Raw genomic sequence first — 118,207 nt, 5'->3', positions numbered from 1 at the left:
AGTAAGTGAAACCTGAACACATTTGGTATTTCGTGTTTCTAGAACATTAAAGACAACCTGGGGTTCACCACATTAAAAAATCTATTAAGTGCATGAGGTTTTGAAGTGCCCAAGATTCTGTTGTCAACTCAGACAAGATAAAGTGCTTAAAAAGGAAGCAAGAGGGATTTAATTTATAAACTTAGTTTGGAATATTGAAAATGCTTAATTAACTAACTGAGTTTGTAGATGGGGCCAAATATTATGAGAGGCTTAAAAATGACTTTAAAATCTGTTAGGCTTATAAAGGGAATAACGGTTTGTAAAGTTGAACTTAATAGGTTAAAAAATTAGGATTTGAATTTATAACTTCAACAAATCAAATCCTAATTATTTAAATTTAATGTAAATCTGAGTATAAACCACTTGCCCAGGCCCTAAACCCAGTCCTCAGCTCCTATTCCTGGCCCTCTTGCTTGCGGAGCAGGCTGCCCTGGCAGGACTGGGTGCAGGATGCCCAGGCTGGGTCCAGGCTCTGAACTTTGTACAGGCCCCATGGAGTGAAAGGAAATGCAGAGAGGAGCCCTGCTGCTGCCAACAGAACCCCCCATGCTCTGGGGACACCTGCAGGGCCAAAGCACCCCATCCAGGTGCACCTGGTCAGCCGAGGGCCCCCAGCCTGAGGGTGGCTCTCTGGGATAGCCTCAAGGGTGTTCCTGAGGTACTGTGGGGAGCCCATTAGGTCACTGACACCCCCAAGAGCACTCATATGTTTGTTGGAGGTACCTGGTGGCTGTGGGGCTCCTGGGGACTAGACCTGTGTCTTCCCCTAGCTGGACAGTGCTCCTGGCAGGGGATGTCCAGCCTCACAGGAGGCCCTAGGCCTCTCCTCATTTGCCAAGTCAGCACATGGCAAGGCCCTTCCTGGCAGTGACAACCCGTGACTCGTCCTGTTTTGATGGGGAGGCCTCAGCAGAGGGTTGCCCCAAGGGCAGGGCCTAGGCCACTATCACTGACCATGACCTATCACTCCTGGGCTTCAAAATATTCCAGTTTTGAGGCTGGAAGCCTAGGAAGAGGGAAACATATCAGGATTTCCTGTTGCTGAGCCTACCCCGGCTCATGGATGGAGACATCCTCCCTGGGTGCTGGGATAAGCAAGGTCCAGAGTGAGAAGGGAGGGGAAGTAGGGTGTGTTCACGTGCAGCAGAAGCTTCTGGATATTGCTTCAGAGCCAGCACAGCAGATTTTCTGTGTCCCGTGTGCGGGCCCTGTCAGACCATCTGGCCTCGGTGAGGGGCTGGCTGTGATCTGGGTGCTGTAAGCCATCTGGTGTATGGGTGGGCCAGGGACTGGGCAGGTGCTGGGCCCTGAGGTGAGCGTCTGTGGGGGGGAGGGGCACTGTCCAGGGTGGTGTGCTTCATGGCATCCTCATGGGTTTTATACTTCTCATTGTCTACCACTGACCTTAAAACACCCCTGTAACAGAGGGAAAGGTGGTAGGTATGCCAGGAGGCCAAAGGGGGCCAGTACTTCTTGGTGGTTGTAGTGGGGAGTGGGGTGGGCTCCCAGAGATTGTCCACATCCCTGCTCCTTGCACCTGTGAAAGTGATCTCATTTGGAAAAAGCATTTCTGCAGATGTGTAAGGAACCTGGGATGAGCTCATCTCAGATTTAGGGTGAGCCTAAATCCAATTTTAGTCTGGATTTAGAATTTTAGGATTCACCCTATACCAAGGCTGGCATCCTTATAAGAGAAACAGGGAGGTTGACACACAGACACAGGGAGAAGCCATGACATGATGCAGAGAGGGGGGTCATGCAACCCCAGGGCAAGGGTGCTACAGCCACCAGATGCTGGAAGACAGGAGCAGTCTCCCTGGGGAACCAGCTCTGCTGACACCTTGATCTTGGGCTTCTGGCCTCCAGACTGTGAGAGAAACATTCCTATCGTTTTTTGAGCCCCCAGTTGGGGGTAAATCATTACGGCCACCCCAGAAAACTACTGTGCTGGTGCTGAAAGGCCTGAACTGATATTTTTGGGTGTGTTTTATTTCCTAAAGCTGTTTTTCTCAGGCTAATCTTAAAATGGACACATTCCAATAGCTCACCTTGGCTGGGCCCTTAGTGGTAGGAGCTCAGGTGAGCATATATTGGCCTGGGATGGAAGCCCTTGCCACAAAGTACCCAAAGCCACGTGGTGCTGAATAGCTGGGTGCTGGCATGGCTGGTCTGGACTGTAAGGTGAAAGGGTATATTTTTGACAGGTAACTTAGGGAGACTGGAGATCACAGGTCCCTATGGTAGGAGTGAACAGGATGCCTGGTCTGGCAAAATGGTGGTGGTGGGGGCCCATCTTCATAGCCACCTCCTGCACCCTGCCTCTGGTTGGTGTCACCAGCTGCATTGCCCCTCTGGCTGTTTACTGATGATTGACAGGGGTTGTTAAGCCCCTTCAAGCCCCAGGGGCGTGGATGCAAAGTGATCTTCATGCCCAGCCACAGGATAGGGTGGGAGGGCATTCTGACATGCCCAGGCCCCTAGAACCGAGAAGCTTCCATGACAGCACCCTCAGGTAAGGGAATAGGTCTGGTCAGGCATAGCAGGGTCCCAGTCACAGGGGCAGGCACAGGGTGGTTTAAGGGCTGGTGGGGTATGTGTATGCTCACCCTCATGGTCCAGAATGTGGCTCCAGCTATCAAAACCATGTCCCAAGCAGGTCGGATGGAAAAGGGAGCAGGGAATCAAAATCATGTCCCCAAATGTGCTTATATCAACATGTGCTATGGGGTGAATTTGTGTCCCCTGAAAGTTCACACGTTGAAATTTGTACCCCCAGGACCTCAGAATGTCACCTTATTTGGCTCATTGCAAATATAATTAATTAAGATGAGTTCATACTGAGGTAGGGTTGACCCTAACCCAATATAACTGGTATCCGTGTAAAATGGGGAAATTCAGATACACACAGAAAGAGATGTGCACAGAGGGTAGAGGGGATGAAGAGGCGTGAGGTGAGGACAGCTGTCTCAAGCCTGGGCTGGACCTTTCTCTCAGCTTCAGAAGGAACCTTGATCAGAGACGTCCAGCCTCCAGAACTGGGAGAGGATGAATCATTGAATTCCTCTCTGCACTATATCCAGGAATTTTAACCTGGGCCACCCTGAGCCCAGCTTCTAGGCAGTTGGCTGCCCAAGCCGGCTCAGGTGACCCAGATCACCGGGGGCCCCATGGGATAGGCCTGCTGCTCCAGGCCATTCCCTTGGCATCTGTCCTACACGTTCTGCAGCTCCATCCATTCTATGTACATGAACTCAACCTCCCACAGTCTCCTGGTGGTTGAGCCTCCCCGGTCTGAATGTGACTTTGTGTTGGGACTTGACTCTTCCCGGTTTCAAGGGATAGGGCTGAGCCAGGGAGATCTGAGGGAAATGGACTTTTTCCTTAGAAAGTAATCCCTTCAAGAGATGGGGTTACAGCATCTTCAAGTACAGGACAAGTTTGTCCAATGGGGGGAAATGGGCTGTGGAGGCTGGCAGGGTGGCATTTGGGAGACTGGGGTCCTTTCAGCGATCCCATTCATCCCATCCCAGGTCTCTGAGCTCTGTGTGCCTTGCTTTCCCGCAAGACATCTGCGGATGCTGTAGGTTCAATTTCTGTGGCTATTTCACAACAGTCTGAGTCCAGCTGCATGGCTTTGGGCTCAGTCTTATGGCTGCTAGAAATGAAGTCTGCAGCCACAGGCAGCTTTCTGCCACCCTGAGCAGTCAGGAGTTGAAGCTTCTGACCCCTCAGGGGGTCTGTCCTCATTTCCAAACAGAGATCTTGAATTGCTCAAGCGCTGCACCTTCCATGGCAGGGTAAGTGCTTGGCCCCCAGAGCCTGGCCTTCCCCAGCATGTCATTCCTATGACCACAGGTAGCTATGAGGTGCCAAGGACTACCACAGCCCTGTCCCTGAACATGCTGGTGTTAGCGGCCTCTAGCCACACCCATACCAGGCTGCTAATCCCAATTTTCTGGAAGGGTTATTATCTGAAATACACTCCAGAGATTATGGGAAGGAAACAGGGTCACTCATAAAACCAAGAGGAAGCCTAAGAAGGCTCAGGTCTGGGTAGAAGCTGAAACACAGTCAGCAAGTGCTGCAGATGCCCAAATCCTATGGCCACACTGCAGGCCCAGGACTCCCCAGTCTTTGTCTTCACTTCCACAATGCAGTTGGGTTTGAGTCTGTGGGGCCCTCAACACCCAGTGGCCATGGATGGAGAAAGGAGACTCTCAGCTCTACCCCTATCTGGAAATGATGCTGTGATGAGTGCCGAAAATGTGACAGATGTCCAGCTCACACAAGACGCGAAACTGTTTCCAAGCACTACACACTACAAGAGGCAGCCTGTCCCTTGCTGAGTGGTGTCAGGGTGAGCCACGTGACCTCAGGCCCCAAACCTGATGGTGGCAACTGATCTGAAGGGCTTTGGTGTCTGGGAAGGTGCAGGAGCTGAGAACAGGTGGGGTTTTTCTCATGGCTTCCTGTGTCTCCTCAGGCTCTGGGGCTCCCTAGCCCTCCCCACACCTGTGGGACTCCCAGGAGTCTGGGGAAGCCCAGAGTCGGCATGTCCTTTGAGAAGCCCTCCACCCCAGGCTGAGTTAGAGCTCTCCCAATGCCCTGCGTGAGCCCCTGCAGTCCCCCAGGGCCGCCCTATCCTGTGAGTGGCTGCTGGGGATGGGTTGGGACCTGCCTGTCTGAATCATCTGGCCTGGCTGCGGGAGGGTTACCTCCTGGCATGGGGATGCAGGCCTTGGCTGGGGAGGGTGGAAGGCCTCTCCTCCAAGAAGCCCTCTGCTGGCCCAGCTCTTTGGAAGGTGTTGGAAGGTGGTGAAATTGCTATCTTGGAGGATTGGTATCTCCATGGGTTCTGGTTTCCCCCAGGGGTTCTGGAGGCCCAGAGCCTGGGTGGGGTGCCATGGGAGGGGCCCTGCCCCTTACTCCTACTGGCCTGAGTCCACAGGGAACTGAGGAAATGAGGCAGGGTGGGACAGAGATCTCATTTGTAGTTCTGGGCCAGTTCTAGATACAGGGCCTGGATAACCGCTGATGAGGATGGAGCTTCCTTTTCAAAGCCACTGGGCTTCATAAAAGCGAGCTGGGGAGGGTCACCTGCTCTCCAGACTCCCTGGGGTTCCGTGCTTGGCCAAGGCCCCCTGCAGTGCACTGGAGGGTAGGCCCACAGGGGTGGTCCTCTGCCACCACCTCGTCAGGATGCAGAGGCTGGTGGTGGTAACAGTGGCAGAGGACTCTGGTTGGGCACTGAGGGACCCTGGACTGGGTCCTGGGGTCACCTGGTGCTGTCATGGGATGGGGATCCGCAGTCCTTTCTCCTCAGGCCGCACTCTCCCCCTCTGTAAAGGGGCTGTCTCTGGATAGCCTGGTGATGTGCAGCAGGCCCTCCGAGCTCTGAACTGCAGGCCAAGCCCCCGAGGAGGGCTGCCTTAGAACCTGGGCTGGGGATGCGGTGGTGGTGTCCAGGAGGCTGGGAGGGCAGGGTCGTAGGGGGTCCAAGCTGGGTCGGGGCCGTGGGGGGGCCTAGCCTGGGGCTGGGGACTGTAGTGGTGGGCTCCGGAGGTGGGTAGAGTCGTGGGGAGCCCCCGGGAGGCGACCCCTACGCGGAGAGCAACCCTATCGCCGAAGCGCGCCCCTGCCCTCGGCGTATGCCTGCAGGGGGCGTCCTCGCGCCTGCCTCCGCGCGCCCGCCTTCGACGTGCTCGCCCCCGCGTCGCGGCCGGGCGCGCTACCTCACGCTGTGCCCGCCCCGGTCGTCGTTCACTGCCCCGCGAGCGAGCGTGCGCGTGAGCGCGGCTGCGAGCGTGCGTGCGTGCGCGCGCGCGGCAGAGGCCCTGGAAGCGGCGCTCTGAGCCCGAGGCTGCCCAGGCTGAGGCGGCTCCTCGGGCGGCGGCCTGAGCTCACCGTTCGCCACTCCTCCCCGGCCCGCCAGCCCAGGCCGCTCCCCGGGGCGCAAAGATGCCGGCCGTGTCGAAGGGGGACGGGATGCGGGGCCTGGCGGTCTTCATCTCCGACATCCGCAACTGTGAGTGAGTGCGGCGCCGGACCTGGCCTGCGGGGGTCCGGGTGTGGACGTGGAGGACCGGGTGCGGACCTAGAGGGCGGGGTCCGGTGTGTGGACCTGAAGGCGGGAGTCCCAGGTGCTCACCTAGAGGGCGGGGGTCCGGGGGCCGGACCTTGAGGGCGGTGGCACAGGGGGGTCCGGGTGAGGACTAGAGGGCGGGGGTCCGGGTGAGGACTAGAGGGCGGGGGTCCGGGTGAGGACTAGAGGGCGGGGGTCCGGTGAGGACTAGAGGGCGGGGGTCCGGGGGCCGGACCTTGAGGGCGGTGGCACAGGGGGGTCCGGGTGAGGACTAGAGGGCGGGGGTCCGGGTGTGGACCTAGAGGGCGGGGGTCCGGGGTCCGGACCTTGAGGGCGGTGGCGCAGGGGGGTCCCGGTGAGGACTAGAGGGCGGGGGTCCGGTGAGGACTAGAGGGCCGGGGTCCGGGGTCCGGACCTTGAGGGCGGTGGCGCAGGGGGGTCCCGGTGAGGACTAGAGGGCGGGGGTCCGGTGAGGACTAGAGGGCCGGGGTCCGGGGTCCGGACCTTGAGGGCGGTGGCGCAGGGGGGTCCCGGTGAGGACTAGAGGGCGGGGGTCCGGGGTCCGGACCTTGAGAGCGGGGGTCCGGTGTGTGGACCTGAAGGCGGGAGTCCCAGGTGCTCACCTAGAGGGCAGGGGGAGGGCGCGGGGGGTGCAGGGGGGCTGTGGCACCTCGAAGATGCCTCTCCCCAGCCTTATGCTCGTCTTCCCAGTAATGGAGCATTTAACCCAGCGTTTTCCAAAATAGCGTGGGTTTTCACTTGGGAGCGGGTATAGCGAAACCGGTGTCCTGCTGGTGAAGCAGCCCTGTGTCCGGATACCAGTGGCCTTTTGGACCCTGTTTGAAATGACCCATTTCCCCGGGGAATCCGGACACGGGGCAGTGGAGGGCGGGGATGACTTAGGGGAACTGCTCTGCCTGCTGTCTCAGATCAGGGGCAGCAGACTGGGTGCCTGGCATGCCCCGTCGGAGTGGAAGGGTCCACACCACAAGGTGCAACAGGCCAGAAGGTGGGTGGGTGCAGGTAGGTCCACCTGCGGTAATTCTGGCTTTGGTGTGCAGAGAAACTGGATGGTTTTCAGAGACCATTTTTCCCCTTTATTCAACTAGAAAAATAAGCATCAAGCCAGTTTCTGTGTAATGTGTTTTATTTGTTCTTTGTTATCCATCAAACAGTTTACCGTGATTTTTATTGCTTTAGGTTTAATGTACATTTTGAAGAATGTTTGTAACCCTGCCTCGTGTGAATGCTGTTGTGCTGAACCCCTTGAACCCTTTCTCCTTAAACTAGTGTGGAGATGCTGGGGCCAGCTTGGTTCTGCCCCCAACTCAGTCGCCCCCAACTCAGTCCCTCTCTTACTCTGGACTTCCTTAGACCAGTGCCTCGGCAAGTTGCGTTCTCTTCTCTTCCTCCTCTATACATAACATAACTTTCACCGGAGTGACACTCATAGTCAGAAGGCGGATTATTGTAAGGCTAAGCTTGTGCCTGTTACGGCCTCAGGGAACCCTTAAATTAGCTGTGATGCCTGTTCATCCACTGTGGAGGAAATCGAGTTGTTCAGAAACCCATTTCTCAGAAAACTGGTCACCCATATATTAGGCGTATTCTGTGCTGTTGCCTGCATTTGACGAGCAGGTGCCTATCATGTGGTGGGGATTCCACGGGTGCTTGTTGGCTGTGTAGACCCGACTTTCTCCACCCATCCTGTGCCGCCATTGACATTTGAGGCTGATCCTCTGTTGTGGGGAGCTGTCCTGTGGTTAGCAGCATCCTTGGCTTCTAACCCACTAGATGTCTCAGTTGTGACAAGCAAGAATGTTTCCAGATAATGCCCCACAGGGCACAGTTGGCCCCGGTTGAGAGCCATTGGTATAGACCAATGAATAAGATGATTTGTCCCCTGAAAGAGCTTATTTAAGAAGAAGGGGTGCCTGGTCCTTCTTGTGGGTCTGGGCCTCTTCTTCAGAAACAGCTTTCCAACCTGGCTGTCCCATTGTCCTCTCTTCCGGAGTGCTGTCCTTGAGCTGTGGTGCTGTGCCCCCCTACACTGTGAGCACCACAAGATGGGGCCTGCGGTGGTCTTGTTCGCCATGTCACTCCTCCCCTGCTTGCACAGCATCTGGCACCAAACGTGTGCTGAGTAAACAAGTAGATGGATGGTCAAGCAAGCCAGAAAAGAATTCACCCAGGAGGTGATTTTTGGGCCGGTATTATCTAAAGGGCACTGAAAGCAGAGAGCCACAGTGCGCCTGGAGCAAGAGGGAGTTAGTGTTCCAAGCAAGTGTGGGCCCCTGGCTGCAGATGGGATTGGAAAGTGGACCCTGGCCAGAGCTGGTCTGAGCTTGACCCCTGGGTGGCAGGGAGGGGTCCCTGCTTCCCGTTTTCCCCTGCTGTCTCTGCGTGTGCTGTTTTCTTGTTGTGAGGGTGACCAGTGTAGTCAGACTCTGTGGGGAGAGAGCACTGGGCTGGCAGAAAGAGGCTGGACTCTGTCTCTCAGCTGCTCCATGACCCGCAGCCACTGGCTGCTGAGCCTCCCTTTCCTCAACTGACAGGGGTGGATTTTGAGCTCAAGTGTCACCGAAGTCAATTTCAGCTCCACAGTTGCAGCTCTGTTTACTTTTCTGAGCTAGTTTCTTAAATTTTCCCCTGTAAAAGCATGCTCTGTGTCTTTGCACTTCTCGAAGTAGCCCACTGCCAGCTTTCTGGCTGGGAGCATTACTCCTCTTGACATAGGCAAGTGAATGTGGTCCAAAATTTAAAAAGGTTCTTGTGTTATGCTCAAGCCTAGCTTTTGTGGCTCAGGTAGCAAATTAATTCAGTGCCTCATAAAATTAACTTGATCCTTTCTGATTGACTTCAACCCAGGGGCCACTGAATTGTGCTAATACCAGTTCAGTGTGTGGGAGTTAAGGAACGGTTTCTTTCTTGTTTTAATTGGCATTAAAAAAATTCTAATCCTTTTGCTTAGTTCCTGTTTTTAAATAATTATTTATTTTGAAATAAATATAGATTCATAGGAAGTTGGAAAGAAATGGACAGGGAGGTCCCACATCCTTTGCCCTGCCTTCTCTAGGGTGGGCATTTCCCCTAACAGTACAATTTTGACACCAGGAGATGGACGTTAGTACAGTCCACTGGTTGTATTTGCATTTTGCCACTTTTATGTGTACATGCCCTGGTGTGTGTGTCTGTGTAGATCTGTATATTTTTATCACGTGTAGTTTTTGTAATGCCCCTTCAATCAAGATGCACAACTATTCCATCACCACAGTGCCCCCTTATGCTACTCTGTAAAGCCAGACCTACCCCCTCCTCACCAACCAAGGATCTGTCTTCCATCTCTGCTTACTGGCTGGAAGAGGCTGTGTGAATGGCCTTGTGTGGTATGTGACCTTCTGAGATTGACTTTTCTCACTTAGCACTCCTCTTGAGGTCCGCCCAGGCTGTTACTCTGACATATTCAAGCAATCAGTTCAAAGAAAATCAAAGGACTGTGGAATTGGGAAAATGATAGCTGTTTGCTATTTATTCTGCTATTTTGGAACTTTCATTTGCTTTTACACATGATGGATCAGTGAAGGAGAGTCATTTAGGACTTAATCAGCGCATGTGTTTATGCATGGCTTTTGGCATGTCAGCGCTAGGATATCCTGACTGTGAAACACTGCTGAAAATGTTGCCAGACTTAGAATTGACTGGGAAGTAATCAAGGAAAGGGAGAACTGATACCTGTTCACTCTTGCGAGACCAGTCACGCTTGTCAGTGGGCAGGAAGTTGCCATTTGTTCTCCCTGCCAGTGGTGGAGGCTGGGGCTGCAGCTGCACTGGTGCGCAGGTGAACCCAGACACTCCATGGTGCCTAGAGGTATTTCACTTAATCCCTCCAGGCACTCACTCAAATGAAGGGAAAAAAAGTGGGGAGGTATAATTAGCCATTTGGCAAAAAACCTGATTTCCCAGATTCTTAGAGGAAGCCTACAGCTCTGCTGCAGGGGCAGTGATGAACTAGAATAATCATCAGTGCTTTGCCCTTTGCGGTTGTTACAAAACTTGTTCCCTTCTGTTTCTGTTAACTTTGTTGAAATTGGGCATTCTTTGAATAATATTTTAGCTGAAGTTAAAAAATTGAATTTGTTCATAAAACTCCATTTGTTTTGAGTCATACATTGGACATAGAGAAGCCGAACATAAAAATTTAAATTCACCATAAACTTAAGTGTATAAGTACCTCAGCATTATAAAGGCCATGTATGACAAACCCACAGCCAACATCATACTTAACAGCGAGAAGCTGAAAGCTTTTCCTTTAAGATCAAGAACAAGATAAGGATGCCCACTTTTCCCACTTCTATTTAACATAGTACTGGAGGTCCTGGCCACGGCAATCAGAGAGCGCAAAGAAATAAAAGGCATCCAGATTGGCAAGGAAGAAGTCAAACTGTCACTCTTTGTAGATGACATGATATTGTACATAAAAAACCTTAAAGAATCCACCCCTAAACTACTAGATCTAATATCTGAATTCAGCAAAGTTGCAGGATACAAAGTTAATACACAGAAATCTGTTGTATTCCTATACACTAACAATGAACTAGCAGAGAGAGAAATCGGAAAAACAATTCCATTCACAATTGCATCAAAAAGAATAAAATACCTAGAAATAAACCTAACTAAGGAAGTGAAAGACCTATACCCTGCAAACTACAAGACACTCTTAAGAGAAATTAAAGCAGATACCAATAAATGGAAACACATCCCGTGCTCATGGATAGGAAGAATTAGTATTGTTAAAATGGCCATCCTGCCTAAAGCAATCTATAGAGTCAATGCAATTCCTATCAAAATACCAACAGCATTCTTCAATGAAATAGAGAAAATTGTTCTAAAATTCATATGGAACCACAAAAGACCTCGAATAGCCAAAGCAATCCTGAGAAGGAAGAATAAAGCTGGGGGCATTACGCATCCCAACTTCAAGCTCTACTACAGAGCCACAGTAATCAAGACAATTTGGTACCGGCACAAGAACAGACCTATAGACTAATGGAACAGACCATATATGGTCAATTAATATACGATAAAGGAGCCATGGACATACAATGGGGAAATGACAGCCTCTTCAACAGCTGGTGTTGGCAAAACTGGACAGCTACATGCAAGAGAATGAAACTGGATTATTGTTTAACCCCATACACAAAAGTAAACTCGAAATGGATCAAAGATCTGAATGTAAGTCATGAAACCATAAAACTCTTAGAGAAGACAACATAGGCAAAAGTCTCCTGAATATAAGCATGAGCAACTTCTTCCTGAACCCGTCTCCTCGAGCAAGGGAAACAAAAGCAAAAATAAACACATGGGACTACATCAAACTAAAAAGTTTCTGTACAGCAAAGGACACCATCAACAGAACAAAAAGGAATCCTACAGTATGAGAGAATATATTTCTAAATGACATATCTGACAAGGGGTTAACATCCAAAATATATAAAGAACTTGCACGCCTCAACACCCAAAAAGCAAATAACCCGATTAACAAATGGGCAGAGGATATGAAGAGACAGTTCTCCAAAGAAGAAATTCAGATGGCCAACAGGCACATGAAAAGATGCTCCACATCACTAATCATCAGAGAAATGCAAATTAAAACCACAATGAGATATCACCTCACACCAGTAAGGATGGCCAGCATCAAAAAGAATAAGAACAACAAATGCTGGTGAGGATGCAGAGAAAGGGGAACCCTCTACACTGCTGGTGAGAATGTAAGCTAGTTCAACCATTGTGGAAAGCAATATGGAGGTTCCTCAAAAAACTAAAAATAGAAATACCATTTGACCCTGGAATCCCACTCCTTGGAATTTACCCAAAGAATACAACTTCTCAGATTCAAAAAGACATATGCATCCCTATGTTTATTGCAGCACTTTTTACAATAGCCAAGATATGGAAGCAACTTACGTGTCCATCAGTAGATGAATGGATAAAGAAGATGTGATACATATACACAATGGAATACTATTTGGCAGTAATAAAGAAACAGATTCTACCATTTGCAACCACATGGATGGAGCGGGAGGACGTGATGCTCAGCGAAATAAGCCAGGCAGAGAAAGACAAATGCCAAATGATTTCCCTCATTTGTGGGGTATATCAACAAAGCAAAACTGAAGGAACAAAACAGCAGCAGACTCAGAGACTCCAAGAATGAACTAGTGGTTACCAAAGGGGAGGGGTGTGGGAGGGCGGATGGAGAGGGAGGGAGAAGGGGATTGAGGGGTATTATGTTTAGTACACATGGTGTGGGGGGATCACGGGGAGAGCAGTGTAGCGCAGAGAAGGCACATAGTGACTCTGTGGCTTCTTACTACACTGATGGACAGTGACTGCATTCGGGTATGGGAGGGGACTTGATAATAAGGGTAAATGTAGTAACCACATTGTTTTTCATGTGAAACCTTCATAAGAGTGTATATCAATCACACCTTAATAAAAATAAGTAAAAAAAAAAACTTCAGTGTATAAATCGAACGTAAAGTTGGTAGTTGATTTTCTTGCATAGTAGTAAACATCAGAATCAGTTTGTCAGTCAGCTTTTTAACTTTTAAAGTCCTTTAAAGAAATTAAGGTTCATTTTAGTCTTGACTATACATTTTAAAGGTGCTGACTTTTAAAAAAAGAATGCTCTTCTTGCATATTTGCTTTTGTGTTCTCATGCATAACTTATATTCCTTAGAAACTGATTTAGGAAGTATGTGACAGAGGATGAGGGGAGGGACAAACCACCGAGCCAGAGGAGGAAGAGAGTCTTGAGTTCAGGTTGAATTTTCCTGCCAGGGTTGCTGGTTGATGCTTCTAGGAAATATCTGTGCCTTCTTCCCTGTGTTTCCCCTCTGGCTGCCCTGAAGTGGGGATCACTCTTTTATGACCAGTTGAAATGTCCTGGTGATAAGTTTACTCTCGTGCCAGGTACTTAGCTTAACTTCTATTTCCTCTTAAAATGATTTTCACTCTGTTGTCTTTGGCAACACTATGTGCCAGGATTTTGTAGTCCCAGTTTTTGGAAAGGCTGTTTGTGGGATTAAATAGCATTTCCTGGCTTTGAAAAAATCAAGTACAGTCAAACCAGAGGGGAAGATTCAAGTGTGATGAAGGAAACGGTGTTTCTCTGGTGTGAACTCCAGGGTGCCAGGGGCGCTGAGTTCCTCAGAATTTCACCTGTTGATTTTGCAGGTTCTTGGGCAAAAGGCTGTCTGTTGTCCCTTAGCTCAAATTTCAAAATGTGGGGCTCCAAAACTTAAAAGGCTATTTTTGGTAAGTTTTCAGTAAACTCATTTGGCAGAAACACTGGTCCTATGCTGCTGAGAGGCCCCACTGTGGTCTCCCTCCCATGTGGGCATGCGTGAGTGTGTATGCTTCCTTTGGCCATGGACTGTGCTTCCTCCTAAAGTCTGAGCAGTTCTGCATTCTGGGACAAATTTGGCCTCAGGTTTTCGGTAAGGGACGGCATCTGGGTCTCTTATGTGGAATGCTGGGTGGGGCTCAGAGAAGTAAAACACATGGTCCTTGCCCCTCTAAAGAGCTTGCTGGCAAGTGGGGAGATGAGTTCTCATTAGTGCAGGACTACTGGTTACAGAATAAGGAGATGTTGGCTGGATGGGGATCTTCTATTTGGAGGTGGGTGGGGAGGTCCTGGAGGGAGGGCAGAGTGAACAGCAGAGGCACACGGGGTGCATGGACATTGACAATAGATGGCGCCCAGTTGAACTTCAGATTCCTCAGGTCTGCCTGTGGCCTTGTCATAAAGCATGGGGGTCTGTTCTCCCCACCCCCAATCCTGTGTGATGAAATGAATGTAGGATGCATAGGTCTCCTCTTGTCCTGCCCCCTTACTTCTATCAGCACAGAGTTGGGGTTAAAAATTTGATGGCTCCTGTTAGCTTCCCGTGCACTATGAAGTAAGGTAAATAACTCTGTCCCCAACCTAATAAAATAAATGAAATGATACCTATAAGAAAACAGAAATGAACACATTTCACTGGGTCACAGTGGTGTCTAAGATTTAAATTATAAACTATATGTACTGATTCTGGCATTTGCCTTCTTCAAAATCTCCCTGACTTTGGTATGAAAGTTGACAAGGTTGAAACGCCATGAAAAGACTGTTTTATTATGAGAAGAATTTTAGGACAGTCAGGTTCAGGTAGGCGCTCCCATGTGGAGGTGGGAGCTGAGGCTGTGTGATAAGATTAGCTCTTGGCCTTGGGGTAGAGAGAGGACTGTAAGGGTTTGACCAAGATCATGCAAGGAAGAAGTGCTGCATTTTAAAGCAGTGCCCTGGGACTGAGGGTCAAGAGGAGTGTGGGGCTGGTGAGATGCGTGTTGCCAGAAACAGAGAGGCGAGTTCCCAGTCTTACCCAAAGTGCTGTGATTGCTCATAATACGCATTTGAAACATGTAGTGACACTGTGGTCCCTACCTGCCTTCAGACATCTTTTCTTGCCAACTTTTAATGCTTTTTCCTTCAACACTGTTGCCAGAGAGGAGTAAGGTTGGGGCCCACGATCACCTGTAATTAGAGGTGGCCTCCTTAGGAGTTGGGGAGCCACCAGGTGGAAAGGTGGGAGGTACAGAGGTGGGGCCAGTGGTCCGGCCCTTGGGCTTACTGTCTGCATCTGTGTGAGCAGGGCTGCTGCGGATCTAAGGACAGTGATGCACCTGCATCTGCTCTGTGCTTCAAAGGGACAGGAAAGTCTCTGCGACAAGGCTGAGAGCTTCTTCCTTTTGCTTCGGGCCCCATGTAGCCCCCTCGGCTCCCTGGTGCCTCAGGAAGTGGGGAATTGAGTGGCTTACTCTGCTGGATGTGTTCATTTAGGAACAAATCTTCTAGCCAACTGGTTTGGGTTGGAACCTGATTCTGTTTCCTTTTCTTTCTCACCTTTGGGAACTGTGGTTGTGTAAGAGTGTGGAGTCTTCATTTTTGCCCCAGATTCAAACGCCGTGAGTTGTGGTGTTTTTGTGATCCTCCCTCACCTTGTGTTCAGGATGTTTCCCTTCTACCTTTCTCCTCCCCTCCCCCAGGATTTGGTACCTGTCTAAAGGATTGCTCAAGAGTTTGCAGACCAGCATCCAGTTTGGGTTGCCTGGATTTTGTTTTGCAATGTAAGGTGTTTTTCTTTCCTTTAAAATCTCTTCTGATGGCAACACAGGGTGTAATGGCAATTAGTTAGTGTACCTAAAGCCCTCTGGGTTCCTGGGCAGGTGGTGCTGTGCTGAGATTTATGTTTACTTTTTCTGTTGTCAGTCTTACTTCATGTGTTGTGGTTGAAAGAGCAATTTCGTGTTTCTAGTCATTCTAAAAACATTGGAAAAGGGCCCTAAATTGATGTCAAATAGTCTCTGAAGCAGCCAGTAGAAAAAATATAGCAGGAAAATGAGCCTTTGCAGTACTTTTGGATTGCACTTATTGCTGTGGAAAATACAGTTCTGAGGCATTTTTGGGGGTCATGAATAGTATAGCCAGATCAGAACCTTATTTTGAACCTTGTGCCTAAGAGGATTAGTCTTCTGTGATTGCCTTCATGCTGGACTGTACCCGGGGCCTGTGGTGAGGTATGCGTCCGTCCACAGGTAGTGTTCACTACCTCTTTCTTCTCCCAAACAGATTTCTCACGATGTCAGTTACTTCTTTGAATCAGCTTGTAGCTTCTGCTCAGTTAATTCTGCTTCAGATTTGCTGTACTATTTAACTGCAGGTTGTCTCTGCATAGACTAGCACACCCAGCTTTCCAAGTGCTGAGAATGTGGGGGAAGAGGAGGGCGGGAGGGTGATTGACTGAGTCTGTTGGTGCCAAGCCGTTCCTTTCCCAAGGTCTGGCCTCACTGAGATTGCCATGCCGAGAAAGGGGGTGCGAGCGCCCTGTCTGTGTTGGTCACAGAGGGGTAGGAGATGCCCTTCTGTGGCTGCTGGTGTCTGGTGATGTGTACTCTTTGATGCAGCATTTGTTGCAGGTGTAACCTTAAGTCTGTTTTATAATAAGTAGCCAAAAAAACACAGTTCTTTATATTTTGTTATTGTTTTGCCATAATTTTGGTATCACAAGAGTAAAGGGTGTTTTGAATGTGTGTATTTCCAAGTGTACTTCTTTATTTTGTTTTCTGACTCAATTGTACAATTCATGGATTCATTTGCGAAATCTACTAAGGGCTGCTGTGTGCCAGACATTATTCGAGGTGTAGGGATTCACTGTTTACCAAATGGACAAAATCCCTGTGCTTTCAGAACTTACATTCTTGTAAGAAGAGACAAAATAAATGAGAAAAACATATCTATCTACAACTATCTGTCTGACTGTCCATCTGTTGAGAAAAATAAAGTAGGTAAGAGGAATAGAGAATGGGGAAGAGGTTCTCACCTTCAGAGAAGGTGGTCAGGTAAGGTACCTACCTGGAGAGGACATTTATTAAGGAAGCTTGCAGGAGGTATGGCCATGAACTATGGGAGAAACGAGAGAGTTCTGCAGGTGGGGTGCAGTCAGCCTGTGTGAGATCTCAGTGGCTGAGTAAGAGAGAGTGTGGGGTGGAGGAGTGGATGGCAGGTCACAGAAGGTCCCATTGGAATTCTTGGAGGTTTTCCGCACAGGTGTGATCTGACCCAAATTATTTTTGCTTTTAATAAGACCACTTTGGCTTCTATATTGAGAATGAACAGCAGGGACAAAGGTTCAGCAGGGAAACAATTTGGGTGGTTATTTATTGTTTCAAACATCAGGAGATGATTCATGGACCGGATGGAGATGGTGAGGAGTGGTCACCTTCTCCATGTATTTCGTTCCTGGCAGTTAAAGATGCCGCTCTGGTCTTAGGCTCGCGGTGTTCCCAGAGAGAAGCTCCTTGTGTATCTGTGTGCAATGTGACTCTCTTTGGCTGCTTTTATCTGCCCTTTTCATTGGTTTTAGACAGTCTTCTGATGTGTCTTGTAGTTTTCTTCATGTTTCTTGTTCTTGGGGCTCTAGATGCTGACTTCAGTGGGTTTGTAGTTGTCATCAAATTTGAAAAATTTGTCCATTTCTTCAAATATTTTTTCTGTCCCCTGTCTGCCTTTGGGGGGCTCCAGTTTACATTGAGGTTACAACTTGAGCTTGCCCCCACAGCTCACTGATGCTCTGCTCATATTTTTCGATCTGTTTCATTTTGGATAGTTGCTGTGATATCTTCAGGTTTGCTGATCTCCAGCTGTGTCTGATCAACTATTAATCTCATCTACCATATTTTTCATCTCAGACTTTGTATTTCTTACCTCTTGAACCTCAGTTTGGGTCTTCCTTATGTTGTGTCTCTTAGTACACTTTTGATATCCTCTCCCTTCATGAGCATATGGAATACAGTTACATAGACCTGTTTTAATGTCCATATCTTCTGATTCTATCAGCTGTGTCATTTCTGTATGTTTCTATTAACTGTTTTTTCCCCTCTCCTTGTCATGGGTTGTATTTTCCTGTTTCTTTGCATGTCTGGTAATTTTTTACTGAATGCCAGACATTGTGAATTTCACCTTGTCAGTCCTGAAAATTTTTGTTTCTTTAAATACTCTTCAGCTTTGTTCTGTGATGAAGCTGAGCTACTTGGAAGCAGTTTGATTTTTACTGGGGGATCAGAGCAGCCCTTAGTCTGGGCTAATTTTACTTCACCCCTGAGGGCCAGCACTTCTCAGGACTCTGCGTGATGCCTGTGTTTAATGAAGCCTCTCTTCTGGCTGGCTGGCTCCATGCCAGCTCCTGTGGTCCCCTCTGGCTCCCTTCCAGTGGCTCTTCACACAGTCTCAGGGGCGTTCTGTTGTGCGTGGGCAGATCAGTAATCAGAGACGCGCCTGGGCAGTCCTCTGCTCTCCTTGAAGCAGGCTCTGCCTTGCACATGCTAGCCTCCTGTGCCTGTCTCTTCAGGGAGACCTCAGGGCTCTGTTGGCACCCCTGCTCCCCAGCCCCAGGTAGTAAGTTGGGGCCGTCATGAGGCCGTCATCTTGTTTGTTTTCTGTCTCAGTGACCTCTGCCTTCCATTGTCTGTTGTCTACCGTCTGAAAACTGTTGTTTCATATATGTCTTCCAGGTTTTCAGTGGCCTAATTTGGGAGGGTAAATCCTGTACCTGTTTATGTGGTGTCTTGCCAATGGGTTTCAGCCCTGGGCAAGTTCACTATGAGTTCAGTGTGACCAAAGGAATGGCAGTAGAATGTTCTTGGGGTGAAACAGTGATATCCAACTTTATTTCCACAGTGGCAGGTCAGTCACTAAAATCCTGTTCACTCAGAGCGAGTCTGCATGCAGCAAGCCTGTCTCTGCCCCTGGGCCTCTCTGCCCACATGGCCGTCCCAATCTCTGCTCTCTTGCAGTTTTGCAGTCATGTCACCGTGTGGCATAGACCACTGGGTGGAGCTCTTTATAGAGAGTCAATAGCAACATACTGCCCTCACGTGTGTAGTGAGCTAGCCAACCAGGGCCAGGTGAGAATCCTGGCCACAGGAACTTTCATTTTATCCACAAACGGGCACAGTCTGGCAGGGTTCTCTGCCTGGAGTCTCACAAGGCCAAAATTGGGGGCTCAGCAGAGCCGTGGTTCCTTGTGGAGATTCTGGGGATGAAGCAGCTTGCACGCAGACCTGCAGTATGGGGCTGAGGTCCCCTGTCCTTGCTGCTCTTGCTGGGGCGGGTCTCAGACCGTAGAGCTGGCCTGCATTCCTTGTGCCTTCCCGGAAGCCCTCCAGTGGAGCAATCAATCAGCCCTGTCTGGATTTGGGTCTCTCTGACTTCTTTGTCAGCCCCATCTCCTACCTCCAGGCAGAGTTCTCTACTTCTAAGGGCTCATGTGATTAGACTGGGCCCACCTGCATGATCTAGTCTCATTCCCTTCCTTAATTAACATCTGCAGAGTTCTTTTGCCACAGTTAAGGTAACTCACAGGATCCTAGTATAAGGATGTGGGCATCTTTGGGGGAAATTCTGCATATCACAGTGACATCAGGAAAGGTTTTCTTTTTTAAGGTTATTTCACTTATTCAACACATTTATGTGGTGCCTATTTTACACAATGAGCAAAACAGGAATATTCTCATTAAGCTTACATTTTAGAGAGGTAGACATAAAATAAAAATTATAACATATAGTATATTACATGCTACATTAAGGGGAAAATAAAGCAGGGAAAGGGGATTGCAGTTTAGATAGTGGAGCTGAGGGTCAGGCATGCCTCTAAGTGCTGGCAGACAGGCTGGGAGCAAGTGTGGTGGGAGCAGGAGTTGGGGAGAGAGCCTGGGACATCAGAGCCCGGTGGCGGGGGGTGAGGGAGGTGGCAGGGATCCTAGGCTTTCATCCTTTGTGACAAGTGGAGCCAGTGAAGGGGAGGGAGGGGAAGCACAGAGCAGTTAGGAGGGTACGGGCCCGGTGAGCGAGGTGAGGGGCCCTGGGAGGCAGGGGTGGTAGAGCTGTTTGTAGGCTGGTGCGATGAGGATGAGAACAAGGAGGCTGGAGAGCAGCAGTGTGCAGGGGGTGGTGCTGGCCACTGCCTGAGCCTCTCTTAGAGGGGGACCAGGCTCCCCGGCTGCCAGGGGCAGGAGGAGGAGGAATGGAGGGGAAGAAGCTGTGAGGTGGCTCTTAAGAAGAGCTGGCAGTTCCTCCCTGGGCTTCCTGTGTGAGGCTAGGCCCGTGGCTGGTGTGTGGTCACTCCAAGCATGCTCGGCTCTCCAGGCTCGTGCTGGCTGGCGGAGGAATGGATTCGGCAGGGAAGGGTTTGGCCAGGCAAGTGCACAGGTGGAGGAGGAGGGTCAGGACCTGGTTTATGTGATGAGATTGAAGCTGCCTAAGGGGAAGTTAAGGTGGGAACGGGGAGAGAGTGTATTGGAGGTCTTGGGGGCACCAGTCGGTGTTACCTGCTTGAGAGCTGAGAGGTTGCGGCTGGTGGGACTCCTGCGGTGGAGGCTCACTGAACGTCAGTCAGTTACTTTCATTTTATAGACATTTCTTACCACATACTTTAAAAAATGTGATTACTTACTAATTCTAAGTTACGTGTGTTCTTATCCTTCATGCGTGCTGTTTTGTTCTGTGTTTATTCTTTTTCTTTTCTCTTCAGTGTTTAATTCTTTTTTTTTATGAGTGTTTTTTCCACCAATTCTTATGGTGGAAGATGAGGATTTAATTTACCTAAGCTTTTCTTCTCCCATTCTCTAATATGTCACAATATTTTATTGAACTAATGTATAGCATTTAATGTTTGAAAATATCCTTCTCAGTTGAGGATAATGGTTCAGTTTTTAATTTCTTTGGAGTTAACTATTGCCTTTGGCTTTACTTACTTTTTAATGCATGCCCTTCGGTTGCTCTTTGGCCCCAAGCTTTTGTAGGTGACTGTGAGATCTTCCTTAGTGTGGTTGGACACAGTAGGTAGCCTCTCAGTCCCTCCTTTCCCTTTTGGGAATGTCCTTGTGGGGGCCAGTTCTGCTGTCACCTGGACAGGCCAGTTGGTTGTGCTGCCATCTGGGGACTTCTCTTCACCATACCTGAGACCCTCATCTCTGGCTGGACTTGTGTTCTTTGAAATCCACATGACTAGCCTCTGGGCTTGTGCTCATTTGCACTCAGTTTGGTGGTACATGTGTTTTGTACACCTGAAAGAGTGCGTAGGAGATAGACAAACTTGAGATGTTGCACTTTTGAAAAAAATAATTTTTTACTGTCATACTTGAGAATTAGGTTCACTTGGAGCTGTAGATTTGTAAATAACTTCTCAGTTTTGAAGGCATGGCTCTACTTATTCTTAAGTAAGTTTCTTGTGGTCTGAGATCTTTTTTTTTTTGAGAGGGCATCTCTCATATTTATTGATCAAATGGTTGTTAACAACAATAAAATTCTGTATAGGGGACTCAATGCACAATCATTAATCAACCCCAAGCCTAATTATCAACAGTCTCCAATCTTCTGAAGCATAACGAACAAGTTCTTACATGGTGAACAAGTTCTTACATAGTAAATAAGTTCTTACATGGTGAACAGTGCAAGGGCAGTCATATCACAGAAACTTTCGGTTTTGATCACGCATCATGAACTATAAACAATCAAGTCAGATATGATTATTTGTTTGATTTTTTTTTGAGAGGGCATCTCTTATATTTATTGATCAAATGGTTGTTAACAACAATAAAATTCTGTATAGGGGAGTCAATGCTCAATGCACAATCATTAATCCATCTCAAGCCTAATTCTTGTCAGTCTCCAATCTTCTGAAGCATAAGGAACAAGTTCTTACATGGTGTACAAATTCTTACATAGTGAATAAGTTCTTACATGGTGAACAGTACAAGGGCAGTCATCACAGAAACTTTCGGTTTTGATCATGCATTATGAACTATAAACAATCTGGTCAAATATGAATATTCATTTGATTTTTATACTAGATTTATATGTGGATCCCACATTTCTCCCTTTATTATTATTATTATTTTTATTTTTAATAAAATGCTGAAGTGGTAGGTAGATGCAAGATAAAGGTAGAAAACATAGTTTAGTGTTGTAGGAGAGCAATTGTAGATGATCAGGTGTGTGCCTGTAGACTATGTGTTAATCCAAGCTAGACGAGGGCATTAAAACATCCACGGATGCAGAAGATTTCTCTCAAAACAGGGGGGGTGAGGTTGTAAGCCTCACCACTGTTGATCCCCAATTTCTCACCTGATGGTCCCCCTGCGACTGTGCCTGTCTTAGGTTGTTCCTTCCTTGAGGAATCTTACCCGTCTCTGGCTAACCAGTCATCTTCCGGGGCCATACAGGGAGATGTAAAGTTGGTAAGTGAGAGAGAAGCAATATTCTTTGGAAAGGTTAGCTTTTTACTTCTTTGCAGATTTATGCCCTGTGGCTTCTTTGCCCAGCATTTGTCTTGAGGTATCTTTACCACTTGGAAGAATTATGATACTCAGTAATTTTCGATATGAGGCACGAATTCTACTAAAGGGTTGTAATTAGGAAGGAAGAAGAAAAGCTATGGAAGTAGCAGATGGTAGAAAACATGGGAAGATTGATTATTTCTTTGACGTATCTTCTTGTACAGTAACTTAAGCATGTATAGGTTTTAACAAACTACTAATTAAATCGTGTACACACATTAACATAATAGGAATGCAGCTACATAATAAAAGCAGACCTACAATTACCAGCCATCTCCAGTGAAACCAAGAAAACCAGTTAGGTACCCTAAGCATTTGTGAAAACTTATCTGTGACATGACGGATATTGTCTAACTGCATTTGAATAGTTTGAGAAAAATCAGACAATTTAAAAAAACACATTCCTGGGAACCGTTCACATCCCGTATGTTCTTTTAACAGTAAATAGTCTGTAGTCTCAAGATTTTGGAGCACTGCAACTTGCACTTCTCCTCATTCTTGGTTGAGTTCCGACAGTATAGATCTAGTCAAATTAGTTATTTTACTGTATGCACAGGCCAGCTTAGATATCTCCTTCTTCATTCCAATGGCAAGTCCAGGAACTGGTGGGATGAATGCAGCTACTACTGCAACAGCGCCAGGATCTTTGTTGAAGTTTATTGATGATCATCTTCTGGAATGACTCTTCCAGAGGATGTTGATGTTGGAAGTTCTTCTTTATATTGTATCTTAATTCATTTTCTGGGTAGCCAAATTAGGATTTGATCCTCTGTATAAAAACAAACCCTTTGCCCACACTTTGATATGACCTTTATACCATTGTGAAGATCCTATTGGAGATCACCACACAGGAACTGCTTTTTTTTTTTAAGAGAAAGGAATATCAGAAAAATGTACTTCCATAGTTGATCATCTGACACCCTTTAAAAGATCAAAATTAAGGATATGTAAAGCATGCATTAATCGTTGATTTGCAATTAGTTTTATTCTATCAGGGAGTAATCCCCCTTTCTTTCTCTTTTTTTTTTGTTACCATTAACCTACAATTACATGAAGAATATTATGTTTACTAGGCTCTCCCCTACACCAAATCCCCCCCACAAACCCCATTACAGTCACTGTCCATCAGCATAGCAGAATGTTGTAGAATCACTACTTGTCTTCTCTGTGTTGCACAGCCCTCCCCTTACTCTCACCCCCCACATTATGCATGCTTATCATAATACCCTCTTTCTTCTCCCCCCCCTTATCCCTCCATACCCACCCATCCTTCCCAGTCCCTTTCCCTTTGATACCTGTTAGTCCATTCTTGGGTTCTGTGATTCTGCTGCTGTTTTGTTCCTTCAGTTTTTCCTTTGTTCTTATACTCCACAGATGAGTGAAATCATTTGGTATTTGTCTTTCTCCGCTTGGCTTATTTCACTGAGCATAATACCCTCTAGCTCCATCCATGTTGTTGCAAATGGTAGGATTTGTTTTCTTCTTATGGCTGAATAATATTCCATTGTGTATATGTACCACATCTTCTTTATCCAGTAATCTACTGATGGACACTTAGGTTGCTTCCAATTCTTGGCTATTGTAAAGTGCTGCAATAAACATAGGGGTGCATCTGTCTTTTTCAAACTGGAGTGCTGCATTCTTAGGGTAAATTCCTAGGAGTGGAATTCCTGGGTCAAATGGTAAGTCTATTTTGAGCATTTTGAGGAACCTCCATACTGCTTTCCACAATGGTTGAACTAATTTACATTCCCACCAGCAGGGTAGGAGGGTTCCCCTTTCTCCACAGCCTCGCCAACATTTGTTGTGGTTTGTCTTTTGGTTGGTGTGAGGTGATATCTCATTGTGGTTTTAATTTGCATTTCTCTGATAACTAGCAATGTGGAGCATCTTTTCATGTGTCTGTTGGCCATCTGAATTTCTTTTTTGGAGAACTGTCTGTTCAGTTCCTCTGCCCATTTTTTAATTGTATTATTTGTTTTTTGTTTGTTGAGGTAAGTGAACTCTTTATATATTTTGGACGTCAAGCCTTTATTGGATCTGTCATTTACAAATATATTCTCTGTAGGGTACCTTTTTTGTTCTATTGATGGTGTCTTTTGCTGTACAGAAGCTTTTCAGCTTAATATAGTCCCACTTGTTCATTTTTGCTTTTGTTTTCCTTGCCCGGGGAGATATGTTCAAGAAGAGGTCACTCATGTTTATGTCTAAAAGGTTTTTGCCTATGTTTTTTTCTAAGAGTTTTATGGTTTCATGACTTACATTCAGGTCTTTGATCCATTTCGAATTTACTTTTGTGTATGGGGTTAGACAATGGTCCAGTTTCATTCTCCTACATGTTGCTGTCCAGTTTTGCCAGCACCATCTGTTGAAGAGACTGTCATTTCACCATTGTATGTCCATGGATCCTTTATAAAATATTAATTGATCATATATGTTTGGGTTAATGTCTGGAGTCTCTATAATTTGTTCCACTGTCTGTGGCTCTGTTCTTGTGCCAGTACCAAATTGTCTTGATTACTATGGCTTTGTAGTAGAGCTTGAAGTTGGGGAGTGAGATCCCCCCCACTTTATTCTTCTTTCTCAGGATTGCTTTGGCTATTCGGGGTCTTTGGTGTTTCCATATGAATTTTTGAACTATTTGCTCCAGTTTGTTGAAGAATGTTGCTGGTAATTTGATAGGGATTGCATCAAATCTGTATATTGCTTTGAGCAGGATGGCCATTTTGACGATATTAATTCTTCCTAGCCATGAGCATGGGATGAGTTTCCATTTGTTAGTGTCCCCTTTAATTTCTCTTAAGAGTGTCTTGTAGTTTTCAGGGTATAGGTCTTTCACTTCTTTGGTTAGGTTTATTCCTAGATATTTTATTCTTTCTGATGCAATTGTGAATGGAGTTGTTTTCCTGATTTCTCTTTCTATTGGTTCATTGTTAGTGTATAGGAAAGCCACTGATTTCTGTGTGTTAATTTTGTATCCTGCAACTTTGCTCTATTCTGATATCAGTTCTAGTAGTTTTGGAGTGGAGTCTTTAGGGTTTTTTTATGTACAATATCATGTCATCTGCAAATAGTGACAGTTTAACTTCTTCTTTACCAATCTGGATTCCTTGTATTTCTTTGTTTTGTCTAATTGCCATGGCTAGGATCTCCAGTACTATGTAAAATAACAGTGGGGAGAGTGGGCATCCCTGTCTTGTTCCCGATCTCAGAGGAAAAGCTTTCAGCTTCTCGCTGTTCAGTATAATGTTGGCTGTGGGTTTATCATATATTGCCTTTATTATGTTGAGGTACTTGCCCTCTATACCCATTTTGCTGAGAGTTTTTATCATGAATGGATGTTGAATTTTGTCAAATGCTTTTTCAGCATCTATGGAGATGATCACGTGGTTTTTGTCTTTGTTTTTGTTGATGTGGATGATGTTGATGGATTTGCGAATGTTGTACCATCCTTGCATCCCTGGGATGAATCCCACTTGGTCATGGTGTATGATCCTTTTGATATACTTTTGAATTCGGTTTGCTAATACTTTATTGAGTATTTTTGCATCTACATTCATCAGGGATATTGGTCTGTAATTTTCTTTTTTGGTGGGGTCTTTGCCTGGTTTTGGTATTAGGGTGATGTTGGCTTCATAGAATGAGTTTCGGCATATTCCCTCCTCTTCTATTTTTTGGAAAACTTTAAGGAGAATGGATATTATGTCTTCTCTGTATGTCTGATAAAATTCCGAGGTAAGTCCGTCCGGCCCAGGGGTTTTGTTCTTGGGTAGTTTTTTGATTACCGTTTCAATTTCTTTGCTCATAATTGGTTTGTTTAACTTTTGTGTTTCTTCCTCGGTCAGTCTTGTTAGGTTTTATTTTTCTAGGAAGTTGTCCATTTCTTCTAGGTTTTCCAGCTTGTTAGCATATAGGTTTTCATAGTAGTCTTTAATAATTCTTTCTATTTCTGTGGAGTCTGTCATGATTTTTCCATTCTCATTTCTGATTCTGTTGATGTGTGTTGATTCTCTTTTTCTCTTAATAAATTTGGCTAGAGGCTTATCTATTTTGTTTATTTTCTCAAAGAACCAGCTCTTGGTTTTGTTGATTTTTTTCTATTGTTTTATTCTTCTTAATTTTGTTTATTTCTTCTCTGATCTTTATTATGTCCCTCCTTCTGCTGACTTTAGGCCTCATTTGTTCTTCTTTTTCCAGTTTCGATAATTGTGATGTTAGACTATTCATGTGGGATTGTTCTTCCTTCTTTAAGTGTGCCTGGATTGCTATATACTTTCCTCTTAAGACTGCTTTCGCTGCATCCCACAGAAGTTGGGGCTTTGTGTTGTTGTTGTCATTTGTTTCCATATATTCCTTGATCTCTGTTTTAATTTGTTCATTACTCCATTGATTATTTAGGGGCATGTTAAGCCTCCATGTGTTTGTGAGCCTTTTTATTTTCTTTGTAGAATTTATTTCTAGTTTTATACCTTTGTGGTCTGCAAAGTTGGTTGGTAGAATTCCAATATTTTGGATTTTACTGAGGCTCTTTTTGTGGGCTAGTATGTGGTCTATTCTGGAGAATGTTCCATGTGCACTTGAGAAGAATGTATATCCTGTTGCTTTTGGATGTAGAGTTCTATAGATGTCTATTAGGTCCATCTCTTCTACTGTGTTGTTCAGTGCCTCCGTGTCCTTACTTATTTTCTGTCCAGTGGATCTATCCTTTGGGGTGAGTGGCGTGTTAAAGTCTCCTAAAATGAATGCATTGCATTCTGTTTCCCCCTTTAGTTCTGTTAGTATTTGTTTCACATATGCTGGTGCTCCTGTGTTGGGTGCATATATATTTAGAATGGTTATATCCTCTTGTTGGACTGAGCCCTTTATCATTATGTAGTGCCCTTCTTTATCTCTTGTTACTTTCTTTGTTTTGAAGTCTATTTTGTCTGATACTAGTACTGCAACCCCTGCTTTCTTCTCGCTGTTGTTTGCCTGAAATATGTTTTTCCATCCCTTGACTTTTAGTCTGTGCATGTCTTTGGGTTTGAGGTGAGTTTCTTGTAACAGCATATAGATGGGTCTTGCTTTTTTATCCATTCTGTTACTCTGTGTCTTTTGACTGGTGCATTCAGTCCATTTACATTTAGGGTGACTATTGAAAGATATGTACGTATTGCCATTGCAGGCTTTAGATTCGTGGTTACCAAAGGTTCAAGGTTAGCTTCTTTAGTATCTTACTGCCTAACTTAGCTCGCTTATTGAGGTGTTATATACACTGTCTGGAGAGTCTTTTCTTCTCTCCCTTGTTATGCCTTCTCCTCCATTCTTTATATGTTGGTTGTTTTATTCGGTGCTCTTTGGTGTTTTCTTTCACTGCTTTTAGTGGGTAGTTGATTTTATTTTTTGCTTTAGGTAGTATTTGGTTTGTCTGCTTTCTTTGCTGTGATTTTATTTTCTCTGGTGACATCTGTTTAGTCTTAGGAGTGTTCCCGTCTAGAATAGTCCCTCTAGAATACCCTGTAGAGGTAGTTTGTGGGATGCAAATTCCCTCAACTTTTGCTGGTCTGGGAATTGTTTAATCCCTCCTTCATATTTAAATGATAATCATGCTGGATACTGTATCCTTGGTTCAAGGCCCTTCTGTTTCATTGCATTAAATATATCATGCCATTCTCTTCTGGCCTGTACGGTTTCTGTGGAGAAGTCTGATGATAGCCTGATGGGTTTTCCTTTATAGGTGACCTTTTTCTCTCTAGCTGCCTTTAAAACTCTGTCCTTGTCCTTGATCTTTGCCATTTTAATTATTATGTGTCTTGGTATTGTCATCCTTGGGTCCTTTCTGTTGGGAGTTCTGTGTATTTCCATGGTCTGTTCGATTATTTCCTACCCCAGTTTGGGGAAGTTTTCAGCAATTATTTCTTCAAAGACACTTTCTATCCCTTTTCTTCTCTCTTCTTCTGGTACCCTTATAATATGTATATTGTTCCTTTTGGATTGGTCACACAGTTCTCTTAATATTGTTTCATTCCTGGAGATCCTTTTATCTCTCTCTGTGTCAGCTTCTATGCATTCCTGTTCTCTGGTTTCTATTCCTTCAATGGCCTCTTGCATCTTATCCATTCTGCTTATAAATCCTTCCAGAGTTTGTTTCACTTCTGTCATCTCCTTCTGGACGTCTGTGATCTCCCTCCGGACTTCATCCTTAGCTCTGTGTGTTTCTCTGCATCTCCGCCCCATGTTTATGATTTTTATTTTGAATTCTTTTTCAGGAAGACTGGTTAGGTCTGTCTCCTTCTCAGGTGTTGTCTCTGTAATCTTTGCCTCAGATTTTGCCTTTTCATGGCCATAAAGATAGTTTGCAGAGCTGGCACAAGTGATGGCTGGAAGAACTTCCCTTCTTGTTGGTTTCCTCTCCTGGGAGAACAGCGACCTCTAGTGGCTTCTGCTGGACAGCTGCATGCAGACGGGGTTTCTGATTCTTGCCCGGCTGCTATGGAGTTTATCTCTGCTGTTGCTGTGGGTGTGACCTGCCTCAGGTTGCTGCTCCGATATAGTGGAGCCATATTGGAGGGGGAACGGCTGGGAGGCTGTTTATCTTCGTGAGGGGCCTCTGAGCTGCCCTGCTATCCAGGGGTTTAAGGTGTCTGGAGTTCCCTGCTTCTGGACTAAGTGTCCCAGGATGCTTCCGTCCAGCTGTGGGGTCCCTGTCCCTTTAAGACTTCCAAAAAGCACTCACTTTTCTTTGTCCTCGGGGTGCCGGCTTCAGGGACCTGCTCACAGGTCTTACTGTCCTGTTCCCCTAGTATCCAGGACCCCACGCGTGCACTGTGTCTGCGCTCTGGTGCAGATGGCTAGGGCTGGCTATTTAGCAGTCCTGGGCTCCCTTTCCCTCCCCGCTGCGACTCCTCTCCTCTTGCTAGGAGCTGGGGTGTGGGGCGCTCGGGTCCTGCCGGGCCGGGGCTTGTATCTTACCCCCTTCACGAGGTACTGGGTTCTCGCAGGTGTGGATGTGGTCTGGATGTTGTCCTGTGTCTTCTCGTCTCTCTTTTAGGAAGAGTTGTCTTTGTTGTATTTTCAAAAATATATGTGGTTTTGGGAAGAGATTTCCACTGCTTTACTCACACCGCCATCTTGGTTCCGCCTCCGTGGTCTGAGATTTTAAGATGCTGTGCTCAGATGTAGAATTTGGTGGCCGTATTCAGTCTGGAAACTCATAGCTTTTGGGTTTGGGGAAATGTTCTGTTTTGTTTCTTTGATAATTTCCTTTCACTTCTTTTTCAGTGCTCCTCTAATAATAGTTGAAATTGGACCTCTTGGTTTGCATTTTCTTACCTTTTTAGCCTTCATTTTCCATTTCTTTGCCTTTGTCGTATTCTGTTTTCCAATACTCTCAACTTTGTCTTCTAGCTTCCTTTGAATTTTTTATTTCTGCTGTCACTTTTATAACTTGTCTGAGACCTCCTTTTTTGGTGGCATCTGGTTTTTAAGGCTGTATTTTCTCTTATTTATATAAGCATATGCAGTGTTTTGGAGTTTCCTTCTCTGCATAGCCTTTTTTTTTCTTCATTAAGGTATCATTGATATGCAGTCTTATGAAGGTTTCACATGACAACATTGTGGTTGCTACATTCACCCATATTATCTAGTCCCCCCCAACATACCCCATTGCAGTCACTATCCATCAGCATAGTAAGATTCTGCATAGCTTTTTGTTCTGAATTCCTTTTGTAGGTTTGTTTTGGTCTCTGGCTCACACTGTGAGACTTTTCTGGATGTCTGGTGTCAGTGTCTGCCCCTCCCCCATACTAGTGTTGGCCAGCATGGGGCAGGGCTTTGGCAGGAGGCCCCACTGTGAGGTGTTGGATAAGAGGTCTCTGGTTCATTCAGAGAACCTACATGTCAGTCATCTTTTCCGTCTTCCTCATAATAGTTTCTTCCCTTGCTTGCTGGGTAGGAGGGTATGTAAGTCTGGCTGCCTTTATTCTGGGAGGGTGTATGTATCTCACCAGTTGTTGTGAGTCTGGCAGTCAGTTGTGATTTCTCAACATGGCACCTCACTCCAGCACTCAGTGGTGTCACCAGGCCTAGAGCTTCTATGTTCCTGCGTTTCTAGGGGGGAAACCTCTTGTCTTCTCCTGGGATTTTGGGATAGATTGCTTGGCTACAGAGTCTGGTGGAGGGGGCCTGCTGCTCCTTATACAGACTTACAGCCCATCCTCAGATGTCCACCTCCTGAGTCACCTGGTACATTGAAAGTCTTTTCAGGTTCTCTGAGAAGGTTTTCTTTTAACTGGTCCTCCTTCCTGTAGGCATCTGGGTTCCAGCTTGCACTGTTATACTGAGTTAGGTATCACTTGACCATCTCTTACCAGCATCCGCAATTTTGGTGACCACTCTATCATACAGTCTTCTCCTTTTAAGTAAATTTTTGACTAATTTTATATATCACATACACACACATGTATACACACATGGACCTTCATGACCTTTATGGCCATGTGTTGGGTTAACCATGCCTTGGGAAATAATAATTTGACTTCTACTTTTATTTTCTAATTCTTAAGTGAAATATTAATATCTTTTATCATTAGATCTAATTTGGGAGGCTGATTCTCACTATAAAGTTTGTTTGGCATGTGTTTCTAAGTGGAATTTTAAAGAGAATGTGTGACTCTGGTATTTTTTCTAGTTCTTACTTGAAGCAAGCAAGCATGGATGACCTTTTTCTCCATTAAACAGAACAATACAGTATATGTTTTTGCATACCTACTTCTAACGCATTTAGGTTTCAGTTCTCTGGAACCCAGAAATCAAAGCAAGAGAGAAGTCTGATGGCATTTGGTTTCACAGACATAATCTGTATTGATGAGGCTCTTTCTTGCTGGTAATAGAATATAGCAAATGGAAATTTCTCTTTGTGGTTAATTCAGTAGATTCTGTTATTGGTAATGATGAGTCAGTTATCAAGGAGTTTAGATACATAAATTTTCTAGAGTTACTTTAAGCCCTGAATTAAAACTTTAAAAAATTGAGTTGTTTTTTAGAATATACTTTGTTGTAGTGGAGGATAAAAGGGAGACTACCTCAGGTAGGGTGTTCATGCAGGGCCTCTCTGAAGAAAGCAGTGTGTAAGCTGGGGCCTGAAGCTGCCTGGGACCAGCCTCTGGAGGGGAGAAAGGCTTCTGGTGGTGAAGAGCTAGTTCTGCTTCAGGACCCAAAAGACCAGTGCAGCTGGAGCATAGTGAGAGGCGGAGTAGCAGAGGTGGCTGGGTGGAGGCCGGAACATGCCGGGCCTTAAAGGCCCTGGCAATGAATCAGATTTTATATTAGGTGTCATGTAGGTAGCTGCTGAAGAAAATCAAGTGAATGACAGGTCTAATTGTATTTAAAAGATTACCCTGGCTTCAGTAAATTCAAAAAGATTGAAATTGTACAAACCAACTTGTCAGATCACAAAGGTATAAAACTAGAAATGAATTGTACAAAGAAAACAAAAAGACAAACACATGGAGGCTTAACACATGTTCCTAAATAATCAATGGATCAATGACCAGATTAAAACAGAGATCAAGCAATATATGGAGACAAATGAAAACAACAGCACAATGTCCCAACTTCTGTGGGATGCAGCGAAGGCAGTTTTAAGAGGAAAGTATATAGCAATCCAGGCCTATTTAAAGAAGGAAGAACAATCCCAAATGAATAGTCTATATTCACAATTATTGAAACTGGAAAAAGAAGAACAAAGGAGGCCCAAAGTGAGCAGAGGGAGGGGCATAATAAAGATTAGAGAAGAAATAAATAAAATTGAGAAGAATAAAACAATAGAAAAAATTAATGAAACCAAGAACTGGTTCTTTGAAAAAATAAACAAAATAGATAAACCCCAAGCCAGATTCTCAAGATGGCAGTGTGAATAGGGTGGTGAAAAACCATATATACTTTGAAAATACAGCAAATACAACTCCTCCTAAAACCATATTATACTTTGAATACAACTATTCCTAAAAGAGTGACCAGAAGATACAGTACATTAGTCAGGCTACATCTACATCTGCGAGAACTCAATATCTCACAAAAAGGGTAAGATACAAAGCTGTGACCCAGTGGGACCGGAGCACTCCCCCCACCCCAGCTCACCAACAACGCAGCACCAAAGCCCCTCATGGCGATAAGCAGCCTGCTGTTCATTTTCCCCCACTGGCACTGCAATTGAACCTGCTGATCTGCCATTGCTGCGGAGCAACTGGGGAGCAGCCCTGCCCACAGCAACCACACAGAGGCTCTCCCAGCCTGCAGCTAACCATGCCAGACTGAGGTTGCCCCCTGCCTGCAGTCGACCAGCACAGACACTGGAGACCGGTGCAGAATCTGGAAGGCATAAAGGTGCTTTACTCTCGTGGCAAACACGCTCTGCTTGCCTGCAACCCCCACCAGTGCCCTATACCATCCTTAGGGCCACCCCACCCACAGCAGCTCAGGGGATCAACCCAGAGGCTGCCCCCTGCACGTGGCAGACTGGCACAGGCAGAGGAAGGTGGTGCAGAGTCTGGAAAGCACGTAGGAGCTCTGTTCTCACAGCAAACACGTGATTGCCTGCAACCACTACCGGTGCTCTAGGCCATCCTGAGGGCCACCCCATCCACGGCAGCTTGGGATCAACCCAGAGGCTGCCCCCTGTGTGCGGTTGCCCGGCACAGGCAGTGGAGATGGGCAAGGTGACCAGAAAGCAGGAAGGGACTTTGTTCTCTCAGCTGACACATGTGCCACTCACCAGCTATTACTTCCATCGCCATGAAAAGGCAGAAGAACTTTGTTCAGTCCAAAATACTTCAAACTCCAGAGAGAGGGTTGGGTGAGACAGGAATTACCAATATTCCTGAAAAAGAACTCAAAATAAAAGTCATAAACATGCTGATGGACCTACAGAGGAATATGCAAGAGCTAAGAGATGAATTCCGGAGGGAGATAACAGAAATTAAACAAACAATGGAAGGATTTAAGAGCAGACTGCATGAGGTGAAAAAGACTGTTAATAGAAAAGAAATCAGAGAATAGGAATACACAGAAGCTGAGGCAGAGAGAGATAAAACGATCTCTAGGAGTGAAAGAATATTAAGTGGAAGAGACTGTTAATAAAAAGAAATTAGAGTACAGGAATACAGAGAAGCTGAGGCAGAGAGAGATAAAAGGATGGATCTCTAGGAATGAAAGAATATTAAGAGAACTGTGTGACCAATCCAAAAGGAACAATATCCGCATTAGAGGGGTACCAGAAGAAGAAGAGAGAGAAAAAGGGATAGGAAATGTCTTTGAAGAAATAATTGCTGAAAACTTCCCCAATCTGGGGAAGGAAATAGTCTTAGATCATGGAAGCCCACAGACCTCCCAACACAAGGAATCCAAGGAGGACGACACCAAGACATATAATAATTAAAATGGCATGTAAGAACTTGTTCGTTATGCTTCAGAAGATTGGAGACTGAGGAGAATTAGGCTTGGGGTGGATTAATGATTGTACATTGAGCATTGAGTCCCCTATACAGAATTTTATTGTTGTTAACAACCATTTGATCAATAAATATGAGAGATGCCCTCTCAAAAAAAAATAATTAAAATGGCAAAGATCAAAGACAAGGACAGAGTATTAAAAGCAGCCAGAGAGAGAAAAAAGATCACCTACAAAGGAAAACCCATTAATCTATCATCAGACTTCTCACCAGAAACCTTACAGGCCAGAAGAGAATGGCTTGATATATTCAATGCAGTGCAACAGAAGGGCCTGGAACCAAGGATACTGTATCCAGCACGATTATCATTTAAATATGATGGCGGGATTAAGCAATTCCCAGACAAGCAAAAGTTGAGGGAATTTACCTCCCACAAACTGTCTCTACAGTGTATTTTAAAGGGACTGCTCTAGATGGAAGTGCTCCTAAAGTTAACCAGATGTCACCAGAGAAATAAAACCACAGCAAAGAAAGTAGACCAAACACTAACTAAATGGAAAATAAGATCAGCTATTCACAAAATCAGTTAAGGGAAACACAAAAGAGTACAGAATAAAACACCTAACATATAAAGAGTGGAGGAGGAAGAAAAAGAAGGGAGAGAAATAAAGAATCATCAGACTGTGTTTATAATAGTGTAATAAATGAGGTAAGTTAGATGGTTAGATAGTAAAGAAGTTACCCTTGAACCTTTGGTAAATGTGAATCCAAAGCCTGCAATGGCAATAAGTACATATCTATCAATAATCACCCTAAAGGGAAATGGACTGAATGTACCAACCAAAAGACACAGAGGAATAGAATGGATAAAAATGCAAGACCCATCTATATGCTGCTTCAAGAGGCTCACCTCAAACCCAAAGACATTCACAGACTAAAAGTGAAGGGATGGAAAAAGATATCTCATGCAAACAATAGGGAGAGAAAAGCAGGTGTTGCTATACTTTTATCAGACAAAACAGACTTCAGAACAAAGAAAGTAACAAGAGATAAAGAAGGACATTACATAATGATAAAGGGGTCAGTCCAACAAGAGGATATAACCATTATAAATATATATGCACCCAACACAGGAGCACCGACATATCTGAAACAAATACTAACAGAATTAAAGGAGGAAATAGAATGCAGTGCATTCATTCTCGGAGACTTCCACACACCACTCACTCCAAAGGACAGATCCACCAGACAGAAAATAAGTAAGGACACCGAGGCACTGAACAACACACTAGAACAGATGGACCTAACAGAAATCTACAGAACTTTACACATTCTTCTCAAGTGCACATGGAGCAGTTTCCAGAATAGAGCACATACTAGGCCACAAAAAGAACCTTGGTAAATTCAAAAAGATTGAAATTCTACCAGTCAACTTCTCAGACCACAAGGGTATAAAACTAGAAATAAATTATACAAAGAAAACAAAAAGACTCACAAACACATGGAGGCTTAACAACATGCTCCTAAATAATCAATGGATTAATAACCAAATTAAAACAGAGATCAAGCAATATATGGAGACAACATCACAACGGCCCATCTTCTGTGGGACACAGAGAAGGCAGTTCTAAGAGGAAAGCAGCAATCTCAGGCTATTTAAAGAAGGAAGAACAATCCCAAATGAATAGTCTAAATTCACAATTATTGAGACTGGAAAAAGAAGAACAAAGGAAGCCCAAAGTGAGCAGTAGGAGGGACATAATAAAGATCAGGGAAGAAATAAACAGAATTAAGAAGAATAAAACAATAGTAAAATTTAATGAAACCAAGAGCTGGTTCTTTGAAAAAATAAACAAAATAGATAAACCCCTAGCCAAACTTATTAAGAGAAAAAGAGAATCTACACACATAAACAGAATCAGAAATGAGAAAGGAAAAATCGCTATGGACACCACAGAAATACAAAGAATTAGTAGAGAATACTATGAAAATCTATATGCCAACAAACTGGATAACCTAGAAGAAATGGGCAACTTTATAGAGAAATACAACGTTCCAAGACTGACCAAGAAAGAAACAGAAAATATGAACAGACCAATAACCAGCAGTGAAATTGAACTGGTAATCAAAAAACTACCCAAGAACAAAACCTCTATACCAGATGGATTCACTGCTGAATTTTATCAGAACCAGATGGATTCACTGGTGAATTTTATCAGACATTTAGCGAAGACATAATTAACCCATTCTCCTTAAAGTTTTCCAAAAAATACAAGAGGAGGGAATACTCCCAAACTCATTCTATGAAGCCAGCATCACTCTAGTACCAAAACCAGGCAAAGACACCACACACACACACAAAACTACAGACCAATATCCCTGATGAACATAGATGCAAAAATACTCAACAAAATATTAGCAAAGTGAATTAAAAAATACAACAAGAGACTCATACACCATGATCAAGTGGGATTCATCCCAGGGATGCAAGGATGGTACAACATTCAAAAATCCATCAACATCACCCACCACATCAACAAAAAGAAGGACAAAAACCACATGATCATTTCCATAGATGGTGAAAAATTCAACATCCATTCATGATAAAAACTCTCAACAAAATGGGTATAGAGGGCAAGTACCTCAACATAATAAAGGCCATATATGATAAACCCACAGCCAACATCATACTCAACAGTGAGAAGCTGAAAGCTTTTCCTCTAAGATAGGGAACAAGACACGGATGTCTACTCACCTTGCTTTTATTCAACATAGTACTGAAGGTCCTAGCCATGGCAATCAGACAACACAAAGAAATAAAAGGCATCCAGATTGGTAAGGAAGAAGACAAACTGTCTCTGTTTGCAGATGACATGATGTTGTACATAAAAAACCCTAAAGACGTCACTCCAAAACTACTAGAACTAATATATGAATTCAGCAAAGTTGCGGGATACAAAATTAATACACAGAAATCTGTTGCATTTCTATACACCAAAGATGAACTAGCAGAAAGAGAAATCAGGAAAACAATTCCATTCACAATTGAATAAAAAAAATACCTAGGAATAAACTTAACCTAGGAAGTGAAAGACCTGTACCTTGAAAACTATAAGACACTTCTAAGAGAAATTAAAGAGGACACTAATAAGTGGAAATTCATCCCATGCTCTTGGGTAGGAAGTATTAATATTGTCAAAATGGCCGTCCTGCCTAAAGCAATCTATAGATTCAATACAATCCCTATCAAAATACCGACAGCATTCTTCAATGACCTGGAACAAATAGTTCTAAAATTCATATGGAACCACAAAAGACCCTGAATAGCCAAAGCAATCCTGAGAAGGAAGAATAAAGCAGGGGGGGTCTCGCTTCCCAACTTCAAGCTCTACTACAAAGCCACAGTAATCAACACAATTTGGTACTGGCACAAGAAGAGAGAGAGACCTGAATGTAAATCATGAAACCACTGGAACAGAATAGAGAGTCTAAATATTAACCCAAGCATATATGGTCAATTAATATACGATAAAGGAGCCATGGATATAGAGTGGGGAAATGACAGCCTCTTCAACAGCTGGTGTTGGCAAAACTGGACAGCTACACATAAGAGAATGAAACTGGATTACTGTCTAACTCCATACACAAAAGTAAATTCAAAATGAATCAAAGACCTGAATGTAAGTCATGAAACCATAAAACTCTAGAAGAAAGCATAGGCAAAACTCTCTTGAATATGAACATGAATAACTTCTTCATGAACATATCTCCAAGGGCAATGGAAATATAAGCAGAAATGAACAAGTCTTACTATATCAAACTAAAAAGCTTCTGTACAGCAAAGGACAACATCAGTAGAATGAAAAGGCATCCTACAGTATGGGAGAATGTATTCATAAATGACATATCTGATAAAGGGTTGACATCTAAAATATACAAAGAGCCCACGCACCTCAACAAACAGAAAGAAAATAACCGAATTAAAAAATGTGCAGAGGATCTGAACAGACACTTCTCAAGGGAAGAAATTCAGATGGTCAAAAGGCACATGAAAAGATGCTCCACATTGCTAATCATCAGAGAAATGCAAATTAAAACCATAATGAGATATCACTTCACACCAGTTAGGATGGCCACCATCCAAAAGACAACAACGAATATTGGCAAGGATGTGGAGAAAGGGGAACCCCTCCTCCACTGCTGGTGGGAATGTAAATTAGTTCAACCATTGTGGAAAGCAGTATGGAGGTTCCTCAAAAAACTAAAAATAGAAATACCATTTGACCCAGGAATTGCACTCCTAGGAATTAACCTTAACAATGCAGCAGACCAGTTTGAAAAAGACATACGCACCCCTATGTTTATTGAAGCACTATTTACAATATCCAAGAAATGGAAGCAACCTAAGTGTCCATCAGTAGATGAATGGATAAAGAAGATGTGGTACATACACACAATGGAATATTATTCAACCAGGAGAAAAGAAATCCTACCATTTGCAACAACATGGATGGAGCTAGAGGGTATTATGCTCAGTGAAATAAGCCAGGTGGAGAAAGACAAGTATCAAATGACTTCACTCATCTGTGGAGCATAAGAACAAAGTGAAAACTGAACGAACAAAATGGCAGCAGACTCACAAAACCTAAGAATGGACTAACAGTTAACAAAGGGAAAGGGGCTGGGGAGGATGGGTGGGAAGGGAGGGTAAGGGGAAAAAGGGGCATTACAATTAGCACACATAATGTAGTGGGGGGCACTGGGAAGGCAGTATAGCACAGAGAAGACAAGTAGTGATTCTATAGCATCTTACTACGCTGATGGGCAGTGACTGTAATGGGGTATGTGAGGGGGACTTGATAATGGGAGGAATCTAGTAACCACAGTGTTGCTCATGTAAGTGTATATTAATGATACCAAAAAAAATCACATTTTGTTTAATCTTTTTGACTAGATTGTAGAAAACATGAATTAAGGGTCACATGATCTCTAAAATGGAAGTTATGAAATAGGTACAAGTATCATCTGACAAGTAAGTTGTATAAGCAATGTGCTCATTATATGAAAAAAAAAAAGATTACCCTGGCTTCTATGTGAAAAATAGGTTGAAGGGGGCCATGAGTGGAAGGTAAAAGTTGTTACAGTCCAGACAAAAGACATTGGTGGCACTGGAGATCGTGAGAATAGAGCATTCTTATGGAAGAAAAATGGAGAAGGCTAGCTGATAGGATGGATATGAGGGAGAGGGAGCCCCAAAGGAGAGTTTTCTGTTGGAGGTAAAAACATCACCTGCGTTGGAGATGATTCCAGTGCTCAGTAAATGTTACTTGTTTCCTAGCTCTATCACTTAAAACTTGTTTAAAAGGTAACAGCTTTTAGATAAAACATGGGGGACAATTACAAGTACCTAGAAATGTTCTGCTATTATTGGGCACACACTATATGCTGGGATTCATTCCTCACCAAATATCTGTTGGGCATCTACTAAATGCCAGTCATTGTCCTGGGTTCTGGAACTGTAGGAGCACATAAAACAGACAAAACTGCCTGCTTATACAGAGCTTACACTCTGGTGGATGGAGATAGAAAATATAAAGAAAATTATATTGTATGTTAGAAGACAATAAGTAAATAGAGAAAAATTGAGAGAAGGTGATGGGTATATGGGGCTGTTGAACTTAGTGGACAAAGACTTTAAAATGCCTGTTAGAAATATCTTCTTAGAACATATTTTCTATCATGTCTAAAATAATTAAAGGAAAACATGAGAATGATGTATCATCAAGTTGAGAGGTAGAAATTAACCTGTAAAGAGGTGGAAATTAAAAGAAATTCTGGAGTTGAAAATACAGTAACTACATTGAAGATTCACTAGCAGATTTGAACTGGCAGGAAAAAAATCAGTTAATATGAGTATAGGTTAAGATAATTATATTAAGATCTATATTAAAAATATGTATAGATACAATCTGAGGAATAGAAAGTAAAAAGAATGAAGGAAAATGAAGAGAACCTCAGAGACCTGTGGGACACCATCAAGGATACTGATATATCCATAATTGGAGTGTTGTACAGAGAGGAGTAGGAGAAAGATGCAAAAAGGATATTTGAAGGTATAAACTCCCCACATTTAATGACAAACATTAATCTGCACATCCAAGATGACCTCCAAATAGGATAAACTTAGGGAGATCATTACCTAGTTATGTTGTAGTCAGACTGTTAAAGATAAAGGGATTATCTTAAAAGCAGCAAGAGGGGACATAATTTTTATCACCTTCAAGAGATCCTCAAAGTTAACAGCTGACTTCTCACCCAAAACCATGGTGCCTAGAAGGCAGTGCGCTGACATACACAAAACGCTGAAAGAGACTGTCACCCAGGAGTTCTGTAGCCAGCAAAACTATCATCCAAAAATGGAGAAATTAAGATGTTGCTAAATAAGCAAGAATAAGGGAATTCATTGGTGGTAGCCCTGCCCCACAGTATATACTAAAGGGAGTGCTTCAGGCTAAAGTGACAACCCCCGGTGTCGGGTACATGAAGAAACAGCAGTGGTAAGGCAACTACATAGGTAAATGAAGAGATAGTATATATTTGTAACTTTTGTCTCCTATCTGATTTAAAAGCTGCCTAAAACTATGATTTTAATTTTAATGCATCTTAAATAAAACTGTAGTGATGGGCTTATAATATATGAAGATGTTATTTCTATGAGAATAATGGCACAAAGGAGTGGGGAGGGAACAGAGCTTTATTGAAGCAAAATTTCTTTATACCATTGGAATTAAGTCTGTATTAATCCAACCAAACTAGATTGTTTTAAGTTAAGGTGTTACTTTTAATCCCCAGGCAACTACTGATAAAATAACCAAAAAGTTATAGTAAAAGTATCAAGGGAATAAAATGATGCATTAAAAAATATCTAGTTAACATGGAAGAAAGACAGTGATGGAAGTATACAGGAACAAACATGCAAGGCAGAAAATAAAGCAAAATGACAGATACATCCTACCTTATCAATAATCACCTTATAATATAAATTGATTAAACATTTAAATTAAAAGGTGGAGATTGGCAGAATGGAATAAAAAAAGCATGATTCAACTATACAAGGCCTTCAAGAGACATTTTAGATTAAAATATACTAATTAAAGATACAAGTGGAAGGAAGAAAAATGATATGCCTTCCAAATTGTAACCAGAGGAGAGCTGGAGTGGCTATACTGCTTATCAGGCAAAATAGACTTCAAGACAAAAATTCTTACTAGAGACTTAAAAGAACATTTTATAATGATAAAGGGTCAATCCTTCAAGAAGGTGTATCAATTATAAACATATTTACATTTAATAACAGAGCCCCAAATACTTGAAGCAATATACATGAAGCATTGAAGGGAGAAATAGACGATTTAACAAAAACAGTTGTTGACTTCAGTGCCCTACTTTCAGTAATAGATAGAACTAGACAGAAGATCAGCAATGAAAAGCAGACTGGAACAGTGCAGTAAACCAGCTAGACCTAACTCTATAGACTGTTCTGTCCAGTGCGAGCAGAATACACACACTCTTCTCAAGTGCGCATGGAACATTCTCCAGAGTACATGATGGGCCATAAGAAAAAGCCTCAATAAATTTAAAATGACTGAAATCATATACAGTATGTTCTTCAACTACAATGGAATGAAATTACAGATCATAATGGGAGAAGACTTGGAAATTCACAAATACATGGAAAATAAATACCCCCTTAATAACCAATGGGTCAAAGAAGAAAACACAAAGGAGATACAAAAAATACACAATAAATGGAAGTAACACAGGTAAAAAATGGGATGCAGTGAAGGCATTGGTTGGGGGAAATTTATATCTGTAAATACCTACTTTAAGAAAGAAGATCTCAGGCGGTGCCAAGATGGCGGCGTGAGTAGAGCAGCAGAAATCTCCCAAAACCAAATATATCTATGAAAATATAACAAAGACAACTCTTCCTAGAATAGAGACCAGAGGACAAAGGACAACATCCAGACCACATCCACACCTGCGAGAACCCAGTGCCTCGCGAGGGGGGTAAGATACAAGCCCCAGCATTGCGGGACCCAAGCGCCCCTCCCAAGCGCCCCTCCCAAGCGCCTGGTGGGAGGAGAGGAGTCGGAGCCGGGAGGGAGAGGGAGCCCAGGACTGCTGAACACCCAGCCCCAGCCATCCGAACCAGAGCGCAGACACAGTGCATGCATGGGGTGCTGGATACTAGGGAAACAGGGCAGCAAGACTGGTGAGCACGTGCCTGAGGCCGGCGTTGGAGAACAAACAAAAGCGAGCGGCCATTTTTTTTTTTTTTTGGCGAGTGCTTTTTGGAAGTCTTAAAGGGACAGGGACCCCCATACTGGGGAAACAGGGCAGCAAGACCGGTGAGCGGGTGCCTGAGGCTGGCACCGGAGAACAAAGAAACGGGAGTGACCATTTTTTTTCTTTTTTTGGCGAGTGCTTTTTGGAAGTCTTAAAGGGACCCTAATACAAGAGAAAAAGGGCAGCAAGACCAGTGAGTGGGTGCCTGAGGCTGGCACCGGAGAACAAAGAAAAGCAAGCGGCTTTTTTTGTTGTTGTTGTTGTTTTGTTTTGGCGAGTGCTTTTGGAAGTCTTAAAGGGGCAGGGCAGGACACTTAGTCCAGAGGTAGGGAATCCAGAGATCTCTGGGCACTCTAACCCCCTGGGCAGCAGGGAGCACGGAGGCCCCTTATGGAGAAAAATAGCCCCCCGACTGCTCCCCCTCCAACGGGGCTCCACCATTTTGGAGCAGCAGCCAGAGCCAGGCCACATTCACAGCAACAGCGGAGATAAACTCCATAGCAGCCAGGCAGGAATCAGAAACCCTGTCTGCGTGCAGCTGCCCAGCACAAGCCACTAGAGGTCGCTGTTCTCCCAGGAGAGGAAGGCCACAAACCAACAAGAAGGGAAGTTCTTCCAGCATTCACTCATTCCAGCTCTGCAAACTATCTCTATCACCATGAAAAGGCAAAATTACAGGCAAACCAAGATCACAGAGGCAACACCAGAGAAGGAGACAGACCTAACCAGTCTTCCTGAAAACGAATTCAAAATAAAAATCATAAACATGCTGACGGAGATGGAGTGAAAATGCAAGAGCAATGGGATGAAGTACGGAGGGAGATCACAGACGTCCAGAAGGAGATTACAGAAGTGAAACAAACTCTGGAAGGATTTATAAGCAGAATGGATAAGATGCAAGAGGCCATTGAAGGAATAGAAACCAGAGAACAGGAACGCATAGAAGCTGACACAGAGAGAGATAAAAGGATCTCTAGGAATGAAACAATATTAAGAGAACTGTGTGACCAATCCAAAAGGAACAATATACATATTATAAGGGTACCAGAAGAAGAAGAGAGAGGAAAAGGGATAGAAAGTGTCTTTGAAGAAATAATTGCTGAAAACTTCCCCAAACTGGGGTAGGAAATAATCGAAGAGACCACGGGAATACACAGAACTCCCAACAGAAAGGACCCAAGGAGAACAACACCAAGACACATAATAATTAAAATGGCAAAGATCAAGGACAAGGACAGAGTTTTAAAGGTAGTTAGGGAGAAAAAGGTCACCTATAAAGGAAAACCCATCAAGCTATCATCAGACTTCTCGACAGAAACCGTACAGGCCAGAAGAGAATGGCATGATATATTTAATGCAATGAAACAGAAGGGCCTTGAACCAAGGATACTGTATCCAGCACGACCATCATTTAAATATGAAGGAAGGGATTAAACAATTCCCAGACAAGCAAAAGCTGAGGGAATTTGCTTCCCACAAACCACCTCTACAGGGCATCTTACAGGGACTGCTCTAGATGGGAGCACTCCTAAAAAGAGCACAGAACAAAACACCCAACATATGAAGAATGGAGGAGGAGGAATAAGAAGGAAGAGAAGAAAAGACTCTCCAGACAGTGTATATAACACCTCAATAAGCGAGCTAAGTTAGTCAGTAAGATACTAAAGAGGCTAACCTTGAACCTTTGGTAACCACGAATTTAAAGCCTGCAATGGCAATAAGTACATATCTCTCAATAGTCACCCTAAATGTAAATGGACTTAATGCACCAATAAAAAGACACAAAGTAATAGAATGGATAAAAAAGCAAGACCCATCTATATGCTGCTTACAAGAAACTCACCTCAAACCCAAAGACATGCACAGACTAAAAGTCAAGGGATGGAAAAACATATTTCAGGCAAACAACAGTGAGAAGAAAGCAGGGGTTGCAGTACTAATATCAGACTAAATAGACTTCAAAACAAAGAAAGTAACAAGAGATAAAGAAGGGCATTGCATAATGATGATGGGCTCAGTCCAACAAGAGTATATAACCATTCTAAATATATATGCACCAGCATATGTGAAACAAATACTAACAGAACTAAAGGGGGAAATAGACTGCAACACATTCATTTTAGGAGACTTCAACACACCACTCACCCCAAAGGATAGAACTACCGGGCAGAAAATAAGTAAGGACACGGAGGCACTGAACAACACAGTAGAACAGATGGACCTAATAGACATCTATAGAACTCTACATCCAAAAGCAACAGGATATACATTCTTCTCAAGTGCACATGGAACATTCTCCAGAATAGACCACATACTAGCCCACAAAAAGAGCCTCAGTAAAATCCAAAATATTGAAATTCTACCAACCAATTTTTCAGACCACAAAGGTATGAAACTAGAAATAAATTCTGCAAAGAAAACAAAAAGGCTCACAAACACATGGAGGCTTAACAACATGCTCCTAAATAATCAATGGATCAACAAACAAATCAAAATAGAGATCAAGAAATATATAGAAACAAATGACAACAACAACACAAAGCCCCATCTTCTGTGGGAAGCAGCGAAAGCAGTCTTAAGAGGAAAGTATATAGCGATCCAGGCACACTTGGAGAAGGAAGAACAATCCCAAATGAATAGTCTAACATCACAATTATCGAAACTGGAAAAAGAAGAACAAATGAGGCCTAAAGTCAGCAGAAGGAGGGACATAATAAAGATCAGAGAAGAAATAAACAAAATTGAGAAGAATAAAACAGTAGCAAAAATCAACGAAACCAGAAGCTGGTTCTTTGAGAAAATAAACAAAATAGATAAGCCCCTAGCCAAACTTATTAAGAGAAAAAGAGAATCAACACAAATCAACAGAATCAGAAATGAGAATGGAAAAATCACGACAGACTCCACAGAAATACAAAGAATTATTGAAGACTACTATGAAAACCTATGTGCCAACAAGCTGGAAAACCTAGAAGAAATGGACAACTTCCGAGAAAAATGCAACCTTCCAAGACTGACCAAGGAAGAAACACAAAAGTTAAACAAACCAATTACGAGCAAAGAAATTGAGATGGTAATCAAAAATCTACCCAAGAACAAAACACCCAGGGCAGACGGATTTACTTCGGAATTTTATCAGACACACAGAGAAGACATAATACCCGTTCTCCTTAAAGTTTTCCAAAAAATAGAAGAGGAGGGAATACTCCCAAACTCATTCTATGAAGCCAACATCACCCTAATACCAAAACCAGGCAAAGACCCCACCAAAAAAGAAAATTACAGACCAATATCCCTGATGAATGTAGATGCAAAAATACTCAATAAAGTATTAGCAAACCGAATTCAAAAGTATATCAAAAGGATCATACACCATGACCAAGTGGGATTCATCCCAGGGATGCAAGGATGGTACAACATTCGCAAATCCATCAACATCATCCACATCAACAAAAACAAAGACAAAAACCACGTGATCATCTCCATAGATGCTGAAAAAGCATTTGACAAAATTCAACATCCATTCATGATAAAAATTCTCAGCAAAGTGGGAATAGAGGGCAAGTACCTCAACATAAAAAAGGCCATATATGATAAACCCACAGCCAACATTATACTGAACAGCGAGAAGCTGAAAGCTTTTCCTCTGAGATCGGGAACAAGACAAGGATGCCCACTCTCCTCACTGTTATTTGACATAGTACTGGAGGTCCTAGCCACGGCAGACAAAACAAAGAAATACAAGGAATCCAGATTGGTAAAGAATAAGTTAAACTGTCACTATTTGCAGATGACATGATATTGTACATAAAAAACCCTAAAGACTCCACTCCAAAACTACTAGAACTGATATCGGAATACAGCAAAGTTGCAGGATACAAAATTAACACACAGAAATCTGTGGCTTTCCTGTACACTAACAGTGAACCAATAGAAAGAGAAATCAGGAAAACAGTTCCATTCACAATTGCATCAGAAAGAAGAAAATACCTAGGAATAAACCAACCAAAGAAGTGAAAGACCTATACCCTGAAAACTACCAAACACTCTTAAGAGAAATTAAAGGGGACACTAACAAATGAAAACTCATCCCATGCTCATGGCTAGGAAGAATTAATATTGTCAAAATGGCCATCCTGCCCAAAGCAATATACAGATTTGATGCAATCCCTATCAAATTACCAGTAACATTCTTCAACAAACTGGAGCAAATAGTTCAAAAATTCATATGGAAACACCAAAGACCCCAAATAGCCAAAGCAATCCTGAGAAAGAAGAATAAAGTGGGGGGGATCTCACTCCCCAACTTCAAGCTCTACTACAAAGCCATAGTAATCAAGACAGTTTGGTACTGGCACAAGAACAGAGCCACGGACCAGTGGAACAGATTAGAGACTCCAGACATTAACCCAAACATATATGGTCAATTAATATTTTATAAACGACCCATGGACATACAATGGTGAAATGACAGTCTCTTCAACAGATGGTGCTGGCAAAACTGGACAGCTACATGTAGGAGAATGAAACTGGACCATTGACTAACCCCATACACAAAAGTAAATTCGAAATGGATCAAAGACCTGAATGTAAGTCATGAAACCATAAAACTCTTAGAAAAAAACATAGGCAAAAACCTTTTAGACATAAACATGAGTGACCTCTTCTTGAACATATCTCCCCGGGCAAGGAAAACAAAAGCAAAAATGAACAAGTGGGACTATATTAAGCTGAAAAGCTTCTGTACAGCAAAAGACACCATCAATAGAACAAAAAGGAACCCTACAGTATGGGAGAATATATTTGAAAATGACAGATCCAATAAAGGCTTGACTTCCAAAATATATAAAGAGCTCACCCATCTCAACAAGCAAAAAACAAGCAATCCACTTAAAAAATGAGCAGAGGAACTGAACAGGCAGTTCTCCAAAAAAGAAATTCAGATGGCCAACAGACAGATGAAAAGATGTTCCACATTGCTAATTATCAGAGAAATGCAAATTAAAACCACAATGAGATATCACCTCACACCAGTAAGGATGGCTACCATCCAAGAGACAAACAACAACAAATGTTGGTGAGGCTGTGGAGAAAGGGGAACCCTCCTACCCTGCTGGTGGGAATGTAAATTAGTTCAACCATTGTGGAAAGCAGTATGGAGGTTCCTCAAAATGCTCAAAATAAACTTACCACTTGACCCAGGAATTCCACTCCTAGGAATTTACCCTAAAAATGCAGCACTCCAGTTTGAAAAAGACAGATGCACACCTATGTTTATCGCGGCACTATTTAGAATAGCCAAAGATTGGAAGCAACCTAAGTGTCCATCAGTAGATGATTGGATAAAGAAGATGTGGTACATATACACAATGGAATATTACTCAGCCATAAGAAGAAAACAAATCCTACCATTTGCAACAACATGGATAGAGCTTGAGGGTATTATGCTCAGTGAAATAAGCCAAGCGGAGAAAGACAAGTACCAAATGATTTCACTCATCTGTGGAGTATAAGAAGAAAGGAAAAACTGAAGGAACAAAACAGCAGCAGAATCACAGAACCCAAGAAAGGACTAACAGGTACCAAAGGGAGAGCGACTGGGGAGGATGGGTTGGTAGGGAGGGATGGGGAGAAGACGAAGGGGAGTATTAAGATTAGCATGCATAAAGGGGGTGTGAGAGATAGGGTAGGGCTGTACAACACAGAGAAGACAAGTAGTGATTCTACAGCATTTTGCTATGCTGATGGATAGTGACTGTAAAGGGGTTTATAGGGGGGACCTGGTACAGGGGAGAGCCTAGTAAACATAATATTCCTCATGTAATTGTAGATTAATGATAACAAAAAAAATGAAAGAAAGGGGGATTACTCCTTGATAGGATAAAACTAACTGTAAATCAATGATTAATGCATGCTTTATATATTCTTAATTTTAATCATTTAAAGGGTGTCAGATGATCAGCTATGGAAGTACATTTTTTTGATAATATTCCTTTCTCTTAAAAAAAAAAAAAAGCAGTTCCTGTGTGGTGACCTCCAATAAGTTCTTCACAGTGTTATAAAGGGCATATCAAAGTGTGGGCAAAGGGTCTGTTTGTGTTTATACAGAGGATCAAAGCCTAATTTGGCTACCCAGAAATCGAACTAAGATGCGATATGAATAAGAAGTTCCAACATCAACATACTCTGGAAGAGTCATTCCAGAAGATGATCACCAAAAAACGTCAACAAGGTCCTGGTGCTGTTGCAGTTGTAGCTGCATTCATCCCACTGGTTCCTGGAATTGCCATTGGAATGAAGAAGGAGATATCTAAGCTGGCCTGTGCATACAGTAAAATAACTAATTTGACTAGATCTATACTGTCGGAACTCAACCAAGAATGAGGAGAAGTGCAAGTTGCAGTGCTCCAAAATCTTGAGACTACAGACTATTTACTGTTAAAAGAACATACGGGATGTGAACGGTTCCCAGGAATGTGTTTTTTTAAATTGTCTGATTTTTCTCAAACTATTCAAATTCAGTTAGACAATATCTGTCATGTCACAGATAAGTTTTCACAAATGCTTAGGGTACCTAACTGGTTTTCTTGGTTTCACTGGAGATGGCTGGTAGTTGTAGGTCTGCTTTGGTTGTGTAACTGTATTCCTATTATGTTAACGTGTGTGCCCAATTTAATTAGTAGTTTAAAACCTATACATGCTTAAGTTACTCTATAAGAAGATATGTCAAAGAAATAACCAATCTTCCCATGTTTTCTTCCTTCTGCTACTTCTATAGCTTTTTGTCTTCCTTCCTAATTACAACCCTTAAATAGAATTCGTGCTGCATAATCGAATTTACCAAGTATCATAATTCTTCCAAGTGGTAAAGATACCTCAAGACAAATGCTGGGCATAGAAGCCACAGGGCATAAATCTGCAAAGAAGTAAAAAGCTAACCTTTTCAAACAATATGGCTTCTCTCTCACTTACCAACTTTACATTTCCCTGTATGGCCCCGGAAGATGGCTGGTTAGCCAGAGACGGGTAAGATTCCTCAAGGGAGGAACAACCTAAGACAGGCACAGTCGCAGGGGGGCCATCAGGTGAGAAATTGGGGATCAACAGAGGTGAGGCTTAGCACCTCACTCCCCCTGTTTTGAGAGAAATCTTCTGCATCCGTGGATGTTTTAATGCCCTTGTCTAGCTTGGATTAATACTTAGTCTACAGGCACAGACCTGATCGTCTACAATTGCTCTCTTACAGCACTAAACTATGTTTTCTACCTTTATCTTGCATCTACCTACCACTTCAGCATTTTATTAATAATAATAATAATAATAATAATAATAATAATAATAATAAGGGAGAAATGTGGGATTCACATATAAATCAAGTATAAAAATCAAGTGAATATTCATATTTGACCTGATTGTTTATAGTTCATAATACGTGATCAAAACCAAAAGTTTCTGTGACAACTGCCCTTGTACTGTTCACCATGTAAGGAACTTATTCACTATGTAAGAATTTGTACACCATGTAAGAACTTGTTTATTGTGCTTCAGAAGATCCGAGACTGATGAGAATTAGGCTTGGGGTGGATTAATGATTGTGCATTGAGTCCCCTGTACAGAATTTTATTGTTGTTAACTGTTCACAACCATTTGATCAATAAATATGAGAGATGCCCTCTCAAAAAAAAATAAATAAGTAAAAAGAGAAAGAAGATCTCAAAACATTAACCTAATATTCCACCTTAAGAAACCAGAAAAAAAAAAGAGCAAACAAAACCCACAGCAAGCAGAATGAAGAAATTCACAAAGCGTAGACCAAAAATTGGTTCATTGAAAAGATCAACAAAACTGACAGACCTTTAGCTTGAGTGCTCCAGAGAAAAAGAAGACTCAGATTACTAAAATCAGGAATGGAAGAAGGGATTTTACTACTTACAGAAATAAAAAGGATTATACTGGAATATCATGAATAATTATGCCCCAAATTAGATAACTAAGATAAGATAGAGAAATTCCTAGAAAGACACAAAACTGAAACTGACTCAAAAAAGAAGTAAAAAATCTGAATAGACTTAAGACAAGTAAAGAGATTTGTTAGTAATTTAAGTATTTCCCACAAGAACAAACCTGGTTCCCATGGCTTCACTGGTGAACTCTACCAAACACTTAAATAATTAGTCCTAATGCTTTACAAACTCCTTGAAAAAATAGAATAGGAGGGAGCACTTCCCAACCAGATAAAACAGGAAAGAAAACTACAGGCCAGTAACCATTGTAAATGTAGAAGCCAAAACCCTCAAATACTAGCCATCTGAATCCAGCAACATGTAAAAAAAATTATACATTAGGTCCATGTGAGATTAATTCAAGGAATTCAAGATTGGCTTAACACCTGAAAAACAAACCAGTGAAATACACCGTATTACACAATAAATAAAAGCACATAGTCATACCAATAAATGCTGAAGAAAGCAGTTAACAAGAGCCAAGATACTTCTCTGTTAAAAACACTCAGCAAACTAAAGGGAACTTCCTTCCCTTGATGAGGATATCTATGGAGAATCCACACCTACGATCCTGCTTAATGGTGAGAGACTGTATGTTTTCCTCTAAGGAACACAACAAGGATGTTTGCTCTTGCTGCTTCTATTTAATACTGCACTGGAGGCTGTAGCCTGGGCAGTAACAGAAGAAAAAGGAATAAAAGGCATGCAGATTGGAAAGAAAGAAGTAGAATGACATGTGTAGCTGACATTATCTTGTATGTAGAAAATACCAAGAAATGTACTAGAAAACTATTCAAATTATAAATGGTTCCATAAGTCTGCAGCCTGTAAAATCAATATAGAAAAGTCAGTTGTATTTCTATGTACTAATACTAATGGAAACAGTTCCATTTATAATAGCATCAAAAAAAAGGAAATATGTAAGAAAGTTTGAACAAAAGAAGTACAAGGCTTGTACACTTAACTACAAAATATTGTTGAAAGGAAGTAAAAGAATCCTATGCAAATGGAGAGACAGCCCATATACATGGGTTGAAAGACTTAATATTTTTAAGATACAAAGAATTAATGCAGTCCTTACCAAAGACTCCTAGGTGCCTTTTTTGTTGAGACAAGCTGATCCTAAAATTCATACAGAAATGCAAGGGGCTCAGAGTAGTCAAACCAATCTTGAAAAAGTACAAGTTGGAGGATGTACTTCCCTATTCCAAAACTTAATACAACACGACTGAGACAGTGTTCTGGTATCAGGATAGATGTATACATCAGTGGGATAGTATTGAACATGCAGAAATAAAACTTTACATTTTCAGTCCATAGATTTTTTTTATTATTAAAGTACCATTGATATACAATCTTATGATTGTTTCAAATACACAACACAGTGGGTTCACCTTTCACCCATGTTAGCAAGCCCTCACCCCCCAATCCCCCTCCAGTGTGGTCACTGTCCGTCATGTAGTAGATATTATGGAGTCAGTAACTGTCTTTTATGCACTGTACTTTGACCAGTTGATTGTTGACAGGAGTGCCAACGCAGTTTAGAGGGAAAAAGAGTCTTAAAGCATGCTGGGATAACTGGATACCCACATGCAAAATAATGAAATTGGACCTCTGTCTCATACCATACTGAGAAATCAACTCAAAATGGGTCATAAACCTAAATACAACAGCGAATTTACATAGGGGTAAATCTTTGTGACCCTGGGAAATGGCCTCTTAGATATGACAACAAAAGTACAAGTGATTATGGAAAAGATAAATTGGACTTATTAAAATTATAAACTGTGTATTGCAAAATGCTTTTAAGAAGGTGAAAAGACAACCGAAGAAGGAGAGAAAATATTTGAAAATCATGTCTGATAAAGGGCTTGTATCCAGGTTAGATAAAGAACTCAATGCTAAGATAACCCAGTTAAAAGTGGATAAAGTATTTGAATGTACACTTCTCCAAACTAGATACACAAATGTCCAATAAGCACGTTAAAAGCCATCAGACAAATGCAAGTCAAAAACCATTTCACACCCACTAGATGGCTATATTAAAAATGATGGACAGTAACATGGGTGGGCAAAGTTGTGAAGAAATTGGAATCCTCATTCTTTTCTAGAGGTGATATAAAATGGTGTTGCCCTTTGGGAGAACATCCTGTCAGTTCTTCAAAATGTTGAACAGAAATTGTTGTATGACCCAGCAGTTCCTCTGCTAGGTGTCCACCCAAGAGAAGTGAAAGCATAATCACATAAAAACTTGTACATGAATGTTCATAGAACATTATTCATAATAGCCAAAAAGTAGAAACAACCCCAAATCCATCAAGTGGTGACTAGATACCAAAATGTGGTCTCTCCATATAATGCAGTCTTACTCAGCCATGAAAAGGCATGAAGTAGTGATTGATGCCACTACTGAGGTCATAAAGATCCCATTTGTCTGAGGTGGTAGGAGAGGCAAATTTATGGAGGCAGAAAGTGCCCTGGTGTTGTTAGGGGCTGGAGGAGGGTGGGGCTGGTATGACTGCTAATGGGGATGGGGTTTCTTTTTGGGGAGGTGAAAATTTTCTAAAATTGGATTATGTAATGGGTGCACAACTCTGAGTATACTAAAACCCACTGAATTATATTCTTTACATGACAGTTGGGAATTGTATGATTCCGAGTTGTATCTTAATAAAGCTGTTAAAAGTATATATATATATATATATATACACACACACACACACCAGGACCAACAGACAGATGCTTAACCTTATTAATCGGGAATGCCAAGCAAAACCACAGTGAGATACCAACTCACACCGGTCAGAATGGCTGTTACAGAGACAACAGCAGGTGCTGGTGAGGACTTGGAGAATAGGGAGCCTCATGCACTGCTCGTGGGGGTGTAAACTAGGGCAGTTGCTATAGAAGGCAGTGTGGAAGCTCCTCAAAAAATCACAAATAGAAATACCATATGATCCAGTAACTCCACTTGGGTTTTTATCCAAAGAAAATGGGAACACTAATTTGAAAAGATAAATGCTCCCCTGTATTCATTACAGCATTATTTACAGTAGCCAAAATATGGAAGCACTGTAACTGTCCATCAATGGAAGAATGGATAAAGATGAGGTGTAAAAACATGTGATATGTATGTATTACACACATACACACATACACAATGGAAATATTACTCAGTGTAACTCTGGGGAGAGGAAATCCTGGGGTAAAACACCTCTAAAACTGAAATCAGTCAAAGGGAGAAATAAAGTTTAAAACCCATTTATTGCTTACAAACTGCAGTCGGGGCATCTCTTTCCCTCTTTCCTGCTCTGGCAGAAGCAAACAAGAACTCCCCCTAACCTCTCAGGTTCAGATAAGCCCTCAGTAGCCCAGGTAATTACCCATTGATATGGAGATGAACTACTACTACTATCCACCCCTGAGGAACATCTGTTGGTATGCAGGTGCACCAAAGCCAGGTGAGATATTCTGGAAATATTACAGTTTTACCCAGAGGCCACCCCTCCCGAAATCTTGCCTTAAAATCGTTCCCCCTCTTCCGCAATAGTCCCTGGGCAAGAAAACTCTGGAGCATTGTGACCAGACTAATGACATATAATAGCAACAGCAATAAAATCATGACAATCCCAAAGTCTCATGCAGATTAAGTCCAAGCTCATTCATTACAACAGGTAGTAGCTGAAGAGGTAGAGAGTTCAGAGCAATCATCATGTGTCAGCTGCAGCCAGGGGGTGCATCCAGGCCACAAGAACTGTAGAAGAAAATAACCTTAAAGGTGGTAAGATACATGTTTTAATGACACCAGCATAGGCAAATCTTGTCCATCAGGTAGGATACATGCCAGAGAGGGGTCCTGTGATAGGACAGTGGCAGGAATGGGATCTCGTTCTGGTCTAGTACACCAGACTTACACCCCCTCCCTGTGGGAGTTACAGATGGGTCAATATATAGGGCTACTGGAGGTACAGGCACTGGCCATAAAGATAAAACAAAACTTCCCCGTAAGATGCTAGACATTTTGGGTACACCACGATGATCTTTGGGGCCACTTTGCTGTTACTCCAGGAATACCCATGAGGCATGAGGCCAGCTTCCAGGCCTTTCTTTCCCCTAAGGTACCGGAAGGGCCGACCATTGCTGGTCCATGTGTCAAAATGTTCAGGGTCGTGTCCATTTAACAGTGCCTCCAGGGTTTAATGCAGTTCGGGCTGGCAGCAGGATAAAAGTTGCTCTGCTGGCCATATCCTGGCTTCAATAACTCTCCTTTGATTTGCACATACAATTGTATAGGAGAGGCAGCAAGGTGTGTGAGCAGATCCGCAGGGCTCAAGGCTCCTTTATGGGGCTTCCCATTCAAATGCCACAGCACTGTCCATAAGTGAACTGACCAGCCCCATAGACTATTGGTGTCCGACTTCAGGCCAGATTTCAACAAAACCATTGTACTCTATCATGCCTGCCCTGGTAGGGTTATATGGTACATGAAATTTCTACTTTATTCCTAATCGCTGCACCTATCCTTGTAACACATGTCCAGTAAAGGGGGTGTCTTGATCGCTCTCAATCACCTGTGGCCGGCCATGGGCTGCAAAGAGACACTCTAGGCCCATCTTGGTGGTTTGCTGATTTGCATGATGTGCAGGAAAAGTAACCAGTAGTCCAATAGCTGCATCCACACAAGTCATGGCACACTGATATCCTTCTGATAGTCTGCCACCCGACAAGGGGTATCTGCCCACTTACTATTGTCCCATGTTGCTGTGGGACTCTCTGTAAGTCCCTCTTTGAACATACAAGGCACTCCTTCCAGGCTCTGCTGACTTCTTCAAGGGTCAATGGCAAGCCCTGCTAATGGGCTACAGCCCACATTGTCTTTTGCCCTGTGTGCAACAAACATAGGTGTAGCCACTGGGCCACCTCAGAGGCAGGCTTTCCTCCTAGCCAGTGCACCTAGGCCAGTGTGTCCGCTTCATCATTCCCTGGGGAAGCCAAAGGCAAATGGCCAGTCACATGATTTATGGTAACAGTCTTAGTCTGACCAGAGGCCCATAGGTCTTTCAGCAGCTCTTGCCCCCAAAGGGCCAGTGACCAGTCATCCAGTTGGCATGGTACCATGTCAGTAGCCACAGGGTCAAGCCCCGATAGACGGCCCAGCTGTCAGTGCAGACAACTCTAGGGGAGGGCTCCTGGGTGATCACGAGCCATACTGCCTGCACCTCAGCCCACTGGCTGCTCTTCCCCTCTCCATCCCCCATTCATATTGTCTCAGTCTCAGGATGGAAAGCCACAGCCCTCCACCTCGGGGGCTGCCCAGGACTGGAGCCGTCTGTGTATGGGAACATCTTCAGGTACAGGGGCTTTTCCCTCCTATAAGGACTCTCGGCTACCAATGGCTCCAAAGCAACTTCTTTCTGCTTTCCACTGGTACAGGTCACTGGCCCCAATGAGTGCTGGAGTTCTCCACTTAAGGGGCTAGTAGAGAGGGCACCGCACTGCTGTAAATGTGCACCTCATTGGCCAGTGTAGGTTCTGTGCCAGGTCCAGTCTCGCACCCACCCCTTTAGGAGGTACTTAACCCTAGACCAATTCCCCACTAGGGGTTCCAAAATTGAAGCCCTACAGCTGGGGGGATAATAACAGGTCAAGCTGCACCCTCTGCCACTGCATCCACTGGGGCCTCCCCACCATCCACAGGGGGGCTTCTAGGCATCTCCCCATCTCTAGGGGCAGCCCTCCCATAGGTTGTACCCGTTTTGACAGATTTTGGGTTCAGAGATCTTGCTGACTACTGCCAGATGTAATTCTGGGGAGAGGAAATCCCGGGGCAAAATACTTCTAAAACCAGAATCAGTCAAAGGGAGAAATAAGTTTAAAACCTATTTATTGCTTACAAACTGCAGTCCAGGGCCATATCTTTTCTGCTCCAGCAGAAGCAAAAAAGACCTTTCCCTAACCTCTCAGGTTCAGATAAGCCCTCAGTAGCCCAGGTAATTACCCATTGATATGGAGGTTAACTACCGCTATCCACTCCTGAGGAATGCCTGCTGATATGCAGATATGCTAAAGCCAGGAGGGAGATTATGGAAATATTACAATTTGACCCACACTCAGACATGAAAAACAGTGGAATCTTACAACATGGATGGACCTAGAGGGAATTACATATTAAGGAAAACAAGTTAGACAGAGAATGACAAATGCTGTATTATTTCACTTGTATGTGGAATCCAAAAGACAAAACAAACAGACTTACAGACACAGAACAATTTAGTGGTTGCCGGAGGGGAGGGCAGCTAGGAAAATGGGAGAAATAGGGGAAGGGGATTAAAATATACAAACTTCTAGTTAAAAAGTAAGACAAGGGGAAGCACTGTATAGCATAGGGAATATAGTTAACATTGTAAGAACTTTGCATGGCGACAGATGGTAGCTAGGTTTATTGTGATCACTTCATAATACATACAAATGCATATAAATTTCAGGTATGTTGTATACCTGAAACTAATAAAATATTATATGTCAAGTACACGTCAGTTGGAAAAAAAAGAAGAAAAGATATATCTGTTAACATTTGTCAGTCAAATGTGGCTTTATAGAAGTTCTGGGGCATGACAACTTTTAATCTTTAAAATCATTCATTCCCATTGGTTGTTGAGGATCCCTGTTCTAAGTCCCATTCTTCCCATGCTTTTAGTAAAGGGAAAATGCAGAGACCATCCCTGGTGATGATAGCTTCCCATGGCCAGACTTCATCCTGTGTGCTTTTCACTTGTTTTGGATGTGGTCCTTGCCACAGCTCTTTGATGAATGGCACTTCTGTTAGAAGGAGAAGCTGAGGCAGGGAGAGGTTAAGTCGATGGCCTCAGGTCCTGTAGCTCGGAAGACAGGGAGGGTCTCCAGAGTTTGCTCTGCTGATCACTGTGCTGATGACCTTCAGTATATTTTAGCAATAATACCTTCCTTCAAAACAGGCTTTTGTTGGGTCGATTTTGGCTTTTGGTGTACTCAGTGAGGTTATTTTATATGCAGACTAATTTCTTTCATTTTGACCAAAATTTATTGTAAATTTCAGACTTACTACCTTAAGATTTTGGTGGTTTGGTATTTTATAATAACCTGTGATAAGCTCTGTACTCTTTGTTGCTGAACTTGGGCTGTTTCCAGAATACCAAGTGTCAGTTGATTAGTTCAACTTGCAAACAAGAAGCAATCATTAACAAGTGTGTTACTCTGGAAGAATGACCAGGTGCAGACATTTAAAAAACCCAAGAGCTTTTATCAAAGCCTGTCCCCAGAGAGTGCGTTAAATTGCTCCTCACTGGGTGTGAATTATAGCTTGTTTGTGGAGAGTGGTTTTGGGCTCACCTAGGTTACTTGTTAGCCTCCAGAGTTCCTAAGTCCACCGTGGGAATTGCCTGTTAGAAGCTTGGTATCCTTGGTGGCTGATACATGGCTGCATTTTAGATGGAGGCCACACCAGGTGGCAAAGACCAGTTGCACCAGGGCTGGCTTGGCTCTGCAGACGCAGCTAGCATTCTTGCTGACCTTTGCCTTTTTAAAATGGGTTTCCCTGAAGTCAGGAGAAGGCATTAAACCTCCCCTTCCCTGAAGCTAGTTCTTTATCTAAAAAGATAAGGTGGCTGGGCTTGCTGGTGAGGCCCTCTGCCTGGAGAGAGGGGCGGCTTGAGTGAGCACGAACTGGCCTTCACCTGGGAAGCCCTTGCCGGGCCCTGGCGTTCTGGAGGAGGAGGTGACTGGGTAGTGTGTGGTGGAAGAGACCTCTGCCAGGACATTTTGGTAAATTTAGGACATAGTTGTTGACTTGAAATGTTAGTCTGTGTATGGATTACAGTCACCCAAGTCATACCGGATTTTCTTTAAACCTTATCTTAGAAGACATGTTTGAACCAGTGCAGCAGCTTGCTCTGATGAATTCCCCTTGGCATCTCTAAGTTTATCATTTAGGCTGAGTAAAAGCAACAGCTGCCGCCCGGTGAAGGACCAGTGTTTGTGGGCTGTGTGCCAGGCACGGCACTGAGGGCTTGTTCGTGATCATCATGGTGATGTCTCCACTGGGAGCAGAGGCTGTTGAGGCCACAGCCCAGTTAGTGAGCCAGGTGGTCCAACCCAGACCTGAGCCCAGCGAGGCCTCCCTCCTGGGCCCTCCACTGTCTGTGTATCTGGCATGTTGTGTGATTTTTCCCTTATGGCGGGAGTTCCCAGATGGGCAAACCTGCTGCTCCTTGTGGGGTGCCTTGGTCCTCCTGCCCAGCCTTTTCCGTCTGACTGGTTGGCAGCCTGCCCTGTGGGAGATCCACCTCTCTAAGGCCATTTGGGTAGGAAGAGCAGGTGGGGATAGTGACAGGAATTGCCTGGAGATCAGGGTTCACTGTGGCTGAGGTGCAAGGCGACACCTAAGCCTGTAGGAGAGACAAGGGGGCTCCTGAAAGAGGGGAAGCTTCGCTGCTGAGTTGAAAGGGTGGAGTGAAGGCTACTGCAGAGGCAGCAGGTGCCTGAGGACAGGGGTTGTGGGCAGGCCGGGGCTTTGCTGAGTGTCTTTGGGTCCCCCCCCTTAAGGGAGGGGTGGTGGACGGTTTAAGGGATGTGAGGCTGTGGAGGCTCTGGTGCGCTTCCTCATGTTCTTTGCCGTCTGGCAGCTGGGCCTGGAGGTCAGGTGGCACGTAGCAGACCTTGGCCAGATGTGAGGTGATGTCTGTTCTTCCCCACGGGGCCGGTGCTGTCTGGACGATTCTCTTTTTGTGAGGCCAGCCGCTGTGCACGCCCCCTGCCGGTCCCTTTGGGGCTGCGCAGTGGTGATGCTCTCTCCCATTCTGTAATTTCTCCGTCATTGATTAGCTGGAACGCTGTGAGAAGGAGACCCTCCCACCCCCCTCGGGCTCCCTGATGACCTGTGGCAGGGCAGCTGCTGGGCGCTTCCCCTTAATTTACAAGTGTTCCAGGTAATTGGTTCCTCAATACCCTCTGAAGGTGATCAATTTTGGAGTTTTTTTTAAATGTGATTTTGAACTTGTAGGTTTAAACATTTTTGTGAATTTTCACCATTGTACCTTTTACCTTTTTGAAGCTCAGTTTGCCCCCTCTTTGGCTTATGGAGTCTCTTCATTTGGGTGCTGAGTGTCCTGATTTGGCCCTGGCGTCTCTGGCCTTTGCAAGTCCTCAGCGGGCATGGAGTTGGATGCCTTGGCCCAGTCTTAGAGCCAGCAGTGTCTCCAGGAAGCCTGGTTTCTAGTGGTGGGAGATGGGCCTCCTTTCTGGTGTGGGGGCACTCCTGCTGCCATACTGTTAACTGCCCAGGCCTCTTCCGAGGGCAGCTCTCAGAAGTACACATATGTCTTGAACGGAAAATGCCTGGTGAGGTCATTGTGGGCTCCAGCTTAGGTTCAGGACCTCTAGGGTTTCCTGTTGAACCTCTTCACGCCAGGAGTCTCAAGGACACTAGGGATGGTACAGTCACACTGCCTTCCACTCACTCCTGAGCTTCACCCCGCATGGCACCCACCCACAGCATTCTCCAACCCGCCAACGTCAGCATGGTGACTGGGGACGGCAGCCCACGCCCTGCCATGTTACATGATCTAGGCAGTGCCATGACCCACCCCTTGCCCTTCCGTCCTCACTTGGCTGCTTGCTGCTCACCTTGTGGGTTCCTTGCATGGGTGACCCAATACCTCTGGATGCTACCTTGTTCTCTGGAGTGCCAGGAAGGGCCTGTGGTGCATTCGTCACTCTGAATTCTCACACACTGAGAAAGTTTGTGTCTGGTAACCTTCCAGGGTGAATTATGGTCGACATAAAATCCTTGTCTCACATTTCTTTACCTTGCATATCCTAAATATGTTACATCCTTTTCTTCTGGTGTAAAGCGTCTGAGGAAATGTGTCTGCATCTGGTTTTCTTGTATAAGCTGCTTGTACTTTTTTCCTACACATTCAAAGGATTTTTTTCTTTTTCTTTAAAGTCCAGTAACCTTAGTAGAATATGTGTTGGTGTGTATTATTTGGGGTTGATATTCCCAGGTATGTGTTGTGGATTTTTTGTGGTTTTAAATCTTTTTTATTTACTCTGTTTAATTTCAGGGAAGCTTTTGTAAATGACGCATTTTAGCCTGTTCCACTGCTCAGTCGGCTTTCTTGCTCTGGGACACCTGTTGTCCCCATGCTGCACCTCTGTCCATTTGCAGTGTTGGTTACTTTCTCTTGAATCCTGTATCTCTTTCTTCATTTCTTTTTTATTTAAACAACTTTCTTTTCATCTTTTATTTCTCTCAAGACCTCTGTCATGTTTGTTCTTGTATTCGTTCTGATTTATTCTCCATCTCTGAAATGACTTTATTTCTAATTTCCCTGATTTCTGTTACCTAATGTCTGGCTTTTTCTAACAGATTTTTAAATGGTTTTGGGTTATTTGGTATTGGGAGGCTCCAGTTTTGGTCCTTTCTGTCCCCTTGTTCTTTGTTCTTATAGCCTCTTTGTATCGAATCTGACCTCAGTACTTTCCTGTTGCTTATTTTTACGTGAAATTAGTTTTCTGAGCTGTTGGAGAAGGCAGGGCCCAGGGGACTTTCTGTCACACTGTGCACCTCCGTTGTCTCCACCTGGTGGTCGGGAGGTTCACTGACCCCTCAGCCTGCTTCTGCAGACCCTCCCTGCTCCTTGAGGCAGTGTTCCTTTCCTGCTCAGCAGGAGTCCTGGGGGCCAGGCTGCCCCAGCCCCTGGTCCTCACACTCGGTGCTCCGAGGTCACCTGGGTCTGCTTAGGGCTCTGATGGCCACAGGTCTCTGCCTTTTCTCTCACAGACTATTGTCACGAAGTCTGGGGGCTTTTGTGGTTTTCCTTTCGAGAGAACTGTGCTTGTGCCGTGAATCAGCTGCCCTTAGGTTCCAGCCTCACATGCCTGCCTTGTCACTGTGTGCATTTGCCTCTCTCCGGAGAACCCTGGTTAAAAGTGTGTGTATGCGTCTTGTGAACTGATCACTTAAGAAAAGCTTTCAATGAAAAGTCCTAGGTTCTTGTCCCAGGCCTGGGATTGCCCATAAAGGAGGTCGGCTTTAACCTTTTGATTCCATTCCATTTCTCTGTGGTTTCCCCTGTAACTCTGAATTATGTGCTTCTAGTTGTATTTTGTGATTTACCAATCTTGGGTGATATCTATCAATTTCCTTTATCAAAATCGATAGTTCATTTAACTTACTTCCTCTTTCCACTGCCCCAGCTCATTGTATTATTTCTGCTATGCTCTGACCCCTTTGAGTCTCTGTACAAAGTAAGTTTCTGCCACTCAGAGGGTCTGTTTTTTTCCCTAGGGTTTGGGTAGGCAGACTAGGGTGCACACACCAGAGAGAGAAGCACAGACCCACAGATTTCTGTACGGCTGTGGGATGCGCACACAGGCCCTCCTGGGCGTGGTGTTTCTTCCCCACTCACTGTGTGAAGCTGGCTGTGGTCTTCATGGACATGTGGCAGAAGAATCCCAAGATATGATTTCAGCCAGGTCCAGAAAGCCTACTTCAGCAAAGGTGTTACTTTTTAAGAACAGTTTAAGGTAAAGTTGTGGTCTTTGACCTGCCACTCCAGGTCCTGAGGGCCACTGCTCTCCACCACACCCCCTTGATGCCTCAGGGGGCCTTCAGCTGCTCCGCAGTCCTACAGGGAGGAGGTCAGGGCTGGGAAGAGTGTGGCTGGTGGAGTGGCCAGGTGTGGCAAGCCTTGTCAGCCTGTGCTCCTCTACCTTTGGCCCCAGAGCCACCGAACTGTGCCTGTTTGGCGAAGATCTCCAGCATCCGCCCTCCCGTGGCTGCCTCAGCAGCTCCCTGAGGTAGGAGGTGTGCCAGGTGAGGGAGCCTCCCAGGCGGCTCCAGGCTCACAGCAGGCCTCCGTGCACTCAGCCGACCTTGAGCCTATTAACAAATTAATGGTGAGAGATAAATGATGTGGGAGTGTCCCTGAGAGAGGAGGTCACCCAGCTGGAGGAGGCAAGATAAGTTCCTAGAGGGGAGGCGTTTTCTGGAGGCGGGTGCTGGCGAGGATCGGGTGGGGTGGTCGTGGAAGCCTTTCTGCCTAGGTTCTGGAAATGAAGCACTAAAGCAGGGATGGCCTGGGGAGGGCCTTCATAGTAAACGTCATTCCTGCTTTCAAAGTGACAGAAGTTGGCAGACTCATTTTCACGTACAATTACCCTTACCCTGTGTGATGAATACTTTCTTCTATTTTACCATGTTTCTTAAGATGTTAGCACTAGAAAATCCCTTGTGCTTATTAGACCTCAGTTACCACACCTGGTCAAGGTGGAATAAAACTGCATGTGGTCCAACCTCTACTCCACATCTGACTTCCCCCATACAGGCAGATGTTAGCTGAATTAAGGCCAGTTTAGCAATAGGCATAGGATGTAGTGAAAGTTTTACTTTCATATATATATATATATAATATACCTTCTGTCCCTTTTTTATGTAATGGAGAATTCCCAAACATAAATTGAGTATTTATTTTAAAAGTGTACATAATCAGGTTCTGTAGTTTGGTGAATTTCATATGGAAAACAAATGGAGAACTATAGTAGTTAAAATTTTGTCCTTAGTGATTTTGGACTGTCCTATATGGCAGGCATTTCAAGTCAATTTTAGGAGGAAACTGTCAGCTGATAGTGATTTAAAAAATTTTTTTTGTTAAGGTATTATTGATATACACTCTTATGAAGGTTTCACATGAAAAAGCAATGTTGTTACTACATTTACCCATATTATCAAGTCCCCCCCATACCCCAATGCAGTCACTGCCCATCAGTGTAGTAAGATGCCACAGATCCACTATGTGCCTTCTCTGCGCTACACTGCTCTCCCCATGATCCCCCACACCATGTGTACTAAACATAGTACCCCTCAATCCCCTTCTCCCTTCCTCCCCACCGATCCTCCCACACTCCTCCCCTTTGGTAACCACTAGTTCCTTCTTGGAGTCTCTGAGTCTGCTGCTATTTTGTTCCTTCAGTTTTGCTTTGTTGATATACCCCACAAATGAGGGAAATCATTTGGCACTTGTCTTTCTCTGCCTGGCTTGTTTCACTGAGCATAATGTCCTCCAGCTCCATCCATGTTGTTGCAAATGGTAGGATTTGTTTCTTTTTAACGGCTGAATAGTATTCCATTGTGTGTATGTAGCACATCTTCTTTATCCATTCATCTCCTGATGGACACTTAGGTTGTTTCCATATCTTGGCTATTGTAAAAAGTGCTGCGATAAATATAGGGGTGCATATGTCTTTTTGAATCTGAGAAGTTGTATTCTTTGGGTATATTCCAAGGAGTGGGATTCCCGGGTCAAATGGTATTTCTATTTTTAGTTTTTTGAGGAACCTCCATATTGCTTTCCACAATGGTTGAACTAGCTTACATTCCCACCAGCAGTGTAGGAGGGTTCCCCTTTCTCCGCATTCTTGCCAGCATTTGTTGTTCTTAGTGTTTTCGATGCTGGCCATCCTTACTGGTGTGAGGTGATATCTCATTGTGGTTTTAATTTGCATTTCTCTGATGATTAGTGATGTGAAGCATCTTTTCATGTGTCTGTTGGCCATCTGAATTTCTTCTTTGGAGAACTGTCTCTTCATATCTTCTGCCCATTTGTTAATCGGGTTATTTGCTTTTTGGGTATTGAGGCGTGTGAGTTCTTTATTTTTGGATGTTAACCCCTTGTCGGATATGTCATTTACAAAGATATTCTCCCATACTGTAGGATTCCTTTTTGTTCTGTTGATGGTGTCCTTTGCTGTACAGAAACTTTTTAGTTTGATGTAGTCCCATGAGTTCATTTTTGCTTTTGTTTCCCTTGCTCGAAATATGTTCAGGAAGAAGTTGCTCCTGCTTATATTCAAGAGATGTTTGCCTGTGTTGTCTTCTAAGAGTTTTATGGTTTCATGACTTATATTCAGGTCTTTGATCCATTTCGAGTTTACTTTTATGTATGGGGTTAAACAATCCAGTTTCATTTTCTTGCATGTAGCTGTCCAGTTTTGCCAACACCAGCTGTTGAAGAGGTTGTCATTTCCCCATTGTTTGTCCATGGCTCCTTTATCATATATTAATTGACCATATATGGTTGGGTTTATATCAGGGCTCTCTAGTCTGTTCCACTGGTCTATGGTCTGTTCTTGCACCAGTACCAAATTGTCTTGATTACTATGGCTTTGTAGTAGAGCTTGAAGTTGGGGAGCATAATCCCCCCTGCTTTATTCTTCCTTCTCAGGATTACTTTGGCTATTTGGGGGGGTCTTTTGTGGTTCCATATGAATTTTAGAATGATTTTCTCTATTTCATTGAAGAATGCTGTTGGTATTTTGATAGGAATTGCACTGAATCAGTGAATTGTTTTAGGCAGTAAGGTCATTTTGACAATATTAATTCTTCCTATCCATGAGCATGGGATATGTTTCCATTTATTAGTGTCTTCTTTAATTTCTCTCATGAGTGTCTTGTAGTTTTCAGGATATAGGTCTTTCACTTCCTTGGTTAGGTTTATTTCTAGGTATTTTATTTTTTTTGGTGCAGCTGTGAATGGAATTGTTTTCCTGATTTGTCTCTCTGCTAGTTCATTGTTAGTGTATAGGAATGCCACAGATTTCTGCTTATTAATTTTGTATCCTGCAACTTTGCTGAATTCAGATATTAGAGCTAGTAGTTTTGGAGTGGATTCTTAGGGTTTTTTATGTACAGTATCATGTCATCTGCAAAGAGGGACCGTTTGACTTCTTCCTTACCAATCTGGATGCCTTGTATTTCTTTGTGTTGTCTGATTGCCATGGGTAGGACCTCCAGTACTATGTTGAATGAAAGTGGGGAGAGTAGACATCCGTGTCTTGTTCCCTATCTTAGAGGAAAAGCTTTCAGCTTCTCACTGTTGAGTATGATGTTGGCTGTGGGTTTGTCATATATGGCCTTTATTATGTTGAGGTACTTGGCCTCTATACCCATTTTGTTGAGAGTTTTTATCATGAATGGATGTTGAATTTTTCGGCATCTATGGAAATGATCATGTGGTTTTTGTCCTTTTTGTTGATGTGGTGGGTGATGTTGATGGATTTTCGAATGTTGTACCATCCTTGGATTCCTGGAATAAATCCTACTTGATCATGATGGATGATCTTTTTGATGTATTTTTGAATTCGGTTTGCCAATATTTTGTTGAGTATTTTTGCATCTATGTTTACCAGGGATATTGGTCTGTAATTTTTTGTGATGTCTTTGCCTGGTTTTGGTATTAGAGTGATGCTGGCCTCATACAATAAGTTTGGAAGTATTCCCTCCTCTTCTACTCTTTGGAAAAGTTTCAGGAGGATGGTTATTAGTTCTTCACTAAATGTTTGATAAAATTCAGCGGTGAAGCCATCTGGTCCAGGAGTTTTGTTCTTAGGTAGGTTTTTGATTACCAGTTCAATTTCATTGCTGGTAATTGGTGTGTTCAGATTTTCTGTTTCTTTCTGGGTCAGTCTTGGAAAGTTGTATTTTTCTAGAAAGTTGTCCATTTCTTCTAGGTTATCCAGTTTGTTAGCATATAGATTTTCATAGTATTCTCTAATAATTCTTTGTATTTCTGTGGTGTCCATAGTGATTTTTCCTTTCTTATTTCTGATTCTGTTTATGTGAGTAGACTCTCTTTTTTTCTTGATAAGTCTGGCTAGGGGTTTATCTATTTTGTTTCTTTTCTTGAAGAACCAGCTCTTGCTCTCATTGATTCTATTTCATTCTTCTTGATTTTACTTATTTCTGCTCTTATCTTTATTATGTCCCTCCTTCTACTGACTTTGGGCCTCATTTGTTCTTTTTCTGGTTTTGTTAATTATGAGTTTAAACTGCTCATATGGGATTGTTCTTCTTTCCTGAGGTAGGCCTGTATTGCAATATACTTTCCTCTTAGCACGGCCTTCACTGCATCCCACAGATTTTGCGGTGTTGAGTTATTGTTGTCATTTGTCTTCAAATAGTGCTTGATCTCTGTTTTGGTCATTGATCCATTGGTTATTTAGGAGCATGTTGTGAAGCCTCTGTGTGTTTGTGGGATTTTTAATTTTCTTTGCCTAATTTTCTTTTCTTTATATGCCTAGTTTTCATTTTCTTTATACTTAGTTTCATACCTTTGTGGTCTGAGAAACTGGTTGGTACAATTTCAATCTTTTTGAATTTACTGAGGCTGATTTTAACGGCCTAGTATATGATCTATTCTTGAAAATGTTCCACGTGCACTAGAAGAATATGTGTTCTGCTGCTTTTGGGTGTAGAGTTCTGTAGATGTCTGTTAGGTCCACCTGTTCTAATGTGTTGTTCAGTGCCTCTGTGTCCTTTCTTATTTTCTATCTGGTTGATCTGTCCTTCAAAGTGAGTGGAGTGAATACATTTCCTTCTATTTCCCCTTTTAATTCTGTTAGTATTTGTTTCACATATGTAGGTGCTCTTGTATTGGGTTAATAGGTATTTATAATGGTTATATCTTCTTGTTGGACTGACCTTTTTTTTTTTTTGGTATCATTAATCTGCAGTTACACGAGGATCATTATGTTTACTAGACTCCCCCCATCACCAAGTCCCCCTGACATACCCGATTATAGTCGCTGTCCATCAGCATAGTATAATGCTGTAGAATCACTACTTGTCTTCTCTGTGTTGTACAGTCCCCTTTCTCCCCCCACATCCCTTACCCCTCCCTTCCCACCCATCCTCCCCAGTCCCTTTCCCTTTGGTAACTGTTATGGGCTGACCCTTTTATCATTATGTAATGTCCTTCTTTGTCTCTTGTGACTTTCTTTGTTTTGAAGTCTATTTTGTCTGATACAAGTACTGCAACTCCTGCATTTTTCTCCCTATTAGTTGCATGAAATATCTTTTTCCATCCCTTCACTTTTAGTCTGTGTATGTGTTTGGGTTTGAGGTGAGTCTCTTGTAAGCAGCATATAGATGGGTCTTCCCTTTTTATTCATTCAGTGACTCTACGTCTTTTGATTGTTGCATTCAGTCCATTTACATTAAGGGGATTATCAGTAGGTATGTACTTAATGCCATTGCAGGCTTTAGATTCATGGTTACCAAAGGTTCAAGGTTAACTTCTTTACTATCAAAGAGTCTAACTTAACTCGATTAATATGCTATTGCAAACACAATCTAAGGGTTCTTTTCTTTTTCTCCTTTTTCTTCCTCCTCCATTCTTTATATATTAGATATCATATTCTGTACTCTTTGTCTATCCCTTGATTGGCTTTGGGGATAGTTAATTTAATTTTGTATTTGCTTAGTATTTAGCTGTTCTACTTTCTTTACTGTGGTTTTATTACCTCTGGTGACAGCTATTAAACCTTAGGAGCACTTCCATCTATAGCAGTCCCTCCAAAATACACTGTAGAGATGGTTTTTGGGAGGTAAATTCTCTCAGCTTTTGCGTTTCTGGAAATTATTTAATCCCTCCAAATTTTAATGATAACTTGCTGGATAAAGTAATCTTGGTTTGAGGCCCTTCTGCCTCATTGCATTAAATACATCATGCCACTCCCTTCTAGCCTGTGAGGTTTCTGCTGAGAAGTCTGATGATAGCCTGATGGGTTTTCCTTTGTATGTGATCTTATTTCTCTCTCTGGCTGCTTTTAATAGTTTGTCCTTATCCTTTATCTTTGCTATTTTAATTACTATATGTCTTGGTGTTGTCCTTCTTGGGTCCCTTGTGTTGGCAGATCTGTGGATCTCCATGGCCTGAGAGACTATCTCCTTCCCCAGATTGGGGAAGTTTTCAGCAATTACCTCCTCAAAGACACTTTCTATCCCTTTTTCTCTCTTCTTCTTCTGGTACCCCTATAATGCAAATATTGTTCCGTTTGGATTGGTCACACTGTTCTCTCAATATTCTTTCATTCTTAGAGATCCTTTTTTCTCCCTGTGCCTCAGCTTCTTTGTATTCTTCTACTCCAGTTTCTATTTCATTTATCATCTCCCCCACCATATCTAATCTGCTTTTAATACCCTCCATTGTGCTCTTCAATGATTGGATCTCTGACTGGAATTCATTCCTGATTTCTTGAATATCTTTCTGTACCTTCATGAGCATGTTAATGATTTTTATTTTGAACTCTCTTTCAGGAAGATTCATGAGGTTGATGTGATTTAAATCTTTTCAGGAGTTGTATTAATAGTTTTACTTTGAACCAGGTTCCTTTGGTGTTTCATATTTGTATATGGCGCCCTCTAGTGTCCAGAAGGTCTACTCTCTGGAGCTGCTCAGCCCTTGAAGTAATGTTGGGGGTCGCAGGGGAGTGGTATTGGTGCCTGGGGAGGAAAGAACTGTTTCCTGCTTCTTGGCTGCTGTGCCTGTCTGCATTGCCTGAACCAGTGGGCTGTGCACACAGGTATAAGCCTCTATGCTTTGTGTTTGTAGTTGCTGTAGACAAATCTTCCCTCTGGCTGGCCTAACACCAGGGTAGGGTTTGTCGGTTTGTTAACCAGGTGGGGCTGGTCGGGAGAAAGGCTCAGAGGCTGTGTATCACAGAGGGGGTCCTTGGAGCTGTGTAGCCAGCCAGGGAGCTGTAGCACCTGAAGATCGTGAAAGCTCCCAACCTACTGGGCAGAGTGCACCTGGACGATTTTGTCTACCTGTCCTTTCTCCTGAGCAGTAAGCTCTGTGCAATCCTTGCCCCTTTAGCAGCCCTCTTGCTAAGGGCTTCCTTGTTAGGAAGTCTCTCAGACTGCCCGCCTTTCTTTTGTCCCAGAGCAGCCGGATATGGATCCCTGCTTTCCACAAGTGGCTGGAATCTCAGTCTCTCCAGGAATTCTGCCTGTCTTAGCTTTCCACCCCTCTAATCATGAGTGTACCATGCAAGCACCATGAAATGCAGGTTTGTGCTCCCAGAGCAGATTTCCAGAGTTAGGTATTCAGCAGTCCCAGGTCTCCACTCCCTCCCTGCTCCATTTTTCTTCCTTCTGCCGGTGAGCTGGGGTCAGGGAAGGGCTTGGGTCCCGTTGGGCGTCAGCTTTGGTATGTTACCCTGTTCTGTGAGGTCTGCTCTTTTCTCCAGGTGTATGCAGTCTGGTGTGGTCCTCTTTCCTGTTGCTCTTTCAGGATTAGTTGTATTAATTATATTTTTGTATTATATGCAGTTTTAGGAGGAAGCCTCTGTTTCACTTCTCACCCGCCATCTTTAATCCTCTTTCTCAGCTGATAGTGATTTATTGAGGGAAACATTTGGCATGTGTTGGAGTGCTTTGCGTTACAGAACCTAGGCAGAAAGGTGGTGTTAGAAATGGTGCCGCAGATCATCTGCCTTTGTAGAGTGGCTGCCACCACCCATGTGTCTTGACCTGGGAAGGCCAAGCTGGGGGGTGTCAAGGCCCCTGGCTTCTGCCTCAGCTGTTTTGAGTGGCTTAGTTGGAGACACATTGCTTCTTCCCTTGGGCTCCTTAAAGGGACAATTCTGCCTTTAATTCTGATGTTACCTGTCTTGTTGGGGAATGGGTATTTGTTTGGAAATTATTTCAAGTAAGAATGTATTTGTGTTCTTTTTTAGGCAAAAGTAAAGAAGCAGAAATAAAGAGAATAAACAAAGAGCTGGCAAACATTAGATCAAAATTTAAAGGTAAGTGCATTTAACCTTTGTCTTGAAATGCTCTGTGGTCAATTTTATGTGGGGTGGCTCTCTGGCTGCTTTCAGTACTCTCTCCTTATTCTTAATCTTTGCCATTTTAATTATTATATGTCTTAGTGTTGTCTTCCTCGGGTTCCTTTTATTAGGGGATCTCTGTACTTCTATGACCTGAGTGTCTGTTTCCTTTCCCAGATTCGGGAAGTTTTCAACAATTATTTATTTTCTCAAAGGGACTTCCTACCCCTTTGTGTCTCTCTTCTCCTTCTGGTACCCCTATTATGTAAATATTGTTTCTTTTGGATAGGTCACACAGCTCTCTTAACATTCTTTCATTTGTAGAGATTTTTTTTCTCTGTGTTCCTCAGCTTCACCGTGTTCCTGGTCTCTAACTTCCATCTCACTGATTGTCTGTCCTCTACTTGCAGCAATCTATTCTTCATTCCTGCCATTGTATATTTCATTTTGGTTACCGTATTCTTCAGGTCTGAGTGGCTTTTTTTAGCTCTTCTATCCTTTTTTGATGTCCTCTCTGAGATCTTCAATGTTTTTCTGCAGGTCTGTGAGCATATTTATGACTTACTTTGAAATCTTTATCAAGAAGATTGGTGGTCTCCATTTCATTTAGTCCTCTTTCTGGTGTCTTACCCTGTAATTTTGTTTTGAACATATTCCTCTGCCTCCTCATTTTGTCAGGGTTTCTGTGTTTCTTCCTTCATATTAGCATAGATCTGCTATGCTTCCTGGTCTAGAGAGTAATGCCTTTATGAAGAAGGCATCTTCTGGTTCCCAGAAGCTCAGGCCTCTCTACTCCCCAGTGCCTGGTTCTCCTTTGCAATGGAGCCCCAGTTGTAGTTGGTGGGCTGTGGGTGGGGCTGCCTTTCTGTCTGTCTGCAGTCAGTGGTGGTCCATCTCATTCTGCTGCAGCCGGCAGTTTTCCTCCGCCAGCCTTTTGTGATCAGAGCAGTGGCTACTGCTGGGATCCTGTGGGCAAGGCCACCCTCTGCCTGCCCTGGAGTGAGGCAGGGCTGCTGGGGGTGGGAGTGGGGTTGCAGGGCACCTCTCCAGTTGGGTTGACATAGGGCTGAGAAAGTTGGGAAAGCCTCCCTCTGCCTGCTAGGCAGCAAAGTGTAATGCTGCGGGGCCAGGTGTGTGTGCAGGAAAGTGCCCTGGGGCTGAGCCGCCAGCGAGGGGATGGAGTATTGGGGGCTTCCATGAGCACCTGACCTGTTGGGCTGAGGGAGGGCTGGGGAAGTGTTGTCCACCTGCCCTTTCTCCTGCAGAGAGAGCCTTGTACAACCCTTCTCCCTCTGGCACCCTACTTGTTGCTGGTAAATCTTTCAAACTGCTTTCTTTGTGTTGGGTCTCAGCAGACGGAGGAGAGGTAGTCTGACCTCCACAAGCAGCTGGTGTCTTGGCCTCTCAGAGTGCTGCAACTCTGCTCTCCCTGGTGGCCAGTCCCACTCATCACCAAAGCTCAATGCAATGTGGACTTGTCTTCCCAGAGCAGATCTCCAGGGCCAGAGCTCCTGAGCACCTCTCTCTCCTGACTGTGTTCCTCTTCCTCCCACTGTGGGCTGGGATGGGGGAAGGGCTGGGGTTCTGACTGATCAGAGCTCTGCCACTTTTCCCTTCTCCGTGTGGGCTTCTCTCCTTCCCGAGGTGCAGTGGTCTGTTCTGAGTCTCCAGGTCCTGTTCAGGGTGAGCTGCATTTGCTGTGGTTGCTCCATTGGTGTGTGTGCCAGCAGGTTTCCTCCTAGCCTTCCTGCCATGCCATCTTTTTTCCTATCCCCAGGATTTAATCTTTTAATATCATGTTTTTTTTCCCACTTCAAACCAAAGTTAAGTTCTATGTTACTACAGTTACTCTCATGGTTCTGTTAGAATTAAACAGTGTGTAAAGTCAAGCCATTGGTTTTTTTTGAGTTGTTGAGTTTGTGTGGAATTTGTCAGCATGGCCCCTCCAGGGACCCGGTCTTGCCCTGGATCTGGAAGGACACTAACCTAGAGCAGCTGCTTCCTTCCACAGACTGCTCCACCAGGCCCTAGAGTGGGGCGAGCCAGTGCCCCAACGCATTGGGCTCAGAGTGTGAGTTGCAAAGAGATGCTCTACCAGAGGCCACTAATTATTTGTGTCAAATATCATTAAGTAATCTAAGTAAGCCCTTCCTGTGCCGAGTGAAGCGCTGCCTTGCGCTTAGGAAGTAACATAACCCATCAGCACATTGCCTTATGCACTCATACCACCGCTCTGCTAAGCCAGCTTGTGGGGGATACACCCTCCCTGAGCATCTCATTCTGAAGTATGATAAAGAATAGACTTCTCAGGCTTCAGGACATGTTTGTGAAGGGCTAGTTTATCTTTTACGCCTTAGTTTTTCAATTAATTTTTACAGGTTTGAGACCTGGTCCAAGTTCCCCTGAGCAGATGTTAGCTATGAGAGTGGCTGAAGTTGAAGTTGCCCAGAAACAGCTAGTAGAGGACAGGCTAGGACTGAGGTCTGAAGAATTGGAGGGACAGGTGGAAGACAGAATTTCCTAGAACAGATTTTTTTTCAGGGCGTGAGATTGGGTGTCCCATGCCATGAGAGGATGCAGAAGCTTGTAGAGTTCTGGAGTCAGTGATTGGTGTATCTCCTGTTGAGTCCTAGGGGATCTTTGGGTGTTAATATTTATATCTGGGTTCAGGGATCCTCTAGGTCTCTGAAACTTCTGAAATTGTATGTGAAATGGTTTGCTTATATATGCTTATTATTATTATTTTTGTTGGTGGGGGTATCTATAACTTCCATTGCTTTAAAAATCTTTATTATTTATCTTTTTAAATTAGGACTTAATTTTGTTAGAGTGATTTTAGGTTCATAGCAAAACTGAGAGGAAAATACAGAAATTTCTCAAATACCCCTGTTCCCACACACGCACAGCCTCTCCACTATCCACACGCCGACCAGATGGGACATTCATTACAGTGAGCCTGAAATAGACATGTCATTGTCACTCAGGCAGCAGTTTACATCAGGGTCACTCATGGACAAATGTGTCATGACAAGTAGCCACCATGGCAGTACCACACAGAGTAGTTTCCCTCCCCTACAAAACCCCCGGGCTCCACCTGTTCATCCCCCTCCCTTGAGCCCCTGGCCACCACTGACCCCCCACAGCCCACAGTGTCGCCTTTTCCAGAGTGTCATGGAGGTAGGCTCACACAGTGTGTGGCCTTCCTAGGTCGGCTTCTCCCCCATGGTCCTGTGCGTGTGAGGGCCCTTGTGTGTTCTCCTGGCCTGATGGCGCATTTCTCTTTAGTGCCAAATTACACCCATCGTCTGGATGGTCCACAGTCTGTCCGTCACCGTGAAGGACGCCTCGGTTGCTTCCAGGTTTGGGCTGTTACGGATAAATCTGCTGTAAACATCCGTGTGTGGGGTTTTTGTGTGGACGTAGTTTTCAGCTCCTCTGGGTAAATACAAGGAGCGTGATTGCTGGATCGCGTAGTGAGAATGAGTGTGGCTTTGTAAGGAACTGTCAAACCGTCTTCTGATGTGGCTGAGCCACCCGTGTCTGCGTGCCTGCCCGTGGCGAGTGGGGGTCACTGCCGCTCCTTGTTCTTACCAGCATTCGGAGTGTCAGTTTTCTGGATTTCGGGCACTTCTACAGGTACAGTGCAGTGGGGTCTCATGGGTGTTTGATTTGCACTCATCCCCTTGATGACTCAGATGTGGAGCACCTCTAACGTGTGCATTCGCCATCGTGTGTCTTCTCTGGTGAGGGGTCTATAACTTTCATTGCTGCTGCCTCTTTTTTTTTTTTTTTTTTGCATTTTATTCTTTGTTTGCCAGTCAGCAGTTGGTTCTCATCCACAGTAGATGTCCCTAGACTGTTGAAAGTGGTGACAGGTACACAGGTGACCAGCATATAGAGCTTGTTTGGGGAATCTTCATCCTCATTACATCTTCTGGACAACCGCACACAGATGGTATGGGGCATTCCTTGCTTTGGCCAGACAGCTTTGTTGAGTCTGGGGTCAGTGTGTACATCTGGACTTCCCATCTCCTTCATGCCAGATATCTGGGTTGCTGACTGTCTGAGGGGCATGCTTCTCAAAACCCACTGGGTGCGCTTGTGAATGCTGATGGGGTGTTCCCTGGCCACTGCCTCACTGATGGCAGAATGGCCTGTCTCCCTGCCGCTTTTCTTTGTGGGAGCCACTCTGCTGGGTCCTGGTTAGAAAGTTTTCATCACTTCTTCACAGGGAGGGAATAGCACATGGTGGTTAAGAGTGCAGTTCCCTGACTGCCCCTAGTACAGCCCTTCTATGATGCTCATTATCTGTGTTCCCTTGGCAAGTTACTTACCCTTCTGCATCTCCTTTCTCAGCTGTAAAATGGGGTGCTAGTGATCGCAGTCTGGGTTTCCATGAAACCCCCTGAGATGCGATAGGAGGATAGTGTTCATTAGAGAGTAGCGCCAGTAATGAGTAAAGGGAGGAAGCAGGGTTAGATGGAGGCAAGGGAGGCATCAGATGGAGATGCTGGTCTTCCAGAGTCGTCTCTAGCCCCGTTGGGGGCTTTGGAGTGAAGACTGCCTGTAAGAGGAGCTTGGCACTGTGTGGAAATGGCTGGCCTTTGGACCATCTTCCTGCTCAGTGGTGACTTGAGAGCTGAGGAAGGCGGACCCTTGTCAGCTAACCACACTCCTGGCAGCTCCAGACTTAATTAAAGGGAGGGTCCATGTCATGTATGTATTGTATGTCATGCTATGCTAATTGTATCTTTATGTGAAAATATGCATAGATTTCTTGATAGAAAAGGAGTGCCTAATAAATGTTAACTGTGCTCTCATAAAAGAATTCATGCCCTTCGGATGGTAAATCTTCAAACCATCTGAATAAATGTGGGACAGAAGAGACTTCTGTTGTTTCTTCTACCTTTGGGTCTAAGCTAAGCTGTCCTAGATAGGGGAGGTGGCTCCCTCTTATCTTTTAGCCAGCTGGCATTGAGCATGTGTGTTGAGTGTCTGTATACCCTGAAGAGTGGCAGATGACAGAAGCCTGGCCCTCCTCCTCCGATGTGAGTGCTCCTGGGGACATCCCCTTCCAGTTGTGGTTGATTAGATAAGGTAGGTCTGTGCTGTCCAGTAGAGAGATAATGTAAATCACCAGTGCAGACACACACGTCATTCAGAATTTTCTAGTAGCCATATTGAAAGTAAAAAGGAAAAGATGAAACTAATTTTAACGTAATTATTTAACTCATTATACCTAAAATATTCTCATTGCAAAAATGATATGTAATCAATAGAAATAGTTATTCAGATGTTTTACATTTTTTTTCATACCAAGTCTTTAAGACCTGGTGTGTATGTCACACTTAGAGCACACTCAGTTCTGACCAGGCACCTTTCAAGTGCCCAGTAAGCCACTGGTGTCCAGAAGCCGCCACACTGGACAATGCAGACTTAGCCCAAGCCTTCCACTGAAAATGGCTTAAAGAGGTGTGGTATTAAAAACAACCTTGGAAACATCATAGAGTAACAAGAGCAAGGGACACCCCTGGGCCTTACCTAGGAGAAGGTGGGTACCCATGTAAGCAAGCATAGTGCTTAGCTGTTTGTGCCTTGAGAGCATTTGATGATCCCAGAGAAACAGCTGTGAAGCAGCTGTGTCTTTGGTGATCTTTAAAGTCTAGAGGGATGGTTATCATCAGGGGATTTTGCCCTCCAGGGGAAATCTGGAAAGATCTGGAGACATTTTTGTGGGGAGGGTACACTACTGCCTCTAGTGAGTGGAGGCTGGGGTGGGGTTGGGGGTTGGCATGCCAAACACCCTGTAATGCAGAGGAAGGCTGCCAAATGAGATTTACCTGGTCTAGGATGTAAAGTGCTGAGGTTGAGCAATCTCAGTCTAGGAGAAAAGTCAAAACCTAGAGCCCACTCCCCCTTCTACTTTGAACGCAGCTCCCCAAAGAGAGTGCCTATAGGACAAGCGTGTCTGGGAGTGGGCAGCCTTGTTGCTGACCTGCAGCAAGATTCCAAACATCCTGGTGCTTTGAAGAATCCCAAACTTTACATTTGGGTAAGGTAAGAAAAGCAGTCCTCTCCGGAGGAATGTATATTATCACAATAGGCTGCAAATGATTGCTACCACTAATTTTTGAAACATATTGTCCAGCATATAGTCCAGATAATCAGGCACACAGAGAGCCAGGACTCATGAACAGGAACCAGCAGAGACAACAGACAGTCACAAAGACCTCTCATGCTGGGTTCAGACTCTAATAAAGAACTGGGGTTACCATTTTTAAAGAAATGAAAGCCAAATTTGAAAATATCATCAGGAAACTTGGAAAGTAGGGTAACAGCAGATTTTGAAATAAAATGAAATAGAAGCTCTAGACCTGAAGCATGTGGCAGGTAAAAGGAAGAATGAGGTGGATGGACATACAGACAGATCTGGTTGAGGAGAGATTTAGTGTTCTGAAGGATAGGTAAGAGCACAAACCTGCCGTGAGTGGGGCACAGAAAAGGAAGACGGAGGAGACGGAGGGTGGGAGACGGGCGTGGTGAGGTGGCCGTAAAGGCTTCACTAGCTTCCCGGAGGGGAGGGAGACATGGCCTGACAGAGGCTCTTTAAGTTTCACGACATTCACCAAGCTACAGATTCTATACACACAGTTAAAATAAACAGAATGAGACCTGCACCTAGATATGTTGTTGTGAAATGTGGAAACCCAAAGACAGGAAGTCTTAAAGGTGCCAGAGGAGGAGAAAGATGAGCTGTCTTCACAGGAACTGCATATGTGCCGACAGCTGGCATCTCACAGTGGCAAAGGAAAGCAGAACAGAGCGGGAGGTGACTTCAAATGTTGGAAAATGACAGCCAGCTAGAGTCTGTACCCAGTGATAATGTCCTTCAAGAATGAAGCTAAAGAAGATTTTTTCCAGACAGAAATGGAGAAAAATTTCCACCAGAAGTCCTGTGCTAAAAGAAATTCTAAACACTGTATTTCATGCCAGAAACAATCCGAGAGGAAAGGTCAGAGGGTGCAGAAAGGAAGGAAGCAGTGGTAGATAGGTAGGTACATTTACGTGACCATTGTATGTAATAATAATGTCTTGTGGAGCTAAAAATACACACAGAAGTGAAATACTTGACAACAAACATAAAAGGTGTTAAAACTTGGACAGTCCTGCGAACACTAGAGTTGGAAAACTGGAGGCCGAGGGCTTCATAGGTGAGCTCTGTCCTTGGTGAAGGAATGTGGGACTTGGTGATGGGACGTGGCCTGTAGGATGTAGACGGTGCCTGTGCACCACTTCCAAACCTACGCTTGAAGGAGGTGGCTATTTTCCACTTGCCCCTCGGCTCTGAGTGGCCTCTGGGCTGTGACAATGAGAAGCACGGGGGCAGGCCTAGATCCGGCTCACATCAGGAGACAGCCCCAGCCAAGCCTGTGGAGACCACTGAGCTCTGGCTCATAAGCAAGAATAGGTGCTTGTATGTAAGCCACTAAGTTTTGGGATAGGATGGGTAGTAACTATGGTGTAGTTGGCATACCTTCGGTCTTGGGACCTTTAGACCTTGTTGTGTTATGCTACACAGAGACATGGTTACTTTCACTATTGATAACTTCAGGAGTTTAACCAGATAGTATCTACCAATTTGCTACATAGCCGTGGGTGTTCACTGAGTTCTAGGCACTAGGAGTATAAAGATGCATTTAAAAAGTTATTGCAGGTGTACAAAGACTTAAAAAATGACAGCTTGTTCTTGAGAAGGTGGGAAGCTCATATGTGAGGGGGTCTATCATGCTACCCTCTCCACGGTGTCTCACCGGCTCTTCAGTGTCCACTATTCACCCATCCGCTTTCATTTTTTGTTCCTGTTTTCTTCCTGGGATATTTTGACAGTAATTAAAAAAAAACTGACTTTATGAGACACAGTTTATTCATAATAAAATCACTTGTTTTAAGTATGCAATTTGAATTCTGGAAAATGCATGTATTCATGTAACTATCACTACAAAATGAAATAGAGAACATTCCCATCACGCCAAAACGTTCACCCACGCCCTTGCCCACCTTCCTTCCAACTCAGCAGCCACTGATCTGCTCACCGTCACCCTAGTTTTGCTTTTTCTACAAACTTCACACGAAAGGAGTTGTGCAGCCCGCAGTCTTCTGTGTCCGGGTTCTTTGCTGCCGCGTGGTGTTTTTGGGGCTGCGTGATGCCGCAGTGCATGTCAGCGCCTCAGCTGGTTCCTGCACAGCACGTTTCCTCGATGGTTGGCGGACACGTGGGTTGTGGAAGCTGTTTGGAGTACAGCTGCCAGGAATGTTGGCGTGCAAGTCTGCGTGCACACGCCTCTCTTCCTTCCTGTGGCAGACGCCAGGGAGTACAATGGCTGGGCCATGTGGAAGCTGTATATCTCACTTGTAAAGAAAGTGCCACCCTTTCTCCAGAGTGGCAGCACTGTTTCACATTCCCATCAGCTGTGCTCGAGTGTTCCCAGCCCTCCGTGCTCCTGCCAGCACTGGGCATTGGCTGATGTTTTAAGTTTGACTAGTTCTAGTGGGCCTGTGGTGAGACCTTATTGTGGTTTAAATTTGCATCTCCCTTTCTTTAACAACTAAATTAAGGGTTTTAGAGAGTAAAGAAAATGCCTTGGGTCTATGGGGGGTACTGGGCCCAGAAGAGTTAATTCCCCAGATGGAGCAGTTCTAAGACATTTTACCAGGAGGGGGCAGTTTAACTGACTTTGAGAAAATGGCCTGAGGGGGACGTGCTGGAGTAGCAGTGATGTCCTACTCCTGTCACCTCTTTGAACATACTAAGATACTTATTGAGCAACAGTCTTGTGAGAGAGGGTGAGAGAGGGTCACAACTTAGAAATCACCCTCAAGGACTGGGCTACTGGGGCTTGGGTGAATTTCCCTAGAGGAAGGAAGTTATACTTGCTTTTCTGTGGAGATCTGGGTCGTTCCCAGCCTCTTATCTATCAGAGGAGAACATCTTTCTCGGCAGGATAGGTCTGACTTGAGACGGTCAGGTTCTGATCCCTTCAGAGTGGACTGGGAGCCTCTCCCGCTTTATGTGGTACATGCACTAGCCACCGTCCCCCACAGAGGTGGGAGGTTTGGAAACCTGCGTGTCCTGGGTTATGCACAAGGCCCTGTCCGTAAGGCACAAAAGGCAAATTCATGTCAGTGTGAGGCCTTCTGGGTCACAAGCGCAGCCTGCAGACAATGGACTGGCTCCCTTTCCTGTGCCTGAAGCATGGTTGTCCTGGGTGTGTTTTGGCTGTGGTCTCTGTTGGAAGAGGTGGGGTGGACATGAGATGCAGGAGCGACTGGGTGGCTGGTCATTCTGCTCGGGGCTGGTAGGTGGGGCATGCACCAGGTGGTAGCAGGGCGGGTGCTGGGGAGCACCACTGTGGAGTTGTGGATGCTGCTGGGCGCCTGTCCTTCCTTCTGGCCAGCTCATGAGGGAGGGGGCGTGCCTGCCTGGGTGGCATTGTGGTGGTAACTAGCTCTCCGGTCTTGTGTCTTACTTGCTTGGTATTTTGCCTGTGATGGGGGATCAGGGTCCAATCTGTATCCTGGGTCTCTTGACTTCTAGCCCACCCCTCAGCTGTCTGTCACAGAAATGAAGCAGGACACTGTGTCCCGGCTCAGCAGTGCCTGGACAAAGCGAGACCATGGAAGACATTTGTATGATGATGCCCGGTTTTAGTCATTCTGAGACACATGTTCTTTCACCCCATGCAATGTCCGTGCATCTCAGGAGCCAATGGGATGTGGTGCTCGTGAGTCAGTCTGCAGTTGGGAGGCCAGCGTGGGCTCCTGAAGAGTGAAGCGCCAGGCCCAGTAGTGCCCTGTGTGGGGCTCCTCACACACATGCCATGCCACGGTCCTGCTCCTGAGGTGGGCAAGTGCTGAGCATGCGCAGGGTGAGTACAGGTGGCACAGCAAGCTCACCTGCTGGAATGTCCGGGCTAAGTGGGGGCGGAGCTTTGCTCCCGAGGCATCTTACTGAGGCCGAGGCTCAGGTGCCTCACCTGGAGGCCTTGGTGTCTAGCTCCTTGCCCCACACATGGTGTCCTGTCATGCTCGAGCTCAGGGGGCACCCTGCCTCTTGTGAGTCTGCAGCTCATAGTGGCTGCTGCTAAGGAGTCAGGTCTGGGCGGGCTGGTGGTTTGCAACTGCCAGCGAAAGCACTGGGTCTCCATAAGCCCTAAAGCGGGCAAGCTGTAGTGAGCACACCCTCACCAGACTAGCCCGAGCCCCACAGGTCCTGGGCCTAGTGCCTCCTGTGGTCAGACCTATGTGCTGCAAGGTCAGGGGCTGCACTGCCAAGGGAGGCCGCGGTGAAGCCTACTCTGCTGCACGGTGCCCGACAGGAGAGAGGGCTCGGCTGGGGCCTCACTGGATGTGATCAGTTGATGGGTGCTGAGGAAAGGTTTGCCCAGGGTTCACTCTTGAGCAGGTTAGAGGCTCTTGAGACCAAGTGGGGTCAGACTGGGATAGGCACCGGGAGGGGTGGGGGGCAGGGCACCTGGGGGCAGCCTCCACTGGGCCAGGCCTGAGGGAGAGCAGGCCTGAGCCACATACTCTATCCTCTGGGGTCGTCCTTTCTTTATCTTGTGCCCTGAGCTGTACACAGACAGACAAGTCTCCTGTGGGCCCCCTTCGTAGGTGCAGGCTCCCCTCTCACTGTGGGTGCTGCTCCTTTGGGTGCTCTGGCTTCAGGCAGGAATGCTTCATGTCTCCCCTTGAGGCTGGTTCCTGGTTAGTTCCAACTCTCGGAGGCACTTCGTAAGTCTCTCAAACTGCCTTCTGTGCACTGGTCTTTAGCCGGTGTCCCAGCAGCATCAGGGCTGAGAGGTGCTTAGGTGTCCTGCCTTTTATTGACGGCTCTTACTTTTCCTGCAGGCCCAGCCTTGAGGCGTGTGCCTGCTGCGAGTCTCTGAGCACCAGCAGGGCTGCAGGGGGGGGCCCTTTCTGGAGCAGAGACCAATCAGGGTGCTTCAGGAAAGGAGCCCCCATGTGTTTCCATGGCTGCCTTCATGGAGCCCAGTCTGACTGGGCTGTTAGCTCTCTTTTCTTAAACTGTGGTGTTTTCCTTCAAGACATGCTCTGAGTAGCAGGGACCAGTCTCCAGGAGGTGAGACGAGGTAGGGTGGTACTTATGGCATGGTTGTCAAAGGAGACTTCTGGAAGACTGTTTAGTGGGTAGGAGGTGGGCTGTGTAACCCGTACCTAGAGACATCCTACCAGGCTAGGCAGATGTGTCCTAGCTTGAAAGTGCCAGGGCAGGCCTCTCAGGCACAGCGGGCAGGGGCAGCCAGGCCGGGTCTGCTTTTATATTGTTTGGTCATCAAATTATGTCAGTCTAAATGTCACCCCAGAAAATCTTGGGGGATGGGTCTTTGGGGCCACCAGTGCTCACCCATGGAGCGTGAGTGCCCTGACTGCTTCCCATGGGGGCATTGCTGTCCCCCGCTTCCCTGCTCCCCCAAGTCCTTTTGGGCCCGCGTGTCCCGCACGGGCCCTTCATCCTAAGGCAGCAGTGTTACTGTGAGCCCCGCTCAGCAGGACGGCCAGCCTTTGTGAGGGGTCGTCACCCCTACGGTCTGCTGGAGGTTCTAGCTCCCAGTGTCTGAAATGGAATGCTGCCTGGTCCTTTTCGCAATGACATTTCGTATTCTGCCAGTGGTGTTTGCTGAGGCTGCCTTGCTACGTCTCTAAGCGGCTGGACTGAAGAGGCAGAAGCTCTCCGGCCCCTCGGGTGTGATGCTCAGGGCTGGGCGATTTGTCCCGAAGCTGTTCTGAAATGGAAGGTCGTTTAGAGTGTATTCACTTGCCTGTATTAAAATACTTAATTTAAATGGTTAATTTGCTGGTTTAAAAGCAGGGGTATCTCCGGGAGCCCTGGTGGCATTGTGGCCCATTGTGCCATGGCCCAGGGGGCCTGGCCCCACTGTGCTTGCCCAGGACTGTGCTGAGAGGGCAGAACTTTTGCTGCTGGGTATTGGGTTTCTGTTTCTTAAGGGGTAAAGATAATCCACATGCTGCTGTAGATTACTTCTGGTTTGGAAATATCATTTATGCTCAGAACAGTGTCTGCAGCACATCTGCTGGGGGGCTCAGCCGTCCCTCTGTTGAATGCCGGCTCATACGCGTCCTGTTGTCCTGTTTGTGCTGATGGTTCTCTGCTCTCCCTGCCTCACCCACCTTTTCCATAGGTGACAAGGCTCTTGATGGCTATAGTAAAAAAAAATATGTCTGCAAGTTGCTCTTCATCTTTCTCCTGGGTCACGACATTGACTTTGGGCACATGGAGGCCGTGAACCTGCTGAGCTCCAACAGATACACGGAGAAGCAGATCGTGAGTGTCGCTGCAGGTGTGGGGGACTCGGGTGGGGCTGGTATTGAAGATGCACATCTCACCCCTCGGGAGCTCCAGGTGCTGACACCTGAGGTGACCCACGGCCTCCCTCCCCTTTCTGACCCTGCTTGGGTCCAGGCTTTCCAGGAGGCAGTAATGCCCACGAAAGGGGCTCTCTCCTGGCTAAGGCTCTTCTGATGAGGCAGCCATTTCTTTTCTTGCTCTTTCCTTATCGTTTCCATCCAGACTGGGAATCTTCTGAGGGTTTACACTGGTGCTGCCTGGATCCCTGGTTTGATGTGATGGCTGCCTCCAAGGGAAGGGAAGGGTCCTCCTCCACAGAGCCTGGTTGACATGCCAGCACAGATCAGTTTCCTGAGTGGCCCCCTGTACAACTTTGTTTCCGAACCGGTCCCAGAATCCACAGGCTGCGGGTGGAAGTGCCTGGGCCTTGCTCCCAGCTCCCGGCTTCTTAGCTGTGCTGCCCCCAGGTGCCTGAAGCCTCTCTGGCTTTGTTAATTTCAGCCTTGCATCCTCTTGGAGTATGTTTTTTCTGTATGGAGTGTATTATTTCTGTATGTTTTCTCCAGTGCTACGGTTTCCTCTATTTGTCCAAACATTTAACTTATACCAAGTAGAAATACACCCTAGATGCCCTGAGAATGTTATTAGGTATTGGTTTTTACTCACTAAGAATTTATCCAGTGTCTGTCTTAGACCAGGTAGTGTGCTGAGAGATGCCTGGTGACTTAGTGACCAAAAGCAGATGTGAGCCCTTTCTTTTCCAGTGGGGAGATGGCATCAGAGAGCCCCACAAATAGAGAATTACAGCTATGGCCAGTGCCCCAGGAAGGAGGCTTGGAGAACCCTTTAGGACCCTGAGATGGGGGTGGTTAGTAGGGGGCTTCCCTGGGGGGGCACCCTGTGCTCAGGTTGAAGGCTGAGGCAGGTGTTAGCTGGGGACCAGGGTGTACAGAGCAAGGAGCTCTGGCCAAGGTCACACACATGGGGTGCCATGGCTGGAGTGGGGAGGAGGTGGGCTTGCTGGCAGGCCTTTGTCCTGAGATCAGCAGGAAGCTGGGTAGGAGGTTCACTTGTGTGGGCAGTGATCGAATGGGTCTTTGCTGTGTCCCCCTGCACGGGAAGTACGTGGACAGCAAGGTGACACAGGGCTAGAGTTTGACCTCCAGAAGGAGAGGGGCGGCTGAAGGCGTAGAGAAGATCTGAGAGCAGGGATGAACGGCCAGCTGGGGTTTGGGAGGCCACATGATCTCTTGAATTGCAGCAAGGCAGGTCCTTGCAATGAAGGCCCCTTCCAACCCAGTTCAGGACAGTGTGGTGAGCCCAGGTCACTCATGTCACCACAGCTAAGTGAGTGCGACTTGGGGGAGGACCAAGGTACCTGACTCCATGGGGACATCTGGCTGCCTCTGAGGTTCTCCCTGCAGGGCTCTCCTGTGGCTGAGACTGTGCCTCTGCAGCAGAACCGGTGTTCCGTCAGAACACAGACAGACGAGTCCTCCAGGGCACGACCCCCTGCAGCACTGCCTGAGGGCGGCTGTGTCTTTGCTCTGGTCCTCCAGGTACCTCAGGGCCCACGTCAGCCTTGGTTGTCACGAGCTGTCTGTTCTCTCTTCTTTCTGAACCCAGGGATATCTCTTCATTTCTGTGTTGGTGAACTCCAACAGCGAGCTGATCCGCTTGATCAACAATGCCATCAAGAATGACCTGGCCAGTCGAAACCCCACCTTCATGGGCTTGGCCCTCCACTGCATCGCCAATGTGGGCAGCCGGGAGATGGCCGAGGCGTTTGCTGGGGAGATTCCTAAGACTCTTGTAGCTGGGTATGTGTCTAGTGACGTGTGAGGATATTTCTCTGTCATGTTAAATAAGTCAAATATATTATGGTTTAAAGAATTTATAGAATGAGTTAGTTTCCCCAACTTACAGCAATGGGGAAGTGATAGAGTCCCCCCACCCCTTAGGTGGCCCAGCCCTGCTGGCCTCAGCCAAGCAGGGCCTCAGTCTTAGACCAGCCACAGGAGAAGGAGGCAGGCCGTTCTGTTCAAGGGCAGTCCTGTTCAAGGAAAAGTTCAAACACCCAAATTCTGAGAATTCTTAGTAATAACCACTCGACTCCCGTCAACTTGGAGAGAAGCCAAGTGAGCAGGCAGATCTGGGAGAGGATAAAATGGCACCAGGCCATCCTGGGCCGTGGCCCACTCCGCATTCTAGGACTCTGCTCCCTTGTGAAGCCAACTCGGAGCCCACATGACCTGCCTAGCTGGATGACGGCCCCATTCTTGGGCACTTCATCTGGACTCGGGACCGGTGCTCCAGGACAGATGACAGCAAGCAGGTGGAGCAGGACCTGGCCCAGCTGCCCTGGCCACGGAAAGGTGGACATACCCCTTGGATGCACAGTGGAGAGCCCTGGGCCTCAGAAAGCATGCCTTGGCCCCTCATCAGAGCCAGCGGTCCAGAGCTGTGGTTCTCAGCAGGTGGTCGTGCAGTGCCTTAGTGTGTTTCGTTGTCACGAGGCATCTCATGTGCCCTACAGTGCACAGGACAGGCCCCACCAGAGAGGGGTCTGACCCCAAATGCCAGCTGTGCCTCAGGGGATAGACCCCCGGCTGCACTGTGAGCAATAGGAAGTGCGGAGGTAGGGTGGTTGTGCAGGCCCTGGAGGAGGGTCAGAGGAGTGTCACCCCAGGGGCAGATGGAGGAGCCAGGCTGGGAAAGACCACACACAACCCAGTGGAAGGTTGCTGGAGTGTGAGTGCCCAGAGGTGGCGCGGCAGCCGTCTGACACGTGAGAAGGGGGAATGCTGGAGCCGAGGAGGCAAGTGGGGAGCCAAGAAGGCAGCCAGCTCCGAAGTCCGCAGATGCCCTGGGGCCGGACCTCTGCGTCAGAAGGACTTGCCGGGGTCTGAGTGACTTGCTGAGTGGGCCTGGCTGCCCTTGTCCAGGAAGGCCCTCCCCTGCGCTCCTTCCCTCAGCACTGGCCGCTGCCCAGACCTCCTCGCCCACATGCAGCCCTAACTGGCCAGTACTGCCTGCCTGCCCTCAGAAGGCGTGTCCCTTGGGGGCTGATGTTTTTGTCTGCTGTTGCTTTTTGTCCAGCATTTGAACAATGCCTGGTTCACAGTAAGTGCTTGATAAGTATCTGTTATATAAGTGAAATGTAAAACAGAGGCAATCTCTGAGAAGTATTCGGGTGATAATTCAAGAACATTTCCCAGAAATAAAGGATGGGCAGCTTCGCAGACTCCAGGGCCAGAGGGTGTGTATTGAGATGCCGAAGAACAGCCTAGAAGTGGGGGATGGGGAATGAGCTCTGGGGTAGGACATGGAGGGCATGCACAGTTAGGGACCGGGAGTTGTCATGCCCAGCTGCACTGTCCTGTGGGAATCAGGGTCACAGGCAGGTGGTCTCCTGCACAGAAAGCTCTGGTAGTGTGGCATCCTCGAGCCCTACTTGAAAAGAATTTCCAGCTCTTGAAGCCCAGCTCATAAACAACTCAGAGGAATGTGCTTGGGCTGGAGGCTGGCAGGTGTGGGAGGGGCGTCGTGACTCAGTCTGGTGCACCAGCGTACTAGGAGGATCATAGAGCATCTGTCATGCCGGGATGCAGTTGGCACTGAGAATGAGAAGCTGTGTGGGTCCTGGGCCCTGGTCCTCAGCCCACAGCAGAACTGAAACTGAGCAGGGGCGGTCTCCCCAGATTCTGGGGGTTGTCAGCTGCAGTCCTGTCCTCCTCCAAATGTTCTTGCCAAGAGTGGCATCCATGAGCAGGTGGGACGATGGGCAGATGGGCTCTTGAGTATCACTCAGGACTTGGTTGCAGGCGTAGAAACAAACTTGCCACCTAAAGCCAGAGCATTTCTGCTGGGAGACCTGGATGTCCTGCTGCTCCTAGTGAGGGTGGTGTGGGCTCACTGAGAGGGACAGGTGTCTGCCCCTGCTCCTCAGGGGGCTTTGCATCCAAAAGAGAATTTTTTGTGGAAGTAATTTTTCTTTGGAATAGAGTGGGGGGCAGTTTAGGGGTTCCTCATTTTTAGGAATAAAAGCGCCAAAGGGGAGATAAATGGTAAAAGCAGCCAGCTGCGCACCCTCCCCTCCCTTGGAGGGGAGCCCCCACGTGTTCTAGCAGTGCTTTAAGATTGCTGACCAGCACCCCTCTGGCCTGCACCCACTGGAGTTTTCCTTGACGGGCCACTACTTTCCTGGCAGGTCAACTGGGATTAGGGAGCCACAGGGTACACGGTCCTGGGAGTGTTCTGTGCACTCCACCAGCACCAAAACCAGGACGGAGCCCAGTGCCCTGCCTCTGGGCATCTGCAGTCCTCTGTACTTTGGGAGGCGAGGTGGCCTCTGGCTCTCAGAGCTGGAGGCAGGCTCCAGCAGGGCATTTTTTTGGGCAGGGGAGGAGGTCACCAGGTAGACATGGAATTCCATGGCACTGTGAGGGCCTCGGGCACTTTTCTGTTGGTGTGTTATCAGGTGAAATCCAAAAAGAACCCAAACACTAATTTATTTAATTCATTAAAGAGGAAGGTTAGTTGATTTTCTTCAGCTTGCGTAGCCACAAACGCTGGTTGTATTCAGTGCTTGGTAAAAATAGAGTTATACTTTTGGAGGTGAGAGACTTTTGCCAGCGAGACTCTTTCCTATTGATGGGGTTTGACATGAAGTACATAGAGGTGGCTGTTTAGGACAGACGGTTGTCTGTCACTGTCCAGACACCGCCTCTCAGGAGGCAGGTGTGAGCTTGATCCCATGGAGAGGTAGGTAGAAGTGGCCCGGTCCCCTGCTGCCCGGGGAGTTCCCTGGGAGGCTCTGGGTAGTACCCAGCATGCTGGCTGTGCTCTTGAGTCACCAGCAGTGTTTGTCTTTCAGAGACACCATGGACAGTGTGAAGCAGAGCGCCGCCCTGTGTTTGCTGCGCTTGTACAGGGCATCTCCCGACCTTGTCCCCATGGGTGACTGGACATCCCGAGTGGTGCATCTCCTCAACGACCAGCACTTGGTAAACGCCTCTGGCCCAGGGCCCGCCTGCCCGCCTGCCAAGCAGCCTTTCTCAGAGTGGCTGCTGTTATAGCAGTGCTGGTGATTTCTCACGGTGCTGGGGAGGCTCACGCTGCCCAGTCCCAGGACCTGCGAGTGCCCGCAGTCGAGCAAGGAGCTCCCTGCACGCCAGGGCCGCACACACGAACAAGACAGAGATTGGTGTTTTCTGGAAACATCCCCACGTGGCCTGCCTGCCTGTGCCTCGTTCAGGGCTGCGATGTGGGTGGCCTGTGGTTCTCACTGGCGCTCTGGGGTGCAGTCTTTTGTCCTGCCTGTGTCTTTGGCAAGGTCCAGGGATGCAGAGCCATTGGTGGCTATGGTTAGACGTGAGTCACAGGTCGTGTGCACGCTAGATGGGGCTAGAAGCAGGGCTGACCAGGACCAGATGTTGGGCAGAGTGGTCATGTTCCGCCTGGACTGTGTTGAGTAAATGAGAGTCAGAACACAGATTTTCCTGCTGAGTAGATACGCTTATGTTAGCTGGCTAGTGCACTTTTTTCCCAGAGGAGAAATCCATCTTAGAAATTAAATAAAAATAAATGATGATTACATGTTGATTCAGGGAGGGAACTGGTGGTTATGTCAAGACCAGGACAGGAGTGGGGTGCTGCCGGCAACTGCTGGACCTGCATGCGGCCACCCCCCATCTGCTCAGGTCCGACTCTGCCTCTGCAGCTGGGCTCAGGGCCGGAGGTTGCCCTTTCAGTGGACCTGGGAGGTGTGGGGTTTTTTCCAGTTTTGCAGATGAGCAAACTGAGGCTCAGACAGGTGAAATGGCTTCACACAGATCTGGGTTAGACCCAGGGGCTGATGAAGGGTCAGAGCTGGGGCTTTGCTGCCTCAGACCCAGGTGTGTGTGACTGGGAGGTGGGGGTAGGGGAGGGGCAGCTGACAGGCAGCTCGCTAGTGAGTGCAGGGCTTCAGGCTTCCACTGTGTTCTCTCCAGATGCCCTTTGTTAAAGTACCTAGAATCCTGGTACACATCATTGCTCGGTGTCAGGGAAGCTCTGCACAGCCATGTGGCTGACAGATGCCGAGGCCTGAGGCCTGGAAGACACCCACACCGAGCACTTCCCAGGGTGGTGGGACCCTGTCTCAGCTATATGGTTGAGGCCCCAGCCGTTTGGTTTTCTCTTGTGTTTTGATGTACCAAACTGGAAAAAGCCCGACTGCCTCCCAGATCCACTGAAAGGGCAACCTTTGGCCCTGACTGCTTCGCTGGGTGCACTACTTGGCACATTCTCAGTCGTAGGTGGCAGGATCTCTGCTGGGAGAGGAGAAGATAGAGGGCATCACAGCCAGACCATGGGAGGGGCAGGCCCACTGCCCAGCCCTTCCTTCACCTCTGTGCTCCCCATGTGCTCTCTGTTTTCCTGGTTGCTGTCCTCCGTGGCCCTGGCTTCCCTGTCACACACTCCTGGCCTTGCTGCTAACGGAGGCCTGTGACCTCGCTTTCTTTGGCCTCAAGGTCAGGAACCCCCGGGAAGAGTTAGTTGTTCCAGCCCTCCCCGGGTGCCCTCGGAAAGCAGGGGGCAGATGGGGAGGGCTGTGAGTGTTGGGCCCTCTGGTAGGCTGGTGAGTATGGAGCCACCGCCCTGGTGTAGTTTGACCATTACAAACATGGAGTCTTTTAAAGCTCTCTGTGGCATGGGAAATGTCTGGGCACTTTTTTGCCCACTGAGAAATGACAAAGGCCATTGAGGCCTGTTGCTTTAATGTACTTTGATATTTTCATTAGAGATGGGGGAACAGGGCAGTGGCAGTCTCTGGGGAGGGAGCTGTGGTGCCGGGCTTTGCCCTCCTGTCTCCTTCACTGCTGCAGGGACTGTGCCCTTCTCCCACCCACTCAGGAGCAGGGTTGCAGGGGCAAGATGGGCTGAGTCATGACCATGCATGCTTCCTGAGCTGACTTTGTTCACATCTTCACTGCCAATAAGCACCATTCGTGTGTCTTCCCCTCTTTATATTTGCTAGAAATCTTGTTTACCTAACTAGTCTTCCTCCAAGAGATGTGAGTTACTGGGCCACTTTTCAAAAAGGAGATGACGGGCTTTTTAGTTGCTGTTCTTTAAAAAGGGAATGATGGGCTTTTAGTTACTGTTCTCCACAGCCTCACTTTTGGGTGGTAAAGATTCAGATGTGTCTAAAAATCATTTGTCTCTCTCTAGTCCACACAGAATGGTTTAATCAGGGCCAGCGAGCTCAGCTGACCACAGGACCAGACAGGTGACTGGACCTCGAGAGAGGCAATTGACTGGTAGAGACCTGGGCCATCTGCTGGCCCTTACCATGGCAGGGATCTGGGCTAAAGCACTGCTGGAATTCATTTTTTTAAAGAGAAGTTGGAAAAAGAAAACAAACTTTGTGCTATCTCAGTTTTTAAAAACACTGGGCTAGTCGTAGCAGGCCTGGCTGTGGCCTACGGGCTGCCAGTTTATTGCTCTGAATTTAAAGTTTTATTTGGAAAATGAGTTTGAAATGAGAGGTCAGCCTCCGGCATACTGGCTGCTGTGGACGAGTGTGTTGTATGTGTCTCCAGGGAGTCGTGACTGCTGCCACGAGTCTTATCACCACCTTGGCCCAGAAGAATCCTGAAGAGTTTAAAACCTCCGTCTCTCTGGCTGTCTCCAGATTAAGCAGAGTAAGTCTGTTTGTTGATGGGGAATGGAACTCAGGGTGGGTTTGGTCTTAGTTATTTTATTGAATTTATATGTTTATTTTCTTTTCAAAATGTAAGATATTTGTCCTAGTTTGTAAATTCAAGAGTGAAAATTACCTTGGTTAGTAATCAATTGGCTTCCCTTTCAACCTTTTCGTCAGTTGAGACCAAAGTTGCCATGTCCACATGGCAAGGTGCTGGGAGCTCAGCAGCGCAGCCCAGCCCTGCGCAGGCTGGGGAGGCCTAGGCCCCTCCCCACTGCTGGCGCCTTTGTCCTCACAGTGGCCTCCCCTCCTCCCCTCCTTCCCTTTCCCCTGAGCATGCTGCCTAAAATGTGTCATTGATCTTGACTGTCCTGTGGTTTTCCTGTGAAATCATAGCAGCATATATTCTTTCGTGTGTTTGACTAGTTTTGCTAAACAGTGTGGAGTGACCAGATTTGTTCTGTGTGCTGTTCACTCCTTTGTGGTGCCGTGTAGGATTTGTATGAACATAGCCCAGCCTGCCCCTGACCCTTGTCCCCGTCTCATTGGACATTTAACTGGTTAGCACTCTGAGCCCCTTGTGTGGTGGCCCTGGCAAGCACGCACAGCTGCTGCTAGTCACCCGGGAGTGGTGTTGCTGGGCCCTGGGGAGCGGCTCTGAGCAGTGGCCCCCCCACCCCCATACGTGAGTTCCTGGGGGGCTGCATCTGCCCTTCCAGGTTTTGACTTCTGGGGTGTGGCCGCATCTCACTGTGACTTAAATCTGTATTTTCCTGATCATCAGGTTGATCAATTTTGCATGTTTATTGTCTTTTTTAACATCTTCTGGGAAGTGCCTCTTAAGTCTCTATGCATTTTCCTGTGGCATTATTGTCATTGTCTAGACGTTCTTTGGGTGTTTCAGATGCCAGCACTTTGTTGGTTGTACAGGTTGAACCAAAGAACTGCCGAAATGTAACCACTACTGATCTTCAAAACAGGTAGCTGTGCAACCTGCTGTGTTTGAGAACCTTGCTGTCTGTAACCTGCCATGTCAGTTATGTGTCCCCACGTTCCCATGCCATTGGGTCTGCCAGTCCTTTGTGGTCATGTGTTTTGTGTTCTGTGGATGAAGCCTTACCTTTATTCTGGGGTCTCTCTCTCTTCATTCGGGTTGACAACCCACTGGGACTGGTTTCTGTGTCTGGTGATGCTTTCTCCTGAATGACATGCAGTTGTCCCTGTACCATTACTAAAGCGTCCCCACCCGCTGACTGCGAGGCCACCATGGTCAACACCTGCAGACTGTGTCTGTGCCTCACTCTGTTGGCCTCTGCTCGCCGTGTGTCAGCGGCATGCCGTTGTGATTACTGCAGCTTGTGGGTGAGCCCTGATCGAGGGGACAAGCCCTTGCACCTTGTTCCCCCAGCTCCCAAATCCCAGTGGGATTGGCATTTAATTTGTAGGTCAGCTGTGAGAGGATTAAAATCTTCTGGTAGTGAGTCTTTGACTCTGTAACCCTGGCATCCCTCTCCATTTATTTAGGTAGTCTTTAATTTCTCTAAATAATTTCTTAACAACTTTCTGAGTAGAGGTTCTTTTATTTTATGTTAGATTTATCTTTATATGTTTTATTTTTAAAATACTAATCTCAGTGATACCTTGAAAACATTATTATTATTATTATTATTTTTTGAGAGGGCATCTCTCATATTTATTAATCAAATGGTTGTTAACAACAATAAAATTCTGTATAGGGGGGTCAATGCTCAATGCACAATCGTTAATCCATCTCAAGCCTAATTCTCGTCAGCCTCCAATCTTCTGAAGCATAACGAACAAGTTCTTACATGGTGTACAAATTCTTACATAGTGAATAAGTTCTTACATGGTGAACAGTACAAGGGCAGTCATGACAGAAACTTTCGATTTTGATCACGCATTATGACCTATAAACAATCAGGTCAAATATGAATATTCGTTTGCTTTTTGTACTTGATTTTTATGTGGATCCCACATTTCTCCCTTTATTATTATTATTATTTTTATTTTTAATAAAATGCTGAAGTGGTAGGTAGATGCAAGATAAAGGTAGAAAACATAGTTTAGTGCTGTAAGAGGGCAAATGTAGATGATCAGGTCTGTGCCTATGGACCAAGTATTAATCCAGGCTAGACAAGGGCAGCAAAACATCCACGGATGCAGAAGATTTCTCTCAAAGCAGGGGGCATGAGGTTCGGAGCCTCACCTCTCTTGATCCCCAATTTCTCACCTGATGGCCCCCCTGCGACTGTGCCTGTCTTAGGTTGTTCCTCCCTTGAGGAATCTTACCCGTCTCTGGCTAACCAGTCATCTTCCGGGGCCATACAGGGAAATGTAAAGTTGGTAAGTGAGAGAGAAGCCATATTGTTTGAAAAGGTTAGCTTTTTACTTCTTTGCAGATTTATGCCCTGTGGCTTCTATGCCCAGCACTTGTCTCGAGGTATCTTTACCACCTGGAGGAATTATGATACTCGGTAAATTCGATATGAGGCACGAATTCTATTTAAGGGTTGTAATTAGGAAGGAAGAAGAAAAGCTATAGATGTAGCATATGGAAGGAAACATGGGAGGATTGATTATTTCTTTGACATATCTTCTTGTAGAGTAACTTAAGCATGTATAGGTTTTAAACTACTAACTAACTTGTGCTCACATATTAACATAATAGGAATACGGTGACATAAACAAAGCAAATCTATAATTACCATCCATCTCCAGTGAAGCCAAGAAAACCATTTAGGCACCCTAGGCATTTGTGAAAATTTGTCTGTGATATGATGGATATTGTCCAACTGTACTTGAACAGTCTGAAAGAAATCAGACAAAGCAACCCATTTCTGGGATCTGTTCACATCCCATATGTTCTTTTAACCGTAGATAGTCTATAGTCATGAGATTTTGGAGCGCTACAACTTGCACCCCTCCCAACTCCTGGTTGAGTTCCAACAGTACAGATCCGGTCAAATTCGTTGTCTCACTGTATGCACATGCGAAAACATTATTTTTAACTAGTATGTGTTTTTAATGCAGTTGATCTTTGTATGTTAAGTTTGAATTGGCAACTTTGCCAAAATGAGTTACTAATTTTTGTAATTTCTGTGTAGATGGCTCCGGATCTCTGGGTTTTCCCTTTCCCAGTCTGTGTTTGTCCATGTTTCCTGCATCACTGCCCTGCCTTCTGCCTCCGTCGCAGTGCTGAGCATGAGGTGGTGGTGTTCCCTGTCTCCGAGGAGATGCCTTCCACTCTCTCCCTGTTAAGTCTGGTGTTTGCTGGTTTGCTGCTGGTTCTCTGTCACGTCAAGGAAATCCCTTTTGGTGTCTGCTAACATTTTGTCATTAATTAGCTGAGGAAGGGTTCTTTTGTGCGGTGATTTCTAATCATGCTTTGAATTTATTTAGCAAGTTATGGGCTTCCAATTTTCGGCTTCTTCTTTTGCCAGTTTTGGCTAGGTCGCGTGTCCTCGGCATTCTCAAGCGCGCCGCACCGGCGTTGTTGCTCCCCGGGCAGCCCTGCAGGGCTCTGCCCCTGGTGGTTCTGCCCTCTCAGGTGGTGGTATGCGCTCATTTCTTCTTGGCTGGGCCTCTCTGTTGTGTTTTTTTCTACCCTACAACTTTCTGTTGATATTTTATTGTTTTCTTGCCTCTATTTTCTTTGGGTTAATTTGCTAATCTCTTCTAAACCCTTGAGATGAATTCTTCATTGCTTTTATTTTTATATTCTCTTCATATGTATACACTTAAAGTTGAACATTTCTCTCTAAGCATGGCTTTAGCTGCGCGAGATGTTTTAAAGGCAGCCGCTGTTGGCTCTCTGTGCTCTGTGGGGCAGCACAGCCCCACCTTCCCACTCGGGCTGGTTGCCTGCCATGTCACTCCACCGTGCTTCAGCAGCTTGGGCGCGTCCCCCTGTAGGAGGGGCCATGTCCTGTGTCCGCTCTGGTACCTTGCCACTGAGGGCAGGAGTCAGGGAGAACCTCCCTGACATGCTCAGTGATGGCCTGAAGTCACACTGTGAGCTCTGTAGAGCAGGGGCTACCCCGACCTCCCTGCTGTGGGACACATTAGAGGAAATAGAATGCCTTAGGGACAGCCCCCTATACAGAAGGTTGATGGAGTGTCTGCCTGCTAAGGACCTTGTTGGACAAGGAGATGCTCCCATGAGGGAGGGAGTGTGCTCTCTGGCTTCAGCAAGCTCTTGGGGGTGGGGATGTCTGTGCTTGGGGGTTGTGGGGGTGCAGGGCTGGGATCAGAATTCTAGCCTCTCCTTTCCAAGGGGACCAGGGTGTCCCCATTTTATTTTATGCACTTTCTGGACAACAAAGGAAAGACTGATTTCCTAGCTTGGTCGCCCTGGGATTTTATATTGAGAGGTGCTCACTGCCCAGCTGCTTGGGGTCAGTAGCTTGTGTCCTACAGAGCAGGATCACCATCCCTTGGCAGTGGCATGGCAGGTCGTTCCAGAAGTGGTGATGGGCAGTCACTGTCGGAGTGAACCTGGTGTGGTTGCACTCCTTTACCTCTGAAACATAGACAAGCATATTAAATACTCTCGGCACATTGAACAGAGAGCTTTTTATTCAGTCAGTGTAGTACCTGTGGACTGAATGTGGCTTCCTGTGGGTCCTTGCAGTGGGGAGCTCCCTTGGTGACACCTGCCTGAACCCTCTGTTGTTTTCCAGATTGTGACATCTGCGTCAACAGATCTTCAGGATTATACGTACTATTTTGTTCCGGCTCCCTGGCTGTCAGTAAAACTTCTAAGGTTGCTACAGTGCTATCCACCCCCAGGTATGGCCGCAGAACCAGGGCCGTAGGGCCAGGCCTTCTGCTTGTCACCTTCAGAAGCCCTTTTCTGGTGCCAGTCTTGCTCTTGGGATCCTCTGTGAGGCTGCCTTGCTTGCAGCTAGTAGAGGACCCAGTTCTGTTACAATTTGAGATTTATCTTTGTTTTACATATTATCAGATCTGTGCAAGTTATTGAAACAATCTTTTAAAATAAAACTTGAAACCATTAGAAACTTTGTATTATAAATTGTTAATAATCTATGTAGTCTTAATGTATACATTAAAGATAGTTTTATGTTCATGTTTCATTCTAAAATGTTACATTTGACTAGTATGGTAAGTATCTAGAAATAGAATTTCTTGGTTGAAGAAAATGCGTAAGAAGTTTTGCTAGGTGAGTCCAAGTTGCCCTCTCTGCAAAGAGGGCTTTGTCATTGTAACATTTACATTTTAATCTAAATTTGTTTTTGTACAAAATATTTCTTTGTTGAATTCAAGTAACTTTCTGTTCTAAGTATCTTTTATACTGAAGTATGAACTCACACTTGCAGCAGAGCCCTCCTGTAGGAGGGGCTTCCCCAAGCTGGCCCAGCCTCCAGGTGCCCAGTTGTGACCCGGAACCTCTCTGCCCTCCCTACCCACCCCTCCCAGGGCCTCCCGTCCAGTCCTCCTCAGGGGAGTAGCACTCTCCCTGGAACTGGCCGCTGCCTCCTTCATCCCAAAAACTGGGCGTCAGACCCAGACTCTGCCCGCCGCCCGTGGGTATGAATCTCATCACCTGCGTCATCCCTGCAGAAGGCTCTGATTCTGGTTCTGCCTCAGCCACAGTTTGTGGAACCGCGGACCTCAGCCCAGCATCTGTGTTCAGGCCCATGGCGTGGGCGCCCTAGGCTCTCCTCTGTGTCCGGCCCACATGGGGCACATGGACGCTGTCATGCTTCTCTTGAACATCCTGGGTGTGTTGGTGGATTTGGGGGTCGTGTTGCATGGGTTGGTTCTGATGTTCTGATATTTTTATTGCTTTCAATTCTTTTCTGGTTCATTATTTCTTCTGGTTTGAGTAGAACTTTAAAATTTTCCTTCTCTTTTGGTTTTTTATAACGTTCTCTCTTTCTATTGGTAACAGCAGGTAGAGAAAAAAATCTTTAGCTCCTTTTTCCTCAGACTTTTATATTAGTATGTTTTATACACATCTCTTGAGATTTTCTTATTTTAAATAATCTGTATTTCAGCAAAAGTAGTACATGTATTACTTGCATTAAAACATTTGTGTAGTCGCCCCAGCTATTAAGCACCTGTGTGATTTAAGTAGGATGCGTGCCAGCGGTTCTCTCGCCTAGTCAGCCCAGACCCAGGACGTGCACTGCAGTGTTGAGGTGGTGCTGCTGGGGTGGGGTGGGCTGTGGGGGGCCCTGCCCAACGGCCTGCTGTCTTGCCCAGAAGACCCTGCAGTGCGAGGCCGCCTGACTGAGTGCCTGGAGACCATCCTGAACAAAGCACAGGAGCCACCAAAGTCAAAGAAAGTCCAGCACTCCAATGCCAAGAACGCCGTGCTCTTCGAGGCCATCAGTCTGATCATCCACCATGACAGGTGAGTGGGCCAGTGGATGGTCCCCAAAACCGCTTGAAGATGTGGTCCCTTAAACACACGCATGTGCTCTTCCTCCCTGATGTTGGGTCTACGGGTGACATTGAGTGTCCGTCCTCCCCCAAGCACTGGTGTGTTTTCTCTGCCCCCTGCTCAGACAGACACATGCACCTGGTGTTGCCCCTTTTCTTCTCTCTCCTCCAGCCCTCCACACTCTCTCTAGCCTCAGAACTGCCCCACTGTGTGCTGTGGTCTCATTCCCGAGAGGGCCTATTCCTCTTCTCCTGAGCACTCCACTCCTGACTGCTCCTCACACAACTGCACAGAAAGGCTGGGCATGCGCCTGTGTCTGTGTCTGTCCCTGGCGGCTCTACTGTGGCACAAAGCAGCAGGCAGTGTTGGTTTGAGGTCATCAGGGGGACATGGTGGAGGTGACCATATTGTCTGCCCAGCACAGGAGACGTGGGGCAGGTATCCTGGGATTGCTCCTGCCTGGGACACGTGTGTGGGCCTTGTGTACAGTGCCTTGTTTTAGGATTCCTGGGAGAGCCACAGTATGGCCCACAAGCAGGTCCCAGCGACCACAGGCTGTTGTGTCCCCCAAGGCAGTGCAGGGCCACAGAGGCTTAATTTCCTGTGGTTGGGAATTGCTGAAAACAGTTTTCAATAGTCAACAAGGTTCTGTCTGTATTAGACGTATTTAAAGAACAAGAGCATCACGAGGACCAAGTAAGGAGTAAGCAGAGATTTGGCCTGGACTTCGGGCAGTTGGTTCTCAAGAACTCACCTCCTTTAACTCTCATGTCATCTGCACATGCATCTCTTGAGAGTCCTGTCACATCTTGGCTTCTGTTCACCAAGGCTGGTTGCTTCTAGCTGAGGCCGTGTGTCTGGCTTCACTTGACAAAGGCCCTGAGTGTGAGCTCATTAGCTGGGGCAGGATTGGGGGGTGACCTGGTCTGTGAGGGACCCTCTGTGTTACCACCTTTGTGAAGGTGGTGCTGGCCTGCACGCACACTTGGAGACGTTGCTGCTGACTCTAATGTAGTAAAGACCAGTGTGCATGGGAGCCCCACTGCAGGTCTATATCAAAGGCTCTGCTTCCTGGAAGGCCCCAACATCTTCCCTCGGCAGCTTGGTGGCTGTAAACATGGGTGACAGGACCACTGCCATGCTGCCTTGCATGTGGGCCATCTGTGAGGTGTGTGCTGAGGTGCTCCACCCAACTCATTTCTCCCGTCCATGCAGTGAGCCCAACCTGCTCGTCCGTGCCTGTAACCAGCTGGGCCAGTTCCTGCAGCACCGGGAGACCAACCTGCGCTACCTGGCCCTGGAGAGCATGTGCACGCTGGCCAGCTCCGAGTTCTCCCACGAGGCTGTCAAGACGCACATCGACACTGTCATCAACGCTCTGAAGGCAAGCCCTCTGCCCCTTGGGAGTCTTGCGTCACTTCGGGGCTCCTGTCCCTTGGGTCACAGGAGGTTGGTGCAGCAGCCTGGTGAGAGCTTGTCAGAGTCCCGCTGTCACTCAAGGCTGCATGGCTTGGGCCCTGGAGTGAGTCTGGCCATGCTGTTGCTCTGAGTCCACGCCTCCCTGCTGTTGCTGCCTGTGAGATGACGTGACACGTAGCATCTGTGTCTTGCATGAGCAGGGTCACAGTAAATATTTGAACTAATAGAAACAATTCTTTTTGGTAGAAGGATAGAATATTTTGTCCTTGTCTTCCAAGAAAACTCACCTTTTGCAAAAGAAAATCCACTTTTTTCAAGGAATTAAAAATTCCAGAGTTTGGAAGAACTCAGTTAAGACTGTTCCTGTTGTCTGCCATATGGGTTTCCAAGTGGGCTATGAGGGCTCGTTCCTCAGGGTCGGACACAGAGACAGCCACTGTACCCCTACTTGTTAGTGTGAGAGCACTAGGGAACTGACGGTGGGCAGGTGGGCTCCAGACCCACTGTTCTGGTGCGGGTCTGAGAGTTAAAACAGGCCTGACTATGCTCCTCTGTGCCTGTACGTCCTCTGACAGACCATAGTCATGTGTCTTTTGAAGAGGATGCCATCCAAAGCCTTGGGGTTTAGCTGTGAGGCTCTGCACCCCTCCTGGCCTGGGCTTGGTGTCTGGTCCCGTTACTGCCTGGAGTCAGAAAGGCTTGCCCTTGCCTTGCAGCCCACTTGCCCTTTGCTAGTGCCTCTCATGCTGTCCTTGTGCTGAGGGGCAGCTGGGCTTTTGTTCCTTGAGGGGGCTAATGAGCAGGCCTTGGGGAGGGCCCGAGAGGCTCACACCCTCGCAAGCTCCCAGGTTACGCAGACGGGGCCAGTCTGTGACACAGTCAGGAGGCCTCTGACCACCGTCTAGGGACAGAGCTTGATTCTGGGAGTCCAGATGGACCTGTCCAGGTACAGGACAGGGAGGGCACTGAGTTGGCATGTGAGAGGCTCTGTGTGACTAGAGTCTGCTGGGGTCCCTGGCATTGAGATGGTGAATGAGAGAGCTCTGAGTGAGTATTGGGGCAGAGCAGGGTGGGCACCTGAGTGGCTGGGCCAGGGTCATGGGAGAGCCTGGTGCACACAGGCCTGGCCCCTGTGGCATTGCTGTGGATGGCCACCATCCACCAGCCCAGGTCTGGCCAGTGCAAGTGCTTCACTCTGTGTCTCCTGCCCCCAGACGGAGCGAGATGTGAGTGTGCGGCAGCGGGCTGTGGATCTCCTCTACGCCATGTGTGACCGCAGCAATGCCCAGCAGATCGTGGCCGAGATGCTGAGCTACTTGGAGACAGCGGACTACTCTATTCGAGAGGAGATTGTGAGTTCTGGTGGGCTCTGTGTTGCCTTAGCCAGACGCCTGTGAATCTCAGTGAAGTGTTTCTTTGGTGTTTGTTGAGAATGTACTCAACACTGAATGAAAGATGCTTTGCTTTAGCTCTTTAATCATTTCCGGTGGAAGCTGTCAGTTTCCAAATAGCCCTAAGTGGCCCCTGCTAGCAAGCTTTTCTGGCATTACGACCCTTCTGGTGAAGCACTGCTGCCTCTCAGGGTCCTGCCAAGGCCTTGGGCTTGCAGCTGAGGTGAGCGTGAGCTCATGCTCCCGAGGGCAGCACTCTGTGGCTGTTAGTTAGCCTTTGGGCTCACACTTCTTCGCTCGACATGTTCTCTTCTCTGATGTGTCTGGGAGGGAAAGAACCTGAGCCTTGTGTCCTGTGTGGGACTTTTAGTTTCCAGTCTTATTTTGTCATCTGCCAAGTGGGCACACATGCCGAATGGAATGCCAAAGCTCAGCAGATGCTGACTGATTGTGGCAAGGACTGAACCCAGTGCACATTGAAGGCACGAGATTCCTGGTTGTCCTTGGCCAGCTGAGAGGAGGGCCTGAGCTGTGTGTGGTTTGTGCAGGTCTGGCATGATTTCTCCAAGGCCTCTCAGGGTCAGGGTGAACCTGTGTGGAGAGGCGAGTGGTTGAGGCCAGCTGGCTTCTCAGCTTCTCCGTCCTTCGAAGGCATTTCTTACTTGTCTTTCTGGGGAGCAGAGTGCAGGTGATCTTCCTTGGGAACTTTGTAGAGAGTGTCCAGTGTCAGAGCGAGCCGTGACTGACTTTCAAGATTGCTTGTGGGCTGGTGTTTTGGTTTGAAATGAAACGGCCAGGAGCTTCTGAATATGTGTGTCTGCACATAAGACTCGAGTATATAGGGGTTCATTTACTGATTGGCTGTGGCCACTGTGGCCAACCAGGCTGGCTGCCCCTTGGTTGCTGAGTGCGGTGTGCTCCTTGCTCCTCACCATGTGACTGTGCTTCAGCAAGGAGCATGGGGTGCCCCAGAGCAGAACATCAAGGAAGGCTTCTCAGAGGAAGTGTCCCTTGAGCTGAACTATTGACCCGCTAGGAAAGAGGGTTAGGGTGGCTGGGGGAGGCAGGAGGAGTTGAGGAGTCTGGCTCCAGGCAAGAAGCTCCAAGAACAGGAATGTGGGGAGGAGGTGAGTTGAGTGTGTGGTGGGGCTGGGGGGCCATGTGGGGTATGGCCCAGCAGTGGGCCTGGGCTGTTCTAAGCAGAGAAGGAAGGGGTGACTTGCAGGTTTTATGGTCTGGAGTGTGGGTCTTACTCCCTTTCAAATGATGAGTGGCAATCCTCAGTCCCCAGGTGAGTTTCTGTGCATCATACCAGACATACCACACACCCTGCCCGCAGGGAGCCTTTTGCCCATGGGGAGCTATTCGTCCACGGAGAGGACTGGTGGTGGGCAGGACAACAGACCTGCTTGTGGGGGGTGGTAAGGATGGTTGGAGGCAGAACCCTGGATTCGGGAGATCTTGGGGAGGCAACTCCATCACGGGGTGCTGGGGGGCTCCTGCAGGAGGTAGGGGTGGGCTTGTCAGGAGAGGATAGAGGCACAGAGGGCCCCTGGGAGGCAGGAGGTAGCTCAGGAGGTAGAGCAGGGCATGTGCAGCAGTGATACTGGGCAGCGTGGTGGTGAGGGGCCCCATGTGCCCAACTTTGGAGTGAGCTTTGGGCTGGAAGCATTTAAGTCAAGGGCAGTGACAAGGTGCGTATTTTGGAATGGTGCTCTAGTCATTATGGAGAGTTGGTTTGGAGGCTAGAGGGTGGGCAGAATAGGCCGATGGTGGTCTGGGCTCTAGCAGGAGCTCTGGAGGCACTGTTGGGAGAGTGAAGGAGCAGGAAGGTCAGTTGTCAGGTTGACAGTGTCCCTAAGCGTGGGCAGCTGCGGGAGTGGTGTGATCCAGGTGTGGCAGCTGATGTTGTTCAGGGCAGGCTTAGTACAAGAAGGATTCTGGGGGAAGCCAGGGGCCTGGTTTCAGATAGCCTGGTGCCATTGCCCTGGGCAGAGGACGTGGCCTGCAGAACCCCAGGGCATGGGGGTGTCAGGGAGTGACTCCATGGGGAGGAGGGAGGTGGGTGAGAAAGGCCACCAGAATGGGAAGAGGCCAGAAGTATAGGTGCTGGGGGTTAGGGGTGGGGGGTGGGGGAGTACCTGCCTTTTCCTAGCTTGCATCCTCCTCTGTCTCTTCCTAGAGGGCGCTTTGGCTTTCCTCAGTTAAACTTCTGAGCCTCAAACTCTCTGGGCCCCTGTGAGAACCTGGTGGAAGTTTCCCACGTGCATCCCTGAGCTTTGGCCCACTTGCTTGGGTCCTTCTGAAGCCCGTGTGCTGCCTCCAGGCAGCTGCCACATGCTGTTGCGGGGCCCATGGGCATCTGCCCTGAATGGTGTTCTCTGCAGGTGCTGAAGGTTGCAATCTTGGCAGAGAAGTACGCCGTGGACTACACATGGTATGTGGACACCATCCTGAACCTAATCCGGGTTGCCGGTGACTACGTAAGTGAGGAGGTGTGGTACCGCGTCATCCAGATCGTCACCAACCGGGACGACGTGCAGGGTTATGCTGCCAAGACGGTGTTCGAGGTACGTCCTGTTGCTCCCTTGGAGGAGGAGCCCTTCTCTGGGGGGCACTGCTGGCTGCCCTTTCCTCTCCCACCAACCACTCAGGGAGGTTCCAGCCGGAGTCGCACCTGGCTGTCCACATTGCCAGCCACGGTGGCGTGCTCTGTGCTCTAGGGGCCGTCTGAGCAGATCACTTGGGACTGGGGCCTTGGGCTTGTCTCTGTGTGCATGAGAGCATGTGCAGGGTGTGCCCAGGGAGCATGACCGGTTTTCATCAGCCAGGGGCCTGGGGCCCCCTGTGGGCGCTTCTGTGCTCCTGTCCCCCTTGCCTGGGGAATGGGTGTCGGGTTTCCGGGAGTGCTGCTCTTCTTCTGGGATGGGTTGGCCATGTCCCCTGCCTTCAGGGCTACCCTGCCACTGGACCATCTGCAGGCGTGCAGGAGGGAAGGAAGGGGTGAGAGCAAAAATCGGGGGGTTCCAGGAAGCTTTGGGGACCGCTTGCACTAATAGAACAAGCAGAACTCCTCAGGAGAGCCGCCGCCGCTCAGCTGCTCTCACTTGAAGCTCTGCGGTGCCTTTCTTCCCCGGGGCCTTGAGCTCCCCTGTGTCTGCTCACCTGCTCACTGCCTCACAGGCTCTTCAGGCCCCGGCGTGCCACGAGAACCTCGTCAAAGTCGGTGGCTACATCCTGGGGGAGTTTGGAAACTTGATAGCGGGGGACCCAAGATCCAGGTAGGAGACTCTTTGGGGTCACTTGAGCATTGCATTGAATCTGGGCCTGTGTCTCTTGGTTCTCCCCCTGATGTGGTCTGAGTAAGGCTGGCAAACATCCTCAGGTTGTCTGGACAGCCCAGAGCCCAGACCTCTTCCACTCTGATTGGACATCTTTTTATTTTCCTACAAACTATGCAGAAAACAGGGACTCTAGTTAAAAATGTGGGAATGTGGTCACATGGCTAACATTATTCAAAGGGGAAGTTGGCATTCAGTCTGGCAGAGGGGTGCATGCCTCCCCAGACACACCTCCTTCACAGGAGCAGCTCTGGCTCCAGGTGGGCTGGGTACCCTGAGCATTGCTCACTCCCCTTCCCCTCTTGGTGAGACTCTGGGGGGCCAGGGCTTGGATGTGTGGGTGACGGGCTGAGCAGTGGTGGAGCTGGAGGTGAGGTGGTGACTTTGTGCCCCCTGTCCCCAGCCCTCTGGTCCAGTTCCACCTGCTGCACTCCAAGTTCCACCTGTGCAGCGTGCCCACCAGGGCGCTGCTCCTGTCCACTTACATCAAGTTTGTGAACCTCTTCCCGGAGGTGAAGCCCACCATCCAGGATGTGCTGCGCAGCGACAGCCAACTGAAGAACGCCGACGTGGAGCTGCAGCAGCGGGCCGTGGAGTACCTGAGGCTCAGCACCGTGGCCAGCACCGACATCCTGGTGTGCAGGCTGCCCCACCTCACAGCCCACCCTTCTCTGGGGTTGAATGCCAAGGGGCTGTGAGCCATGCTGACCTTGGGCTTCTTTCCCACCAGGCAACTGTCCTGGAGGAAATGCCCCCGTTTCCAGAGCGCGAGTCCTCCATCCTGGCCAAGCTCAAGAAGAAGAAGGGCCCAAGCACTGTGACAGACCTGGAGGGGGCCAAGCGGGAGAGGGGCGCCGATATCAACGGGGGCCCTGAGCCTGCAACAGCTGGTGCCAGCACCACGGTGGGTCCCTTCCTGAGGGCAGCGCCTGCTCCAAGATTTGGGAGAATGTTGTTAAATAGGAAAATGCCAAGAGGTGGCACCAAGCGTAGGCCTTGCACTCTCCTTTGCCAGGGACCCCCAGCAACTGTCCTCATCCAGGCCCTGGTCTGACCAAACTCCCGTGCCCTGTCTTCTAGACTGTCTTTCAGGCTGTCGTCCAGAATCAGCGTCCAGATCCTCTGTTTTGACTTCTGCTTTAGAAAATGTGGTCACTCAGCCCTTCCACGGGACAGTGTTAAGTAGGAGGCCTACCCTTCATTGGTTCAGTGTGGACCCACCTCATGCTCTATTCAAAGGGTTCTAGTCCTGAAATGGACTAGAGCAAGTTTCCCTTTCATGTGTGGTATGGTGAGAACACTCACGTACAGTGGAAGTGTGTCCTCTGTGTCAGGTGGGAGGCGCCATCCCGAGCGTTTCCCCGTTTCCCAGCCTGGTGCGGGAGCTCCAAGAAGTAGGCATCCTGCCCTTGGCACTACAATTGGCTCCCCAGGCTGTGGGCCTTCTGCTTGGCCAGACAGGAGGTCCAGAGGGCTTGGTTTCCTCTCCAGGGTGCTGGTCCAGTGATGTGAATGCTGCCACTTACTGATAGCCAGTGATCTTTGTGAGGAGGAGCCTCAGAGGGGGTGTGAGCCCATGTGCTTAGCTTGTGTCTGAGCTCAGGTGTTCCTGGTGGGTCCACTTGGCCTGATCTCACCTCGGCTTGTCTGTCCCCATTGAATGTGTGTCTCACTGCTCAGGCCAGGGACGCCTGGCCTGGCCCCTCACTTGGGGTCCTGTTACAGTCAGTACCGCTCACCTGAACCCTGACACCTTCTCTCCAAAGGTGCCTTCTTTGGTCCGGACCCTTGGGGTCACCTGCTGACGCCTGCTCTGTGGCTTCTGGCTGCTTGACTTCCATATGGGTTGGTTTTGGAGGGAATGTTAGATTTCTCTCCAGGTGGTCTTCTCCCTTTGTGCCTGAAGGACCTCACAAACCCAGTGCCTTTGAACTTGAACTGTGGGCATGAGGTGGACTTGGAGCCTGAAGGCAGTATAGCTGGCTGTCTCCTCTTGGGAGCAGATGCTTCCTTATGAAGAGGTCATGAAGGTCATCCTCGTACCAGAGGGTCTGCTGATGGGTTGGGTTCAGTGCGGTGCTGTGATTCTGGAGCTGGCACGTGCGTAGGTTTGTCTGTGGACTGATGTTTACATAGCGCTGGATGGGGGTCTTCCCGTCTTGCGGCAGCTCCTGAGGGAAGACGTGCGTGCAAAGTGGGCTGCCTCCAGGGAGGCTTTGACGGCCCACCTTGGACCTAGGCAGACAGCCCAGGTGCATGGCTTCCTCCCCTGCAGCTCTGACTGCCAGAGGAATGCTGGCGGGAGCACAGGAGATGGGATTTGACGTCCTTTCTGATGGTTGCTTTTGGTCTCTTTTTTTGGTTCCTACTTGATTTTTCTCAAGAGGCATGTGCACTCTTGGCCCTACCTTGGGTTTGTCCAGCGATGCCCAGGATCCAGGCTCTGGCGTGTGGCTGAGCGGCTTAGTAGGAACTCAGTGGAACTTCTGTAACCTGGATGTGAGCAGTGAGCTCCGCTCTGGAAGGTAGACCAGAGTTCAGTGGAACTCCAGAACAAGATTTAACATTTCGATTAGGGGACACATTCTTGGGGGTTGGGGAGGGAGGCTCTCTCCTGTTAAAGGAGCATTTCCAACTTCAGGCTGTAAGCCCGCTTCTGACTGTAAGTGCTGCCTGGTAGGTGCATGCTCAGTAAGTAGACGTGGGTGGCTGTGAGCAGGTTGAAAGCTTGTGGTGTTGGCACTGGACAGCAGTGTGATTGTGTGAGTTCTGATATGTCCTCAGAGCTCAGGTGGGGGGAACTGGGCGTGCTGGTGGTGGCAGGGATGCAGGACCAAGGAGTGGGGCTCTCCCCTGGAAGACTTCCTGCACAGCCTCAGATGGCACTGAGATGTTGGGGTGACATGAAAACCACTTGTACTTTGGTGTAATAGTGCCCTGGACATCTTATTTAGGGTCCTAAATGATGCCAGAAGGTTTTCTTGTCACAGCAGCCTGCAGTCCCGTGGGTGTGGGCCCTCAGCACCTGTCGCTCCTGGCTGCTCGTCGGTGTATCTAGGGTACCTGTAGCAGTGCCAGGCTGCCTCTGGGGGCTACTGGTGACTGCCCAGCCCTCCTGGAGCCTGCCCATACCCCACTGGCCCTGTGAGCACCTGTGCTGTTCTAATTCCTGTTGTCGTAGCTGTCACAGGGGATGCAGCTCATGTGCCAGGTGGTGCCAGGCAGGCCCCCACGGAGTGTCTCCCTGAGACCAGTGAGTCCTCACATGCCTCGGGGCAGAGCCAGCACTGAGCTTGGGAAGGGGCAAGCTTCCCAGTGGGTCCTCCCAACAGAACAGCCTTGCTTTTGTGTGTGGTAACTTTTGGGGTGCTTGTTGGATTCAGTTGGACCAAAGGCTTTACTACTTTAATAAGCATTTGAATTGTGAATAAAAAGAGTAAAGCCCTTCAGGAACTAGTCGTAAAAGTCTCAGTGGATGGTGTGGGGGACATGACCCCATTCAGGCTGCCGGTGTGTCAGTTATGACAGATTCCTGGCCTGCATGATTCACAGCAGGGCTCAAGGCCACCTGAGGTGAGCTCCTGACCCTTTTGTGTTAGTGAGGTGGCACCATGGGCCACTGGGTCCTGGGTGCCGGGAGGGCCAGGAGCCACTTTGAGAGGGCATCACCCAGACCCTTCCCGACTCTGCAGAAATGTCTGATGTTTCTTCTCTTGACCCCTCCTCTGTGGTCCCCTCCTCTTCTGGTGCCTGTGGGACCAGCCTGGCTTTCTGTGCTGGGCCTGGTGGGTGGGCGGGGAGGAAGCTGGGAGCTGCTGCTTTGTTTGGGAGAGTGAGTGGGGAGGAGGTGTGCTGCTGTGTGAATGGCCTTGTTCTTTGGCCAGGGATCTAACAGCAGCAATTGTGTTGGGGGCTTTTTATCTGCCTTGCCTCCAGGGCCCAATACAACTTCGATTAAGCTCAGAATACACCCTAAGGAGTTATTTGGTTTACTTTTCATCTTTCACACACTCTCTTTTTGGATGATAGATGCTAGCGTGCATGGTCTTATTCCTTAAACCAGACATTTTTTTGGATTACTTTCATGGCAGAACTTTTTTCAGAACTTCTTTTTCATTCAGATAACTTCTGTGAAAAAAGGTTGGCTACTTTTCCATCATGGGTGATTGGGACTAATCTTTCAATGTGCTGATCCTTGGTCTTGCCTCAGGGCCACCCACGCACTTGCTGGGCCCTTGCCCAGCCCAGCCTGGTGCAGGGGAAGCCTGGGTGGGAGGGAGTGGTGTGCCGGTGGTGGGGAGTGCGCCGGCACTGGGGCTCACTTGGGGCTGGCGTGTGGACCAGCTCTGATGATGCGCCCTCCTGCCCTGTTTTCCAGTCTACACCTTCTCCATCCGCAGACCTCCTGGGTCTGGGGGCTGCCCCCGCTGCCGCTGCAGGCCCCTCCACCTCCTCTGGTGCGCTGCTCGTGGACGTGTTCTCAGACTCGCCCTCCGTGGTGGCGCCTCTGGCTCCTGGCTCCGAGGACAACTTTGCCAGGTAGTCTGACTCTGTTGTCCTGAAGACAGGGACGCTGTTTGCCCTGACCATCTGTCCGGATGCCCCAGTCAGCAGTTGGCTGGATGGAGTGGGCTGTGGGCCTTACCTCCCACGTCCCTCACTGGCCAGAGGGGACAGGTTTGCTCTGTAGCCACCCCAGGCCTTCTTGGCCCGCCCACCTCCACCGACACAGGTAGCTCATGTTCTCACAGGAAGAAAGACCTGTTTAGGGAGGGGCCCGGTGACTGGCCTCCAGTCAGCCGTCCTGCCGGCTCCTCTCCTCACCCGGGCCCCTTCCCCTGCCCAGGCTGCTTTCAGTCTGGGCGCCCTGCCTTTGGTTCAGAAACATTCTCCAGATGCATAGTCGCTGCTTTATGCTGCAAAGTCTCTGTCCCCAGGTGGGCTCCATCCTGTGACCAGCTGGTCTTCACCGAGGTGTGTGTGTACCTACTGTGTACTGAGCCCAGGCTCCCCGCTTTGCCCCTCTTTCCCCATTTTCAAAATAGAAATGTCAAGCTGCACTTCCTAGCTCACTTCCTTCCCCTTCCTTTGCTGTGCAGATTTTGTTCCTTTTTCCCCGCTTGCTTTTGTCCCTACTTGGTTTCTGCTGATCTTACATCTGGCTGGGAGGTGCGGGAGGGCTCGTTCTCTGTGGCGAGCGGAGACCAGTTCTGTCACTGGCCGTACAGGCACCTTCAGGGAGGGCCCATGTCCTTGGCGTCCCGGGGATAGCAGGACTCCTGAGCTGCCTCTTTGTGTTCCTGCTGCCCACTAATTCCAACTTCCGGTGCTTGGTGAGTGGCCGAGGAGAGGCAGGTTGGTGCACATTGCCTGCTATAGCTGAACACAGACTTCTTGCTGCTTTTAGAACTGCTGAGATAAAGATTGAACAGCCCTGCAGACCCTGGGTTGCAAGGCCCTCACGTGCTAAAGCAGCACGTGTCCTGGCAGAGCACTGGGCTCCAAGCTGCACGTCTGGGTCTGGGGGGTGATCTGACAGGGGCTTCACCCAGTGTCCTAGCCCTCGCTGTACATGTGTGTCCCCCAGGGGCTCTGGGAGCACTGCGTTCCTGAGCACAGGCCTCCTGTATTTCTGAAGCCTCTGGTGGAAGGCTTGGAAGGACGGCTGGTGCCCTGTAACCCGAGGCCTTGGCTTCATCTTGCAGGTCCCAGGCAGTCCAGTGGGCATGGGAGTCAGACTCCTTGGGCCTTGACATGGCTGCAGAGGGTGATGAGGTGTTGCCTTGGGCTTGGTGAGCTGGAGGTGCAGCGTGCTTCCATCCACGCCGCCACAGCTCCTGGAGTGGAGCCTGGGCAGCACAGACTGTCCTCACCAACCCACAGATGCCACAGGCCAAGTTTTGGTGGGGATGACCCTAGGAAAAAAGCAACCAGCCAGACATTGGCTTTTGGGCCACTTCTGTCCCTAGGGGGCGATAGGTTGCTGCCCTTCTCATCTCCTCAAAAGATGTGAGTTTAAAGTGGCTAAGTCGAAACCTGCTGTACCACACCCACTTTGCAACCTCCCGTCTGGGTGGTTGGCCCACCTGTGGGTCTTTGTTGGGTGTGGGTGGGCAGTGACCCTGTGTCTGTGTCGTCCAGGACCTCTGTCTGCTGCACTGCCTGCTCTGTGAGAGTCCTGGGAGTGCCTGAGTGATCAGCTCGGGAGGTGCGTGGATGTGTCATCCTGGGTGTGTGTGGAAGGTCATGCCTATCAGATGGGCTGCATTTGCCTCAGGAAGCTCTTTGCCCCAGTGCGCAGCTTGCACTGGACGGAGAGCCTGTTGTGTTGGGACCTGGGGGACTGCGTGAAGAAGAGGGGTAGCTGCAGCCCTCAGGGTGGTGTGCTGGGCCAGCTGGCGTGAGTGGGTGTGAAGGCAGAGCCAGCCAGGCTCAGCTGTCTCCTCACTAACGGTGTTCGAGACTGGGTGACTTAGTCCTGATTTGACTTTGACTAAGGTGGCTTCTGGGGGCGCAGTGGCTGAGGTCGGCATGGTGCTGATGGTCTTATATGATTATCTGATATTTGCAACCTGTGGACCCTGAGTGGGCGCCTGCAGCGCAGTCCGTACACAGGGCGACAAGTTCAGGCATCACTGGCTTTGAGCTTCTCCAAGTCAACAGCACAGCTGGGCATGGGGATTTTGGGGTGTGCAGACTGCTACCTTGGAGTACCTGTCTCAGTTCCCCCCACTTCCCCTGTCCCGTCAGGACTGCATCTTCTTCCACGCTCTCTCCTGCAGCCCGGCTGGCTGACTGTGGGACACCCTGCCCCTCACCCCATTCTTTTGGTCCCAAGATGTTTCATAATTATGATTTACATTAGAGGAGCCCAGAATGCTTTAAGCTCCTCTGAGGTAAAAGCGAACACGTTATTTTATTTCCCTCTGATTCTGTATAGTAGGTACCACGTTGGAGGCAAACCACGGCCCTGTGTGGGGTGAGCCCCAGCCCTGCCTGAGGAGGCGGGGGGTGGCGACAGGGCGAGCTGAGCCCCTGGTGCTATGCACAGGGGACCTGCTGTGCACCTGCACCTTGGTGTCCATGAGCGACACTGTCCTGGAAAGCAGAGCCTGGCTCCCCTGGCAGGGCCTCCTTTTGGGCATGCTTGGGTCACAGCTCTCTGCTCAGTCTCCAACTCCAGGGGGCACTCACAGTAGTGTTCTTTGCAGTGTTTCTTATTTTTCTCTTTCCTTGTGTCCCACAGAGGTTTTCCTGGCTTTAGTATTCATTAAACTCTTTTTCAAAACCAATCTTTGTATTTTAATTCACTGGCTTTAGGTGACTCACACATATTGTTCCTTTTCCCCCAGGTTTGTCTGTAAAAATAATGGTGTCTTGTTTGAAAACCAGCTGCTTCAAATTGGACTTAAGTCTGAATTTCGGCAGAATTTAGGTATGTGTTTTAATTACTTAGTGAAAACTTCTCTTAGTAATATGGGGAGAAAATATTTGTACATTGTACATCTGATAAGGATCTGGTTTTTAGAATATGTAGGGAACTACAATTCAAAAACAGAAAAACAACCCACTTAAAAAATGGGCAAAAGACTTGAGTAGATGTTTCTCTAAGGAAGATAAACGACTGGCCAAAAGCCCACCAATGCCTGCTCACCACTAGTTGTCAGAGTGGTGCAGACCACACCCATAGCTGGGTGCCACCTCATACCCGCCAGGACGGCTGCCAGAAGCCTAAGTTGGGGTGAGGACGTGGATGAAGTAGGCCCTGTGCGTCACTGTGGGAACGTGAAATGGTGCAGTCACTGTGGAAAACAGTGCATGGGTTCCTTAAAAAATTAAATAGCATTACCATAGATTCTCCTTCTGGGTCTGTACCCAAAAGAATTGAAAGCCGGGGTTTAAGGAGATATTTGCACATGTATGTCCACAGCAGCATGATTCACAGTAGCTAGAATGTCTATCCACAAATGGACAGAAAACACAATGTGTCCGTCCACGTGTCTCTCAGCCTTAGAAAGGAGGGAAATTCTGGCCCTGTTGCAGCATGGATGGACCTTGAGGTCATTGTGCTGAGTGAAACAAGGCTATCTGAGGACAGACGCTGTGCAGTCCCCCTCCCAGGAGGGCTTGTACCCCTCAGATCCGTGGACACGGGGTGTGGCACCCAGGCTGGGGAGGGGAGGGGGTGTTTAGTGGTCACAGAGCTTCAGTTTGGGGAGATGGAAAGTTCTAGGGCTGGTGGGGATGGCTGCACAACAATGCAGATGTTCTGATACTGCAGAACTGTGCACTTAGAGATGGTTTTGATGGTGAATTTTATATACGTTTTACCACAATTAAAAAAGAAAAGCTTCTGAGCTGCCCACCCCCCCACCCCCATTATGCCCCATGACCATTGGGACTGCTGGTGAGGGGAGCACTTGTGGATTGATGACTGCCCCCTCCCTCTTGGGCATGTCATGGAGCCTTGTGAGAACTCACTTTTCTCTGCTTATAAAAACAAATGAAAATGTGAAAGAAAGAGAAATAGCACAGCTGCCCTCCAGGGAGCTTTAGGGATGTTGTGAGGGTTAACAGAATAATTCTTGGGGGACATACTGTGTTGAAAATGGACTATGATATTTACTCCTGATTTGACAGGTGTTAGACTGGGGGTCGTGATGGCTTCAGCTGGGCTTTGGTATTGTTTTCTTAAATCGTGGAAGGAGTGATGCCAAACAGCTTGTCCTTCTCAGGGTATTTGAGGTTCATGTTTCGTTCTGAATGCAAAGGATATAAAACATTTATGAAGGCTTGCATGAAGACTTGTGTTGTGCCATGGATACTGAAGGCCTGGAGTGCCCTCCCAGTCCGTCGGCCCAGGTTCACCAGCTGCAGCAGCAGGGGGCTTGGGCCTGGGTTTGCAGGGGAGCCCAGACACCCTGTCTAGGGCAGGGGGTTCAGGGGGCTTGGGCCTGGGTTTGCAGGGGAGACCAGACACCCTGTCTAGGGCAGGGGGTCCAGGCACAGTGTGGCAGTGCTGACTGGTGTCCTGGAGAGCTGGGGCGTTCACGGCTGCTGCCTGTTCTATGGGTGCCCATTACCCTGGGAAGGTGGGGGGGCTGCACCCATGGGGTGTTGGTGAGCAGGAGCCCCTCATATTGAGAGCTGTGATCTTGTGACTACTGTGGCAAGATTCAGGAATTGCAGCACCTCACTGAAGCTCAACTTGAATGGGGGCTCTTGTTTTCTGCTGGTTGTATTCAGGATATTTGTGAAAGAGATTGTTCTTGTTTCCTTCTAGGTCGAATGTTTATATTTTATGGTAATAAAACCTCCACGCAGTTCTTAAATTTCACTCCAACACTAATCTGTTCAGATGACCTTCAGGCCAATATCCTTGGTCCCATTACCCTGTGTCCCCGTCAGGCAGTGCTGTGGGGTTTGGAGGAGGGCTGTGTATCCAAGTGCTGGGGCAGTGCTAGGTGACCTTTCCAGAACCGAGCTGTGCACATTAAAACGGCGTGCAGGTGTCTTTTGAGTCACTTTCTTTTTCCCTTGTTCTGTTCTCCTGTGACATTGTTGGTCCCTCTGCACTCTGGAGTCTCCCAGGGGTAGCAAGCTGCCGGAGACTGAGGGCCATGCCCAGGACGAGCCTATGTCTGTGCCCAGCAGCTCTGTGTCCAGACTGGGGACTCGCCCCATCACTATCAGAAACAGGGTGAGGGCCTTGCAGTTGATATCAGCTTTGGTGTCCACATATCTTTTCCTCTGTGGAGGGGCTGACCACATAAAGGGAGGCTTGTGAGGCCCCAGCTTGACAGAGGAGGACGCTGCCTTCCCTGGAAAAGACATGTCCTTACCACAGGTCAGATCCATTTTTATTTTAAGATAAATATGTTTAAGTGTGGACTGTTAAAGGCAAGCATTTCAAATAGTCATAAAAAAATGCACATAAGCAGGCTCTACTGTGGTAGAGGCTTCTGCGCAGTTGGATGTGAGCTCGGAGGCCTGTTATGCACACTGGCCTCACTCCCGGGTGCTGAGATCTGTTTGCCCAACACTGATGTGCTCCTTGACTCATCCACGTCTGAGCCTGCAGACCAAGCCTGTGGACCCGACTGTGGACGGGGGTGCACAGGTGCAGCAGGTCGTCAACATTGAGTGCGTGTCTGACTTCATGGAGGCGCCCGTCCTCAACATCCAGTTCAGGTAGGAGCCTCAGGTTGCCGTGCTCTGCAGCTGGGCCGGCTAGGGGCTGGGGGTGTGGAGGGGCTGAGCCCGCATTCAGCCATGTCTCTGGGGGCTTTTGTCCTCGCGTGCCACAGCATCCTTGCTTTGGGGGTGTTGTGAGGATGGAGGGGGTAGCCCAGGGCCATGCTGGCACTGCCACATACACCGCGCTTGGGTGGCAGGGAGTGTGGGAGTGAGAGGAGAGGAGGCATGCCCAGGGCTCGTGGAGCCTGGTGTCTGCCAGCTGTGAACGGGCTGCCCCACAGCTTGGGGGCTGGCCAAGTCTCATGTACCACTGCCTGGCTTGCTGCCCCTCCACCAGTCAGCTGCAGGGCAACGGGTCCCTCCATACACACCTGGGTGTGTGCATTTCTGCACAGTTGTACTCCAAGAGCACATGCCATTTTAATTATTTTTTTAAATGGGTTTCGTGTTGCTACTTGGTTCCTACTGTCATATTTTTGGTGGCAGCACTAGAGTACACATGACCACCCAGGTCCTGCTGAGTGTCTGTAAGGTTAAACTTTTGGAAAAGCTAACGTTGTTTTTGAACATTATAAACACAGAGAACTGAAGACTGTTGTAGAATTAGGGAAATAGACATGCAAATTTTTATTTCATTCTTTCCTTAGTCTTTTGATGGGAAAAAAAACCCCCACACAATTTAAACCAACGTGAAGCTGTAAGAAAAGGACTGATGGGGAGGGTGAAGAGGTGGGTTCCTGGTGCTGGTGTCCCCTTGCCTGAAGCATGCTGCCAGGGGCAGGGCTCCTGCACTGGCCACGGTTCCTCCTCATCTGTACAGAGAGGAGGAGCCAGCCTCTGCCTAGTTCGTCCTTCCAGAACACTCCGCCTGCCCTTGTTGATAGGACAGCCCCCAGGGGAAGGCGCCTGGCTAACCGGCTGAGATGGAGGCCTGCCCACCTTTTACACCCAGGTCTTTCCTGTGTCTTGTGGTTCAGAGACGGGGACTTGGCTCTCCCGTTAGCTGCAGATCTTTGGGCTGTCTGTGTGCTCTTCAGCATGTCTCTGTGTTGCCGTAGGTATGGGGGCACCTTTCAGAATGTGTCCGTTAAGCTGCCTGTCACACTCAACAAATTCTTCCAGCCCACAGAAATGGCTGCTCAAGATTTCTTCCAGCGTTGGAAGCAGCTCGGCAGGTGAGCTGGTGAGCCCTATGGGGTGGGCGCAGGGCGCTGTGCCCCAGATGTGGTGGGTCTCCTCAGCTTGTCTGCTTCTCATAGTCCCCAGCAGGAAGTGCAGAACATTTTCAAAGCAAAGCATCCCATGGACACAGAGATCACCAAAGCCAAGGTAAACGCTGTGCTGAAAGCTGTTCTGAGTCAGGGCCCTGCTTGGGGCTGCCAAGAGGGCCACCTGTGCCCCATCCCGAGTGTCCCGACTCGCCTGTTTGCTTTGCACAGATTATTGGGTTTGGTCCTGCGCTCCTTGAAGAAGTTGATCCTAATCCTGCAAATTTTGTGGGAGCTGGTATCGTACATACCAGAACCACCCAGATCGGATGCTTACTGCGTTTGGAGCCAAATCTACAAGCCCAGGTCAGGCCTCTTGAGGAAATGGTTAAATACACTGAAATTGGTTTTTGTGTGATAATTTACACACAGTGAGATAATGGGTACTAAGAGCAGTAGTCTGATGAGTTTCGACAAGTGTGTATACCTGTGACCACTGCCACCCCATTGATATAAAAAGAGCATTTCCATCACCCCCAAGTGTTCCCTGGCACACCTCTCCTCGGCCTGGCCCTAAGCTCCATCAGTCACCGTCACCATGTTGCTGCATGTGTCCACAGGGGGCCCACTTGATGGCCATGCAGCCCTCCTCTGGGGACGTGCCCAGCTGGTGTACCCAGTGTGGACAACAGCTGAGCTGACTTGGTTTGGCCACTGTGAATAGGGCTGCTGTGGGTGCTTCTGGACATGTCTTTGCTCAGACGTCCATTCTCACTACACTTGGGCAACCTTCAGGGTGGAGTTGCTGGGCCTCAGTGCCTGCACAGTTACCCCCCAAGAAGCTCCACATTGCTTTTCAGAGTTGCTGCAGATTTGTACTGTCCCCAGCAGCATGTTGGCACACATCACCGTCAAGTGTTATTTTAACTGCTGGCAGTGTGTTTGCTAAGCAGGTTTTTGTAAAACAGCAGGTGCCTCCAGCAAAGGGCTGAGCAGAGGAGCCTGAGTGACTGCTGGGCAGGGCCTGGCCCCAGGCTGCCACTGCTCTGACAGGCCCTGGGGCCGCCACTGCCCTGATAGGACCCAGGGACAGCCACTGCCCTGATGGAACCCTGAGGCAGCCACTGCCCTGACGGAACCCTGGGGCGGCCACTGCCCTGACGGAACCCTGGGGCGGCCACTGCCCTGACGGAACCCTGGGGCGGCCACTGCCCTGACGGAACCCTGGGGCCGCCACTGCCCTGACGGAACCCTGGGGCCGCCACTGCCCTGACGGAACCCTGGGGCGGCCACTGACCTGCTGTGCATTTGCTTTCAGATGTACCGGCTCACGCTGCGCACGAGTAAGGAGACTGTCTCTCAGAGGTTGTGTGAGCTGCTGTCAGAGCAGTTTTAGCCAGCGAGAACGGAGCATCAGGCTTGCCTGTGTGCACTGCTCCTCATCTCTATCGTCTGTCTTCACGACCGTGCTGCAGAGAATGCCCCATCCACACAGCGTGGCACATGGCCTCTCAGCCTGCCACTCAGACCGTGTCCTGGGCAGGGACAGGATGCCAGGGTGCTGTGGAAGAGGGAAAGGCTGAGCCTGCACAGCTGCCGAGGCAGAGGAGGGAACATGGGTCTGGGATCGGTTCCTACAGAAATGAAGACAATTCTGTGGTCACATCTGCAGATTAAAGGGAAATCAAGTTTGAATGAAAATGGAGATGTTTTTGAAATGCTGTCAAGTGTTATCAAGATGCCACTGCTCTGCTGCTGACAGTTCATTGCTGACTCTTGTCTGCAGTGGGGCCGTATCTTCACTAAGCTTTTGGCTTTTATGGCAGGTGGTTGGCCCTGGGTGCCATCCTTGGGGCGCTGGCTGCGGGAGTGCCGAGCATGCAGGCTTGCAGCTGTGTGGGCGGGTGTCTTGTGGGGCAGTGTTCTAAATGTGGAATTAGAAACATTTTTGTTTTTAGTGACTGTTGACACAACCACACGTCTTGGCTGGATATAACTGTTCTTTGCCCAGTCCTGTGTTCTCACGGGGTATTTGTGATGCTGCTGGGCAGTCTGAGACCTCACTGTCACCATAGTGGCTAAGGACTGGTTCTGTTTATGATTGGAGGGTTAGATGTGGGCTGGTGGTGGAGATTCTAGAAGGGGAGCTGGCCTCTTGCCCATACAGTGGCCTTAACCTGTTGGTGCTGTTTCCCCAGGGTAGCAGTCGTGGTCTGGGGTGGCACAGGCGTTGGTGTCTGCAGAGGCTGAGCTGTGTGTATGCTCAGGAAGTAGCATGCCGAGGGTGAGCAGGTGCCACACTGCTCTTGTTGCTCAGTTTTTGACACTGGCACAAGGCTGTAGGTCTGCACCTTGAGATGGTTGATATTAGGGCAGAGCTGAGTGGGGGTGATGCTGTGGGTGGGTGGTAGACACACGCTGGCATGCCTTGAGGAGCCTAGGAGGAGCCAGAGCCCTCGGCTGTCCCTCTGTTTCACAAGAGGACCCAGTGTGGGGCAGTGAGGAGTGTGGGCATGGGCAGCATGGCATGCATCCCGGGGAGGCAGCTTACGGTATTGCTAGCAGGCTGAGTACTGGTGCCATGGCAGGGCAGTGTGGCTAGTATCCCTGCCATCCTGCACACACCCCACTCAAGGTTCATGTAGCTCCTGTGGTACATGGCCCATGACCTATGTTGATCTGAGTGACCAGTGCCTTCCGTGCTTGCTTCTGTGTCTCCTGGAGCCCATGTATGGCAATACAAGTGCCTGGCAGCACTGGGTCTATGTCTCAGATCCTCTATGGGGCCATGCCACCAAAGTGGCAGCCTTCATGCTTTTGTCCAAGCTGCTGGCTGCCAGCTAAGTGGTGTTCCAGTGTTCATTGACCCCCTCCCTGGAGCAAGGCATGTGGCGGCTCTGCCAGCCTTCATCTGTGTGCTGCTGTGGGTGAGGGTCCCCAGCAAAGCTCCCTTCCCAGGAAGGGGAGTGCAGGTGTAGTGACTGGGGCGCGTGTGTTGTCTTTGGAGGGAAAAGCATGCTGTATGCCCCTCAGGGTCTCATACTGCAGGCTGTGTGGCCATGGAGCATGGATGGCATAGGCACAGCGCCTGTCCTGGATGGGGGCACAGCCTCCAGAGCACCTGCCTGGGTCCCGGGGTGGAGGCGTGGGTGCGTCTGGGCTGGTGTGCCTGTGGCTGTGTACGTTGTCTCAGGGTGTGTGGTGCAGCCTGCCCCAGGGAGTGTGGACTCCCCTGGAGGGTGCTGCTGCCTGGCTTGGGGTCTTCCTGCTCTGCACTGGGTGGCAGGGTCCTGCCTTCTTGGGTCTAAGGGACAGTCGGGTCCAGGGTTTCCTTCCTGGGGAACAAGCCCGCTGAGCTCACAGCGGGTGACCCAGCCACAGAGCAGGCACAGGCTCCCACAGGACAGAGGGCTTCGTGGGAGAGTCCTGAGCGCGGGAGGGACCCTGGAGGGGAAGGGTGGGTGCAGGGCCTGTGGTGCCTCCTCTCCTGGCCTAGAATGGTGCCAGGGTGGGTATGGGCCAGGCATGGGTCCGGGGGCTGGCGAATGCCTGAGGAGCGTGGGAGACAACACAGCAGAGCTCAAGAGCCAGCCTCTGTGCCTGTGCCAGTGCCACTTTATTTGTCATCCGTTCTGGGCGGCCTTGTCGTGCACAATGCCTGTGTTTGCCCTTCTGCCACCTTCCCTCCCTTGTGCTGCCTGCCCTGCTGTGACCCCTGTCCCCAGGCACCCCCGCCGCAGGGTTTGCTCCTTGGGCTGTTTCCAGGATCCCGCTCCATCAGGGCTAGGTGGCTGCTTCCAAAGGCTGGGACACTGTGTGGGTGGCTGATGGGCACGGCCAGGATGTGCCCCGTGTGGCCCAAGCTGGCTGTTCTTGCAGCCTGCTGGGCTGGGGCAGGAACTGCCTGGAAGCCCCTTTCCCTCAGGCATCCAAGTGAGCCGTGTCTGAGGGCTCTTCCAGGCTGTGACTTGTGGCCAGGAAGTGGGCTGCTGAGCACAGCAAGCTGGGGGACTGGGGCTCTGCCCACTAGTCTCCGCAGTGCTGGGGGCTGCATGCGCAGCTGCTGAACACCAGCAGGGGGAGCACAAGCTGCTGTCCCTGCACTTTGGGGTCTGGGCAGGGCAGCACCAGCTGTTTCTCATAGGAGCTGACGGGGTAGCAGCAGCCACAGTGTGTGTCCACTTGGTTGGTGTTGATGTTGAAGCTGCAAAGAAGCCACAGCAGACAGCGCAGGTCAGGGCCCTGCGTTGGGAGTGTTCCCGACCCTCCCCAGCCATGCCAGACCAGGGTGGGACCCAGCCCCCGGTGGGACCCTCAGAGGCACGGCCTGCCATTGCTGGCCTCCTTGCTCTCAGGAGGTCAGCCACGGGGCTGCTGTTGCCCTAGGCAGGCACGGTTGGCGCAGGGTGCAGGCCGGGTTCCCGAGGGGCAGCATGCTGCCTGGGCCTGGAGCCTGTGGTGGACCTGCCTGACTTCCACCCAGAGCTAGGAGGAGGGACAGGTCACCATCCCTGGAGAGACCACCAGGTTCGATGGCTCACCTGGTGGAGGAGGCACAGGTGCCCTCGCAGCGCGTCAGTGTCACATTGGCTGTGCACCCCTGGTAAGTGACCTCCTCCTCAAACTCTCTCACGCTGCATATTCCTGGGGATGGGAGGTGG

The 118,207-nt window shown here is 47.3% G+C and overlaps 3 protein-coding genes across 8 annotated transcripts in view; 1 reads left to right on the top strand and 2 right to left on the bottom strand.

Moving 5' to 3' along the window:
• Positions 1-5,845: 5,845 nt before the first annotated feature.
• Positions 5,846-115,247, top strand: AP2A2 (adaptor related protein complex 2 subunit alpha 2). Of its 6 annotated transcripts, none has more exons than XM_073217371.1 (22): positions 5,846-6,067; positions 69,393-69,461; positions 81,707-81,849; positions 83,500-83,693; positions 86,750-86,879; positions 89,460-89,561; positions 94,264-94,372; positions 95,810-95,960; positions 97,206-97,374; positions 98,624-98,761; positions 101,188-101,370; positions 101,984-102,081; positions 102,545-102,776; positions 102,872-103,045; positions 106,520-106,680; positions 109,494-109,576; positions 111,425-111,514; positions 112,209-112,332; positions 113,397-113,513; positions 113,598-113,667; positions 113,778-113,912; positions 114,865-115,247. In XM_073217371.1, exons 1-22 carry the CDS (start codon positions 6,001-6,003, stop codon positions 114,940-114,942), a joined length of 2,817 nt encoding a protein of 938 aa, XP_073073472.1. In that variant the 5' UTR covers positions 5,846-6,000; the 3' UTR covers positions 114,943-115,247. The 6 variants fall into 6 exon arrangements, with proteins under 6 accessions (XP_073073472.1, XP_073073471.1, XP_073073473.1 ...); XM_073217370.1 differs by having other exon boundaries at positions 5,847-6,067; positions 95,813-95,960; positions 113,461-113,513; XM_073217372.1 differs by having other exon boundaries at positions 5,847-6,067; positions 95,813-95,960.
• LOC118971180 (large ribosomal subunit protein eL31-like) lies at positions 70,294-77,703 on the bottom strand. Its single transcript, XM_073215760.1, has 2 exons — positions 77,616-77,703; positions 70,294-73,684 (listed from the first exon to the last, which is right to left on the bottom strand). Exons 1-2 carry the CDS (start codon positions 77,701-77,703, stop codon positions 73,194-73,196), a joined length of 579 nt encoding a protein of 192 aa, XP_073071861.1. The 3' UTR covers positions 70,294-73,193.
• Positions 115,248-117,138: 1,891 nt separating the features above from the next.
• Positions 117,139-118,207, bottom strand: part of MUC6 (mucin 6, oligomeric mucus/gel-forming) — a 25,258-nt gene continuing 24,189 nt past the window's right edge. Inside the window, exons 32-33 of the mRNA XM_073217739.1 lie at positions 118,088-118,190; positions 117,139-117,750 (exon numbers count right to left, since the gene is read on the bottom strand). Coding sequence (XP_073073840.1) covers positions 117,573-117,750; positions 118,088-118,190 — 281 coding nt within the window. The 3' untranslated portion in view covers positions 117,139-117,572. The remainder of the gene's footprint in view (positions 117,751-118,087; positions 118,191-118,207) is intronic.

Source organism: Manis javanica, chromosome 11 (assembly GCF_040802235.1).
Source record: "Manis javanica isolate MJ-LG chromosome 11, MJ_LKY, whole genome shotgun sequence".
Lineage (NCBI taxonomy): Eukaryota > Metazoa > Chordata > Mammalia > Pholidota > Manidae > Manis > Manis javanica.
This window is presented reverse-complemented; position numbering and strand designations above follow the sequence as displayed.

Excerpts from the sequence above, each read along its gene's own strand:
- AP2A2 (XM_073217369.1), top strand. The coding sequence starts at position 6,001 with ATGCCGGCCGTGTCGAAGGGGGACGGGATGCGGGGCCTGGCGGTCTTC. Across the intron at positions 6,068-69,392 it reads CATCTCCGACATCCGCAACT|GCAAAAGTAAAGAAGCAGAA; the intron begins GTGAGTGAGTGC and ends GTTCTTTTTTAG. Across the intron at positions 97,375-98,623 it reads CTGTCATCAACGCTCTGAAG|ACGGAGCGAGATGTGAGTGT; the intron begins GCAAGCCCTCTG and ends TCCTGCCCCCAG.
- LOC118971180 (XM_073215760.1), bottom strand. The coding sequence starts at position 77,703 with ATGCACTGCGGCATCACGCAGCCCCAAAAACACCACGCGGCAGCAAAG. Across the intron at positions 73,685-77,615 it reads CGGGCTGCACAACTCCTTTC|GACCCAGCAGAGTGGCTCCC; the intron begins GTGTGAAGTTTG and ends CTTTCTAACCAG.